General features: G+C 40.1%; 11 protein-coding genes across 21 annotated transcripts; 5 read left to right on the top strand and 6 right to left on the bottom strand.

Annotated features, from left to right (window-relative positions):
• Positions 1-37,512: 37,512 nt before the first annotated feature.
• cdk13 (cyclin dependent kinase 13) lies at positions 37,513-45,506 on the bottom strand. Its single transcript, XM_063873761.1, has 14 exons — positions 43,435-45,506; positions 42,622-43,185; positions 42,297-42,455; positions 42,070-42,209; positions 41,754-41,924; positions 41,485-41,674; positions 41,333-41,389; positions 41,139-41,240; positions 40,968-41,045; positions 40,338-40,454; positions 40,119-40,250; positions 39,847-40,043; positions 39,044-39,541; positions 37,513-38,929 (listed from the first exon to the last, which is right to left on the bottom strand). Exons 1-14 carry the CDS (start codon positions 44,577-44,579, stop codon positions 38,259-38,261), a joined length of 4,221 nt encoding a protein of 1,406 aa, XP_063729831.1. The 5' UTR covers positions 44,580-45,506; the 3' UTR covers positions 37,513-38,258.
• A 4,631-nt stretch (positions 45,507-50,137) lies between these two features.
• Positions 50,138-53,471, bottom strand: ralaa (v-ral simian leukemia viral oncogene homolog Aa (ras related)). Its single transcript, XM_063873893.1, has 5 exons — positions 53,256-53,471; positions 51,273-51,512; positions 50,971-51,179; positions 50,592-50,766; positions 50,138-50,500 (listed from the first exon to the last, which is right to left on the bottom strand). The coding sequence occupies exons 2-5, from the start codon at positions 51,384-51,386 to the stop codon at positions 50,378-50,380; spliced, it is 621 nt and encodes a 206-aa protein (XP_063729963.1). The 5' UTR covers positions 51,387-51,512; positions 53,256-53,471; the 3' UTR covers positions 50,138-50,377.
• Positions 53,304-59,391, top strand: zgc:111976 (mediator of RNA polymerase II transcription subunit 1-like). 5 transcript variants are annotated; one of them, XM_063873889.1, is made up of 17 exons: positions 53,304-53,607; positions 53,949-53,992; positions 55,000-55,075; positions 55,167-55,221; positions 55,345-55,471; positions 55,545-55,573; positions 55,675-55,746; positions 55,838-55,912; positions 56,088-56,164; positions 56,246-56,308; positions 56,851-56,986; positions 57,084-57,208; positions 57,290-57,411; positions 57,531-57,729; positions 58,194-58,283; positions 58,376-58,478; positions 58,642-59,391. In XM_063873889.1, exons 1-17 carry the CDS (start codon positions 53,601-53,603, stop codon positions 58,985-58,987), a joined length of 1,746 nt encoding a protein of 581 aa, XP_063729959.1. In that variant the 5' UTR covers positions 53,304-53,600; the 3' UTR covers positions 58,988-59,391. The 5 variants fall into 5 exon arrangements, with proteins under 5 accessions (XP_063729959.1, XP_063729961.1, XP_063729957.1 ...); XM_063873891.1 differs by having other exon boundaries at positions 53,304-53,655; positions 58,642-59,390; XM_063873887.1 differs by lacking the exon at positions 53,304-53,607 and having other exon boundaries at positions 53,670-53,992; positions 58,642-59,388.
• A 1,683-nt stretch (positions 59,392-61,074) lies between these two features.
• Positions 61,075-83,133, top strand: LOC134883839 (F-box/LRR-repeat protein 7-like). Its single transcript, XM_063912289.1, has 4 exons — positions 61,075-61,455; positions 65,505-65,594; positions 79,847-80,464; positions 81,748-83,133. Exons 1-4 carry the CDS (start codon positions 61,419-61,421, stop codon positions 82,482-82,484), a joined length of 1,482 nt encoding a protein of 493 aa, XP_063768359.1. The 5' UTR covers positions 61,075-61,418; the 3' UTR covers positions 82,485-83,133.
• A 217-nt stretch (positions 83,134-83,350) lies between these two features.
• On the top strand, positions 83,351-88,792 carry LOC134858130 (fatty acyl-CoA hydrolase precursor, medium chain-like). The gene is made up of 11 exons (XM_063874035.1): positions 83,351-83,836; positions 83,926-83,938; positions 85,324-85,466; positions 85,813-85,918; positions 86,033-86,137; positions 86,227-86,290; positions 87,189-87,331; positions 87,532-87,598; positions 87,744-87,893; positions 87,975-88,047; positions 88,160-88,792. Exons 1-11 carry the CDS (start codon positions 83,601-83,603, stop codon positions 88,320-88,322), a joined length of 1,263 nt encoding a protein of 420 aa, XP_063730105.1. The 5' UTR covers positions 83,351-83,600; the 3' UTR covers positions 88,323-88,792.
• On the bottom strand, positions 87,412-93,565 carry LOC134884063 (TNFAIP3-interacting protein 1-like). Of its 3 annotated transcripts, XM_063912672.1 has the most exons (11): positions 93,366-93,565; positions 92,257-92,636; positions 91,814-92,172; positions 90,275-90,365; positions 89,946-90,020; positions 89,787-89,852; positions 89,582-89,689; positions 89,217-89,330; positions 89,046-89,123; positions 88,594-88,719; positions 87,412-88,501 (listed from the first exon to the last, which is right to left on the bottom strand). In XM_063912672.1, exons 3-11 carry the CDS (start codon positions 91,840-91,842, stop codon positions 88,373-88,375), a joined length of 816 nt encoding a protein of 271 aa, XP_063768742.1. In that variant the 5' UTR covers positions 91,843-92,172; positions 92,257-92,636; positions 93,366-93,565; the 3' UTR covers positions 87,412-88,372. The 3 variants fall into 3 exon arrangements, with proteins under 3 accessions (XP_063768742.1, XP_063768741.1, XP_063768740.1); XM_063912671.1 differs by having other exon boundaries at positions 91,814-92,636; XM_063912670.1 differs by lacking the exon at positions 91,814-92,172 and having other exon boundaries at positions 92,524-92,636.
• A 5,841-nt stretch (positions 93,566-99,406) lies between these two features.
• LOC134858089 (ADP-ribosyl cyclase/cyclic ADP-ribose hydrolase 1-like) lies at positions 99,407-107,079 on the bottom strand. The gene is made up of 7 exons (XM_063873965.1): positions 104,553-107,079; positions 104,342-104,477; positions 103,932-104,014; positions 103,314-103,387; positions 102,831-102,944; positions 102,561-102,641; positions 99,407-102,483 (listed from the first exon to the last, which is right to left on the bottom strand). The coding sequence occupies exons 1-7, from the start codon at positions 104,871-104,873 to the stop codon at positions 102,426-102,428; spliced, it is 867 nt and encodes a 288-aa protein (XP_063730035.1). The 5' UTR covers positions 104,874-107,079; the 3' UTR covers positions 99,407-102,425.
• A 215-nt stretch (positions 107,080-107,294) lies between these two features.
• On the bottom strand, positions 107,295-116,236 carry LOC134858088 (ADP-ribosyl cyclase/cyclic ADP-ribose hydrolase 1-like). Of its 2 annotated transcripts, XM_063873963.1 has the most exons (8): positions 115,977-116,235; positions 112,743-112,869; positions 112,520-112,655; positions 111,711-111,793; positions 110,460-110,533; positions 108,792-108,878; positions 108,514-108,597; positions 107,295-108,432 (listed from the first exon to the last, which is right to left on the bottom strand). In XM_063873963.1, the coding sequence occupies exons 1-8, from the start codon at positions 116,153-116,155 to the stop codon at positions 108,375-108,377; spliced, it is 828 nt and encodes a 275-aa protein (XP_063730033.1). In that variant the 5' UTR covers positions 116,156-116,235; the 3' UTR covers positions 107,295-108,374. The 2 variants fall into 2 exon arrangements, with proteins under 2 accessions (XP_063730033.1, XP_063730034.1); XM_063873964.1 differs by lacking the exon at positions 108,792-108,878 and having other exon boundaries at positions 115,977-116,236.
• Positions 116,237-118,320: 2,084 nt separating this feature from the next.
• LOC134858086 (ADP-ribosyl cyclase/cyclic ADP-ribose hydrolase 1) lies at positions 118,321-122,860 on the bottom strand. 3 transcript variants are annotated; one of them, XM_063873961.1, is made up of 10 exons: positions 122,642-122,860; positions 122,177-122,273; positions 121,963-122,077; positions 121,229-121,355; positions 120,977-121,112; positions 119,671-119,753; positions 119,491-119,564; positions 119,319-119,411; positions 118,717-118,803; positions 118,321-118,434 (listed from the first exon to the last, which is right to left on the bottom strand). In XM_063873961.1, the coding sequence occupies exons 2-10, from the start codon at positions 122,226-122,228 to the stop codon at positions 118,341-118,343; spliced, it is 861 nt and encodes a 286-aa protein (XP_063730031.1). In that variant the 5' UTR covers positions 122,229-122,273; positions 122,642-122,860; the 3' UTR covers positions 118,321-118,340. The 3 variants fall into 3 exon arrangements, with proteins under 3 accessions (XP_063730031.1, XP_063730030.1, XP_063730032.1); XM_063873960.1 differs by lacking the exon at positions 122,642-122,860 and having other exon boundaries at positions 122,177-122,338; XM_063873962.1 differs by lacking the exon at positions 122,642-122,860 and having other exon boundaries at positions 119,671-119,740; positions 121,024-121,112; positions 122,177-122,338.
• Positions 122,861-125,607: 2,747 nt separating this feature from the next.
• LOC134883889 (inositol monophosphatase 1-like) lies at positions 125,608-131,440 on the top strand. The gene is made up of 9 exons (XM_063912375.1): positions 125,608-125,713; positions 126,039-126,156; positions 126,641-126,774; positions 127,546-127,650; positions 127,904-127,949; positions 128,131-128,239; positions 128,386-128,494; positions 129,467-129,618; positions 130,736-131,440. Exons 2-9 carry the CDS (start codon positions 126,094-126,096, stop codon positions 130,852-130,854), a joined length of 837 nt encoding a protein of 278 aa, XP_063768445.1. The 5' UTR covers positions 125,608-125,713; positions 126,039-126,093; the 3' UTR covers positions 130,855-131,440.
• Positions 131,441-135,808: 4,368 nt separating this feature from the next.
• On the top strand, positions 135,809-140,146 carry LOC134883888 (inositol monophosphatase 1-like). 2 transcript variants are annotated; one of them, XM_063912373.1, is made up of 9 exons: positions 135,809-135,976; positions 137,044-137,139; positions 137,272-137,411; positions 137,562-137,666; positions 138,513-138,558; positions 138,645-138,753; positions 138,931-139,039; positions 139,631-139,782; positions 139,926-140,146. In XM_063912373.1, the coding sequence occupies exons 2-9, from the start codon at positions 137,077-137,079 to the stop codon at positions 140,051-140,053; spliced, it is 852 nt and encodes a 283-aa protein (XP_063768443.1). In that variant the 5' UTR covers positions 135,809-135,976; positions 137,044-137,076; the 3' UTR covers positions 140,054-140,146. The 2 variants fall into 2 exon arrangements, with proteins under 2 accessions (XP_063768443.1, XP_063768444.1); XM_063912374.1 differs by having other exon boundaries at positions 135,861-135,976; positions 137,026-137,139.
• The last annotated feature ends 595 nt before the right edge of the window (positions 140,147-140,741 follow it).

The raw sequence follows: 140,741 nt of genomic DNA, 5'->3' as shown, positions 1-140,741 counted from the left end.
GCTACATGCGTTATAACAAGTTAGTCATTATGACCCCAGCTGGATAATGACATTTAAAGCATCGTTTTAGTCAAACCCACATCAATATTACATTTGCTGCTGAAAACGTTTGAACCATTTTAACTTTTACTGTCCTCTTACTTACACATGTCAAGTAACTGGCTTTGTCCTGGGCGGATAAATGAAGTATGAACACATCGGAGAAGCATTCCTGACTAATTAAAGTACCAGGACCCTGATACTGATACTGACCGAGCAAGATGGAATTCAGCCATATTTATGTTTTTGGTACTAGAGCTTTTCCTACTCTGACAAATAAGAATGTCTTCTGTGAAAAAGATCTTGCAACTTCAAAGGTCAAATGTGTAAGGATTGCTGTGTGTTGTGTTTTGTGGGTCAGTATTTGAAACAGCATTGCAATTCCAACCAAAACTAATATATGACGGTTTTTTTCACATCTTAATTTGCTTTCACCAATCATTAACATTTCTCCTGCAACATGCAGAGTGAGCTCTATACCCGCATCATAATGTTTTATTCTTCCTAAAAAATATATCCTTCCATTTTCTGAAACCCCCCACCACCGCATAACCTTTAAAGTCTTAAATAGGGTCATTCTACATTTATGAGAATGTGTTTTCAAGTATTTATATGGTCAGTTTTGTGATGTATTTGTGAATATGATGCATCACCAGAGTACATTTGCCAGGGTAAATTATAGGAAATGCTAAATCCTTTTATTAAAAAGCTCCCTTTATGTATCTGAATTACACTTTAGGTATGCACAAATAACAACCTTATTTACTTTAGACCTAACGGCTTGGTAGGCTTGGTTATTTAAAATACATACAAAATGTTTTATAGAGTTAACACTGCAGCAATGCATAAATGATTACATTAAGAGATTAAAAAAAGTGAGAGCCAGACTTTACTTTACCTTAAAATGCTTAGAGACGGATTAAACAATTCATTTAACGCAAGAAAAAGTGCAAAAAATAGATTTTAAAAACAATGCCCAACACAATATATACCAGCAACCGTCAGCTGAAAAACAACAACATAACTATTGTATGATCTATTAATAATTACCAATCCTGACTCAAACAAAGAAACAGTCATTGGTGCTGGATTTTTGTTTTATTGAATCATGAATAATTTAGAGTGAGCTCTATACCCACATCATAATGTTTTATTCTTCTAAAAAAATACATCCTCCCATTTTCTTGGAAAGGCTATACGACACTGATGTCTTCAATAATTAAAACCTGTATAATGGAGGGTTTAAAGCAGGGGGTGTCATATGAGTAAAGAGCATCGATATCAAATACGATATGTTAAAGATCGTAAAACATGTGTATCATAAATAGGTTTTGTTCTCTTTACGACCGATTGTCGTTGATTAATAACCGCTGAAATAAGACAAAATGCCGATACTTATGAACAGAGAGAAGGATTGGATTATACTCCCACACTCTTCCTCATATCTCATCCACACATTTTTAATCAAACAACTCTACAGTGATGACATTTCATTTACAGTGTAATTAATGGGATAATCCTTGCGTTTGGCAGTTGTCTTCCCCCTCATTGTACAATAATCCTGATGCTATCTGAGTCTATAAACAAATGACAATTAAGTAGTGCAGATTAGAGTTATCTGTTTAAACAAGTTATTGGAACCACGACTGGGATTCAATATTTTCAACAAAGCATACTTTTTATCAAAGGTATTTGTCTTCTTTCTGTAGTAGGGTCCAATAAATTAGGGTTGTGTCCAATGTTTTCTTCTTGACATGTTTGTTGATGTTAATTTCTCCTCTCACACAAACAGCAGAAAAGGAAACGAAGCCTTGTGCGTGATTGCCTCTACAAAACCTATTAGATATTTGACCTATCAAAACGTGTCTGGTAACTGCGAAATAAGAAAAATGTGATTTCTTTATGCATATTAATCATGAAAACAGATATATTGCTATTACGGCGAGATGAGTTGCCTGTGGCGTTTTCTTGAAAAAGCCTTCTGAGAGAAAATTGATGTGAAAATCGCGTCTTAATTGAGTTTCCGGCTCAAGGAAGGATCCATAATAGAACCAGCACCAAAATATTAGTTTTCTTTATGCTTGAAATGTTGAAGGAGAACAGAGCAACTTGAGGCGACTTAATCAAAATCAGTAAAAGGAATACTAAGTTGTGACTACATGGTTTGAAAACGATGTGTTCCACATGTAGTTTGAAGCTTACCTAAAATGTGATAAATTGTCACTAATTAATCAAATATTTCTAAAGAGTAATACTTATTGTATATGAAAACTACACAGCAAAAAAAGACTGTGCTGTCTAAAAAATGAATAATTCTGCTAGGATCAAATGTTTATTGTTTGATGGGATTTTGTCGATCTTTCTCTGGCCCCCGACTGTTCAGAAAAACATCCAAAACCTTCCTAAATACTTTTTAAATCACACTCCGCACCAGGAGTTTCCCCCCTGTCACAGCAAAGCGTCAACATGTGTTTCCTCAGACAGAAAATCCCTTCCCGAGGAGCCTGCTAACACCTTCTATCACACACCATCAGCAGGATGTTTATTTTCCAACACCCTGCTGCTGATTGTGCCGTGGGTGATTTAATGAGCAGAGAGAAATTGACTTTGCAGCGTTTGATGCGTCCCCCTCGGTGAGGAAGCACACATTATAGGTGCAGGAGTGAGCGTTCGCTATTCACTGGTCCGTCTAAAGCGGGGACTAGAAAGGTTACCTGGTGGGTAGGCTTCAGTGAGTCTCCTCAAGATGCTTGATTGCTGAAATGTCCTGTATTTGCTGGAAATCATGCTAGCAAAAAGAACCCTATGTGTAAGATCTGAAAATGTCTGTTTTCTGTCTAACAACACATTGCAACACGTAGGTAGACTTCTTTTAAAGAACGGTTTTACGTCTGTTCTTCTATTTCAAAGATGCTTTAAATAGAATTCAACACAAGGAAGCTTTAGGAGATATAATGATTTAAAAATATAAAAATCTCATCATATCTTTAATACCGACAACTGGTTTAAATCCAATCATTTAGCTTTCAATGTCCGCAATACAGAATATTTACATTGGTATTATCCTGGGAAATTTGTTAAGTGTACCCTCTCATTCTACAAGTCACTTACCATCACGAAAACCAATCAAACGCTCTACTATGCCGTCTCCCTAGTGCAGACAGAGTAGCCAGGTTGGAGACGTTCTTATTTTGGCTGGTGTAATAACCAAAGAAAAGTCATTTACATTTATCTAACTGGAGATGACGGAGAGATTAAGGAACTGTCTGTATCAATCAAAGCGCTTTCAGGCCAGGCTGTTCAAGAGAATCTCCCTCTGGCTGTGATCATTGAGAATTTAGCCTTTGCAGTCCATTTACATGCATAAAATCCCTTAACCAAACCATACAGACACAACAGGAAAATCTCCTCTTGTGTGTTAAATGTCCAAAAGGAGGGAAATGTGCAGACCTGTGGGTTGGAATTTCTTTTGAAAAGACATCTGTTTGTTTTTTTTCTTGTCGTAAAGCTTTGTAATATGTTGTTTGACTCTTGAGGTTTTTTGACTTCTGTAATGTCTTTCACGTGCTGTTCCACTTTTACTTCTCTGACTTGTGTATTGTTTTTAAAACAGATAAGTCCAGTTTTAAAAACAATTAAAAGTATACGGACAGGTGTTTTCCTTATTATTATGCGGACCTCAGATTAATGAGGCTCAATAACACAAACACCTCTCTGGAACCATTTGAACAGAAGCTGAACATTATAACCTTCATTAAAGTATGATTTACTGCTACACTGTTGTATCAGACTGTGTTAGTTTCATCCAGGTGTGCCTCATCAACTGGCAACTGAGTGTAATATTTTTCATTAGAAGCTAACTGACTGGCGAACATCCAACTTATTGCACGACAGGCTTTCGGGTGAAGAAAACGTAATCTCTAAACCACAGCAAAAATAACCATGATGACCCAATCATTAAACTTGTTATACAACTGTTCCCAGGCTGAGTTGCGGAACTTGAGACAAACACACTTATTCATGTTTAAAATCAGTTGACTGACCAGTATGCAGCCCTGGCCGAGGTCTGTGGTGGAGTTAGGGTTTTCCGGTATTGGTTACATCCTCAGGAGTGTTCTGTAGGCCTATAGCTTTCAAAAACACACAGAGCTACAATAGCAAACAGGGGCAAACATGTTACAACCGCCCAAAACATTTACATTAGAACAAAACACGCTGCACTTTCAAAAAAGATGCAACTCTTACTAAAAACGCTGCACAAACGAATCGCTGCAAATCCAAAAACGCTGCAACAACCTCATCACAGAACGGAAACGGGAACACAAAAAAATAATAATGCTTGTTGACATTTAGGGGTTATATAGCTGGCCAACTTCTCCTCACTGAAACCTTACCTAAGATGTAAGTTTTATTGGATTATTAAAAAAATTCTGATCACATGATTCCTATATTATTGCAGATCTGCTGTAAACCAGCTAGCTAATATAGCTAAGCCTAGTGCAGCGCTTTTAGTAAACGCTGGGCATGTTTCGTCAAGTTTGTGAATGGTTTCTAAATGCTGCACATGTGGTGTCTGTTGGCGAAGATGATTCTTCATTTGCATGTTTTTTTTGCACATATGTGTTTTTGTATTGGCATCGTTTTTTAAAGTTTGCGCCAAGCATCATCGACGCAGAGACCATGCGGGGTTTTTGCTTAACAAATATGCACCAAACGGCACATACACCATCAGTTATGTGGAGCTGGTACATAAATACATACATGTTTAGCAAGCAGGCGGATTTCTGCCACATCCCTCACACTCCCAGCAATGTATCCCCTTTAGGCCGCATGTCAATAAGTATTGATGAATCAGCCGTAGTCACTGCTTTTAGCTTAGACCACCATATCTTCTGATTCAGCAAACCATTTCTCTTCAGCAGCCCGTGTGTTTGTGTGGATTTGTTGCTGAAATATTCTAAGCCATGCTAGTCCATAATTAACGTTTCCACTGGGACGTTAAGTGACCGTCTAATAGAGACAAAGTGAATCCAAACTAGCTCTACAAGTCCTGAGAGAGCCATCAATATAACTTATTAAGAATGCTTTCACCTCAAATTAAAAAGCAGAAAGGGTTTATTTGGCCGCCAGGAGTTATAAGCAGCCACTAATGTGTAATGTGTTTTTTAAGTTATTCAAATGCAACCAGACAATTTTGTGGGATGAAATATTTTTTCCAGATTCTCACTGGGATTTGAGCCTTGAGGAAAACTTGGTTTTCATCACACCACTCTATTCATTAATGCAGTTTGGAACATGGTAACTTTCCACAGCCCCCGGGATAACGCAAGGACACCTTGTTTTCAAGGTTGCATCTTATTTTATTGAGAAGGACTGGAAATCCCTGTATTACTTCTTTAAGACTGTGTTACTCGAAGGAAGGTCACTATTTAACGTAAAAGGGAGTTTTAAGTTCTGTAAAGTTAGTTGCAAGCTAATGCTAAGGCTGACACTTGACATCGACTGACTTTGCTTAGGGCAACAAAAAAGAAGTCCAAGGGAAGTAATGAACTCAATTGAAATGAAAATAGCTTTACTTACGAGGAAGTGTAAAAAGGCAATCTTGTTTAGATGTCCCCAAACTTTCTAATTAAGCCTGAATTACTATAAAGGCAAAAATATCTTCAAACTCATACGCCTTCATCTTCTGCCTAATACACATAAGTATCCTTTCATAAGTAAGCCTAGGCGTGGGTCATTAATAACAGGAGAAAGTCATTACATCTCTTCCGCATGCTGAATAATTGAGCTGCTGTTCGCCTTGTGCGCTCCCTCTGAAAATATGCTCATAAGCTCAGTTTTGGCAGCCCGTGCGTGGACCGAGGACGCATCAGTCTAATCAGGCTCCGGCTCCTCCTGCTGCGGCAGAGCGCCGGCACAACCTTCATCACTGTTTTGGCCCCGGCGTATCACAACCTGAACAAACACACTTAATTGGATTAATCTGCTGGATGCCGTGTTCTTACAATGTCCTTGCAGAGACAGGAGTCACACACCTTTGATCTGTGAAGAGGCAGACTTCTAACACGGCCGAACAAATCAGCTACAAGACTGGGTGACCTTTGCCATTCTCCACTGTCACGTCTGGAAAATCGACAAATCTTTTAATTTTTTAATGGGAGGTTCTCCAAGGTCATGTTATTGTGTAAGACGAAAAGAACCTTTTCAATATCTAATTCCCATTCATAACAGAAAACACTGTGCAGACAAAAAAGGACTCCTTATTTTTCTTTCTTCTTTCTTCATGACTCAAACTGTATTTTGAATCACTTCTGGACCAAGGTTGCTGGAGAGGAAGCTGTTTGTGATGTCAATGTTCAGATCAACAGGCTGTATGGCAGTGCATCAATAAATGACACAAATAGAACATTTTGCATTCACTCATTCATTGAATTCATGCTTCTGTATTTAAAACATAGCTTATAGACCTGAGGTCCATTCCATATTGTATTGCAGCTGGTTGAAGGAAGCAACTGTCAGCCATGACTGAGTCAGAGGATAGGTTTAATTATGGACTGCTTTCTTGTGCTGCTAGCTGCTTTCACGGAAAGATGCTAGTGAAAATAGCAATATACATTAAGCTAGCTTTATTGCTGCAACCCATTATCTCTTTAGAAAGGCACTTAATGTATTTAAGAACAGAGGTTAAATAGAAGTGGATGCTAATATGAAGCTAATTAGCCTAAGCTAATATGAATCTAATTATCCTTAGCTAATATGACGCTAATTAGCCTTAAGCTTAGCACGTCACGGTTCACCGAAGTTGAAAAATAGTTTTCAGAGATGTTTTAAATACGAGTGTGTCTTATCATGTGACTATTATAAAGATGATGGATCAAAACACAACCAGGTCCAACTAGTTTCTGTTTTCTTTTTTACATTTGGGTTTTTAGTGCTGTGAGCAACAGACAGACAGACAGACAGACATTCAGAGACATGTTTTCAATCCAATTAAACCAGAACTATCTCCATGGCTTGGCACCACCAAAGGTAGGTAGGTGTAATTTTGGTGAGCCCTAAAAAGCTAAATAGAAAGGATGGAAAAAAAAGATGCAGACAGAATGTGACAATGGTCTCAGGCTAGATTCAAACCACACACAACGCGATGGCATGGAACAGTGTGTTCCTTCTCCTATTGAGACACATGCAGAGAGATATTCAACACTCATCAAATAATTTGTGCTTTTCCTCAGGCTGTGGGCCTATTTTGCATCAAATTCATGCTCTCCAAACTAATGTTAACACGTTTGCCACTTAATGTTCTGGGAAGTTGTTGGTTGAAACTAAAATAAATTGTCAGGAGGCATAACTTGGTGAAGAGGAAGGAATGAGGGCACTTTACTTGGCACTGACAATCATGATTATGGGTGATTTTATGTGTTTTTTCACATTAACAGCAATAGTCAACAAGAGACAGGAGTGAGTCAGCGGACAGAGCACACATGTTGAAGTAAAGACCTTTGTTGTTTGCCCGCACTTAACAATCACAATTACTCAACTGGAAACAGTGTAGTGATTAGGGTGTCAGGCAGTTTTGTCAGAATATTTCAAATAACAATCCTACCACTGCAGCAAAGCCATGTCTGATTGTATCAGCAGTGTTTAACGTGCCTCTTTCCTAGCAAAGTTAATTGAACTGTCATTGTTTAAAGCTAATCTTGATGCAATCTCCGTTTTACAGAACTTTTCTAAAGGCTTCCTTGTTGATAACATAATTCATAAAAGTGAGTTTCGTTCTTATGCAAATTATGGGACAGTATAGTGAAGTTTTCACTAATATGTTTTCAAGCTGTGATACCTGAAAGCATTTGGATTTTGCTGCTTTCTAAACGATGTCTTGTGGATATGCAATTATAAAATAGCAAGCTATTCTCTGCATAATGAGAAATTTGGCTGCGTTTTTTAAATCATGTGGAGTACTTGCTATTATTGCATCATTACATTTTATTGAAACGCATGTCTCATTGAATACTGATTTAAAAATATGAATATGTGGGTTGCGGCCATGAAAAATGTGACAAATCTCCTCTGCCTTATGTTTTTAATAAGGCCTATAAAAGGGTTCATACTGGGTCTTTCTGGGCCGGGTGAGGTTACAGACTGATACAGAAGTTGTGGTACCTGCTGAATATTTTCCTCACAGTCCGGAGCACTTCTCTTAGCAGTGCTCCCGCTTGCTTGCTGACTCTCAAAAGGGGCGTGGTCAGCTTCAGGTCCGCTCAAATTTAAAGCGACAGTCACCGAGTCAGCGCTTCAGGAACAGGGCTGAAATAGAGGGGGATGACGCATGCTACAATGGGTGATCTGTTTGGTATTTTGAGCAAAACACTTCACAGAAATGTTTTGTGTTGATATATTGTTTGAATATATTATAATACGGGACCTTTAATGAATGTAGAATGTAGGATATTGTTTCATTTGTTTGGTTCCACTTGAAGGATTAAATGTTGTTCTACGGCTTTAGCCATTCCTGGAAATTGTGAAATCCTCTTAAATCCCATAGGATGAACTCAAAAATAATAATTTTGTCAACCTGACTCACAGGTTGCTTTGGAAGAGAGCTGCATGTTGCAACAAACAAAGTGAAACCTTTGAACATGGTGTTCTTACTAATGTGTTCTTACAAATAACAAACTCAGTGTAGTCCCCTTTAATCTCTTTTTATAAAAAATACTGACACATTTTGTCAAAAGCCTGGGTATAGACGATTTCATACCAGGCCAGCAAAGCGTGGGAGCAGCGGTTACATCTATTTCCAAGCGTTATCGCATGCCTCTTTATACCTTCCATTCACACCGACAGTAGCAATAAGAAGCAGTTTGATAACTCTGTTTCTTTATCAGAAAAAAGCCTGACTGACATTTGGACTAAGATGGCTGATAAAACATTGCAGCCGACATTCAATTCACCTCTTTCAACCTATATAGCATTCTTTTTCTGCACGTTTTTTCATAGACAAATAATCATGGTGAGGGCAGATATGTTTTGTTAAAGCTTAAGAAAAAACTCTTGTTAGCAGGAGGATTTTGTCAGTTTTACACCATAAGTCTAAAAAAAATGAAGCCTCAGTATGTAGCTATTCTCTCATATTTTAATTTGAGATTGTTTTAATTTTTTCTTGTGTCTTAACTTAATAATATCTGGAAGGCTCTACAACTGGACCTTTTTACAGTGTTTAGCAGTAAAAGCACAAGTGATACTGGTTGCTGGTTCAGCCCTAAAACTGTTTCCCCTTTATTGACATGTCAAAATATTTGATGAAGAAAAAGGTCTGTGTCCAAAATCAATCCCTAGGTTTCAGTGATTTAGGGGGGCCATTCTGCAACATCTAGACAGGAGTACACCTGTGCAAAATAGGGAAATCATGATTTGTTTAAAAAAAAAGAACATGGGTTTAAATAGTTAGGGTACAATTAACGTTAACAAAGCAAACGCTAACTTGTGATGATATCAGATTTTCATTACACGATTATAAAAACATGCTATCCAACAGATGAATATTTCACTGTGTTTATGGTGTGTTTTGTCTGTGTTTCTTTGTAAAATTAAACTCATTTGTGTGTTGGGTTTTGGGGAAGGGAGACTAAACCTGAATAGGAAAACATGTAAATGATTTAAGAAGCAATGGATAACTTACACAATATTACCATAATTAAAAAAAAGGCTTCAAATGAAGTATAATTTGAATACCTCGAGCAAGGTGCATCCATAATTCACAATAACTGGTATATTAACTGTGATGCTTATTTTGGCTCGCAAAACACATGCTAAATCCGTTAGGCAAACTACTATAAATATCTTTTTCTCCAAAAATCTGGTTAATTGGTGTTGCTGATTTTAAGAAAGGCACTCAAATAGTAAATAGTTACAACATGTATTAAACAAAGGTCATGAGATAGTGGCAGCTGCTGCCCACAAGTTTTATGAGCTGTGTTAGTTGATTTGCCTCTAATGATAGCACCATAGGGGATGCAATTGAGATTCCAAGGCTGTGCCATCGTTAAGGTTATTAGTTCCACCTGTGCTTTTACTGCAACTCAAAAATGTCTGCTGAAAACACCAACCAAACAGGCTTGGAATTGTAAACAAACCCCCAACCTGAGAAAACATCCGTTTAACACATTTATTAAAATATTAGGAGAATTCGGCCTGAAATAAACGCTGGTAAAAATAGATGGAGTTTGATGCCTGAGGAGGACCACGCTAATTTATGTTCAATTAAATTAGTCATGTTGAACGTGATAATTACTCATGTTAAGCGAAATGATCAGCCAGCACTAGACGCTGATACATTGTGCCATATCTAAAGGCTTGTGGGCATTTTATTTTCTTAGTCATCACAGCTGGACTGGACCAGATCTAATTTAAAAGCTGGCAGCCTAATAATATGTCCAGCTAAAACGTGTGTGTGTGTGTGTGTGTGTGTGTGTGTGGTATGGCAAGACGTATTACTCGTCTTTTCTTCTTGAATTCTAAATGTATATACAGAATACACAACTGTCGACACTTAAAATGTTTCAGGGTCACAGTAGAAACCACTAACTCATGAAATAATTAACATTATTTATGTGCTTCCTTTCAAAAAACAAAAAGAATACATTGATAAATCATGCCATGGAGGGGAGGAATATGGGTTGGGTCAGGAGGCTCTGGGTCCTGCCCTCTTGTCTCAAGTGTGATAGATTTAGTCATTTGGGCTCATTACCGCTGTGGGGCCTACTTAAACATCACTCTGCTCCCAGTTTCTGTTGAGCTTCAAGTCAGAAGTATTTTACTGGATAAAGAAGACACATCCCAGCAGCATTTCATGTATGGCCAAGGACACTCATTTTAGCAAATAGAAAAAAACGTTGTTAGCCTGTCCATGATCTTTAAAAGAAAAGAGAAACAAATCCTAGAGAAATATATTCAGTGTTCTGTGTCAGTTGTTTCCCAATTCAATGCACCTTGCAAGCTCTTTAATTATTTCTGTTTTAAATGTAGTGAAATCCTTTAATTCTGTTAGTGAGTCAAACTCGGTGCCAATTGGATTCACGTTGCATTTAAGTGCTTGACCATGGACTGCCTCTATGTGTCTGAGCCTCACCACCTGCTAAAGAAAAAGCCTTTTAGCACAAATGGATTTTGAGAAGTGATTTAGAGGATGATGCAAATTTAGCCAGCCTGAGCCCCTCAAGCATGCCTGTGTGAGAGTGAGAGTCAAGTCACATGTTTGTCTTTAGCCTAGATATATTTCTAAAACTAAAAGGTTATTTATCTGTGAGGTGTTGGCGTTTTTGGACAGCTGAGAAAGAAAGAGAGGAGAATGACTGAATGCATGATACAGCGCTTACCCGGCACACTCATCCCATGTGGGTGTTCTTAAACACCAGATATTTTGGGTTTCATCCCATGTTCTTGTATTAAAGAGGACATATTACGTTAATTTTCAGGTTAATATTTGTATTTTGTGCCTCTACTGTGACACATTTACATGCTTTAATGTTCAAAAAGGTCTACATACTGCCTCTGCTGCAGCACCTCTTTCACTGCTCTGATCGGTTAGCTGTGCAGGTGTTGCGTATGATGTCATTATGTTACAGACTTACACAAAGGAGACAAGGGGTAGGGGTGCATGGTCTGAGAAACTCCCACTGGCCTGAGATTCAACCCTTTACATGCACCAAAACCTATAACACAATACAGGAAAGGGGCAATCCCCCAAAGGACAATAATTGGCTAGTTTGGCCTGTTTGTAGTGCACAACTTGTTGCTTTTTTCCCCCAAAAAACAATGTGCCAGCCCCCTGAGCCTGCAGTGTTTTAAATTGAAACCCCACCAGCTAGACGATCCCTCTCCTCTCACTGATGTCCTGCTGGAACCCTGCCTCTAACGGTTTGCTTTTAGAGAAGCCTGGCTGCTGAATCTGGTGTTGTTCATGGCAGCAGTCTCCTAATGCAGGATGAAGGTCAAATGTAGCAGTATCTGCATGTAAAAGGCTTCTGCTACGATTCCTTTTTTTTCTTTTGCTCCGTGGTAATAAGTAGCGCAGTACTTAAAATGAAAACCTTTTTTTTTTTTTTTTGCCAATTGAAACGTTCCCCCGACATATCTAGAGAGACAAGCAATCCCCAGCTCTTGTCTTACATCGTATACATTCTCAGCCATTCAGCATGAGTTCCCATTTGTTGGTGCAACTTTTAATGTAGCCAAAGTTGAGCTGCTCATTGAAGTGACTAATTTATTTTAAACCATTTTCCCCTGCTAGAATATACAACACTCTGTCCACAAGCTAATCAGAGTTAGCAATATCCAAGCTGCTTCTGAGAGTTCTGATATTCTTCAGAGCTTCCAACATCTGTGTCATCAAAGTTTATTTTGTTTTCATGCATCTGGCTGAGGCTTTATGACGGAAAACTCTATCATTTTGTATTTGTTTTATCCAAAAACTTTTTAAGCTTCTTTTGAGATAGAGAAGGGGGCTTTTGATGTGGACATCATTTTTAAAGTCTTATCTCTTGAATGCTTGTAACCACTGGCGGATAAATTCTCAGAGCTACATGCAAATAGTTTGTCGTTTGTTTAAGCTGTAATATATTTTTACAGGGTTGTTCCGTAAAAACAAACACCCCATACAGTTGTCATGAATGAGAAATGTAGCTATAGATACCAATTCCAATACACTTTGTTTTGTTCCAGGATGTAAATATGTTTATTTCTGCTGTAAAGTTGGGATTTTTGTTACTTTTGGAGCCAGCATCAGGTGGTATTGGCTTCATCTTTCAGCAGTGGAGGTTGCAGCATCCTAGACTGTGACAAGTTGAAAAAATATATCTCACCATTTCTTTCACTGAAAAAAACATCCTTTTTCTTGGCAGAAATTGGCAAAAAAAAAGAGGATATTTTCTAGTATCAGAAGAGAAATCTGCCCTGGCCCCAATGTTCATTTCTATTTATTTTTTATCAAAGTCAGAGAATTACCTGAAATGAACTGACATTTGACGATTAGCGACACTGCTCAAGGCATGACACCCATTAAACACACCTTCATTTATTGACCTAAAAACCTAGTTTTTCAGTGTGCCCCTTAACCGTAAAATGGTCAGCCTTTTACTCTTTTCTAAAATCATGCTGCAGGTACATTCTGGAGTGTACCTGCAGTGTTCAGTGAAATTGTACTTTATAACATATAAATAAATTCTATATTTGATGCTAGGATCAATTTATTTATTTAAGTATTCCTTTGGGGATTGTTTTATTTATTATTATTATTATTTTTTATAACATTCAGGTACGGTCAAACTTGGAGAACTATATTTAATGTGCCAAGAAAAAAGTGTCAGCACTTCTTGTCCTTCAAGATGAACTAGGAAGTAAACGATAAATGAAACAGAAAATATTTGAAGAAGAGTGCAGCTGAAGTTTGTCATTAATTGTGACAGACTGTACTGTTAATAAGCTTGCCTTGCAAACGACAAGCATCAATGAAAATCCCAGAATAATACGCTCTGCAAAGCACAAGTTGTTGTTTGGAGATCTTGAGGGATCTATATCCCCCCACAGAGCTCTGCCTCAGTGCATACAAACCTCATAAACATGCTTAGGCTTGTGATTCATGTAAAGCTGCTACAATGATAATCCCAAGTCTTGGTTGCTTAATAAACCTTTTTTTTCCATTATGAATAACAGGTGAAACTTGGGTTAGAAGACTAAATAAATGAATGGTGCCAATATGACAGGGCCACTTATTATGCCAGCCTGATTTAGCCATCCTGTAAAATCATTGTCACACTAGCATTCAACTCCTTCTAAATAATTTAGCACCTGCTGACTTGGACAGTATACCTTCTGCTGCAAGATTCATACTCTGTGAGACAGGCCATCAAATATTGAGAGCCATTTCTTTGTGTGTACAGTGACGTTCGTGCTGGTGCATTAAAAAAAGATGTTATACATGCTGGATGTTTTTTTTTTATAAGCAGTATTTTGCAGATTGGGTTGTGGAATAATTATGTAGTTAGTTATAGCAGGGCCAAGATGAGTGATAGGGAGCCGGCTGGATATCTCCAAGGATCCCTTAGCGAGCCAGATATGGTGGGATTCTCTTTTAATGTCAGGTTCCAACCTGTGATTGCACATGAGCTTGAGAGACTGGTGCTCTCCAGCTCTGTAATTACCACAGTGAGTCTCTTCAACCAAGAGAATCGCAGCTCGCAGGCAGGGGGTGGACTTGGTCTCAATTAGTCTTCTCTGTTTCATCCCCCCACCTCTCTCCAGAGACATCAGCACCGTGGAGATTGGCGTTTGTCCTGCATACAGCTGGTGGGCACATTCTCTTCTTGACATAACAGAAAAATGTCACAGAATAAAAGAGGAAGCATTCAGACGCTTTCTCTCATTCGCTTTGAAGTTTGACACATGTGCTACAGTTGAATTTGTGATCCGCAAACAAATTGCTTCCCTTTTGATGAAGGAACTCCGCGGTTACATCTGCTGCCTTCTGTGAAAGGTGGCTCTGATCGAGGTTTGACGGCTAACAGCCTATGATAAGTCATTTATGACATTTTGTCTTCTTTATTCCTCCTCTTCCCAGCATGAAAATCCAACACCTATAGCTTCAGATCTGTGTTTTATTTGTATTGTTTCAGGGTACTTTTATAAGCCATTCTACATGGAAACCAAACCTCTAACCAATCTAACAACATTTCATGGTGCTTTTTCTGAGTATTGTCTGGAAGGATGACCTGACCTCTTCAGAGCACCTTACAGTCATGTAGCGGTGTAAAAAAGAAAACTGAAACACCAGCAGGTACTGAGCGACTGTTTCATCATGTTCCAATCTACCACAAGCTATATACTGTTGTAAAATCTCAGAGGGCAAAAAGGCAGAACTGTCATCATGACAGGGCACCAGGGTGTCAAAAAGGCAGGCAACACTAGAGGCAAGGTCTGCCAGTGCTATATGAGGACTTTGGCGACAGACACAATAGGACAAAGCTACAAATGTCTCACCAGCCCTTCATGCTTTTATAGAAATACATCTCTTCTGTCACACACAATGGTGCTCAGTCCATTCTCAAGTTCTGCAGAGTTGAGGTGTTTTAAAGTGTAGCAAGGGTTTCTTAAGATCTGACAGCCTTTGCCAGAAAAGTTTCTAAGTGGAAAACATTTTGAATATGTTGCTTTTATACAAAATTGTAGCCTGTGTGAAAATGCATAAAGCCCATATTGTTTTCACCTGATATTAACTGAAATCCAAACATTTGTCCTGTTTATATTTCCATTTCAAGTTGAGTCAGTCATTTCTCTGCCAATTTCAACATGAATAACAAAGCCAGGGCTAGATTGCAATTTTGGCAGGGAACATATGCAAAATAACAAGGTGTTTTGAGCCCAGTGCCACTGTAGAGGAAAGGGTTTTCACAAGCATTTATTTATTAATCTGCAATATCTTGAACTAAAAAACATGTTCCTCTGAGTGGATCAATCATGGAGGTCAAGTACATTTATGGGGTGCAACTTTGGACAATGGAGCCGCCATATTTTTGTCTTGATCATTAAGTATTTTAAATAAGGAACTAGTCTCGGTGATGTGGTCAATGATTCTGAATAGCTGTTTAGCACATTGTGGATGGCGCTCTAAATATTGGTATTACCGACACTGCTAAACCCCAGCTAATCCAAAAATGGGCAAAGATGTAGTTCCTTATTTGGGCTGGGTTTGGCCTGGGTGACGCAGCATAGCAGACGGCTAAAGGCTAACCTGCTACAGATCCCATCTGTCACTCAAAGCTGCCCCGCCCTTAATAATGCATAACTTGAAGCTGTAGTATATTTTTACAGGGGTGTTCTATAAAACACCCCATACAGTTGTCATGAATGGGGAGTTTAGCTATAGAGAGCAATTCCAATAGACTTTCTTTTGTTCCAGGATGTAAATATATTTTGGAGCCAGCAACAAGTGGTGTTGGCTTCATCTTTCAGCAGTGGAGGTTGCAACATCCTAGACTGTGCTGTTTGAAAAAAAATATACACAGTTTTATCGTAGCTTTGATATAATTTACATCTATAGAAGATCTATAGAATGTTTTAATCAAAGTGATAGGATTACCTGAAATGAACTGACATTTGAAGATTGGTTAAACTGCTTGAGTGTGACGCCCATTCAAAATTATTTTTAATTTAAACCTCATCTATTGACCTTTAAAAAGTAGTGTGCCTGTATTGCCCCTTAACTGTAAAATGGTGATCGGCCAATCCATTTACTAGTTTTTTTTTAAATCATCGCTGCAGGTACATTCTGGATTCACCACCCACACTGTTCCCAGGCATTGTGAGCACTGACACCATCTGGCATTAAGTGAAGCACTCTAAGAAATATGGCTTCTGCAGAAATGTCTGACTGCCAAGGGCGACCTGGGGCAAGTGCTTTGTAGTTGAAGATATGTTTACAGTGTTTAATAGATCAGCGCAAGGCCAAGAATCTGAACATCCACCTCAGGCCTCGCATGAGGGTCGACCGAGTCAGTTGAGTGAAATGTTGACGTTTAATCATCAAGCAGTGAAGTGTTGAAGGGCAACCAGAACATTACAGTGATGAGCAAATGTATTTGCAGGGGGGGGGGAAATGAGGTGGTGGAGCCATTTTTGGGATTTCTTTTTTTTATTTCCCTCATATTGAAGTCATTTTCTGATGGTTCACTTTAATGTCAAAACTCCTCGTGTGTAGGCTAGAAAAATTAGCATGCCAGGTATCACCTATTCCCTTAAATCCCAATCCCTATAAAACATGTTGCCCCCTCCCCCTACTGCCCCCTGCGCAGGTGACAAGCTAAAATGAGAGATGGCTCCATTTGCTTCCTATAGCTAATTGGATTAGTGCTTAAGGCACTACAATAACGGCTGAATTTAGTGAGGCAGGCTGAGAGAATGGGGGAGTGGGGAGCTGAGTGGTAGAGCCAATTTTCTAGTGAAATGAGCTTTGCTCCAGGTGAAGGGAAAACTCCTGCAGAGAAATAGAGAAGCTCTTTGTTTGGAGGTGTTATGCTTCCAGACGCAGTAATGTGTCACAGAATTTACATTCAGAGCATTACCAGAGAGAGCACATGCTTTTATATGAGATGTTTTACCACCGTCACAGCGCGGGAAAAACATAACATGTCAGAATAGGAGATAATGGTGTACTTTATGTCATGGTCATGGAGAACACATTCAGATTAAGAGGGTCAATGAAACATATCAGTGAGAATCATGGTATGAATTAATATTCAAAAGGTATATTTGAAAATACAACATGGGATATTTATTTTTGATTGAAGCCCCTACCAGAGAAAGCTCTCTCTGTTGCAGTTTTGGTGTCTGTTCTTTCCCGTGCAGGCAAAAATATTCCTTCAGGTGAGCCCAGACGAGCGCTTTGTTCAGAGAAAGGGACTAGTGGAGCAAATAATTGTGTGATTAAACTGATCCTCTTTTTGTATTATAATATCTTTTAAAAATATGTTGTGACATTTCAATATGTTTACTACCTGGCATGCATGCCCAAAACTGTCATGATTACTCATTATCGGCCCCCAGAGGGTGAGCTGGGTGAGTATTTGTGAGCAGCCTGAACATATGAATCACATTGAAATACTTTAGTGATAATGACTCTGACACCCATTCATTTTATTGGGCCTCTATAAAAATATGTTCAACATTTAACAGCTGTTTCTATTGCAGTAATTTTGCTGTGGGCTACCTATCCTGCCAAATAGCAGGCCAAGCATGTTTTACCCAGATATTTACATAAATTATGTTAGACAAATACCCAAATCAAATGAGGCTTTCATGTTGAGTGCAAAAGGTTACCCTCATTATATGTAGATTATTATCAAATTATACCATTTATAACAGCACACTGTAGAGTGAAGACCAGAGCGTTTAAATCTGATTCAGATGGAAATATCTGTTGTAGCTTTAACATTTCAAAACTGGCCTTTATCACTATTGTGTTTCTGCTTCATCTTTATTTTTGACAAGTTCAAATTACCCATTATCTTTGCTCAAAAGTGTAGCAGTCACTGTCAGGAAACAGGGGGAATGGAAATCATTTTGAGGTACAGTATTAAAACAGAGAAATGTGCTGAGATGCAATGGAGAAAACATGGACTTATGGACATTCCAAAGTGCTGATTTATCCGATGAGAGAGGCAATTTAACACTTCTGCGCTGATTTGTGGGTGTTTTTCATGCCCTGTCCACCTAGATCAATATGGATGTCAGTGCCATGGCCTTAAATTACTGTTAGATGCTCATTACGAAAGCGAGGCTCAATAGAATTGGAGGTGTTGGTATGGTTTGTGTATATGTGTGTGTCTGTGTACTGTAGTGCACCTCAGAGTCCATTTTTCTGAAGTGCCTGCCAATAAACACCAAGGCCATGAGGTGGTTTGAGTTGCAGAGGTTTAATCAACCAACCAGAGACATGATCTCCAGCACACACGCACACAAAGCCTATACAACCGAGGGGGAGAAGACCAAACTCTCCTTGAAGTTGTGAAACCACGTCTCTTGGTATACAATGTTATATATTGAAAATAATGTTGCAGTGCAGATAAAACATGAAATAGTTATGTCCACAATGGAATGATCAAAGGCCAGAAAAAGCAATAAAGAAATGTGTCTATCCATCAACGGTTCTGCTGAACACCCAGAATGATCTCAGTCTCAGGTGGACTGGATGCCTGGCAAACTCTCCTCTCTAAATCACATGGCTGCTCCTCTTATTTCCTGGATGACTGCACATGTTCTCCCCTCAGCCATGTACAAAACAAGCAACTTCTGAAAGGGAAACTTCACCAGTCAGTCAATGTTGAGTCACATTTATGTATTATTGATTTGTTTGGCTCACAGCAACATCAGTGCATCTTAAGAGGCTGTAAGAATTAATAAGGCAAGCAAACACGTAGACATAATAGCATTTCTACACTCGCTCTCCTTCTGTTTTAAAAATGAACTATTTTATGGGTTTAAAAAGTACATTCACCTCTAATAAAGGCCCACCAATAAAAAGTATACGCTATGTTTTTTCATGCTTTACTTTGCACATTGCTTTGCTTCTTGTGTGATAACTCCTGTCTTTATCTCCTGAGGTTTGGGTTAACTCTGCTAACACCCAGGATCAGCTTTCTCATAGTAATGCAATACCACATAGCGAATTAGCAAGTTGTAAACAGGTTTTTTCACCATAAGAAGTTCATCCTCGGCCGAAGTACAGTAATGATGGTTTAATGATTGAGGGTAGTAAATCAGTCATGCTTTTTAAATCTGAGATGGGTCACAATCAATACTCAATTTGACACAAATATGGTAATTGGATAGTCTAGCTGCCTACCTACTGTACCTGCGAGTGTGTTTAACCAGAGTCTAAAAAGCGAGGGAGGCCTCAAAAGACGGGCTGTTGCCAACTTGGCCACTTTCTTGCTAGATTTAGCCACTTTTGGAGCTAGTGCTGCTAGCTTAAGAGCCGGAAACACTATGCTAAGATTCTTGGTTGGATTGTTTTCTAATCTATTTGTTCTTTTCCACCACTCTTTACAAAGCAGAATGCAAGACCTGCACATCATGTCTTGCGGCAAACCTTCTGTTGGATAACGTGCCAAAGCCTCCTGTTCCTCTGGAAGAGAATACCTCAACATTATCACTCCATCAGGCTACCTTGCTCTCCCAGACCTGTCACTGGCTGATGTGCTTGGCTGCCTGAGTGTCAGAGGACACGAGTGAGACCATCCTAATGAGAGATAAGAACAGAGAAGAAGCATGTCAGAGTGTTAAGATCACTCAGGTACAGATGGTTCACACTGGGAGGTAGCGAGCAGGCATAAAATCTTCTTTTTATGTATTCAGAAAAGGTATTCTCAACTAGCATTACATTTAAACCACTTTATGATAGTGTATACACAAGGTTTTGTACTCAGAGTTTGATGCACACAGTGAGCATCCAGCTCTGGAAGCATTGTTGAATGATTAATCCTATAAAACATTTGCAAAGAAGGTTTTAATGTCCTTTCTACATATGCAGAGCAAACCTGCGGTCATCCTCTGATCTTTTAATAAGTGAAGTTACAGCGTAGAGATGTGTTTCATCTTAGGAAACACAACCAATATGGCGACCTACAAATCAAACGTTGCTTTATATAACAATAGTTGAAGCTCTATGGGGTATGATTAATATTGTAATTTGTGTCTTAAAAAGTACATTTTATTTAAGAATATAATGAGGGTTGGAGGCAGGAGTAATAAATGAAAGCTGGAAAACTAGACTGTTGTGTATACATTTTATCTTCATGTTTTTTTAACAGGCCTTCGAGACAAATGCACACAACCAAAATAAACAGCCATTTTACCTGTATACCAAATACCAGTTATCATAATTTCATGCAAACATGTACACTACATGTGTTTTTATATATAATTACATGTATTGTGTGGTACTTTTGAAAGCCAAATGTGTTTCCTTTTACTCTCAGATGTGTGCTATGCTGTCACTTTAATTGTGCCGTATTGCTGTTATGAGTGCACACCTCAAACTTCTTTTTAATTAATTATTTAAACTGGTGAAGCTTCAAATAGCTGAAGAGTTCACTGTGCAATTAAAAGCCACAAACCTCTCAGACTTGGTTTTCTTTGGATTTTAGTGTCAATAAAATGTGTCCACATGATTTGATAAGCATGCTGTGTTTACTGACCATTTAAACAAAGCAAACAGTTACTTAAATAAAAAAAATGATGACTAATGGACACACACTCTGTTTTTAATATCATATGAAAATGTTCTTATGCAAGCTGTGCCATTTCACAAAAATGATCCGCTATTATTCATATTTGTTGTCAGAACACTTCAGAGCCCAGTAGCTCATGTATGGACATTTTGGAGACAACATGTTGCTAGAGAGCACAGTGCATTCGGCATAATTAGGATTTAGTTTGGCAGTGTCTCCGGAGCGTGTTTCCTCTGTAGATAATCCTAAAAGGCTACACAATGTGTTTGTCTGAGCTATGGGAGAACTGTGAACTCAAGCCTGAGCCTGTAAGCTGCCACAGAAGAAAATGAATGAACACCCACATTCACAACAAACTAGAATTTTAGAGAGAGAGGCAGGAAGAGAATACCAGAAGCAGCGAAGGTGGTTGTTCCTGTGATGAGACAGAGCTCCTTTCTACTGCACAAAAATGACTTTGCTTTAAACGTAAGGTTAAGAAAGACTAGCTTTTGTCCTTTGCATTTTATGTTATTATTTTTCACTTATTAAAACTGCCATAGCTGGTCTTTACTGTTTGAGCAACAGTTGTTGTTTTTAAATCCAATACAAATGTTATTTTTCTTGATAGGACGTGAACCACACAGTATAAAGCCAGTGACTAGCCGGTTAGCTTAGCTTTGTATAGAGACTGGAAACAGGGGTAACTAAATCCATAAAGCAACAAAATTCCCCTACCATCAACTCTTAAACTAATTAATGAATATGTTGAACATATTAAATTATAAATAACTTGTCAGTCTGTGGGTTGCTATTCTGTTTACTTTGGAGAATGCCGGGCTAGCTGTTTCCAGTATGTATGCTATGCTAACCGGCTAAGGGTAGCTCATATCTTATTTAATGGAAAAATGGTATCAAACTTTCATCCAAATTTCTGCATGAAATCAGTTGGGCAAAAGGGCAAAAAGATTGACTTTAAGGTGCCATAGAAAGCATCTATCTGGTATTTTAAATTGTTCTCTGGTGTCTACAAGAAGTAGGTATATAACTCTGGTTGATCCAAAAAATGTCCAGATGCAGGTTTTCCAGGCCCATTCACAACCCTATGATTTGGTCCTAGAATGAAAAAGCTGAGTTGCCTTATTTGGGGGCTCATTTAAATAATTATGACGAGCTCTGCTCTGATTGGCTGGTTTACAAGGAGCAACCCATGGCTGCCTCAGAGCCCCACAGAAGTAAGTGAAGTTCGCGAAACTGTAAGAGATGAACCATGGAGGCTGTTGGCATCCGACCTTACATGTCTGAGCCTTTATCGGAGGAGGAAAGCGATGAATTTGAAGAACAGCCAGTTGGTCGGAGATTGGAGAGCAACGTTAAGGAGTGGTAAGTGTTAGCGTTAGTGTTTCCAGCAGCTGGTGCATGCAAATGTTGGGGCTGGACTACCGTGTGTTACGTCACACACAGGGATTGTTGTAATTCCCCTGTTTCACCGCTGTGATATGCATATTCATGATTTGCACATGAAGGAGGAGACAATGGTGTTTGAGGTTCACGGTATGTCAGTTCAATGTACCGAACTCTCCTTATTCAAGTATGCCAAGGTAAATACAGTTTTGCATTCTATGGCACCTTTAAATTTAGATAAAGGTTTGAAATGTTAATAAAACATCCAACCTAGTGTAGGTGGCCAAGGTTTATGTAAATTGGATTTGCTGACCTTGTGATATTTGGGCTCATTACAACAACAGTGTGATGCAGATGCACAGCTTAGCACCGACAAACTCACCTCTATGACCTCCAAGAGCCCCTGCGTTTAACAGGGAACTGCCCTGCATTATTTATCCTTTATCTGCTGTCTCGTTATAGCCTTGTACTGTTTTTCGAATATTTCTAATACTGTGTTTGCAATGCAAATCTTCTGCTTAAGTCAGCAGCTCTGTGTACACAAACACAAGGGGAAAAATGACTCATCCTATTAGTGTTGAGAAATCTGGGCACTTGGGGAAGTAGTCAGGGTTTAAAATATAAAAACGAAAAATGCCTTCTTCCCTAAATGCTGAATTTTGATCTAGAATTCTTATAAGAGAAAGAGAAACTTGTTATAATCTTTGCAGCGCAGCATCACGTCTGCAGTAAACCCACATGTATGTGCTGATATGCCTTCCTGGATGCTGGATGATGGCTCATATGTCATGACTGCAGGACTATCATTTGCTGCGTTTCCTCCACAGTGTGAGCCAATATGTTCAGTAGACATAGATGTGGGCATTGCCTAATGGAATCCAGTCTGTATGGCTGATACCATCACCAAGACACACTGCCAAGCCTTGATAACACCAGGCTCTTTCCTTCTTTGGAGCAATGGCAAGTGTCCTGAAGAGCCCTGCAGGATGTTACATATTAATACGTCTCGACATTTGCTGGGTGATAAGCAGCCTGGGTATAAATATTTCTTTTTTATGAAACCATTTGGGCATGGCTTCCTCATAGAAGACAATCTCTGGCTGTTTTCACTCTATAGGCCTGTTTCTGAAAACAAATGCTCAGTCCTCAGTAACCTGTTCTTCTTAAAGGTAACAGGAAGATAAAACAATGCAGAAGGGAAGGATATTATATACTATATTGAATATTGAAAAATATACGCCTACTGTATATGCCTTCAATGAGTTTGATACCACTCTTGTGCTTTTGTGGTAAATATATGAATTGTGAAGCTAGTACAAGGAGACATTTAGTTTAGCTTAACATAAAGACTGGAAATGGTGAGAGGTACCTAGCTTAGCTCAGCCTACCAACACATTCACCACTTAACAAATAATATCAAATTTGTTTTATTGGTACAAAAACTAATTAAAAGAAAAGATAATGGTCACCACCAAGACATTTTGTTCACAAAACCCCCTCAAAATATGTAAATTGTTACACAAAAAAGGAAAGTTGTGTGAACTACTTAGCCATAGTGGTGCTGGTAGTTGGTTTTTGTTACGTTTAAAAAGCCAGTCAAGCTAAGCTAACTCTTTTCCTTGCCTCCAGTCTTAATGCTAAGCTAAGCTAAGCTAACATTATTATTCAGAAACAAGAAAGCAAATAAGTGTAGATTATTTTCTAAATGTGAAACTATTGCTTTAATGGGGAGGCTCTTCTTGCACAGGTATGAGCCACATTGTCACAAGATAACCATGTGTGTGTGAGAGGGTGGTTTTCAGTGCACCTGTGTGTCTGCATGCAACACAGCCTTGGAGTTCCAAATGCAGAGTAAATGCAAAGTCAGTTTCCCCCCCCTCTCTCTGCTGAGTGAAAAATGCATGTTCTATTACCCCCATCAAATATGAATTGCAGTTTATAAGATCACATTTGAAATTCCATATCACAGTTCATGCATTCCCAAATGCTCTTGGTAACATCGTCGGTGTGTATTTCTCGAGCCTGGCAGTTTACAAATGTGTTTCTTCACATAGGAAAAGGTAAAGGTTTGAATTCTGGAATACAAAGCAGAACTATAAGCTACTGTTTATGGAGATATATTTAAATATGTGCATCAGCTAACACAGCGCTGAATGAGATATGAGGTTTCCTGATCACTTGTCATGGGCTGGCATAAGGGAATGGGGCATGTGTCATATCTTATTTAAGCAGTCTGATGCAGTGTGTGTTTTGGTGGATGGTTTGCAGCTACTCCTCAGCCCCTCATTGCAGCTCATGTTGTTGAACAGTTCCTCCCCCCAGGCTGTTAACTGACTGGGAAACTTTTCGGATACCATGACGACGGCTGGCATCCACGCTTCGCACCATGGCAAATAGAGGTCATCTGAAGAGACAGCATGCTTACCTCTTACCGCCGCCGCAACTGCTGCCATGGCTACACGAGCCAGGCAGACTCTCCCAGCCCTCAGCCATCCCAGCATGCAGTTCACCTCTCAGCATGCTAGAACTGTGCATCCGTTCCAACGTACATATGCTCCTGCGGAGGAATTCAGGTGCCAGGAGACTCACGCAGCTCGCATCTCTAACACATCCAAGTCTTCGGGCTTCAAATATCCTCGTCCCTTCAGCTCTGAGTGACCACCAGAAATATAAAAAGAGAAACTGCTGCAAAAAATGAGTTCAGCACTCCTCTCTTGGCAAGTAGCCCACAGCAGGAAATGATCAAAACACATTAATTATTCAACACAAAGTAAAGATTCCATATCTCTGATGTGTGCACATCAACAGGGTGCTGTGGCTTCTTTTCCTGATCCCCCTTTAAACTCCACAATGTTAATGGCAACATTTTAAGGTTTTATCTGTTTGTGTTGGGATTTCATCCATGCTTGGATTTAGTCAGGTTTCTACATGAGAGATATGAAACATGCCCACTCTATTTTGTACTGTTGTTTTTTTTCTCTCTCCTGTAAGTCCATACCAACTCGTAAACACATGTTGATGACTATGAATGATTTATTTAACTGAAGTCCTCATAGTGCTCTCGTATGAAATATCTTCTCTTTAGGTGTCAGTGGTGCTTGACTCAGCTACTGCGTGTCATGATGTGGCTCTGTGTATGGTGCTGAGGGCAGTAAATCCTGCAGTTAGACAGTTGTGATGGGAAGAAAAAATAATTACACTGCACGGATTCTTGCAGCGGGGGAAGACAGGACGATGAGCCAGCAGGAAATAAACAGTATAGAAAAAAATATTCAGTTGTATTAGATATACAGTATTTACAAGGATAAGGGGGAGTGAAGTTTGGAGCAATAGCTTTCTTATTTATTTCTTATTTGACATTTATTTTTTTCTTACTGTTTATTTTTGCACCATTATTCATGAAATGCTATTGCCTTTTATGCAAAATTTTGGTTATGATTCTTGAAAAAATATAAACAATGTTTATTTCATATTCACTGCTGGAGTTACAGTTAACAGTATTTGCACACATTAAGGACATCAGGTGAGGGAGTAAAAAATACACACCATTTAAAGAGGATATACAGTATTATACTCATTCTCAGGTTTCAGAATTGTATTTTAAGCCTTTACGGTGACATGTTTACATGCTTTAATCTTCAAAAAGGTATTTATTTTTCTCGTGCTGCAACACCGCTTTTCACCCTTTTGTCTAAAACCAGAGCCTGCTCTAATTGGTTAGCTGGCCAGCTCGTCAGCTCTGACATGATTGGTCAACCATTTGTCCCGCACTTTAGCCTCACGTAAAATGTGTTGGAGTGCTAGCCAATAGAATCACGAGTGGGATTTTGCCATTTGCAGAGTGTGGTAGCTCATTTAGGTGGAGCTAGCTTAAACTTTATTCAGCACAGTTTCATCTGGCAGTATAATCTTATACTACTAAATAAGGTAGAAGTCCCTAAAAACTTTACTTATCTATAGTACTTTAGTACAGTTGTAGATACTTTCCAACACTGGAGATCAGAAGAAGAAAAGAAGACTGTATTTTTACTTCAATGGCACAAAAAAAACAAAGAAAAAGCACAATAGAAAAATATAATAAAACTGAACAATTGCACTCACCAATCTGAAAAGCCTGTTCTTTAATAATGCATTCAGCTAATGACAATGAGTGCCGTACAAGATGAATCGACAGTGACAGGGGAGCCAAAAATGCATCGCCAAAGGAATCGAAAGCCTGAATAACAAAGTGAATCAAATATTAAATTCATTCAAAAGGGGGATAACACTGGCGGTGACAGCGTAATCAATCCACATTTTCGGCCTGATCTATTATGTCGACGCTCAGACAAAAAGACACAAATGAAGAAAGAAGTCGTTTTTTTTTTTCTCTCCACTCTGAGACCTATCTTCCCTTTCTGTTCTCTTAATGTTTCCTCCATCTTTCTGTTCTCCTTCTATGGATAACTTCCAATCCATTTTCAACCTCAGTATATTAAACTTTTGTGTGACAGCGTGGCTGTAGCACATTTCTAAGTTATTTGCAATGGGTTGTATGTGCCACAGCCACAGTGGAGAGACCGCCCGCTCAATTTCTCTCCTCGTGACAGATTTCATCCTCCGCGTATCCATCTTTCTTACCAGCTTGGGCAACATTGCTTCTGAAATAGGAAGGAAAGGTCAGAGCGTTAATGCACAAAGTGACAGTAGATACATCAACTAAATCTATGGTGACTTTTGGCAATACATCCCACACATGGACACTCGATTTTCATTCGGGGGAAAAATGGGCGTGATGGGGGAGAGTCGGAAATTGGAAACAAACAAAGTGTCCTCTGGGCTAGAGAGGGTTGTCATTCCTAATTATTAATGGATTTTTAATAATGAGATAAACATAGTCGTTATTTATAATATAAGAAAACTTGAAAACTAAATCATTTTGTCATTAAATTCATCTTAAATTTACACATTTAAAAACCGATAGCGACAAATGCATTCATATTAAGTCATCTTCAGAGTTTGAGATCATTTAAACCATTACACACGTTTTTTATAACCCTATAAAATGAAGTAAAAGGCCACACATTCTTTACCATAATGCTTTATTTGTATCCTGCAGATGACAGCTAATGGAAACAGTTGGATGTAAACGCAAGACGATCAATAAAGGTAACCTGCTACTAACTAGCCTACTTACTATAAATTAGAGGCTAAACAAATATATCAAAGTTTGATATCTGTGTGTATGCCTTTCCGCTACTTAAGAAACATGTAGCCTAAGGACAGGTGATTGGGAAGTTGCTTATTTGCTCTATTGCTCTATTTTTAAACTTATAAAGATGCAAAAAGTGCTCACTTTGATCGAGCCCTTGGTGGACCAAAGTTTCTTTTTGGGTCATTTCTATTTCCAAGCTCAGCAGGAAGTGTATGAAGTGGTGCCATCCCTGCAAGCCATAAAACGTAATACATATACATATACAATATACATAAAAAAAAGCTACATGTTTTGAGAAATGTAGTCATATTCAAATCATGTTCTGTTACACAACAGGTCAAGACATTATGTGGAAATAACCAGATCAGAGATAAAGACCACACTGTGGTACATTTAATCATTTTAAGGAAATGTGATTTTTATGATCATTGGGTGGGTTTTCTTTTACAGATTCAGTTCGGCCTCCTGTAGATTGCCGGCTGCCCGAGCCATTAGTAAGGACTTTTTTTTTTCACACCCTCTGTCTCTCTCTATCACTCTTTGTCCTTGAGGGTGATTAGAATGCACCCGGGTTGTCTGTCTCCCCGCTCATTAATCACACAGCGAGAGACTGGGACCCAACACTAAATATACAGTTTGTCCTCATCTCAGCACTCCATAAAAACTGCTATTACAGCAGAAAACCACACCATAAGCAGATCTACGGTTTGCCCAGCGCTTGTTATGGTAACCCTACCAAATCATGAGGCATAGAGGGAATCCCCAGTATTTATGTAAAAATCATACTTAAAAACTAGACATTGGACAGCAGCTGCTCCTGCACAGATATTCTGTGTACATTACCATTACATTACAAGGCTCGTTCTCACCTAAAATAGGAACTCCTTATGTTTGAATGTACACAACGTATAGAAAAATCTGTAATGTGTTTCTTCTTGAACAACCTGGATGCTATTCTGCCTGAAGCCAGTTAAGCAGCAAATATACCAGACAGTGGTGTAAATAAGAGCCAAGAAATTGTGTCAGCAGATGCCCATGACACATCACAAAAACCTCACTATCACAAAACAATATATTCATAGTATTTATTGAAGCATGCCTTCAGATTACCACAAGACCCGGCTGCATGAGTCATATCTTATACAAGCAAATAGGAGTTATCTTGTTATTTAACAAACCAAACTAGGTCCCAAGCAAATGTCGGGCATCCCAGCCAGTAGCATGAAAACACATAAAGTGATGAGGACGAAATGATTATTTTTATAACACCGTTTGGCTGCTAAGCTCAAATACTTGACAAAGGGATTTAATTGTTTGTACTTTCACTGGTAGGGTGTTTCATTTGTCAAAAGCAATTAGAATGACAACACACCACTCGTGTGGTAAAGTTTGACTGAGGTTGTCTTGGGGATCGAATAAAGTCTGATGGCAAGCGCTATATATTATTTATCGTTTTTGAAATTCTTCAACTGGTACCATGATGGTTGAAAGTGTTAAAGACAGAGGATGATGTTTTTGATTCAGAAATTGCACAAAACACCATACTTTCCCAGGTGATATATAATATCCTGTGCCTTCAGATATAATTACAAAAGAGAAAAGGACTCGGTAAGAGGGACCCCTTTTCATGGTTTCCTTCCCCTAATTATCCTGCCTCCACATTGGAAAATCAACAGTGCTCATTTACCTGCAACCCAAACTCATAAACCGTTACTGCTGCATGATTCACAGGCAAACATAATGATGTTCTCTAATGGAATCCAAACACTATTTTTTAAAGATATTGCTTTGGGTCTAACTTGCATCTCAGTGTGTGAATGTGGGCTGTTTTTTGCATGTGTAATCATCTAATGACTGCTCTTAACAAATACAATAAATGGAATACGTGCACCCGACAAAATGATGTTGAATTAATATACATTTGCTACAACTAACACAATGTGAGCTGTAATTTAGTCATTCTTTAAGATCCATGCATGTCTCTCAGGAAGACACTCATTTCCATTGTGCCACATAAAGGTGCACTTCGCTGATTTTACATGTCAAACTCAATTTATTTGTCACTTAGCAAACAAAACTCTGTGTTAAATTGTTTGCACAGTATTTCCTGTTTAGTAAGTGAGAGAAAAATTTGGGAATTTCGGGTTTGAAATATGTGACTAGAGTCTAAGAAGGCAAGACTGTGTTGCTTTATGGGAAGTGTAGGATCCATGCATCCATCCATATTTAAATTCCTCTGTACATCATGACAGAAATTCCCCAAACAGTGTCAATCCTCATTATCATTTCATAAACAACTACCAGCTATTTATTGCGTTACCCTGAAGGGTTCATGAACCCCCCCCACAGACTCTTCTTTTCCCTCCAGGTAAACATGCCTTCTGGGTGTGAGTGTGTTTTTCTCTGACAAGTCGTTTGCTCGGGAAGATGTCAACAGTTCATGTGCAGTATATTCACTGTGAAATAAAGCTTAAAACAGTGTGATTCTGCAGAAGCTGCTGGAAAAACAAACTGCAGAACAAGATGTACCGTACACTTCCTGTATGAGTTCCTGCTCCCAGTGCAGCGTCAAGGTTTCACAGTCCTGCAAACAGAACTGCTGAGCACAGACTGTGCACTATTTGGGGGAAGGCTTAATCTACAGTGCGAGCAATGAATCATAAACAAGATGTCTTATTGACTTATCGACCTTTACGCACGTCAAAGTGGTTGCCTGTTTTGTATCCATCCCCCCCACGCCATTTCAATTTGAGCCACTATAATTCTCTGGATTGCAAATCTCACATTTCACGCTTGGTTTCACATTTCTCTCCACATTTATGGAAAAAGAGTTGTGTTTGCTTACGCCATTTGTGTTAATGGCTCTGGAGATTGTTTTTGCTATGGCGACAACAGCCGTAATGCATGGGAAGTTGCTTATAAAAACAGTTGTATCCTTTGTCACAGATCATATGGCTTTGTTTCACCTTGGAGATGTGAGATTATATGGCCTTAAGCAATGGGTATACTTACATAACAGCATTACACTGCCCACAATGCTAGCATTAGTTACCACAATCCTTTTAAAAACATGCCATTAAACACAGATTAATCGATACAGAGTGCTTCCTTCCATCGTAAAATGAGTAATATTGATCTGTAGCATCATACAGTAAATATAGTAACAGATGTACAACAAGCTATCACTGCTGCCCTCAGAGCCATAACTCATTGACAACTGCTATAATGAAAATAACTTTTTGAAGTACTTTCAATTGAGGAAGGAAGTGTATCTGTCTACTTACTTGTGTGTAAGTACAGAGAAATAAAAGCCATGCAAAGAAGTTACAAACACATGAACTGCAACAAAAGTAAACTTTAAAAGAAGACAGTTGGGGGAAAAATGTTTAAATGACAACATGCTGTTAAGCTGTTGAACAAGCAGCAGGGTTGTCACTTCCTCCATAATTCCAACCACTGATCAAACAGAAATAATGAAAGCAGGATTGTGTAACGTTGGAAAGAGTGAACAGCAAAATCTTCCTCCCTTCAAAGGAAAATCAAAGTCATGGGCAATAAAATCCACTTTTGCTCAATTTGGTTAAATTAGGGATGGTCCGCACTACACACATTGTTGTTTTTTTCTGGGTTTTCCAAACACAAGATGGTAAGAATTGTTAAAAATTGAAATTTGGTGCAGCAAGGATGATTTCCAGAGTAGAACACTTAACATACCTCACACCACAGAACAATAGCACTAAATAATCTTCAGAAACATACAAAGATCTGCAGTTTGCTGAACAAAAATTGGCAAATCTTTCTCACAAACCAGACGATTTTCACGCGTGTGTCCCCCGGTTAGCGCCTTTAGCAGCTATAGCCTTGGTTTTCTATTATCAAGCATTGTTGCTGACGTTAGCTTACTTTAGCTTCCTCAAAAATATTGCTTCTCTCTCACATACGGTCAGTTTTCTGACGTTGTGACCGCTCTAAAGTTGTGCTAATGCTTTGTTTTAGCAGACTCTTCAAAGGAACGGTCTGAAGAGAATCTTGTCAAATGTAGGAAAACTCAATGAGCCGTTATTCATAACTGCCACTTGTAGCCACGATGGCGGCTGTTAAGTAAAAGTGACATAATCTCGGTTTTAATATTCAGTCTGGCAAAAATAATCTCAAAGCGAAATAATCATTTTTCCACAACAAGTTTTAGGAATAGGCTACATGTGTTGCATCAAAATAATTTAATAGTGTTATTTCCATAGCTCAACAAAGCATTCCTCTGTGTTTGTTAATATTCTTTCCAGCTCTCCGGCAAACACAACAACTGTGTCCAGGCTGCAGGAGTGTTTGTCTGTTTAGACTTCACGCCGGCAAACTTTTTGAATGAATGCTCTCTAACAGCTTGATGTGCCCTTCTTAAACAAGTCTGGGGGTTGGAGAGAGTTGGCGCAGATTGGCAGGACCACATTCACTTTCATAATGACTCACTTCAGCCTGACCTTACATGTCAAAGGTAAGGTGTGAGGAGCAGCTGGGTCTGACATTAATGGGTCATATCTGCTGTGAAATGATTGGAGCGCCCTTTGTCTACATGGTTGGAGTTAATCGGGATGTCAGGGAGAAGGCGAGGCCGCGTCTCAGAGGAGGAGAGGAGATATGGCAAGAAAAAACATTTGGGTGGGATGATTTTTGAAATTCTGATCAGCAGTTTCAAAGTGTGTGGCTACTGACGGACACATTCGAGATATGTGATTGTCCATTTCTGCCACCATGTGTGACAATAGCAGTATAAAGGTCAGCGCATGCAGCGTAACCTTTGGACAGCGTGTCACCTTGCTGCTGAACACACAGGCTGACTCTCAGCAGCAGGATGTTAGAGCTGCCCTTTAACAGTCCATCATGATTGATCGGCTCTGAAGGATTTACTCTCCTCATTCAGGGAATATTAGATCAATCACTATCTCGGAAATGACACAGTCTTTAAAAAGAAACCGCTTATTAAGAGATGATTAACACTCAGTAATGTGATCACGCTAATGGCTGGTGTTCCACCTAAGACGACATAATAAGAGGCAGGTAATTATTAATGACAGCATGAAAAGTTTCTGCTGTGCATGCATGTGGAAAACTATTGTTTGGCTGCCACTACTTTTAGATTTCATGTTTTAATTAAAAACTGCTTTGAACACAGCCCCAGGAGGAAGTCACTCCGAAAGGAAAAAGCTAAAAATGTAAACAAAACATAATCTAAAATTGTCTTTTTGTTTCATTTCTTCAATACACACACACACACAAAGCAAACAAGGTTTGACCAGTGGCCATTAAACAGCCATTACTTCAGCTGACTCACCTCTTCTAGGAGCAGTATGGCCCAAGGCACAGTGATGCATTGTGGGTCACATTATGGTTCACTTACTGGAAAATCTCAAAGGTTAATTCAAAGTCGGCACATTAGTTCTTCCATAAATCATTCTTAAGTCCCAATTATTTTCCCTTTCCCACTCCACTGTCAACAGTTAGCACAGGTAGCGCCAACCCCTCAAGTCAACTCTGAACAGTAATGCGTTAACAAGCTCGAGTCCAGGTTAGTCTTTTATTAGCCAAATATGATGAGCTGGTGGATCAGGATGAAGTTGGCTGTAGTCCATTTTCAACAAGAGCCAGCAGCTAAGGAAATTTGTGGAAGTTTCCAGCCCTTTGCAGGCTCCTTATTTAAACAAAGGCAATCAAGTAAGACTAAATGGAATCTACTATACAGACATCACAATTACCTTAAAAGGGAAAAGGTATTCTTTAAGTTAAAGTAGCAAAACTGGTAACAATATACGTTTTTTTTTTGTCTAAAAGTGCTCATTATATGGTCTTTATAAAATCCTATATATATTAAATGGTTGTATTATAATTATTGCTACATTATTTTGTTTATTGTTTTTTGTTGCCCGTGGTAAAGGCATTTTTTATTATTATTTTAAAGACTTCTGCGAAGCTTATTGTTTTGTATTTTATAACAATATTCTAAATTTGCAAATTAGCTCGTAAGTGGAGTAAAAACTAGGAAAAAATCCCCTTCAGAATGTATTTTATTGAGTTAAAATGTCCTTAGTTGCAATTTGTGTGCATGTGTCCGTATTTATGGGCTTTGGCTCAGGGATGAACATTCTTTATCTTTGTCCTTACACCTCTGCATTTCTTTCCAGTCCTTTAGCACCACACTGTGCCTCATCTGGGCAGTGCAGTGAGAAAGTGTGTGTGTGTGTGTGTGTGTGTGTGTGTGTGTGTGTGTGTGTGTGTGTGTGTGTGTGTGTGTGTGTGTGTGTGTGTGTGTGTGTGTGTGTGTGTGTGTGTGTGTGTGTGTGTGTGTGTGTGTATGTGTGTGTAAGTTAAGTGTCTGTGGCATTTTGCTGATCCTCACGATTTGTTACAGGCATGAGGTTAGGCACATAGTTAGTGGAATAATCTAGACAATTTAAGGCCTTTAGAAGACGAGTGATACAGATACATAAACTGCTGCCTATATTCTCATTCCAGGTGGAGTTTAGAGCTTTTAATTGTGGGTTAACCTCTTACCTCTCACACCCATCGTTGTTTTAAACCCTGCTATGTCAAGCTACAGTTTTGTAAAGCGATGCCATAAATACTTTACTTTCTTGCTGTGAGATAAAGAACGAGACATTATCTTTACTGAATCAGGAAGTACCACTGAGATTAAGGTCTGTTGTCGAAAAAATATTTAAAAACAAGACACATACACACTGTAAGAGGCATTCCTAACAGGTGGCTCCACCCTCTCCCAATAAGCAGTATTGGGAGCAGGTGTGGAGACCCACAAACCTGGTGCTGATCACCCCCTCAAGGGAGACACAGCACACAGAGAGATTCAGTACATTAAACCCAAAGAAGAAGAAGAAGAAGAAGAAGAGAGACTCAGTTTGGGTTAGCACCTGGAGGCAGCAGGAGGCTCCCGGTCTGAGAACACGTTTTATAAACCGGTAAGTCGGTTAGCGGTCTGGTTACGTTAGCTTTTGTTTTTTTGGAAGGTATGTTGGGTAAAAATAAAGCCTTATTAAATTTATCCGCTGCCTCTGTCTTGATTGCTGGGCTACTACTTTCCTCTTTTGTCAACCCAGTCCTGTTACAACAAGAACACAGCCCAAAAGAGCACAAGGATTTAAAACAGTTCATCAAACTCATCAGATTACAAAGCTTAAAACCTCCAAATGGAACGGGGAAAAAGTGTGTGGTATTTGACCTCAATCCATCATAAGGGGAGGATGATCTAAGGAGTTGTTGTTACTGGGTTGTGTACTAAACTTCCTAGATGCAAAACGTTAATTTTCTGGTTCATATTTGTATTTTGCCTCTTCTGTGACCTATTTCCATGCTTTAATGTTCAAAAAGCTCTTTATTTGTTCTCATACTGCCTGTGCTGCGGCACCTCTTTTCACCCTCTGTCTGAAACCAGAGCCCAGTCTGCTCTGATTGGTTCGCTGGCCAGCTCTGTTGTGACTAGACAACTGCTTAGAGATATGTAGGAATGGTCCCGCCCCTTTGCCCATCATGTACAGCGTGTTGGAGTGCTAGCCAATAGAAATGCTAGTGTAACATGTCACTATGCCTTAAAAGCATAAGGCCCCTTTAAATAAGGGAATACATATGAAGTATAGGGGAAACATTACAATTAGAGTTTTTATGAATAACACAAGTCTGTTATGTCGTCTTGACTGTAATGCAATATGAAACACACGGTTAAACAAGTATAGTGTTGATGGGACAGCATGGAAAGACAGAGTGTCTTCATTGTCAAGGACCGATAATCCAACACTGATATCAAGAAGAAAGGGGCAGCATGTCACGTTTAAGATAAGTGTTTTTATACAAGGGTTAAGAGTTTAAATACTGTCAGCTTTATTCCCCTGATTCAAAACTTCTGTGATTTTTGAGGACTGGGGTGTGATGACATTTATTGAGCTTATTTTCAAGGTTTGGAATTTAAATTGTACAAAAAGAACTGGCGAGGAGCATCGGGGGGCAACACAAGGACAAACAGAAAGCATGGTGAAAATAACTGGAATTGTTTATTATGGTAAAAAAAAATTGAGTCCAAAATGAGGTCTATGCTCTTTCTTTTTTTCTGAGTGTCACAGCTTTCTTATTCAAATGAACATTTACCAAAATGTGAACAGTGTTGCTGCAGTCAAAAGCCATGACTAACATATATTTCCTGTCTCACTCCCTGCCTCTTCTTCTCATCATCTCTCCAGAATGTACTAACTGTTGTTTCAATCAATCACACATAAAATATGATGCTGCCAGTCTCTGCTGAAGCTGGCGTGAATTTTTCAGCAATCCATCATCCACGCCATATTAATCACAGACTAGCCGCCATCCACGTTCCGAATTAGCTTTGCAGAACAGAACCCCCTCTGAGATAATCACTTTTTCATCACCAGCGATGTGACGTGTGGCAAATTCCGATGCGGCGGCGGTGATGTGTAAAGCAAAGGATAGATGTGTGTCTCTTTTATTCAGTTGCATGTAGAATATTATCCTCTTCCATTAGTGGCTTCTGTATGGTTTGTAAATGGTTTTATTTTCTATCCACTGCCCTTAGTACTCAGTTACAACCTTAAATATCTCCTTCAATTGCAATATTAATAGTGTATACACCGATCAGCCATAACTTTATGACCAATGACGGAAGCAGGAGAAATGGGCAAGCGTAAGGATATGAGCGACTTGGACAAGGGTCACACTGTGATGAGTAGACGACTGGGTCAGAGCATCTCCAAAACTGCAGCTCTTATGGGGTGTTCCCGGTCTGCAGTGGTCAGCACCAAAAGTGGTCAAAGGAAGAAAAACAGGGGAACTGGCGATAGGATCGTGTGGTCCGATCCAACAGAAGAGCTACTGTAGCTCAAACTGCTGAAACAGTGAATGCTGGTTCTGTTAGAAAGGTGTCAGAACACACAGCCGCAGACCGGTCAGGGTGCTCATGCGGACCCCTTCAAGGAGATGGTATTCCCTAATGGCAGTGGCCTCAGCAGGATGATGCGCCCTGCCACACTGCAGAGATGGTTTGAGGAACACGACAACGAGTTCTAGGTGTTGACTTGGCCTCCAAATTCCCCAGATCTAAATCCATCTGTGGGATAAACAAGTCCAATCATTGGAAACCCCACCTTGCGACTTACAGGTCTTAATCTGCAGCTAACGTCCTGGTGCCAGACACCACAGCACACCTTCAGAGGTCTAGTGGCATCAACAGGGCTGTTTTGGCCTCAAAATGGGGGGCTACACAATAGGTGGTCACTGTTATGGCTGATCTTTTAAATAGTGATTTTATTGTACCTGATAGGAAATTATAGGAATTTCAATTCCATCAATGAAATACATATTTCATAGGAACCACGTATTGCAGTGTGAAATGATGTACGTTGTTCATAGTTCCACCTGGATCTACATGTCTGGAGGATAGACAAAACGTATCCCAAATGTGCTCCATATTAGTACTACTAATGTCTTTAAAGCAAAACATTGGGAAAATGATTCTATTTAAATGTGCACGGGAAGCCGATTCTTTTCGAAAGCAACCCCTCTTTTGATAAAGGTGAAAACGCTGAGCGCTCTACTGACATCCACAAAATCTCATATCAAAGCTGTCATTTAGAGGGAGCATTGAGGAGGACTTGCTTGTGATCTCTGAGAAACTGTGTTCCATGCAGTTCAAAGAATTGAGTTTAAAGTGCTTGAAGATCGAGTCCGCCGGGAGCTGTCAGTTGTTGGAACGCGTTCTTTCTTCCTGACAGTCCTGATGCGTGCTGCTATCTGCTTAGCCGTGTCTCCCTTGATAAAAACTCAGCAGCGCAAACCTGCCAGTTTCTTTACATGTATATATTTTTAAAGATTCAGGATTTCATGCCACAAATACAGGAGAAATATCTGTTTGTGTTTTACTGATTTGTTCAAGGAGCTTGTCATTTTGTGTATGTTATTAAAGTCTATGTATCTTTTTGAGTGAATGACACTACTTGGAAAATGCTGGTGGTTCTATTTTGTGACACTGCCATCCAGTGGTGACATGGTTATTTATGATACAACTAAACCTTTCAATAACCCTTGTAGAAAACAAATGGACAATGATTCATTGTTGGCATTTTTTTAATAAACATTTGCCAAAGGAGGAGGGATGGAGGGAGAGGGGGGACAAGTTCATTTAGTACAAAAAGAAGAGAACATTGTTTGGGACTTGGGTCACTTTTTTTTTTTTTTTTTGTTTTGCTCATGGTTTTACAACATCTATTGGCAAAAAGGCATGTGGAATTTAAAGTGAAAAGAGCCTTTCTCCAGATCAGATCCAAGTCCTCGCAGTGTGTGTGTGGCACTCAGTCCTCCAACAGCTCCCTGCGCTGAACCCTATCAGCTGAGCCATCCTTGTTCCAACATAATCATGGCTGTCGTAAAAAGAGGACACTACTGGTCATACTCCTAATTGTGCAGATAAAGCACACCATTCATTTCCTTTTAGTAGCTAAAATAGTTTCCGCCTACTTTAGTCAGTAGTGCAAAACATTAATACTAGTCTGCCCCTGGAGCAATTACAGAAAGGCTGAGGTTTAAAAATGGACCCGGCCTGAAAAAATGTACACTCAAAAAAAAAAAGGGTAAAAGTTTAATTTAAAAGACAGCAGAATAGATTACAAAAAAATTGGAAAAATGGTATGAGCGAGAAAAGCTCCTGCAACGTACTCCACATTCCAAACGGAGGAGGAACACCTCACACAGACTGAAGTCATTACAAACTGACTGTGCATCTCCAGATTCAGCCCCCCACCCAGCTCTGCCTGAGAGGCTTCCCGCTCAAACTGAGTCCTGTAGCCTTTTGTCTCTCAGAACGGCAGGCCTCGTCCTCTGATTGTTGCCGTCGAGTTCACGTGCGGGCCGAAGCCAAGGGGTAGTGGCGGGCCCCCCACCTGGGAAGGGGAGCCCCAGGGCTGTCCTGGAGCTGGGATGGGTGGGGGAGGAGCTCCACCGTCCTTTCTAGCCATGGCGTGGTTGTACATGTGGATGGAGCTGGGGTTGGGCTGCCCCTCCACAGGTAAGGGGCTGTGATTGTACTTAAAGCGATGGTCCTTGTCCCCGCTGAACACCATCCTGCTGGGTCCCGTGGGTGGAGGGAAGGGGTCCGGGTGGGAGGGGGCCGATGAGGAGCTGGCCGCAGGTCCGCTGAACACTTCCCTCAGAGCGTGGGGCGGCAGGCCTCCGCCCAACATGTGGCCCATGTAACCGTCCCCGAAGCCTGCAGGGGTGAAGGGAGGAGGAGGTGGGTGGTGGTAGTCTCCACCGTATCCGGGCCCCTCTGCGGTAGGGAGTGGTGGGTAGTCTGGCTCCGGGGGTCTCCCTCCATCACTTCCACCTGCAGACGCGATGGGTGGAGCGTGGCCGGTCTTGGGTTCAGGCGGAGGCTGCCGGTAGTCCAGGTCAGCGTGGGGAGGAGGCTCTGGAGGCTCCGGGGGCCTCTGGTCTGGGGGCAGGATGGAGACACCACCTACTTCAGACACTGAAAGACAGAAATATAAATGTATGTTAAGCATTTCTTACTTTTATTCATTAATATTTCCTAACTTAAGACTCATTCGTTCAAAAAACAAGTCGAAATATTAGACTGGGTTACCTGGAGAGACTGGGCTGGGCTCTGGGGGCTGTTTGACCTCTGGAGGAGGAGGCTGACCCCCTGGTGCTGCTCCTGCTAGGTTAGTGCTCTCTGCCCCTTCTCCTCCATCACTCACCTCCTGCCTCTGCTGAGCCTGGAGCAGCTGAGCCAGCAGCATCGTCATGGCCGTCTGCGTGGCAGCTGCCGCCTCTCCTTCTGGAATCCCGGTCGGCGCAGACATGGGGGGTGAAGGAGGTTTGGGCATAGGAGGCGTTCGGGGCACGCCTGCAGGAGCTGTGGGCTGGGGGGGCTTCGCAGGCGTAGGTTGAGGCGGCGGCGGCTCGGCGGGGTCAGTGGGAGCGAGGACTTTGGAGAGCTGCTGTAACGTTTCCTGGTTGACCTTTGAGCCCATGGACTGCACAAACTGCGCAGTGTTCATTGAACTCTTGGACTGGCCCAGGAAGTTCAGGAGGACCGCCAGCTGCTCCTGGGTTAGCTGAGAGGTCGGGCCCTTTGGGTCTGTAAGAGCACAGAAAACTCATTCAGACATGCCTTAGTAATATTCTAAAAATCAAGATTCAAAAACAAGTTGGACCAGTCGGACTCCAGACCACGCTGATTCATCACTAGCACACTTGAGTCATAGGTGTGCGGAATGCTACACAGTCAAGTGGAAGGGCCAGCCCCTTTCTAAAAACGTGGTTCATTGTGTTGTCTATGCACCAGTCCTCCAGGGAAAAACAACACTGAGAAAATATGGACAGACAGATGAAAGTGAAGGAGTTAAAAGAAGAAAAGGCCATAGCTAACAGTAGTTAACTCACCTAGCAGTGCAGAGGCCGCTGCATTTGGAGCTTTAGTGCCTCCAGGAGCGGGGAAGCCCTGCGGAGTGTTGCTGCGGCTGTCATCCAGGCCCAGCTCCTTACGGGGCGCCTTCGGGACGGACGCTTCCTCCGGCGCCTGCTTCTGGCGCCGGCGCTTCTTACTCCACAGCTCGTGACAGTCCTGCCACAGCGGAAGACTGGAGAGAAGGAAACAGTTAAAAATGGTAGTCTTTGAACTGTACGATCAACATGTCCATGCATGCGTGACATACTCTGGCGGGGGCATCTTGTCTGGGTCCACGTCCTTCAGGAACTCGCTGCCCAGCGCTTGCTCAGCTGTGCAGCGTTTGCTGGGGTCCAGATTTAACATGTGGTCAAACAGGTCCAGGGCAGAGGGAGGGATGCTGGACCACAACAGAAAGACAATACTTCAATATAATGCACTCCACAATACTTCCTTTTCCAAATAGACGCCGTGTGCATTCACTTACAAAGCATACTCCTCTCGTAACCGTCTCCTGTACTGCTTCTTTGGTTTCATGGTGTTGAAGAAGGGGAGCTTTATCACATCTGGCCACACAGCAGGACAGGGACTGCCACATATCCGGCTAAACGATAAAAAATAATTCAGTCAAAAAGAACAGCAAAGTGTGGACATAATCTTCACTCAGATTAAGTTCATAAAACCACCAACTGATGACATGTTGCTTTAAATCACTTATAAACGTATTAGAACCTAGTTTCTCTGTTCCCATTGTAAAGGGTTGAATTAAATAAGAGAACAGATGAAATAGGACTCGTACAGTTGTGCTTATTCCAGTATATGTTGTGCATAGCTCACAGCAATAAGGATATGTACAAGTGTTCAAGGTTTTCCCAGCAGAGGCGTGAATAGATTAATCACTATCTTCACCTTTCCTCTAACAAGGTCATTCATAACAAAACAAACAGCAGCTAATGAAAACAACTGTGTTTGCGTAGCTTTGTGGGCGATCCGTGGAAAAACTTTGTATCAGTTTCTCTTCCTGTTTTAGATCTTCTCAACTGGGTGAAGCACTGTGTAAACCAGTTTGCAACCAAATTTGAAATGTGAAATTTAACGTGATTTAGCCTACAAGTACCTGATGAGCTCTAACTGGGCGAGCTCCTGATTAGCCTGGAAAATTGGTTTCTTTGTGAAAAGTTCCCCAAGGATGCATCTGTGAAGAGACAAAAGGAGATACAATTAATCATTATAACCCAGAGCGATGTTAAAACCACAACCCTTCAGTCGATATCAGTCCTGCTCTTACCCGCAGCTCCAGACATCAATAGCCGGCGTGTACCTCTCTTCTCCCAGAAGAAGCTCTGGGGGACGGTACCATAGTGTAATCACTTTATTGGTGTATGGACGACTGAAAATAAGAACAAAAAGACACGGGTTGTTTGCATAAAGAAGCAAGATTGATAGATAATTGTGACGCTAAATCTAAAACGTAGGACCCACCTCTCTTCAGAGTTGTACAGTCGAGCAAGACCAAAGTCGGCGAGTTTGATTTGACCTCTGAATAAGACGGGGAGAAAAGACAAATTAAATGTAGGAAAAAAAATCAATAAACAGATATTGTGTTACAGAGTAAAAAAGAAAAAAGGACTCACTTGTTATTGAGCAGGATATTGGAGCATTTGATATCTCTGTGCAGAAAGTTCTTCTTGTGGCAGTAGTCGAGGCCCTCCAGCAGCTGTCGCATGAAAGACTTGATGTGGCTCTCGTTGAAATGAACCAGGCCGGACTCCAGCAAACCCATCAGGTCATGGTCCATGTACTCAAACACAAGATAGAAAGCACCTGAGATAAGAGAATAAAGATTAGGATACAGAAAACCCCCCCAAAAAACAAATCAATGTCGTGTGGCGGGATCGTATACCTTTATCATTCTTGAAATCTAAGGCGTCTTCCTTGTCCGTGACGATCTCCTTCATGTTTATGATGCTCTTGTGGTTGAGTTGCCGCAAAATCTTGATCTCTCTGATGGCTGTGATTGGGAAGCCCTCCTTCTCGTTGTCCAGCCGGACTTTCTTCAGAGCCACCATCTCAGCTGTGAACCAGACGAAAGAACAGCGTAAGAGGATAACATCATGAGCTGGTCTTACCGTACAGCAGATCTGTCTCTAAGGCTATTTGCATTTCCAACAGAACATTCAAAACAAGAAAACCATAACCTCTGTTTTCCAAACACTTACCGGTGTCTTTGTCCTTAGCCTTGTACACCTGACCGTAGGTGCCTTCCCCGGTGATTCCAATGATCTCAAACTTGTCCACGCAGCGTTTGCCCCAATCTATCTCAGTCTCCTTAATCTCACCGTATCTCGGGCCACAGATTCTGGAAATCACAAGAACAAATTTCAGTGTTAGCACAGTGAATATGCAGAAGAAAAGGAGGAATAGCTCTGAGTGCACCGCAACATACTTAGGTCTTCGGCGAGATGCCTGGGACTTTTTGTCGTCGGCTGGGCTGTGCGGGGAAGACGTGCCCCCGTGAAGTTCGGGAGGGAGGGGCAAGTCGGTTAGCAGCTGACGGGCCTTCCTCTCTGACTTTTTCTTCCCTGAGATCAAGCTGTCTTTCAAGCTGATCATGGGGGAAAGAAAGAGATACAAAGACAGGGAGAGTGTAAGTTAGGCTTGATAATGAAGTTTAAGGAAATGCGTGAGAATTATGTGTCGCAACCACACACACACGCACACACACACACACACACACACACACACACACACACACACACACACACACACACCTTTCTCCTTTAGCCATGTGATCTAGAACTGTTTGGGGCAAGGACAGCGAGGACAGAGTGGAGAGCAGGGAAGCAGCGGCCCGCTCCTTGTCTTTGCTCTGTGCAGATGCTGGTGCTTTCCTTTTGTCCCGGTGTACAGAGTCATCTTTCCCCTTTCCATCTCTGATGGGCTGGGGCTCGGTGGGTCTCTTGGCTGACCTGTCAGAGGGGGACTGGGGCATGCTCAATGGGGGAGTTCTGGGACCTTTCTCCGGCGGTGGTGGTGGAGAGGGAGGGCGGCCCTTTCTGGATGTGTGATTTATCTTAGGGCTGGGTTGATGAGCTGATAAGGAACCCTTGGTTGGAGTGGAGGTGTTGCTGGAGTTCTTGGCCTTGGCGGCTGCTTCTGCTGCTTTAACCTTTTTCTGCTTACTGAGCTCAGCAGCAAGACTAGTTTTAAAGGTGAGCGTGCTCGGTGAGAGGCTGGATGGGCGACTGCGGGAGCGAGAGTGGCGGTGGCGGCTGCGAGAACGTGAAGGCCTGTTCGATGAATATGGACTTCTGCTACGTGATCGAGCAGATCGCCTAAAAAGTACAGACATGAAATGTTTACACCAATGACACATGCAGGGCTTTCACTTAAAATGCATCTAGACATAGCTTAAGTCAAGATGTTCAAACGTTTACTTTGGTTTGGGTTGAACCATTTTGACAAACTATAACAAATCTAGAACACCTTTTGTGGAAAAACTATGTTTGACACCTCATAACCCGAAAAAAAACACACAACAGCCAATATCTGAAACACACATTATCTGCTTTATAACAACTCACCTGACATCTGGACTTGGGCTCAGGGACTTCCTGTATGGACTTCGAGATCTCCTGCGGTTTCCATAAGGACTTGAACCAAACTCTCCTTGCTCATACGGACTGTGTCGGCCATAACTCGGGGATCTACGCCAGTTCGCCGGGCTCGTTGGGGATCGCTTCCTTTTGTTGCTGGAGTATGAGCTGGGTGACTTTGGCATACCATATGCACCATACCCGTCTGCATCCCGGCTATAATACGTTGAACTGGGAGACGGTCTTTTGCCCCCATAAGTTGGACTTTTTTTAGATGTTAGCTGGTTATAACCACCAGGAGACTGGTAGCTATATGGAAAGGTTGTCCCATAGGGACTTTCTGTTTTTAAACCAGGACTTCTCCTGTATGCCCTGAGGTCTTCACGATCATCTCTGTAGGATTGTGGAGCCTCTCGATATGCAGATGGGGGCTCTTTATCAGATCTTGTTTTACTTCTGTGCCCTTTTGAATCCCTTTTATCTGCAGATTGTGAGGACTGAGATGTAGATGTTCTCTTGCCATTTCTGTCACTGCTCCTTGTGGTGTCTCTGTGATTTTTAGAGCCACTGAGGCTAGTAGCACTTTTAGCTTTCGAGGAGTCTCTCTCGCGGCTCTGGCGGTCCTTTTTCCTGCCTGCCTCCTTCTCTTGCTTGCCCCTCTCTGATGGTCCCCTTGTTGGTTCGTCCTTGCTTATGACCACTGCCTGCCGGCCTCTAGGGTGACTTCGGTCTGGGGTTGCTGGTCCATTAAACTCAAAGTCAACATCGCTGAGTCGGTCAACTGAGAGCCTGTCAGCACGGGGGTCACGTTTGGGAGAGGGGCTCCCAGAGAAACGCTCTGACTGAGAACTAACGTCGTCATACTCAACCAATGTCCGAAGTTCAGCGTCTTTATCAAAAGTGCCCTTTCGATTATTACAAGGGTCTCCTGTTGTACCGGCATGCAACAAGTCTCTTCCCTTGGCCGATCTGCGTTTCTTTTTCCTAGAAGCCGATGACCGCCTCTTCTCTCGGTGTCTGTCTCGCTGAGCAGCACCGCTCCCCGGCTTGCTACGCCTGTCCTGTCGGTTAGCATTTCTCTGAGCAGAGGGGCTCCGTCCCCGACCCTCCCGAAGCACCTCTGAATTAGGCATTTACCTTCAATAAAGCCCTTTGCCTAAGATGAGAACTATCTTTATATTATATACTTTTCCTATGTTTCTTGCTGAGTCGTGGAACAAAACATTGGGCTAGCTGTGTCACAGACTAGTTGGCTAACGTTACAGTCAATTCACAATTAAGACAGCCAGCCAGCTAGCTAACGTTAGCTAAATCACAAGCTTAACATTAGCATTACAAAGCTAGCTCGTTTGAGGTTCAATAAAAAGTGAGTTACCCCTGACGGTAGTTAATCCATTACACTTGGTGCCTGTAGATCCCGTCACATACAATCCACAATATGGTGTTTAGTTATAGAGTCAGTCGGTACTCAACCATTGTATTCCAGGACGTAAATCTCCAAGATGTGCTAGCTAATGGCAGTCGGTTTAGCCAGCTAGCCTCCAACAGCTAACTGTGTCCAACTAGACAGTGGCATTCCATTTCATGGTCAAAGCACAGGCCAACGCATCTCTTCCTTTAAAATCCAGCTCTTCTGTAATGTTGCAGATCGTGCAAGCATGTATATCCATTTACCAGGTAGTGTTAAAGTTTAAGAAAAAAAAAACTCAGTCTCCTCCTCACAAACTTCTTCTCGCCTTCCATCCCACTCCAATGTGCAACAAGGAAGTGAATAACACGCGAGTTGGCTGGATAGCCGCTGCTAGCTAAGTAGCCGCTAGCACATTAGCCAGCTCGCTTTCTTTTCTCCTTGCGTTGAGTTCAATTCAACTCAGTCAAATCCAATACAAGAGTAAAAGCACGCCTGCTTCCACGTATCCCACCGGGTTGTAGCCCCCTCTTACCACCGCATGGTCCACAATTAGTGAAAGTGTTTCCGGGCAAAATGGTTGTACAATTATTTTAACTGATTTGAATAAATTGTAACTTTGTTCGCAATGTGGCTAACGGTACAACTCGCCAGGGCCCAGACAGCTTTCAAACTACAGGCCTTGTGCGTCGGTGTGAACCAATAATACCCGTATGCGTAACACAGCTCGGTGTCTACGTCATCGCCAAGGGAAACCCCTACTTTAAAAATTAAACATTTCGAAATAAATGTATCAATTTATACGAAAGGTCGAGTCTCAAATCCATCAACCAAATACTGACATAAGTAGCAAACTGGCTTTCAATACATTACATTTGGTAATAACTGTATTTGATTCTGTTATAAACATATAGCTACTTACAATAAAAGTGATGCTATATAAAAAACGAATTATTAATGAATGGTATTAAACCAAAATAAACAACGCGTCCTGCTTTCATTAGATTTCCTTTCTTACACCTGTTTTTAGAATATGTAATAAATCCCCACCTTTTAATTCAATTAAAAATCAATTAAATCTGTTTGCAGATTTGCCAGTTGTATACTAATTTCTCCCTTATCTAAAATATGTCAGCAGTAGTATGCTATTCTTTAACACTCAACTTCCACTGTTATAAAACAGCTACATATCCACATCTGTACTATGGTAAATCAATACTCCCCCTTGTTCTGCAAGCGACATGTATGCACAAAGAATCTGTTTGGTTGTGCAAACAGTGAGATAAGGGCAGCGCCAAACTGTCTGTGCTTGTGCATACATTTTATACTTCAACATCATTTGGCGTTGTAAAATGCTGCATCAAAAACTGCTAAATAACATACAAACAATAACATAAGAGTGAAAAGATATCAAACCAGAGAAGTCAATGCTTGAATAGTGTAAACACAATTATTTAAATTCACCTTTGTCTGATCACAGAAACAAAGGTCAGGGTCGGCAGGTGGTGGTATTCAGACTGTTCCCATAAATGTGAGCAGCACAACAAGCAGCCACTCCTCATTGCAATAAGTCAGGAAAACATCACACAGAAAAATCTGAATACATTTGGAAAATGTTATTAGTAATATCCACTTTATTTGCCATTTTTCAAATAACTCACAAAAATATTAACTGAAATGTAAGCTTCACCTCTTGCATTCACTAACAGATAGACAGACGGGCTACATTAGTGGTTATGTTCAAAATAAGTAAACATGAAGAAACATTTTGATGATGTCATACATACAAACAACCATCCAAACTTAGACATAGATCATTTTCTTTCTTCCGAGGGTATTTCAATAAAAGTAAAAGTTACTTCAACACCCAGAAGCTCATAGCTTTCACACAAATATCAGTTTAGTATCACCCTTGAAAATATTTGGGCCATCGAATCTATTAACATGAGGTCAAAGAAAAATAGTTATTGAGTGTTTTCTTCTGAAAAAAAAGCACTGGAACAAGAATTAAGACTGTGTTAAGCCAATGTTAGAGTAAGCAAGCACTATGGTGGTCACTTTACCAAAAGTAGCTTCTGTAATCTTTAACAATGCAGACACACAGCAGTTCATGTAATGGCCATAAGCTAAGGAAGGCTACCAGACTGTGATTATAACTCTACATGTCAGTTTCTGCAACATGTCAACCATCAGATGTGTTTCAATCATGTATATACTAGAGCCCTTAGAGCAAATTAACCCAAACTACTTTCTTAACATTCTATTGCCATAAGTCCCCAACATCTTGGGTTTGCGTCACATATCTTTAAACTCCAAATCCCTCTACAGTGTGCTTTTCAGTTAACAAGAAATACCACAGACATTCTTTTGCATTACTGTCGTTTTTGTACAATTTACACAGTGACATATATGACAATCAAAGCCTGTAATCCAAACCAGGAATAAGTTAGTGATAATGTTAAAGGAATCCACTTGATTTATTTTTAAACGTTTTTCTAAGCTGAAATGCTTCTAGTGCACTCACTGAAACTTTGTTGAAGTGTTCCCCAGTTTCATATTCTCTTCCAATGCAATAACATCACTCTTTTGCATAGCCTCCAGTGTTGGACATCCTATTTGTTGAGGAAATCCTGTAATGTAAATGGTGGAGCTGTTGTTGTTAGCAACGTGTCACACACACACAAACATTTACTCTGGAGTGAAACGAGGCAACACTTTCTGAATCACGGTCAGCCTTTGAAAAATAAATTACTTTAAATAAGTTAAAAGAAAAAGAGAGGATCTGTCATAAAGGGAAAGTAAGAGAATCGAGGGGCAGATTTCACAGTGTAGTTTGGTCGATGCAATTTTAGGTGCTATGAAATTCTTATTTTGCCAATTTTGACACTGCTAAAATATTATAACATGAGCTACAAGAAGAAATTCACATATTCAGTGTTTCATGAAGATGTAAAACGACAGCTTTTTTTAAAACTGGAAGCCTTGCACAAAATGTAACAAAAAGGTAAAAAAAGTAGACCGACAACTCTGCACATCATGGCAGGCTAAGATTACAGGCAAACAGGAAGGGTATGGGGCTGGGGGGTGGGTCACATTCACAATGGACAGAGGCAACAGTGATGCACTGTACATGAATAACTGAATCCCTCCTTACTTTACCCCAGGTCCTTCACAATTAAATTCCTCTTTGCCAAAGACAAAATCACTGCTGTGCTTCCTTCCTTCCTTCCTTCCTTCACTATAGCACGTTGTCAGTCAGTTCCATTAATAAGTGGGCACTTGTTTGTAATAGCTAGCATTTTTCTTTGGTGACTAAGAGTAACTTTTCTGGACAGGTAACACCTCTCTCCTATCAAGCCTGCATTCATTTTGAAATTCTTCGTTTTTCCCACTTAAGTCCCAATTAAGAGAATGTTGTGATTAATAGTCTGAGCCAGGAAAAGTTAAATTGGCAAAATAAATCTTTACATGACTTAAAGCAATTTCTTTAATCAACATTAGGTTGTGTTTAGAAACAGCATGTAAAGGATGTAGTGTTATGGGATCGCCTTTTATCAGAGCACCAGGCAGTCCTTTATCGCAAACAAAAAAAGGCAATGAAAGAACCAGTGACTAGTACGAGTTAAACTTCTGAATTGTTTAGTTGAAAGAAGTTTAAGTGATCCCTCACAGATTTTAGGGTAAAGATCAGTTGTGCATTTGAGGACACAAAGGGGAAAGAAAGGTGAAACATGACTGCGCTCATCTTACTAGAGGACATAAAAGAGATGGACTTCACAGTTAAAAAATGTGGTCATAACCTTAACACGTAAAAAAAATCCAGGTGTAAATCAACAAATAGAACTGGAGTCAAGTTTTGACTAACAACCTTTCAATTGAAATGCTTCATAGATTCACCAGTGCAACATACATTTCCTTGGTGGCACTGGAGTCTGGGTTGACACTACATAGCTGGGTCTGTTCACTTACCAATCTCCACTTACAATTTCCCCATTCAAACCTTGGCTCTGACCCTATCACCTATTGTCTGAATATATTATACACATCAAACTTTACAAAGAAATGTTGCGTAACATTTCAGGGCTTAAGCCCCGTGTCAAGCGTAGGCCTACATTAAAGACCTCATGACACGTGGAAAATAAAGTAATATACATACACACATTGAAAGTACACATACAAAATAGTCACTTGAAGTTGGTTTTAATCATTATGATAGAGAAATTGAGTTTGTACGGCCTTTTAAAAGTGCGATTTTTGCGATCTGCTACCGACCTTCCTATTAGTCAGTCACATGACCTATGACGTACACTCCGGAACGGCTCCTTGGTCAAGACACTATCCCACCTGTCACTCACGACTATCCTGACACCTGTCAACAACATGGATTCTGACAACTCCGATTCATCCTCGGATCCTGACACATTTTTCGAAGTGGCAGAGTCCGACCCAATGCTGGAGGACAATGTGAGGGGCGTTATGCCCTATAGATACGAGCCATACTTGGATGAGTTGGAGCCACAGGGTTCTACGGAAAGTTCGGATGGCGAGGCAGAAGGCGCTGTTGGTGGTGCTGCTGTGGCAGACGGTCGGATGCCTATGGATTTTGGCAGACTACAGCACGTGGAATGGTAACTTCCTTCTTGTTCACTTTTCTGACAATGAACACTCCGTAAGATATTGTACTTTGTAATATCCACCACAACCAGCGTTTGCACCAGCGAGCATGTGTGTGTGCAGTCTGCCTCCTCACCTCCCAGAATTAGCCAAATAGTCACCATTACTAGCCTACAGGAAAAAAACGCTACGCAAACCTAAAACAAACCTTGAGACATATGACTTTTTGCTAAAACTGAGGTGAACTAGCTGAATAGGCAAGCTTAGATTACAGGCAACTGAAGGTTCAGGGCTGGGGGCCACATTCACAATGAAGAAGCAAAGTGTTTACATGCAAACAACTCCTCCTTTATTTACCCATTTCCATATTAAAATTTTATCCAAAGACAAAATACGTGCCTCTCTTCCTTCCCAAAATGAGCCACGGTTGTCAGTCGGTTCCATATACGGGGCACTGTGTTAGTGCTCGTGTTTTCGGGAAAAGAATTGGAAGCAAACCTCTTCCGTAATCAACCATGCCTTCATTGGATTCGGTTTTCTCCTCTTTCAAAAGAGCATGTGGATAAAGTTACAGAACGTACACTTGGCAATATTCTATATGCTTAGCAATTTCTTCAAACCAGTTGTGTCCTTAAAACACTTGTTGGTCTAGGGATGTTCACACATCCATGTATTACACTCTGTAAGGTGGCCAGAGTAGGAGAGGGTACATAAATGATTTGGAGTGTCAGCACATAAAAAGTTAGAGCTATAATATAAATGGAGTGCCACCTTACTACTCCCTGACACACGGTCAGATGTCCTGTTAGCCAGGAACAGAAAGTCATGGTCAGGTGTGGGCACAAAATAAATGCAAAAGTCTGAGAAATGTATATGTACATCAGCAGCTACCCTGCCCTTTTTTTACCACTATAAAATACAACATCTCTCTCGAATTCTCTTGGCCAAACTTTTACTTTTCTTCTTCCCGTTTTTCTCTTTGCTGTCCTCCATTTTCCTCGCTCGGATCTCCCTCATCAGGTCAAAGAACACCTGTAAGAAAAGCACAACATATAGTAGCTCGGTTTGCTGATAATAAATGCAGTTAACACATTTAGCGAGATGCTAAGCTAGTCAAGCGTACCTTGTCAACATTAGCTCGGGTTTTGGCTGATGTCTCCACATAGCACACGCCCCACTGCTCAGCACGTGCCTTCGCCTCCTCTGCGCTAACCTGCCGTCGGTCGTCCAAATCCGATTTGTTACCAACCAAGAGGAACGGAACATTCTCATCCTCCTTCACTCGCAGAATCTGCTCTCTGCAAAAAGAGAAATGTCATTCAGTCATGAATTATTTAAATAAACAGGCGTGCTGAAACGTACGAGGTTAAACAGTAGAAAATACAGCCTTTTAATGATGTTCCCAAATGCCAAAGGAGCAAAGACTGTTTATGCATTTTAGCAGGGGAATGATACATAATGGATGGAAAGCTGCCTTGGTGTAATATTTTAGGCTGCTGGACCTGAAGTCAACTGTTGCTGCAAAGGATTCCAGTTCTGTGATGGAAAACACGCAGAGGAAACCCTCGCCGCTGCGGAAGTAGTTATCTCGAATGGCTGCATAGTCTTCTTGTCCAGCTGTGTCGAGGATGTCAATCTGTACCTCCTCTCCGTCCAGCACCACCTTCTTTCTGTAACTGTCTGCTTTGGTGGGCTCATAGTCTTCAACAAACTACACGGGGGAAAATATAACAACTGTCAATTTAAAAAGAAACCCTTTCTACCTTAACATCTTTTTAATTGACTTGTTGTGCAAGTTGCTCACCTCATCATACATGAACTGGAGTGTGAGGGCTGATTTCCCCACTCCTCCACTGCCCACCATTATCACTTTGTGAAGGGCTAGAGAGTTCTGCCCCTTGGGCTTAGCAGCTGCCATGGCTCTGTCTACGGGGAGATCCGGGTTTGAAAAGGATAAAGTTCAAGGTGAAGCTGGCGGTGCAGGGAAGGATTGTGAAATGTAGACCGTAAAATACTGCTGCAACAAAGGGCCGAATGATAATTCCTGTAGAAAAAAAGAGAGAAGAACTCCTTAGATATTTCATCATTATTTCCCAGGCTCTAGATTACATTTCTGCAGGTAGATACCCAGAGTTCATTGTGTCCCATAGTAATACAATAAAACTAGTGCAGATGATAATAATCAGGTTAATTGGTTAAGACTACAGCAAGATGCTCTGTTGTTATAATGACCGCTGGCACTCGATTGATGCATTAGAAACAGCTCAATAGTCACTATTTAAATATGACCACTTCTCCCTGAGTCTGCAGAAAGACTTCCCTTAACATAGCTATAGTGACTATACCAGTGAGTCACAGAGACAAAGAAGTCATAGGAACAGATTTCTTTACTCAAAGATAAAGAATACTGATACATTGATTTGGGTGACCCAAACAAAATTACCTGCAGAAACATGAAAAAAACGTCTTCCAGAACGTGAATTATCCTTGTGCATATTTTGTAACCGGTGTTAACATGCTAGATGTCAGACAACCGTAAATAAATGCAAAAAGACAGCTTCCTTTGGGAAACCCAACAACGTTTATGACCTATGGATAAACAAACCTATCTACTATACATCTTGACAAACACTAGGCAAATTCCACTAACCTAAGAGAAACCTGTGAAAGCCATTTAGGAAAGAAATATAACTTGTTTTAAAGCTTCTGCATAACATCTGGCAGTATTTCCCAAACTTTGACAAGACAGGATCAAATCTGACATACGCCAAAGCCATTTAGTGGTCAGTATTTCATACTGGACCGACTATGGGAATACCATGATGTCCAGAATTGTGTGTTGATGCATTTTCCCTATCACAGGCCCACCCAGACTTCTGAAAATCAGGGATTAAAATGGGAATACAGCCAATAGGTCATTAAACAAATTAACAAAGGGAGTGTATGCAGTTAAAGTCAATATTTACGATGTAGTGTAGGAAGCAGTATCCTTTAACTAAACCATTTTAAAACCCAATAATGTAAAGGTTTCTCTTAAATATAGTATTGAGAAAGGGCCATATGAAGTTGTAAAGTTATATGGGATCAATATATGCGATATTCTGTATGTAAGGCAAGTTAAAGTCTTTAGGACACGCTGACAATTAGGACAACAGCAAGTATCTAGGTATAGGACCTCAAAATAGTGATTTTCTTAAACGTTGTATTACGTTTCATCTATAGACTGTATAACACACGCTAAACAATGTATTTATGATTATGAAACTGGGTAAATAACGCGAAAAGCAATGGCACATCCAAGAAAACGAAACCATGTTCTATGTTGTAAGCTTTGACAATTCTGCCTCATCATTTCAACAACAAACGACTGAAATAATGAATGAAAACGTGCTAATGCGCTAATGATCATGTTAACTTATTAGCAAGTAAGCTGGGGACATGTCAACAGCAGGTAATCAAGCTAGCAGGTGCAGAGGGTGGTGTGGCTAACAAGCTAACTAACACACCTGGCAAGTTTACGTCAGCTGGACATTAATTAACATGTGAGGAAGTCGAACATGACGGTAGCAGCTCAGATAACACACAAAAGACAAATCATTAAAATATGATACTTAGAAACAGATGTTGAATCGATCCTCTTTAGCCAACTAGGGTGGCCACACAGGCAAAATGGCTAGCAAGCGATAACAAGCAGCTAATCACAACTAAAACGTAAAAATAAATGAATAGCAAACATGGCCGCAGCAAGCTTTACAACACTTGCATTCGTATGAATAACGAGACCTACCGTTAAATGAAACAGTATTCGCCTTGGCACGGCGTTTGACGAAGGTTGAATTATGGTGGCAGAATGAGAAGTCTCAGTTAGCTACTTGTTAGCTCATGGCTAGCTCCCTAGCTACCTCCAGAGACTTCAGCAGCAGACTGAGTGCACATCCTGTGGGGCTTGGCTCTGTCTGACAACGCCCGCCCGCATGGGAGAACCAGACAACACCTCAGCTTCACTTTTTGTGCCAATGTCACATCAATTTCGCACTAATATTAACATTTCATCATTATTAATAGTATTTCTGAGTGTTTTTAGTGATTTGGTTGCGTGGTATAACATAAAAAAATTACATGCAGTGGATAAATGCATGGTAATTGATTAATTGATAATCAACATAAATGTTAGCACGTTTGTTCAGGTAAAAACCCTCTGTCAATTCAATAAGAGTAACGAAGGCTTCAAGAGCAAGATCATGTTGATTTAAAAGTTCCTGTTTTCATTAACAGACATTTATTATTGATTTCAAACACAAAAAGTAGTTATATATTTGTTTGTAACCCAAAAATATGATTTAAAAGTCCCTAAAATTGATTAACATCGGTTTTAAAAGATGTGGATGTTGTAGTATTATGTTTTCAGTATTCCTCCTTCTGTAGGCAAATGCTCTAGCCATGAAGTCCATAATCTCTGAACTGCACTTGAAATTTGCAGAGAAGTCATGGAAAGAAACCTTTCAGCTTGTCCGAAGATGCATGGTAAGAAACTGCAATTTAAAAAAAACTATCTGTTTCATTCTCATTTTAGTTTGCTACCTTTTCTTTAAATTCACATAGAAAAACTGGAGTTCAGATCAAATTCCCCTTGTCCTGGTTATTTGAAGGTATGATCTTTTGTTTGTTAAAAGCAGCCAAATTAGATGATTAAAAAAAGATTTGTACTTTATACTACAGTGCTTATCTCATATGTGAGGGCTTGCTCACTGGTCAGGAACTGGTGTGGCCACGCACTGAGCTCATCTATCCTGAAACACACAAGTCTTTGTTGTTTCATCAGTTTGTGCATTGACGATTATTTGGATTCCCTTCAACCACATCGCATAGTGTGAGTAGGGAGCCTATTTGGAACAAAACAAAGTTGTCTTTTTAAAGGTTGCCTTTGGGCTTTGGCTATATCTCTGTATTTTTATACCATTCAGATGCAAATCATTCTGCTACAGGTTTAGGACCCAAAATGCAAAGCCTTTCACATTCTGATGTCTTTTACGCTGACCAAAAAGTGTTGATAATGCTTCTAAATGGGTTTTGCGCTGCTATGCAGAATTGTATGCCGAGCTTACGAGAGGGTGTGTTTCTCTTTTAGATTTCTCATGGGTGGTGCAGCGGGTTAGACGGTCCTTTTGGATTAATATTAAGAGGAGCTTGGCAGTGGTCCGTGTCGTAAAGAAACTTGATTACTTGGTGCACTGAAATGATGTGTTGACCAAAGGGATAAGACAGCCAGACCTAGTCATGCAGTTTTTGCCAGCAGTGATGCTGATGAGGAGCTTATAGACCCATGCCTCTCAGAAATGTCAGTGTTGATTTTACAAACTCAGGCGTGGCAGCCTCCCATGGTGTTTTAAAACATACCCATCCCAAAGTGCAAAGCTTCCAAAAGTCTACATTGGTGACATGGGAGGGGCTGTGAGCACCAGAGACTGTTACACAAGGACGATTACACAACTGGTTCATTGTTGTTTTTACTTCCCTTTGTCCCCCAATAGGACAAACCCAAAGATGCCTCCAAACCATGTGTGCCGCTGCTTAGATCCCTGGAAAGGCTCCAGGAAGTGGCTAATGGTAAACAAACAATAAACCAATAATTCGGTGTACGATGGTACATACAATATAATACTCTACCTGTGTGTAAGTCTGCATCTCTATATTTCAGTGTCCTCTATGAATACCATGAGGTCTCGTCTGGAAATGATTGCCAAACAACAAGGGTATTTATAGGGCTTTTGATATGCGACTGAATGCCCTACAAGAACCTTTTTTTTAACAGGCTCATTCTATAGCTTAATTTCGTTTGTAATAATACTTGTTGGCACACATTTTCTCCTCCCTAGAATGGGCTTTCACATCACTGAGGCCACATGCTACCTGACAGCTGATTTGTTTTACCTGGAGGTGGTGTTGCTGCCGTGTGGCAGGGCGGATGAGGTCAAAGTGGCCCCACATGGAGGGTCCCCTGTTGTAAGTGGAATAGACTGCAAATTACATTACTCGCCTTTAATCTGCGTGGTAATAAAATGCCGTTTTCCTCCAGCCCAGTGAGTCCTTTTTGCAGCTGCTGAAGTAAGTTAACAAAATGAGAGAAATGTTGACATTGAGCTTGATGCAAAAATATGACTTTGTGCCATTGAAATTATTACAGAGATATGTTTTTCTGGGCACAGGTTAAAGAAATTCTCTGAGTTCGCCATGAAGTTGGCAGACCTGTTCACCCAGTACAACATCCCTGGAGACAGGTAATATACTCTTAAAATGTTATTTAGCTGTTAACATGTTGGCCTTCTTGCAGTCATTTAACTTTGATATGCATTTGTCTTACTCTCTCAGTGACCAGAAATTAAAATTGTTTGCATCTTTGCAATTCCTTGGAAAAGACTTGGAGCAAATGTCACTTTTACCATGGTAAGTCACCTAAAAACACTAATACCTCAAAAGCTGCTTCAAGCATAAATGCCAAATTCTTTCTGGCTCAGGCTTCTCTTATAGAAAACATGCTGCTTGTTTCAGCATATAGCAGTTAACTGTATATTTTTGATATTTCATAGAAAGCACTAATAACAATGTTGTCTGCTTTTAGTGTGCCTATTGACACTGACCCCCAAGGTGACATGATTAACAATGGCAGACTTGGGTGTCTAATCGTTGGAAAAGCAGGTATATATAATGCCAAGAAAACAAATAACACAAGTTATCCAAACATCTGTTTGTCAATTGACATTTCATTTTTCACTTTAGATTGCCCTCTGTTTATCCAGTTCTATTCCCATCCAACTGATGGAATGAAGACCTCTGATTTACGTAAGATTTTGGTCTCTACCAATGAAACTTCTTCCCTTTTTATAAATGTTTGAATGCATTATACTCATTCTTATTTGAGTGTTAAGTATGTAATAGGGCCCACAACACTTCCCAAATCCATTTCAGTAAGACAACTGGATTTTGTATTAAAAGTTTACTAAAATAATATGTTTACAAATGCAAATGAGGCAGATAAATATCAAATCTACGCTTATTTGCATACATTTTAAAAACCTATATCTGAACATTAAATATAGCTAGGTACAATCTTATTATTTATTCATTTTGACATTGAGATTTTTTACAGAACAAATGTTAAATATGTGTTTGAATCGTTACATAAATCAGAACATACATCAACAGATCTAGAATACATGTTTAGGTATAAAATGCATATAAATCAGACTATGAATGAAAGCTAAAACATTTACAGTGAAATATGCAATTGAGCTATTATCCAAAGCTAACTTGAATTTGGGAGAAATCTACAGACGTGAATGGACCAAATGTAGTTGTTTCTTTTTTAAATCTCTTTTCTTTTTAAGAAGAAGAAGCAAAAATGACTGATGGAGAGACGGTGGTGCAGGCAGCACTGGTGACGGTTCATGTCAGTGATGTGCCTTGCAAGCTTCAGACAGCCTCTGTGATCCCACAGCCTCCACAGCTGGATCCCCGGGGGTAACATGTTGCTGTCTAATCTCTCACTCGACAGGATACATTTCATTTTACACCCCACAGTGAATGTGAATGCTGTTTTTATGCTCCTCTGTGGCAGTTATCCTGTGTCCCTGCCGTTAGGTGAGATGCCGTGTGAGGTGCTGCCTGCATGCTTTCTCCTCAAACTGCAGCCGGCAATACCAATGATGTTCCCTTTCGTAAACAAGCTCAAACAAATAACAGGTTAGTTTCCACTTTTACAATGAATAGTCCCCCAGCCTAAGCTCATCCCTTGCTCTCTTGTCCCCCCTCTATATTTCATAGATGTGATCATACCAGATGCTGACCTGCAGTGGGCAGCCTTACCCAAGCTTCTTATGAGTAGTTCACCAAGTGCAAAAATCCACAGGGAGACATTAGAGGAGCAGGATACTATTTTTACGGCGGTATGTATGATAACATTTGTGTTACGCTCAAATTGAAAGGTAACTGGGTTCATCTCAAGCTACATTATTATGCAGGCTATTAGATTCACTCTAAGGGAATCAATCCTGTTTCTGTCCAGCCTCTTCCTGGTAGTGTGATGCACCGTTATATCCTCCCTGGAGCTGCATGGGAGGTGCCCGCCCTAAGAGGGACCGTGGTGGACAGTATTCCCTTCACCCACCCGGCCCATGTACCAGCCCTACTGGAGCTGCTTCGACATCAGTGTGCCATCAACACCCTGCTGAGGAGCTGTATGACCTCTCAGTGTACAGGAACAGGTAGCATTAAGTTGGGTTAATAAACACACCGACAACAATAGAAAGAGAAAGAAAAAAGGAGGGCGGGACCAGTCATGGATCACAAGTTAAAAACAGTTTTACATTTGTGAGGATTTGAAAGTGGGGAGTGAGGTAGAAAGTCTGAGTTGTAATGAGAGGGAGTTCTAGTGGGCGGGGGCAGCAATGGAGAAGGCCCTGTCCTCCCACAAGTCCAGTGCTTGGACCGGATTAGGAGGATGAATAGTTTGTCTGAGGTTTTAAAGTAAGAGTATGAGGTCAGTGCGGTAAAAGAGATTGAAATTGCGGAGGGCTTTGACGGGGATGAGTCATAGATTTGGTAGAGGTATAGGACAGGGTTTCATCAGCATAACGGTGGAAATGCATCCATGGTGGGGTACGTTGTGATAAGAAGCATGTAGAAGAAGATATGATGGTTTAATCATGGATTCTGCCCTCTGGGTCAGACTGTGACCAGCACTTTGAAGTGCGTCCTGAGTCTGAGACCAGCTTTTCCGTGACCTTCCAGCGACCTCACTCTGACTCCCTCGTTGTTTGTGAGCATTTCATTATCTACGTCAACATTTAATTTATTAAGCCACAAGTGTAGATGTTTATGACTTATTTTGTATTTCTTCGATTGACACAGTGCTGGTGAATTTATCCGATGCTCATCAGATTACCTGCACTTTGTTTGGGGCAGGAATAGGGGACCCCTCTTTGGAAGAAAACCTCTCCTCTATTATGAAGAAGTATGTATTCAAAAGTGATATCTACCCCGTACTTTTCTGCTGTTAGAGGATGATGATACCTAGGTTGAACATCTTTCATGCACAAGTTTAAAATGTCTTGAGCCTAAACAAGATATGAAAATGAGCTCAACTTTGCTTTCTTGGATTGCGGCCTGTGTCTCAGGTCCATGTCCATGCCTCAGGCCTTGAGGACATTGTTCCTCAAGCTGGAGGAGATCACCCCGGCCCCACTTTCCGCCAGCCCTGAGGCCCCAACAGAGGCTGAAAATGACCACTCGGCTCCCACGAGTACCGCTGTGTCAGACACCAACGGTGCCTTGACCATGTTCTCCCAGAATGCAGCTGTGCCAGAAGACGACTTCAGCGCTTCTGATTCGGCCTGCTATGCCAAGTCTGAGCTCCTTCCTGAAATAAACTCCAGTCCTGCTGTCAGCCCTTACCCTTTTGCTCCTGGGGGTGTGTTTTCACACTGGATGACCAATAATGGCCACCTGTCAGAGCTGAGCTGAAACTATGTTTACACGTGGTGAAATTTCGTTTTTAAAATGTCACACTTAAATAAATATATTGGTTAAGCACATTTTCCTCAGTACTGTATCACTACTTTAAAACATATTGTGTGTAACTTGCCAGCTATAGATGCTGACGTTTTTAATCCAGTTAGTGTGATCACATCCATCTCCTACAGAAAGCTGAAGTGTTTCTTACTTTGCATTCCAGTGTGGCAGAAATTGCTGCCTGTAAAGGTTTTGAGGTTTGGCATTTGACCTCTCTCAGACAGCCAAGAGCCCAGTTGATTGGTACCATGTGAGCCAATCAAACATTGTAAAAGTGCATTCTTGAAGGCTCATTAGAGTAAAGAGATCGACACCATAAACATTAAAGTCAGGAATGGCTGTTCTGTAAGGAAAAACAATAACAATGGGTAGGGTCTGATTTTGATCAGCATAAAATACTACAGACGTGCCATGACTTCAATCACACTCCAAATTCTGAGTGAAAAGTGTAGTAATTCAATACATCTCCATCTTGCCGGGTGACAGCCATGACATCTTTCATAATGTAAAATACTTTTCAAGAATAGTAAATGTGCAATTTGGTGTACTGTAGCTTTGACCTCTTTCCATGATCTAAAACTATTATCATTAGACCTTTTCAATTTTAGAATTTGTAGAGTTTAACTTAATCCATATCCCATTCAAAAAATCTTCAAATCAAGAGATGCGAGCTCTGGTGTTAAATGTCCTGCTTTTGTAGTTGTTAAAGACGTGCAATGTTTATATTCCTTCCAGATAATTGATGGAGATATATGCTGGACATATTTTAAATACTTGATAACATATTTTCCACTGTAAAGAATAACATTTAAAGTTCAAACTGAAACTCTTACAGCCACTTCACTAGATTCTGACCCATATTTCCTTGGAAAAATGAAATGTTAAAGTTCATGATCTTTTTGACATTGTACTGCAAATCTTATTAGGGAATATAAGTCACCATAGACCAAAATACACCATTATCCTTTATATATCTGCATGCTGTGTGCATTTAGAAAGGAATTTCCACTTCTATCTAGAATATTAAGTCACCTGTCATCAGCAGACAACTGGCTTTGTCCGGCGACTTTACTTCTAGATATCCAATGACCTGGATGATTGCTATTCATAGGCACATTCCCACATGTGTGGTTAAACCATTCTCTTCTGTCAGCAGGCCTATATCCTCAGAATATTCAGGAGATTATGTGACCTTAATTCTGATTCGCTGAGTGTTAATCTCTTGATGTCACACCTGTGATGACATAATGCTTAAATATTAATGAGGTATAAGGGGAAATAATTGAATGGGATTGTTGAATGATTCCATTAGGTCAACCATAGACTTTGGTTGTGCTATTCCAGCAGGGAAAAGTATATTTACTCCCGTACTTACGTAAGTACAATATCGATACTGCTTTGCCATTTCCTGGTCTTTTCATACCAATATATTTATCCAATAACTTTGATCACTAGTTTCGTTGAAGAATAAAGAAAATTGACAAACATGATGTTGATTATATCTTAAGATACATTTTTGGTAGTTTAAGGTATATTTTGATGTAGACTTGTTCTGATGTTATTTGAGTTTGGGACTTTATTTGGTGGTTACAATGCTACTCTTATACAAAACAAATGCACCTTTTACTCCACTTTTGTTATTTATTAACTTCCATTACGAGTTACTCTGAAGATTCAGATTAATAATACATTGTGAATTAGCAAACAAATCTTAGTATAGGTTAAGGTGCATCTTTTTGGAAGCCCAGAGTCATTTTCTCTGAAATTAGCTGTTGTGTGTAATGGATTATTTGACTTTTGGTACTGAAAGGAGTTTTGATACCTTTACTCAAGTAATTGGAGTTCAGAATGTACGGGCTACTTATATAGCCTAAGTAAAAGTTCTGAGTACTTCTTTACCCACTACCATTGTCTGAATCCCAGTCTGTCGATGGCTTATCTTTCTTTAAATATCCAGCTCTCCCTCCCTGGTCTGCGGTCTCTTTAAATCCAGATCCAGAGGAGGAGAGCAGCGAGTCCTCTCACAGTTGTCTGGCCGCACTCAGCCTGATAAACAGCTGCTTACCATTTAGGCCACTTCACAAAAGTTTTCTCCGAACTCCTCGAATCGGGATTTTTTTTTTCTGCTCACCGCTCTTTGTCGGTGGATGTTCAGATAATAGAAAGTCTGCGCCGCTGGAAACTGAGATTCTGGACTGTAGCTTTGCGTAATGCTGAGGCGCCCTCTGCTCAACATCTGGATTAACTATTTGGAGTCAGAGCTAGCGGCCCTACACAAAACTCTGACTGTCTAGCCTATCTTTATGGAAAGACTGCCCGTTTCTCTGGAATTTAACTCCTTTTGATACACCGAGTTTTGCGCATAGATTATGTATTCTTTAAAATGGGTGCGAACAATGGAAAACAGTATGGAAGCGAGGGTAAGTGCTAGACCTATGACTTTAACTATTTTTATTTGAAGTCCACTTGAAAGAAAGCATTTGTAAATCAAACGATACAGTATCATGTTACCGCCGCCTGCCATGGTTTTTCTCAAACAGAAAACGATGTGCGGATTCTTGGGTCTGTAGCTTCCTTCAGTTTGCCCCTGGACATCAGAGAGCTTGCCTAAAACTAACGTGATTTTCTTTATGACTCTAGTTTTCCCCCAGTGAGAGCTTCCTCTCTTTGTGTAGAGATCACCTTATGCCTTAATCCATTCCAAAATCTTCAAATTGTGACGATATGCATTGATATGGAGCTTAAAGCAACGTTTGGCCATAATTCCCTAAAGCCTACTCTTTAGTAATGGTTACATTCTTCATAGACACAGGGTGGCATCTTTAACACGTAGTAGCCTATACTAAAGCATTTGAAATGCAATATCTCACTTCCAGCTACATCCTTACATTGTTTTGCCCATATTTTCTCCAGAAAACTATTGTCTTATTGTCTTTAGCTTGGGTAAAATGTATTGTACATAGTGCTACAACCTCTCCTTTAACTTGCATACAGTAGGTTTAAGTGAACATGCAAGAGTTAGTAGAAAATGTGACAGTTTAGACTAGTAGAAAAACAAAGATTAAATCATATATCATCTCACATAATCAGTCAAAATCAGCTGACTTGGCAGGGCAGTTCTTAGGACAACACCAAGTAGCCATATGTAGGCTTATGTATTTTTTTTTATTCTGCAGAGTTAGAGGAGGTGGGTCAAAGTGCACAAGTATTTGGGCATGTGGGCACTCAGTCACTCTTACCTTAATAACAACAACTAATTCCTAAGATTTTTGTGTGCCGTTCTTTAAACTAATAGGGGTTTTATTTGGCAGCCATTTTGTACAAATATGTCAATGCCATATGATATTTATGTAAACAAAGATACCCTGACAAGACTCAAAATACTTATGTCAATGAGAAATGTGGTAAAACCTATGGAAACAGCCCCTCTTTCTTATCGTAAAATCATTCTCACAGTTAAGGTATCTCAAATGTTATGTGAATATGTATGTTGACCTTAACTAGCTCTCCTGCTGCTAATTGTAAAACGTTTCATTAAAAATACAATTTATGTCACAATTAGCACAGAATTCGTCTATTATTCATAAATATAACAAACCAGAAAGAATAAGACTAGAAATGCTGCAACTTTTGGGCTCATTATTATCAATAATAATCCACTATTGGTTTATAAGACAGAAAATAGGCATTAGTAGTGTAGAGCTGATGGTCAGGCGTGCTGTCCATCTCACTCAGCTAATGGATATATTAACAAACATCATTTCACTCAACTGGAATGCAGCTTAAATCCCCGGGAAATAGTGTTTGTCTGATATCATAATAGCTAAATCCATATCAGCCAACAGGACTTTGAAACTCACCTTTATTCCTATGGGCATGGTTAGTTTATACCAAAGTATTAACCTTCATACTATCCCCCTCCTCCTCCCGCCCCGACGGTCTTTTTCAGCTAATCTCCAACATTACTTATTCAGGAAAACTGTGGCTGGAATCCACCAAACATATCGTTTCTGTCTCCAGAGTAGAGATGTTTGTATAAATAACATTCCAGTGAGCTCTCTTCCTAAGTCAATAACTGCAGGGGAGAGATTGAAAGTCATGATGTTAAAACATAACAAGTGGACCAGCTCCACCCAGGAATCCGGGCCTGTTCAGGTACATGAAAAGATTCTGTTGCAGATTTCAGTCTTCCTTGAGCTGAATCTGCTACATATCAACTTGTTTTTACCCTCAATAGTTTAGCAAGTGGGAAACATGTGATGTAGGCTGTGCATTATACACAATAAAACACAGGCATTATAAACCAAACTAAGTGAAGTCTGGTACAAACATTGGCTCTCACTGTTGACAAGAAATGCTTTCATTAAAACCTTCAATCATTTTAAAACATCAGATGCAGGTTTTATCCGTTGTGGTAAATATACATTTATGACTCTAAAACATGACAGTTAAGTATCTCAATCCTGAGCCATGTGTCTGAAGTGCCCTATCAAAACATATCCCCTGCACCTTTAAGTTATAGACGTAGGACTTCTGTCCTTCTTGAGTTGATGCCGGTGGTTACTAGTAGCTTCTATTACGACCAGACAGAGACAGGAGAGCTAATATTAATTGGTCTGCACTGTAAACAGCCAAACAAAGAACACAGTTGTGTGGTTTCAGGCTACAACTTATTATTATTTTCATTACTGATACTGATTTGTCTGTGGAATGTCAGAAAATAGTAAAAAAAGAACAGACCCAAGACCTCTTCAAATGTCTTGTTTTGTCCAACCAACAGACAAAACTCAAAGATATTCAATTTCAAAGTATGGAATACTCATGAAACCATCCCATATTGTTAGGTATAGATTAGTTGACAATGGATATCTACCAAATAATCAACTAGTAATTGCAGCTTTAGTTTTATTTAGCAATGAATTCAATCAATAATTTGCTGGGTTAGGGTAAGGGTTGGGTTAAAGGGAGCAGCATCCTCTTATCTAGTGCAGTCTGTCCACATCTGTGTTTAAGTGTGATTTCTTAATTAATTACACACTGGGCACAGCTATGCTCCAACCACCCACCAACAAATTATATAAGCATAAGACAGGAAGTAAGAGCTTTTATGAATGTTTGTTTTTCCATGAAAGTCAGAAAACAATTGGTCAATGTGGAGTTCCTCATGTGGAGGAACATAATACGGTAACAAGCAAAAGATGAAGACATAAAATAACTTTCTAGGCTGCTAAGATATATAAAAAAAAGTGGCCACCTGCAATCGCCTTATGAATTTCTGAGTAATTTCTGGGGACTGAAGGAGCTATAGCAGATGTGCCGGCTCAGTGATGTCACCACAAAATGTCACACCATATGAGCTGCGCTGGTTAAAAAGGATTTTATACGTATCGGTGGGATCGTGTGTCTCTCGTGCGGCTAAACATGGCGTCACAGGTTGCATTTTTTTCTTATTTTTGGAACTGTCTAGTCTGCACTTGATGTGCATGTGGGCGTGACTGTTTGGGAATACCTCTTCGTGCTGGGTGAAAGGCTCATACTTAGTCTCAGGAAAGCCACAAAGCTGCATTTATGATCTGACAGTGGAATGAAATGCCATAAACAACTACTCCACAGGCAGCCTGCAGTCACCATGGCAGTCATGCCTGTTGTATTCTGGCAGCAGACGCTCACACTCAAAGAATATCTCTTTGAAATGTTGCATTTGTGTATGACTGTGTAGAAAAATCTAAAATCCAACAACACTAGAAAAGCTCATAAATCGAGAGTTGTAAAAGTGTGTAAACTGTGTAAGACTTTTGTTTGGGGGTTGTACAGACTGTAGGAACTTTAAGAAGTGCACATCATTTTGTCATTCCTCCTTCGTGTAAGTGAAGGCTGAGAGGGATTTCAGGAGGCTTTATTCTTCTTCAGATATAAAAAAAAATGGACACAATGAAAGCAGAGAGGGATGGTCTACATTTTTTCCTTACACCTCATTCATTCTTACCACATTTCTCCAAGAATCAAGCCTAAAAATAGTTTTTTCTTTTACAGAAATGTCAAAGGCTGTGCCGTAAAAAACTGTTAATGGAATAAGTATTGGAATTAGTAAGTGCCAATACATAAATGTTAAGAAAAAGTTCATTCAAAATCTCTCTTACCTTAAAAGACTGAAGAATTATCAGCTAAATGTACCTAAAGTATAAAACAAATGCATCTATTTATGACATGTTATTATATATACTTCATTGTTAGATTGTAATTGTTGTTACGTCAAATGGTTTTGGACTTTTTGGGGAAAATTTGACCTCTTTTGTTTCTCTACCACTGGTTTAGGCTTTAGAAATGCAATGTGAGATATTTACTCGTACATTATTTGAGTGATTTTCCACCGATGGTAAAAAGCAGTATACCACGACTTTACTATGTCATGTTAAAGTTGTTTTACTCTGTCCCAGCAGTTTTGTTTTTCTTCCCTTCTCCCCTGCAGGTAAAGGGAGCTCAAGCATCTCTTCTGACATAAGTTCGAGCACAGATCACACACCAACCAAAGCTCCAAAGAATGTGGCTACCACCGAAGGTAAGGCATCTGGTGCTCATTAACCAAAGTCCCCTCCCTTCTTATTCCTCTCCTCCTCCCACCCCTCTCTCTCTCTCTCTCTCTCCCCCTCCTCATCCACTCTCTGTACTGCCTATTTTTGGAGAGAAACCTGCGTGTTCCTGGGATAACCCTAAACTGAAAACACAGCTCCCATCAGAAACCAAAGGCATTTCTTCGGGCTTTGTTTGAGGAGAAGAAAAAAGAAAACACTTCTGGCTTCTCATTGTGGAAGAATGCTTATCTAAACTGTGGTCATATCAGGCTTAAAGCGTTGCCAGGGAGGAAGGTTTGTGTGCTCGAGAGAGAGAGGAGGGTGAGAGGGATTTTGCTGTAGAAGGTGTGGGGAGTAAAAACGGGGAATGAGAGCTTCACCTTCTGCAAATGCAGTCTTCCAAACCCTGGCAGACAGACTGCAGGGGACGGCTCCTCTCTGTCAGGAGTGTATGTGTTACAAATGTAAACTGTGTGTTCACTGTAATGGTTAGAAAATGTGTTGCAGATGATAGATGCCTTTGGAAGCCTCCTGTCAGCAGGTCTAAAACATTTATAACAATCTGTCAGTCAAAGCTAAAGTATTTTATATTTTATTTTAAAAGAACAGGACAAAACATCTCAAAGTTAGAGCCTGAAAGTACTGCAATGCCAGTTTTTTTCCCTTCTAATTCCTTGTCAAAACATTGAGTTAGAGCTGGTGCTTTAAAGGAAATCATTGTTTGTTATGGAATATTTTTTTCTCAACCAAACAGTTTTTTAATTTAAGTTATTACTTTAATAATAAACGTCCTTGCCAACTGTAATCCAGAGCCAAATGTATCCCCCAGCATAGTCATTTTTTTCTTAACCATAATACTTGTGCGTGCTGTCAACTCAGAAAGACGTTATTGTTGTCGATTGTTTACCAGAAACACACCACAACGCAACTTTAAATCCTAAAGGCAGTTTCCATCTTTACAAAAGCTTCAATCTTTAAAATACAGCTACATTTGTACTTGTGTTATCACTGCACGGCTAAATCCTACATTCAAACCAGCGCAACAAGCTAGAAATACAACATGGACAAAGCTTTTAAAGTTGATGTAGAGTTAGCAAAGTTATTTTCCCATCCAGAAAACACAGAACAACTTAAGTGTGACTTTGCAGTTGTGTTTCTGAATGTAATCTAATATTTCCTTTCCTTTTTGGCTCTGTTTTGGGCTCCACCAATTCTTATGGAAAACATATCTTGCTCTTTAGCTGCTTAATGCCTCTTGATGTTCACATGCTTGCTAACTCTGTTTTATGGGCAGGTACTGTAGCATATTATGGGTTTTGCAGAGCATCTTCACAGACAAAAAATTCACATGCGGGAAGCTAGGTTGATGAGAGCCGTGCGAACGAAACAGAACAAAGAAGTTGGGAAAAAAATAAATCTAAACACGATAAAAGTTCCTGATACAGCTGAGCCGTGGATTCATGATTAAGAGAACGCCTCCTATAAATAGTAATTTGATCCTTTGTTTAGATAAGTGTGTCTTGAAGCATTACAGTATAGAAGACTCCTTGCTTTACATCATTAAAATGGCATTGCACCCTACAGTTCATTTAAGGTATATCTCACAGAGCTTTAAAGGTTCTGGAAGTGTTTTAAACTTCCACAGAGCAGAAAATGTTAAAAGAGTATGAGTCAGACAGTGGAAATTCAATCTCAGAATCCCTAACCCTCTGAAGTCATTGATTTTGCTCAAAAAACGTCTAACCCAACCACAGATATGGTCTCTCTGTCTTGTGTTTCTCTTTCTCTGAGTTGACCAGTGACTCACCGAGTCTTTTGCACGCTCATTCACATATACACTTAGCCTGTTCCTCTCATGCATTGTCATCACCAATCTTAAATTTGCTCTGGCACGATGAATGTAGTATTCTTGTGGCTTTAGAGCTGCCCACAAGAAAACAAATAGCAGCTTCTAGCCTGTACTTGTAAGTGTCACTCAAATGAAGATTTCAAGGTGTTTCTCTCAGAGAGCAAAACACCGGGCGAGCTCCTCACGAGACCTCAGATGTCAATTAGTTTGCTTTAGTGGGGTTAATTCATTGAATAACCTCTTCTAAATATAGAGCGAGATGTTCTGTCCCCCTCTGGGTGCGAATTGGGATGTGGGAGATTACTTTTTCTCCAGTCATGCTGACTCACTTGAGGAGCTGTATTGTGGAAATTGATAATTGTCGTACTCAGAGAACAACCTGTACAGATAGTTAATATACAAACCATGACCAGTGGCTTCATTCCCAACATGTTGCTCCTGTGTTATGACTAAAGTTGTTATTTTTTTCCTTCATGCTTAGTGGGAGTAATTACATGGTCTGGAACCGCTATGGCCACAGTCAAATCCCCCCTCCTTAAAAAGGCACACACATGCATGTAGACACGCTTAAATGCCAACCAACGCTCACACACTCACACACAGTAGCAGATCACACAGTCCATGCCCACATCATCTTGTGGTCCACTAAACTAATCAGGAAGCAGTCTGGCCTGTTTCCCCGCCACACACTGGGAGTATTCATATTAGGGTCCACAGTATCTTCATGCTGCGGTGATGTACCTTAGTTAGTTAGTTAGTTAGTTAGTTTATGTTCAATTTTAGAGACTCTGAGCACACATTTTCTGTAATGCAAAACAGACTATCCTGGTGATAACACAAATATTTATCCGTATCTGTAATATTTTATTTGTGTAATTATTATTAAACTTTTTTTTTTGCATTTCTGTACTTTTTAAGTATGAATTATTACATTTGAAGAAAAAAAAATGTCTAAAAAAGTTAGATTGTCGGATATTGGGACAGCTCAAGTACAGAAGAAGGAACAATAAAAGGTGCAATGATGGATTTATCCCTTTAAAGGATTCCTCCTCTTTTCCCAGGCTTTGTCCCAGTGATGCGAGCATCCGGCTTTGGTTCTGCTTTATCTTACAATAAACAACATATTATTTGGTTTCCAGTAAAAGGCACACAAATTATATTGGGAAAACTGAAACATACAATTGCACTGCTCTAGCTGAGCAGCAGCCACTGTGGCTACAAGTGATAATTACAAGATAATGGAAAAACGTTAACGCAAGAAGTGTCAGGGAACTGTGAACGGAAATATCCAACTTAAGTTAATCAACATTTCCCACCGTAAGTTATTGGTCATACGAGACGTTGTGTCTCCAAAACCCAAGAGTGAATTCAATCAAGAAAGAGCATGATTTAATTCTTATGGCTTTAACTTTTTATTTGTGAAAGAAGGACTGTTATTTCCTCTTTCAAAAGACACATAATCTTCTTTTCAAGCCCTGTGTCAAAGATCCAAACCAGAGCCACTAGGAATGAGGTGCTGGAGACTGCACCGAGCATAGCCAGAACTGTTTCATTTTTTCTAAAAATAAAACATCTGAAAATGTGATAATCATCGCAGTATGCTTTAAACTCAGTGAACCGTTATATTAAACAGCCCTAATATCAGCATACAGATGGAAAGTGGCAAGTTGCCCGTAGCATGCATTCCCACAAAATCAACACCAAGAAGTTGCACTCATTCTGCTCCTGAAAACAAACGGAGTCAGGGAAATTTTTATCTCTGTTTTCATTTATTATTTAGACTGCCTTGTGGTAGTCTGACCTAGTTGCTTATTAGCCACAGACTAAAAAGCACAGTGTGGACAGTAAATCCTTCCTGTGCTATGAAAGTGAGTATCAACCAGCAGGGGTTACGCAGGGACCCTGTCTGGGCCTCTAGGGTTTTGCTTTGGCCCAGCCGAACTCAGGGTACCTTAGGAATGTGTCTCAGACATGACTGAAGCTAAACTGACAACACCCAGTTCAGCCTGTGTGTCATAACGCTCTTACATCGTCCTGAATCAGCTGTGCCGATGTTTGACGCCGACTCACAGGGGCGTCAATCATTTCAAAGCAGCCATGCTTTAAGGTCAGCTCCTTCAACCGTTTGTAATGTCAGCAGGAAGGTAGCTGAGGAACAGGGAATGGTGGGAACAATGAACATGTCGACTTCCTTTATGCCTGCCAGGGACCACAGAAACAGTGATAACAGTGATGGGGAAAAGCTGACTCTGTCCTTCCAAGAACACACTGTAGTAAAAGATAACACTGTAAACATGTTGGGATTTTTAAGGAATTTATGAAGCTGTATCACATTTTGATTCTTATTCTTTACCAGTGTCTGTCTTCTGCATAAACTCATTGCAGCGTTATGTAAAAGTACCTATTGCCAGGTTTATATAGGGTATATCAGGCCATTTACGACCAAATCAGACAGGGGAGATAAAACTATTCTACATGTTTCACAAGTCTCTGATAGAAATGAAGTAGGAATGGTTTTACCTCATTAAGAATTAGGACGCCTAAGATATATATTTGTATAATTGCATACATGTAAACTAATTAATCCAGCCTAAATAATAAGATTACAAGAGAGAAAGAAAAGTAGACTTCAGCATGTCAACCAATTACATGATTCTTATGTTCAGTGTCATTTGAGGTGGTCAAATAATAAATGAAATGCACTACGGTCACCTTATCTTTTGTAAATTATCTTTCCAGTTGAATGTTGTGCAAGTTTTCTTTGGCAAACATGAAATATTAAATAAGCGTTGGCCTCAATTTGCTTTTATGTGCCATTTTCTACCTCTCTCCCTCTGATTTCTCCCTCCCACTTCCAGTCACCTGACCTTCCCCGCCCACCTGCTCACCTGCTCCCACGTTCCCTCATCAGCCCTGCATATATTACAGCAGGCCTTTCCACTTGCTCTGCTTCGTGCCTTTGCTTCCTGGCCCATGTGTGGTTGGTCTGAAACTCAGACCTGTTGCGTGGTTCTGTTTGAACCTCTTGCCTTCTGGTCATCTCTTCTGATCCATGTTTGTAACCACTTGGTGACTGCTTGTAGAAACCATTTATCTCCGAAGAACAGCTTTTTCTGAGCTCGCCCTGTCTCAAGCTTTGTGACCATGCATTTCCTCGATCCAATGGGTTTTTAGACAGTATCCTCCCATGATTAATCGCAAACTTGGGCCTCAAAATGACACAAGAAATAACTCACAAAGCAAAAAGTCAGTTAATGTTGTTGTAAACCAATAAAGTTTAGAGGCTTGTCATAAAAAAACATTTCCCTATGCTTCACATTAGATTTTTTAAAGCATGACCACGATTTATCCCTAAATTTAATCACAAGTTTAATGCTCGAATGACAAAGGTCCTCTTACATAACCAAATAGCATTCGAACATACTTTGCAAATTGAAGGCTCTGCACACCCACACTGTTGTTTCTATCACTCTGCCTGATAAAACCTCTTTTCCCCGCAAAATCTTATATAATATTAAATCAATACACACTTCGATCAGTTTTACTCGTCAGTTGACTTGAGGGTCAGCTGTGCAGTCTAAACAGCCCCTCCTGTCTCCAGCATGTTAAATATTTCTGCCCTCCCAAAGGCAACAAATCCCTCACACTTCATCTGCAAAGTAACCTCACTCACTGATGACTATTTTCTCGTGTTTACTCAAGCAGATATATAGTGTTTCACTGTTGATTTTTGCCGGGCCAAGTATGAGAGAGCCTTAGCGAGGTGTTTGTGTGTGTCATAGCCGTTGGGAATTTTAAGCTGCGGAGAGGAGGTTTTAAGCTATGCTCCATTTATTTTGTGTTTCTTTTATCATTCATCAGTAGATATCACTGCTCTATATATTTTAAGCCAAACAGTTCTGGGAAAACTTTGAACCCAGTGTGACAAATGTAGCTTTTAGATACTGCTTTTGTTGTGCTGCTCTACAGCTGTGTTGGAGTTTCTCACAAGGGAAACATAAGTTTGTTTAGATGAAGAAGCATCTGTCTTTTTGGGAGGGGGAATTTGGCAGGTGATGGCTATTTTATGGAGCGTTAGAGGAAGTTGTGTAGTAGATTGATCCCATTTTATGCTGAGGAATTCACAGCCTCCAGAAGTTTGTACTAAATTAAATGCAGCTAGTTTTTTGGGGGGGGGGGACAAAAGACTGTCCCTTTTCACGATCCCTCTGAGGAGCCAAAGCAGTTTTAAGACGCCTAAACGCAATTTGAAAGAGAAATAGCCGTGCTGAAAGTGTCTTTGGTAAAGAGAGAAACTAAGAATGCTAATGCAATTTTCCCCCAGATTTTCTCCATCAGCTGTCCACGCTCCTCCCCCTTCCTTTCTACCGCCTGGAAATCTGAGCGAAAAAGCACAGAACAAGGCAGTGAAAGGAAAAAAGAAAACAAGTGAAAGGAGTTTAGCGAAGGAGCTGGAGGAGGAGGGGAGGTAAAGGCAGTTCAGTGAGGAGATCTCATAACTCTTCTCTGATTACGGCTCCGTCTTCTCATTCTCGGTCTCAGGGAGGAAGCGCCAGCCTGGTTGTTTGAATGCCATTTTCTTCAACAGGGTCACATTTCTCAGTTCTACTAGCAAGCTTGTTTGACAGGGGTTGGGAAAGAGGCCACTTGGCCCACAACACACGCATGCTTCCTGTAAGATTTTTTGGCTTGCTAGTGATGTTTTTACTGGGAGACACCTGGGTCTTTGGGCTTTTCATGTGGCAGTATGACCAGCTCAACTGACACAATTGGACTTCCCCTCCTCCTCTTTTCAATTTGTGGTTTGTTGCATTACGTAAGCAGCAAAGTGTCAGATGTGGCTAGAGCTGCAGTGGTACAAAAACAGGGGAACATTTTATTTCTAGAAGGGGGTCTTGGAACGATAAATTGAACCAGAACAACAAACAACATTTTTAAGACATACTAATACAAGTGCCAGGGAGTGGTATAAATCTTCTTATCTAACCCTCCCATAAGATGTTCTGATCTATTTGTCAATGTATGACTAATTGTATGTATGACCTTTAACTGTGCCTGGAATGGCAGTTTTATTCATTAAAACTTGATAAGATGATAGCCAACTCTCTTCCTGTGACTCATTTTGACCAACTCAAATTTGAGTCCCGGTTCCATGAGGTGACTACTCAGAACTGTGGTATGTAGCTATGCGGGAGGTTCCACACACATGGAAAGACGGTGGAAATGATAAAGTGTTTCAAAAGCTAAATTTAGCTGATACATACATACGTTACATAAAGCCCTTTTGAGTTTTTTATTCAACATAGAGTCCCTTCTTTCTGGAGTTAAAGTGAAGGATTTTTTGTCAAGAGTGTAATATAACCGCAGAAGTTCCAGCTCTTCCCTTGTTTTGTTGCTTCGACCACATGAGATCATTACATTTGCTCCTCATCACAACCAAATCAACCGTTTAGGCCAGCACTCGCTTTTCCATTCCTTTGTGATGTGGATTTCTTCTAACTGTTCGCTGTGGGTAGTCAATGTTACCCTCCTCAGTCAGACTGTCACTCCACACTCCAACCCCTCCTCACTCACCACTGCCAAATGGGATCGACTGTGCAGAAAGGCATTTCATGCACATGATTCTCTGAAGAAGTCATCCTAAAAATCATGATCGAACAACTGCCATGTTTATTGGAAAATCGGTGCTGTGAAGAATAGAAACATACACAAATGGTCATTTCTGACTTTTGAGTAGAGCATACTTTTAGATGTGGCTTTAAGATATCCATATATCTGCTGTCCTCCTCAGCTGAGGAGTTATAAAGTGACAGAAGTGTGGAGACGTCTGTGTCTTGTCAACTGACTGAAGGGTCTTTAAGAGGCGGAAAACTCCCCTGAGGAAATTAGTCGTGTTGTGGGGGAAAGAGTAATAGTTCCTTGCGCGTGTATAGCGAATCTGTTGCTGTGCAGGGTTCCAAAAATCAAACCCAAGATTGAGTGAGTGTGAGAATAGCTGCAGACCAGAAGTAATGGGGGTTGTGTGGAACTAAGGAGTCTGTTTCCTGTCCAAGTGTGCACATTGTAAAGGAACCAGCAGGCCCTATTGTCTCTCCGGTCGTACAGTGACGTAAGACCTTCCTGTAGTGAAGGCTTTACTGATAGCCCCACCGCCAACACTGTACCGTAATATCAACTTCCTTGTATTCAATAAAACCCAAGACAGAGCCAGATGTTTTTTTTTTTATCCTTGGAGTTCTCTCTGTCGGATGTTTCCCCTTTACAAAAAAAACCATTGGTGCCCGAAACCGTTTAGTCCTGATAAATCAATTTCAGTCAAATCCCTGCTGCCTGGTTGTTTTTCAAAACAGATTCTTTTTACCCCTCGTGTGGATTTTTCATTTGATTTCCTGACCTATGAAAAGAAAATGAGCATCTCTAATTCCCTCACATGCAGCCCATCACCCTGTCACGGTGCTGGCAGGCTTGCAGAGCAGGAACATGTCACAAGGCTAATGGCATCGAGGTAATGGATTGGTCTGTTCTGCCAGATGCAGCGGTAATAATCCTGCGAGCTCCAGACGGGGTCTTAGCAGAGCTTCACGGCACTGCGAGATCCTGAAAAGAATCCCTATAGCTTTAGTTTATGAGCAGACTGCGTCAAAGTCTGGATTGACCCTGCCTGTGCACTTGTCTCCGTCTCTGCTAAAGTCTGCAGACTCTTTTGCCAATTTATCTTCCCCCTCGCTTGCCTCTCTTTTAGAGGCCTTCAGATGAATCTGTTTTTGTGCGTTACTTTACTTTTTTGGGGGGAAAGTCAGAGGGTTTATGTCATTAAGGCGACATCGCTCCAAACATGCAGCTGCGCCTCTTCATCACGCGAGCATCTTCAGTGATCGCTCCCATTGATGTACATTAAAGTTGCGGTATCAAAGCACGATCCAGATGTGTCTCAGAAGTACGTTGATGTTAATGTGTTCCTGCTGCGGCACTGCTGTGGATCAGCTTAGATTTGGGTATTAGTGGCAAATTATTTCAGCCAAGTATGCCTTTCTGTGGCTATATGCACATTCAAAATGCATGACTTTCTCTTTCATTTCACCACTGCCTCGTTGTTCTTTGTCCAGGGTAAAGACCAGATGTTCCACTGTTTCTTCTCTGATTTCCTAAACCAAGTTGAATCTTCCACCATCTGTACTCACAGTCCCTTCAAGAGCATTTTAACAGCTGCATGGTATTTGTTCTGTTAATGATAGGTTTGCAGTGATACAGAGATATAAAACACGACACCGCACTGCTTAACATATACAGAATCCTGAAGCCACTTTATTCTTTCATGCTTCGAGTGTGGAGCTGAAGTCCCAGCAATCCTCACTCAAAGACCAGCTTTTTCTAGAACTTTCAACTGTATCAGATGGTCTTTATTAGTGGATAAAGTTTGCTAAGTTGTCATGGTAATAGATCTGTTGACATGCAAGGATTTCATCCAAAGCACTTCTGGGACTCCTCATGTCTGTTGGCAAATAATTTGAGCATAGAGTTCATTTTTGACCAAGGAAAATGCAGCACACTTAACAAGCAACGTGAACTCATAACTGCACGTCATACTTTTGAGGCTTTGGCAGAAGCGTTTTGCGTCACATTTTGGCGCAGAAGGTTTGCACGCACAACACAATACTGAGTGATGTAGCTTCATATGATATCACATATAACTAAGATCTAAGAAACCACACTACTTGGTAAGGTTTAGTCAGCAAAATGACTTGGTTGGCACAATGCGATTTCTCCATAGGATTCTGAATATTGCAAAAAGTAAGATCTGTGGAAAACGAACCTGTTTGATGAATGCACGTTCTGTTCAGCCGGATAATCTCCTCATCTACCCTACTTTGATCCGTCTCTTACATTTTTGTTTTAGGACTCGTTCCTGCACCCCTCTATTGCTTGACTGCTCAAAGTCCTGGGATATTTTACCCATCCCAACCCTATTTTCTTGTCTTAAAATGACGCTGATGGATTTACATTGGAGTTTTGTTAGGGTTAGAGTTGGTGAAAAGTCTGCTGCAGACACTAAACAATTCCTTGTGTATTGGTATGAAGACGTTGATGCCCAGGTTGCAGCTTATGAGGCCCTGGCAGTGACATCATGCTGTAAAAAACACAAGGGAAGGGCCACTTACATGTGATAGAACTCTGGTAAAACCTTTGTTGAGTAGGTGAACCTTAAAGTTTCCAACCACAGTTTCAAAAGTCAAGCTTGTTTATTATTAAGAGTGACTTTATATATTATAGCCAGTATAACAATAGTGTTTTTTTAAGGCAGGTCTTTGATTTTATCCTTAACATGATAAGGATTTTACCAACCTAAGTATTTATGGTATAGCTTTTGCTCTGCAGCAGATTACATTTTTTGCTTCCTTTTCGTGAACAATAATATGCCTCATCTGCTTTTGTTATTATACCTGCCATTCTTATCCTGTATGTCTTATTTGCAACAGACAGTCTAAATGACTGTCTGTTGCAAATAGATCATAGTATATCAACATCACATAGATAAAAAAAAAACTAGCAGAGGTTCTCCAGATGCTTAAAGGATTTAGTTTATGACAAAGTGTGAAAAGAAAAGTGAATATTTCCGTCATAAGATCATTTTCCGCCACTTCAACAATGCATATTGTGAGTGCAGAATCAGTGGTCAACAGGGATTGGATAAACAGACGTCTGACTCAACAAGAAAACACAGACAGAAAACACCTGTGCATCCTTAAAAGGACCCAGGTGATATCCATCCAAAATCCAGTTCAACTGCAAAGCTGTCTTCATTTAACTTTTCCCATCAGCTGTGTCCAAGTATGGCTGAAAGAGGAAGGAGGTGAACGTAGAGTAATTATTAGCACTTTGTTTCTCCAGGCTTGTGGCTCTTTTCTGATCAGTCACATATGTAATTACGCAATCTGGGAGTTGTTTCTTAGCTAGTGGCAGAAGAGTTTGTCTCCTGGGTGCAGAATCCATCGAACTTGGACAACAGAGAAACACATCAATCAAAAGTAATGACTCAGGCAATGTGTCTGTGTGTGGAAAACCTGATCTCCTCCTAGACTTTGAGAGATATTTTGCGACAGGATGGATGCTTGAATTCAGCTTTTTGACCTTAAATATAAGGATAAAAAATATACTTTTGATTTAATGATAATATTTAACTGAAATGGCAAAAATAGACAGATTTACTCTAGTGTGTATAGCTCTGTGTTGCATAGTGTGTGGTTTCCAGCCCTGTTGGATAAATCCAGGTATTAACTCTGGAATGTTGCAATATTTGCGGTGCACTTGAATAAACAGAAAAACTCCACGCATGTCATGACATATTTGTACAGGTGTGTGAAATTAGAAAAAGGTGAGGTCTCTTTAATGAGCTGAGACCATTAAATCCTTTGTATTAAGGTAAACAAATAAACAGGAGTGTATAAGCTAGATGACCTTCAGAGAAAAATTCTAGGCAGACCACCCACAAGAATGCATTAAACAACACTAACGTCAAGCCACAAGAACAATTAAGCTGAATGGAGTTTGATGTAGATTTTTTTAACAAGGGCACTCATTTTGCTTCCAAGTTTTCAAGTCACACAAATAGGGTTTAAAGTAGCCGTGAAACAGTGGACATGTCCCCGAGAGGAAGAGTCTGTGGATGTCATCAGAGGCGAGGCGGGAGGCTGACTGAGCCAAAGTCTGGAATACCTATCCGCAGGACAGTCGTAAGGACGGTGTCACTGCCCAGCTGTCTGTCCCTGCACACAAATCCACATGACAGGCAGGATGTGGTCCATTTGTCATGAAGATGCTGACATAGGCTGTGTAGAACCAGCTGACCCTGTCCTGAAGCATCCATTAACCAACACGGTTCAATCACGGTTTGGTTTGCATGACTGCGACTTGAAATGGAGGTTACCACTGAACACCTCTGACAGTTTCATTAAAAAGCAAACATTATAAGCTTAAAATGTACAATAGTTTTTTACCAAATTGGTCAAAATCCTGCAAGAACTTCCATTAAAAATAATAGTTTATTCCTGAATCATCTCAAAAGAGATATTTATTGCAAATTTGAATCTGTATAATTACTACAAGAGCAATCTTAACTCTAACAGTTTGTACTTTCTACCCATATTTTGAGACTCACAGAATAAGTTCCAGGAGATCCTATAATAAAGATGCTTGGAATATTTTCTCAAAGGTGTAAAAATGAATTATAAATACAGTCCTAACTTCGTACTTAGAAAATGATTTATAACTTACTTTTGAAAACATGTGTTCTAGACTCATCCTTATCGTCTTGTTTGAAACATCCAGAGTGATCTATATATTAAAAGATGCCGATAAAGCCTGCTGACTTGTAGTTGGACAGATGTTAGTGACATCATACTCGAAATGCTTTTAGTGATGACTATCAATCCGGCTTAGTTTCACAATATGGATGATTTGGAGGGATGGTGAGTTGAAGCAGATAGCATCAGAGAGGAGCACTCCGTGTGTGTCGGTTCGACCCCAGGACTCAGATCCCGAGACGGAGGGCTCCACCATCTCACGCCACGGTGATGGGATCCAGCCAGCGCTTCTCACAGCTGCGTCTTTAGACGTGGCGGTAATCAGTGCACATCGGTCAGGAGGGCCTCAGTGTTTACACAGGTTTTAACACTACAGCGTCAGCTCGGCACCAAACTAGTCAGCTGGTCGCTTTGAAGCCGTAGAGTTCATCTGATGAGGAGGCCCTGTGAGTGCCGCGAAGATAAACGTGACACATTTTCCCCAAACATCCCAAAACAAGATAACAATATCCATGGAAACTCCTCTCTTTTGATGATACAGGCTGATGTGGCTATGGCACCATCAGCGCGAACCCTGACCCAATTTCCTCAGCTTTTTTAATTTTGTATTCCTCCCACAAACAACAGACAAACATAATTCCTTTATTTAAAACAGCAGCGGAAGATCTGGTGTTGGTCCTTCAAAAAGAACACTGAAGAGTTAAACAATCTGTATAGAAGAAGGAAGACCAGTGTCGCCACAGACAGTAGCTTCAAAGGACCAGAATAAAAGAGCGCTCTATCAGTACAACCGGTTTATGGCGGATTTTACACTTCAAAGTCTGTAAACAGGTCTTGCTGAGTGTGACTGTATAACGTTTTCTGTTACTTCCCAGGGCACTTTGTGAAATTGGATCCAAAAAGACCAAATCACTGCATAACTGTCTGCAGTGTGTTTGTAGATGTTAAAGAAAAATAAATGCTTAATCTGTGGAGTACAAATTTCTGGTTCAACTCAAGCTGTATAAAGTATTCTGTGTCTCTGAAGGGAGCTTTGATGAGTCTTGAGCAAATACCCCGAGGGTTATCTCAGTTAGGGCTTGGAGTCTACAAGCCAGCATTACAAACTGGGTGCAAGGAGTTTGACAGATGTTGTAATTTACCAGGCAATGAAGGGATGCTGTAGGTTCCATTATTGGAAGTGCAGGACCCTGTGTTTTTGCAATGTGACCCTACAAGTGACCCCATTTTTTTAATTTTATTAAAATGTCTCTTTAATGTAAAGCATATTGAGTTTCCCTATGTTATATGGATACAATTGCCTCACTTTGCCCTGAAAGTCTGGATATCCCCTCTGCTTCGTCAATTATGACAATTGTTTTTTCAATATGTCTCATATGAGTCCCCAAACTATGTGTAAGTCCAATATTCAATTGCTGGAATACCCCTATGCATGGAAACTCTTCCGTTGCAAGGTCTTACTAACAGGATCACCATTAGCCGCTCTCTCCACCTCCACAGATGACAGTACGGTCATTGTTTTATTAGTTGTCAAAAAGCAATTCAAGGAAATGAAAAGTGTATGAGTCAGGTTTAAGGGGAATAAAGTGAAATGACAGTTTACATTGCCATGTTATTTCTGGAATACTTTCAACATCATTGATGATATTAAAATGGTTAGGGTGGATTTTCCGTCTTTTAAAGAGGCTGGTACTGTCTGGTGTACATTGAAGGATGGTGTTGAAGTTGGCTTCCAATGTCACAGCTTATAATTTGGACATTAAGCAACATTTTGGGGCAGATATATTACTTTAAAAAATGTTGAAACTTCCTTGTAAACGACTTTTTGTCATTGCCTTCTCTACTTAAACACAATTCAGGTTTGTGAATCGTTTATTCCTTTTGTAAAAGGAAGAAAAAGGGATATTTCGTAGCTTTTATCTTTCAAGACCTCCATCACAAACTAAGTAGCTGCATCCTTGTCAAGTTAAGATGTGTTATGGCTGAGAGGATGTTTAAAAAGAGGTTGTTTGCAAGATAATTAGGAAGATTGGACATAAGCTCATTCACATAGCTCATCGACATATCATTTTTGTCCTCCTCCTCTCAGGTTTAGACTCCAGCACTCGGACTCTGAGCACCCCCAGCCCTGGTCTGATCCTGCCATCCAAGTCCTCCTCTCTCTCCTCACCTGCCCTCTCCAGTAACGGCCATGAGACTCACTCCTCTTCGTCCTCCTCTGCCCCCGCTGAAACTGTCGCCGTGGTCCACTCTCAACCTGGCACTCACACACGTACCCGCCAGTCAAAAACCCACCACCACGCTCTTGTTGACCTCCTCCCTGACCTCACCCTCCTGCAGGTCTTCTCTCACCTCCCCACCAATCAGCTGTGCCGCTGCGCGCGAGTATGCCGCCGCTGGTACAATCTGGCGTGGGACCCGAGGCTGTGGAGCACCGTCCGGCTGACGGGAGAGCTTCTCCACGCCGACCGCGCCATCAGGGTGCTGACCCACCGGCTGTGCCAGGACACCCCCAACGTGTGTCTGACCCTGGAGACGGTGGTGGTGAACGGCTGCAAAAGGCTCACCGACCGGGGGCTTCACGTGGTGGCTCAGTGCTGCCCGGAGCTCCGTCGCCTTGAGGTCGCTGGCTGTTACAACATCTCCAATGATGCTGTGTTTGAGGTGGTGTCCCGCTGCCCCAGCCTGGAACACCTGAACCTCTCAGGTAAAAATAACTCAACTGATGAATCATCATTTATTTATACAGACCAATATGACAAATGCCTTCAAAAGCTGTACAGCATGACACAGCCTCTGTTTTTTTAATATAACAAGGAAAAACTCCCCAAAAGAAACCCAACAATAAAAAGGGTACAAATGGAAGGATCCTCAGGAAAGTGATCAGTCTCCCAGGCAGATGGACGTGTAAGATATCAGGTTACAGAATAAAAACATATTAGAATTACAACAGCCAATCCAAATGACACAATTAGATATGACAAAGAAGGATCAGGCTATGTCATAAAGCTTCCAGTTGCCGCCAAAAAAAAAACATGGGTGTCCGGCAGAACCACCACAAAAAAATAGCATCTTATCTATTATACCAAGATTGGAGTCTAATGGTTGGCTCACCTAGTTTTATTACTGCTACCCTACATCACGCATATATGTGGATTTACCTCTCTTCAATCCCTCTCTTCATTTCCACAAGAGCTGGTGAAATCATTAGAGGAGCAGGAGAAGCTCTGCCAACCTTAAGCTCCCATGTGGGAGAAGAAAGGCTTTCTTAGCTTTGAGCAAAACTTACCTCAACGCGAGTAAGGAGAGCGGTCTGCTGCTTTCATTAAGGATGTGACACAAATAACATTGACTTGGACAGGACTCTAGCGGCAGAGCAAAGTCTGCACCATTAGCACTAGGAAGTGAGCCCTTTGTTGTAAAAATAGACTTTAAAGAAACTTGTGGCTTTTATTTGAAAGGCATACAATAGTGAGAGTCAAGTGTTTTTTATCTGGTAAGGACATCGCCTTAGATTATTTTTTTCCCTCTGAAAATCCACCACAATTTGGGTTTTCTTGAAGATGTTATGCACTCCTGCTACTAGCTACAGGCATGTAGCCAAATATAGCAGGTTTTACTCTGGCGACCTCCAGTGGCTACTCATCATAGAGCTCCAAAAGTGGAATTTTGGTTAAAGAAAAGTTTCAAAAGTTAGTCTTCAAACAAAACCCACTTCTGACATGTGTAGGTAAACACTTTTTCACTATTTCATGCTGCAGTCATTCCTCCTGTTACCTTTTGCCAAATAAAGATGGCGTCTGAATAAGCAGTCTGAATAAGACAAAAGAAGTGTCAATCCTTTTAAGTTGGAAATTACACCTCCAAAATATGTTTTAGTTGTTCATGTGAACCTCTGACGGCTGTTTTAAAACAGACTTTGAAAATGGTGAACCTATCCTTTAAACCATTTGTTTTTGAGCTGACAATGTCTGCTCCCTCTTCTTCCAGGCTGCTCAAAGGTCACATGTATCAGCCTTACCCAGGAGGCCTCACTACAGCTGTCCCCTCTTCACGGCCAGCAGATCTCCATCCACTACCTGGACATGACCGATTGTTTTTCCCTTGAGGACGAGGGCTTGCGAACTATCGCCTCCCACTGCCCCCGCCTCACACATCTGTATTTGCGCCGCTGCATCAGACTGACGGATGAAGCCTTGCGCCACCTGGCTCTCCACTGCCCTTCAATAAAGGAGCTTAGTCTCAGTGACTGCCGCCTGGTGGGGGATTTCGGCCTGCGTGAAGTTGCCCGCCTTGAGGGCTGCCTTCGCTACCTGAGTGTGGCTCACTGCACCCGTATAACTGATGTAGGCATGCGCTACGTTGCTCGCTACTGCCCTAGACTGCGTTACTTGAACGCCAGAGGTTGTGAGGGGCTGACAGACCACGGCATGAGCCACTTGGCCAGGAGCTGCCCCAAACTCAAGTCCCTTGACGTGGGAAAGTGCCCGCTTGTGTCTGACAGCGGGCTGGAGCAGCTGGCTATGTACTGCCAAGGCCTGAGGCGAATGAGCCTGAGAGCGTGCGAGAGTGTGACAGGCCGAGGACTCAAAGCTCTGGCTGCCAACTGCTGCGAGCTGCAGCTTCTCAACGTGCAGGACTGCGAGGTGTCGCCAGACGCTCTGCGTTTCGTGAGACGCCACTGCCGGCGTTGCGTCATCGAGCACACAAACCCCGGTTTCTACTGAGAGTAGATGGGGTGTTTTTGGACTGACAAGTGGATGTTCTAATATTCCTGCTCTGGAGTTGGCAGAGTTCAGAGGCTGATGTGTCAGAACTGGTGTGCAATACTGGCCAGAATTTGACTCTTTAATTCCACTTGGTGGCTGTTAGTGCTGAGAATACTTCCATAGACTGTATTTAACCTATTTATCTGTAAAAAGGCAGAGACGTTCTTCAGTATTTTTTACTTTTCTCAACATCACACATCACAATGTAATAACATGCTACAACATGAGCACTGGGTACAGTTGTGTTACCATGTAAAAGCAATGCAATATGTTATAATCCAACACCATACGGCCCTAGACTATCATAATCATACATTACTGCATCTATTTATAAACATCTTCAGATTACACCACTGAGAATGTACCTACAAAGCAGATTTGGCGGCTTAAGTTTCTCAGTTTCACTTTTGTTATGTTGCATATGCACTTTATGCAAACGTGCTGACAATCACTAAACTGAGCTCATCCTGTTGTTTTTTTTCCTTTTCTGTATATTAAACTATTAACCAGAGATTGTTGACAGCCAAATAGAAACAAACTGTTGTTGAGAATAAACAGAGAACACATTGCTGCTATAACTGTGCCAATAAACTTCTTCAAAATCCAACTGTGCGTGTTTAACTGACCTCCTCTTTACAGTCTTTAAGAATTTAAGCCTGCACTTCTTTGTGAGTCATTAAGGTAACTGAGTAAATAAATACCCAGGATAACCATATATGGATGTTTTGAGGAGTGTGTGTAATGGACTCTAAGGGCAGTACTTCCTGCTTTCAGGCCATTGGCTGAAAAACACTTGCTTGTAACTTTCGACAACGGTGAACACACCTGTCTATAAAGGTATCATCCAGATATAAATATCAACTTTGCACTCTGGTTATAAGGCTTCAGAGTTATTTAAGAGTTTCTGCAAGTCATTATTACTGCAGTTATAGTTCCTGTCAGCTATGGGAAACCTTCTCATCCACCTGTTCCTTATTGTTGTGCTCCTGCAGCGTTCCTTGGCTCAAGCAGGCAAGTATACAACACAAAGTAAAACCAGATCATCTCCAAACTGAGCCACATTACTTTAATCAAATGTGTTGTGGAAACATTCTGTGCTTCTGTGTATTAGAGAGCTCTGGACCTGATGTGATTTTAAAAGCCGGCACTGTGCGAGGACATTACACAGCAGTGAAAGGTGTAGAGCAGCAGGTTGAGGAGTATTTAGGCATTCCGTTTGCTCATCCACCTGTGGGGCCCTTGAGATTTGCTACCCCCCAGCCAGCTGAGCCCTGGGATGGGGTAAGGGATGCAACTAAAATGCCTAAAATGTGAGTACACACTAGGGTTGTTGTTGTTTTTACTAGAACCCCTGTTAATGTAATCTCTTACTCAACATGATCTTCCTTTAAACAATTAGGAGGGTTCCTAAGGTTTACATTACGCTACATTTCATTTAAAGTCATTTAACTGACTGTAAGAGCAAATTACAACGAATGTAGCAGTGGCGAACCGTCAGGTAACTCTAGGCGCTCTCTGACCGCGTAAAATATTCCAAAAAATAATATTTAAAAACGTTGTTCTTGTTGTTCAGTTATAGTTTTCATTAGTTTTACCAAAAGAACTTGATTTAATTTTATTTAAAATACTTTATGACAAGTCCGCCCCCGCCGTGCCGACTTCATTCGTTCTGCCTATAAATGTATCCCCCAATTAATTAATATATTTTGAATTAGCTGTGCCGGTTTTAACCGAATTGCCTGTGATGTGTTCCAAAATGCAGGTCCATTGTTACTTGGCTGTGGCTGGGCGCCTTGTCGTGATAGGTGTTCATATAAATTGTGTTTTGTGTGGTAGAGAGGGGGGGTCGGTGATATACATATATATGTGATGATATAATTATTTGTATTTCTTATTTGGAAATAAAACGTTTTGCTTAATAAATAAGGGTTTTTTTTTTCGACAAGGGAAGGGGGGTCAGAGGGCCTTAGGTATAAAAGTCACGGCTGGCTAATGGAGTTTAGATTAACTTTCCTAAAAGAAATTGTCTATTTTAGGTCAAAGAGCATTCATTCCAGTATTGTTTTTTTTCTATTAGAAGTTAAAAATGTTTGATTTAAACAAAAAATGATAGTGCACACATACAAATGTGTAGGTCAGGGTTAGGGTCAAGGTTTTGGGTCATCAAAACTTGGTTTAATTGTCTATACATATATCAAATTCTTCTGCTATGAAGAAATATCTGACCAAAAATGAGCTTAACTATGAGTAAAACACACATCATCAATGTGGTTTGATATTAGCCTCATTGAAAACGTCAATGGGATTTTGGTTGAGGTTTTCTACTTCTTAAACAGGACCCAGAGCTTCCTGTTTCATTTCGGTTCTCTGTAGCACATCTGCAAAACGAATAATATTCCCATCAATCTCGGTTTTGATTTTTGTTTAGTCCTAGTTGGGAAAAGTTGTTGCTAGCACACGAAACTAAGGTGGTCAGCATGGTCAACATTATACGTGCTAAACAACAGCATGTTAACATTTAGCTCAATAATCATGGCTTATCACACACACACACACACACACACACACACACACACACACACACACACACACACACACACACACACACACACACACACACACACACACACACACACACACACACAATGACTCGGTAGAACATGCAACAGTAATTCAATATGGTAGTACCAATCAGCTGCATGAAGTGAATTAGTGTGACTGAATGAATGGAAAGCAGGGATTTGCTAAAAACGAAAATCCTGAAAACATGAGTAATGTGGGTTCGTTTGTTGTCCAGGTGATGGTGTGGATCCATGAGGGAGGCCTGGCTTCAGAGGGGGGGGGGGGGGGCTTCCAGTATGATGGTTCACCCCTGGCAGCCTATCAGAATGTGGTTGTGGTTGTCATTCAGTATCGCCTTAGTATTTTGGGATTCCTAAGGTACGTTTCAGACTGAGATGCATTTGCATGTTTGATTTTTTTTGTCCAGAAGTGTGTTTGAATAAAAAAACATGAGAAGTCAAATCATCATAATATAGTTATTCAAATTAAAAATAGCTTGTTACAATTGTGTAGTTCATTATAAAGTTTGTTATTAAGCCTATATGTGCCAATCCTTTGCAACTAAAAAAAAAACCTGTAGTTGTAATGCCTACTTGCTGCCAGTAGAGGTCTCTAGAGGTCGTAGATTTCTCAGAGCTCCTGACGATAACACCTGGTGAAATTACAATATTGTGGCATTAATATCCCTCCACCATAACGTATTGTTTGCTGTTCTGAAAAAAAGCACCGGTGACCAGCATTCACCTGGTAACTGGGGCTTCTTGGATCCAATTGTCAGCCTTGAGTGGGTTTGTGACAACATTGCAGCCTTTAATGGAGACCCAAATTCAGTCACCATCTTTGGATAATCTGCTGGTGGCATCAGTGTCTATATGCTGGTCAGTATATAGGGAATCATTCACTAAGGATATGGAATACAGACTTGTGACCATGTTTCTGAACAGGTACTGTGTCCATTAGCTGAGGGTTTATTCCACAAAGCTATCGCCACGAGTGGAGCTGCACCACTGGAGCCCCATTACACCAGCAATCCACTGGCTATGGCCCAGGTACTACAACATATACTGATTATAATAATAATAATAATTATAATCACTTTACTTTTCCCTGATATTAATTCCATACATCCCTCCTGCAGATGATAGCCAATCTGACTGTGAGAGCAGCAACAGTGGGAAGCTTGTTGAGTGTCTCAAAGGCCGGTCCGAGGAGGAAATACTGAGCGCCATGAAGAAGGTACAAGAAGCAGTACGGTACTGTTTATTGTTTTTTTATTTTCTTAACATTTTGGAGAGGTTTTTACCTCACCAAAATGTTCCAGTTGAGTGCCTCGAAATCAAAATCAGAAGATTCCTTAACACAAAGTTGTTATCTGAGATTTAATCGGATATCTTCAAGGTGTCGTTTGGATCCAGTGGCAACTAAGCAGGGTTGTTTGACTTGATTCACGTAAAGGTCACTTGCCTTTATTAAAACACATTTGGTTTACCTTGTTAAGGTTATGTTTGGCCTAATGGGAGGCACAATCATTTTGTCAAACCATCATATTTTTTTAGCTTCTGGACATCCAGATATATTTTTTAAAGAAAATGCTTAAGTTGCTAAGCTAATGCTAATGTACTTATTGCTAATGTACTTATTTCAAGCTAAAGCGTGTTCGAATTTCAAACATTTACACTTATATTTGATTGACTATTTCTGCAAAATATTGGTTTGTTGAGTCTATTTTATATATCCAAAAGAACATTCAAGTGTTGGGTTTTGTTTAAAGGTATTTTTAGCTGTTTTTCAGTGAAAAACCAACCAAATGCCCAGAACCAAACAAAGGACACAGAGTGTTAGAGAACTGGTGGACACGATGGAGCATTAACGGTACATGTCAATGTCTCCAAGTGGCCAAAATAATCAGATATGTTATTGCAGGTTTAAGCTTTTACTTCATTTCAGTTTAGGCTGCATTTCGTTGCCAGATAAAATATTTCTGGCCTCAATTTTTTTTTCTAGTGTTATGTAATCACAGACCATCGTTTTATATTTCAGTTTAAGGCATTTTTGGGTCCAGCTATTGACGATGTGTTCCTGAAAGGCCCATCTGAGAAGATTTAAAGCATCAAGAATTCCAGAAGGTTCCTATGATGATAGGACTGACCAATCATGAATTTGGATGGATGCTGCCAAAGGTAAAATGGCAAGACCGTTTATATGTCAACATGGATATCATTTGGTCATGTACCAAAAAGCATGTCCCTTTGTTTAGCTCCTAGAACCTCCTGGGTGGGATCAAGGTATGAAGAGGGAGGATGTGATATCAGTGATGAACATGTTCAATATTCAATGCTTTATTGTCATGATAAATAAACAAGAAACAGAAATCAAAAAGCCTTCAAGTATTCATATAGTAAATATACAGAGAAAAATGTACCCTTTATCTTCCCTCTGACAGGCCTCAGGTGCAAATGATTTAATACTGAATGAATACCTGCGACAGGCAGACTCCCCAGAGGACGTACGTGACGTGTTCACGGAGATACTTGGCGACATGGTGCTCGTTCTTCCAGTATAGTGGCTGCATACCAGAGAGGTAATTAACAGTGACTCGGCATCCATCACAAACCCCATCATTACAACATGATTCGCATTTAATTCTTCCTCCAGACGCGGGTGTGCCTGTGTACATGTACGAATTTCAGCATTGTCCTCTGATGCACGGCAGCACGAGACCCACTTTTGTCAAAGCAGACCACTATGATGATTCTTTGTTTTTTCTCGGATCCTGCTTTTGTACAGGACACACGGTGGTTACAGGTACTTGAAGAGGCATGACTGTTGCACTTTTGATAAAGTCAATAGTGTTTTGGATGTGCAATAATTCATATTCCTCTTTAGGACACATGTCACAAGAAGAGGAGGAACTTAGTAAGCTCGCAATGGAGTACATAAAAAACTTTGCACGCAGCGGGTAGAGTATTTTAGTTCATTCTTTGCTTTTTTTTCCTTCTTAGGAAGTGTGTAGTCTACTGGTTCACATTTCTATTTCCCAAGTAGTTGTTTTTTTTGCATTTTATTCCTAGGTCTCCAAATGGGCCTGGACTAGTGGATTGGCCTCTTTACGACCACAACAAAAACTACCTGAATCTGAATCTGCAGCAGACAGTCGGCCAAGGACTGGAGCAGAACAGAGCTCAGGTCCTTGATGTGGTCCTAAAGTCTCACACTGTTAATGATGAACTCTAATCTGAGATCCACTCAAAGTGCAACATGCAGAGCGAGGAGGATGTTGAATTTCAGAGTTTTTTGTTAGGTGTGTAACGTCTTTGTAGTTGGATGTGGTTCTCGTTAATCTGGCGGACCTCCCAGTTTGTGTTTTGTTTTGTACAGGTGCATTCAAGTACGGGCTGTGGTGTCTGAGCCACCTGGGAAAAGAAAGATACAAAATGTTAAATTTCTTTGCCTTTTTTTAACAAGTGAAAATGGCAGGCTTATTCTCTCCTCTGGTTTGTTGTACCTGAGATTTGAGGACACGTAGCTCACTGTGAACTTTTCGAAACTTCTTCTCCTGTTCCAAATTCTTCTCCTTAAGCTTCTCCCTATCCTTGCGCTCCGTCAAAAAGTCTTCCTTGTAAATCTGGGCCTGAAAAAGGACAATAAAGAAAACATTTTATAAAGATTAAATTGAGCAAGACCAATAAAGGAATAGACAAACATTGTGTGAAATACCATCATTTGTTAAGATTGATACAACTCTCATGGACATAGCTTACGATTAGCTTATTTTAGCATAAAGACTGGAAACAGACACAAACAGCAGCCTGAATCCTTCCATGCCTAACCTATATAACATGTTTACTAGAAATTTTGAAAGGTTATTGGACGTGGATTTTCATTCAAAGCCAGGAAAGCAGTTTCCTTTACGGCAGCACATAAAAGACATGCAGAAATATATTGAACAAAGCTCACCTGATGTTTCCAGATGTCCTGTAGTGTTTCAGTGCTTGCATCGAGAGGATTAGTAATCTGAAGAGCCTCCTGGAGAGCCTGTACAAACATATCAAAGCAGCTATTATACCACTGTGTTTGCAGGGAACGAACCCTCAAAAGGTGATATGATGTGTAGCCATTTGGACTCACCTTGTTCAGTCTTTGGATCTCCTCATTCTGATGCTGCCCTCTTCGGGTCAGAGTGTTGTTTTGTGCTCGCAGCTCCTCCGCCTCTGTTTCTGCTTTTAGTACTTCTTCACCAGTCTGCAAAAAAAATCCCACAAGGGTTAAATTATGATTCACACTTTTACAGATTTAAACTATTACAATGCCTTAAAGGTATGAAAACCTGTCTGAAAATTAGACGATCAGATTTTGCCACTTGTGTGTTTTGAGCCAAACATTTCAGAGGCATGTTTTCTTTATATATATCTGAGACCTATAATATTATTGAAAAAGAGTATGATAGGGGACCTTTAAATGATATCTGGAATCAAAATAAATTCTGTATTTACCCATGTGTTATCTTTATCTTCGACTTTCGTGTTTGAGGGGACATTCTCTCCTTCACAAATCTCCACTGCGAGGTGATCATGGTGCAGTAATGCTTTCAAATCCTGAACCTGAAAACGTCACATGACACAAAAATATGAAGCACTGACATAACATAAAAGGTATCTAACTGAGAAGTGCTGAATAATGTCAGGACGGTGGACCCACCTTCTCTTTGTAGTATCGTACCATGGTGCGGTACTCCTTAGCCCATTTCTCATTAATGCAGAGAAGCTGAGTAAAAGAAAAAGAACATGAATGTTTTAGGTACTGAAAGGTTGATGTGGGTTTTGGATGATATCAATCTAACTTCAGAAATGTACTAACCTCCTGCCTCTGATCTTCCAAGATACGTATCTGGGCTTTCATTCTGACGTCACTGCTTGCAGCCGACTTTTGTAACTGAGGCAAATAAAAGAGGAACTATTAAAATGTAGCACACGGTTTGTACATCTATGAGTGCACTGACAATTATGCAATTTAACTGTATCCATTAACTTCCTTTTACACATTTTGGGAAGTTTTGCTTTTGAGTGTTTCCAGTAACATAAAGAACATGGTCGGACTTTGAGTTCAGGGAAGCAGATGGTCACAGCATGAGAGTGAATATGATCCTCTCGGACGTATCTTCCAATGTTGCATCTGGAAAATTTTACCTGATTGTCTCTCAGCAGGCTCTGGGGAGGATGAACAGCAGCGGAAGGAAGCTTTACTCCAGTGGAACGCTCCGCCACACAAACATCATACCTGAAAACATTCAATCACGTAAACAAAAATGACCATTTAGCATTATTTAGCCTTTTAATAATAGCATAAAGCCCTAAGTGCAACTAAGTACTTCAGTACAACTTTTACAGGCCAATATTTAACCATTTTTTAAAACACTTATAGTTACTTATATGATTAATTTTAACATAAGAAAACAAATGCTCCTATGATAGGTCTCAATACTAATCCACCCTGTATTATAAACTCTGCTCCACAATGCTGAACATTAAAATGATCTAAGGTGCACTCATATGTGTTAACAGAACATAACAAAATATAATACTTTACTATAATATAGCACTTTAGAAGGAGTCACTGTGCATAATGAGCACTTTTACTCTTGAGTAAGTAAAAGTCCTGAATTGATTATGTTGGTACTGTGTAAAAATACTACTTTATGTTAAGCTTTACTTGGGTTATGGATCGGAGTACTTCTTCCACCACTGAAGGCCGGTAAATCATATGAAATATGCATGCGGTAATAATATCAGAAGAAATTAAAGACCTCATGACACGTGGAAAATAAAGTAATATACATACACACATTGAAAGTACACATACAAAATAGTCACTTGAAGTTGGTTTTAATCATTATGATAGAGAAATTGAGTTTGTACGGCCTTTTAAAAGTGCGATTTTTGCGATCTGCTACCGACCTTCCTATTAGTCAGTCACATGACCTATGACGTACACTCCGGAACGGCTCCTTGGTCAAGACACTATCCCACCTGTCACTCACGACTATCCTGACACCTGTCAACAACATGGATTCTGACAACTCCGATTCATCCTCGGATCCTGACACATTTTTCGAAGTGGCAGAGTCCGACCCAATGCTGGAGGACAATGTGAGGGGCGTTATGCCCTATAGATACGAGCCATACTTGGATGAGTTGGAGCCACAGGGTTCTACGGAAAGTTCGGATGGCGAGGCAGAAGGCGCTGTTGGTGGTGCTGCTGTGGCAGACGGTCGGATGCCTATGGATTTTGGCAGACTACAGCACGTGGAATGGTAACTTCCTTCTTGTTCACTTTTCTGACAATGAACACTCCGTAAGATATTGTACTTTGTAATATCCACCACAACCAGCGTTTGCACCAGCGAGCATGTGTGTGTGCAGTCTGCCTCCTCACCTCCCAGAATTAGCCAAATAGTCACCATTACTAGCCTACAGGAAAAAAACGCTACCGCAAACCTAAAACAAACACTTGAGACTTGACTTTTTGCTAACACTCTGAGGTGAACTTAGCTGAATAGCTAAAGCACTTAGCACTAGTAGCCAGCTGAGCTGAAGTGTTCAGAGCTAGCGCCAACTTCAACTATGAAGAACCACCGCAAGCTGTTTACACAGTGCCAAACACTCATTCCTTTGCATTTCATTTCCCTTCCATTATTAAAATATAGTCCAAAATAAGAAGGTACGTACCTCCAATCTCTGCCTTTTCTCCAGAGCATGAGACCTCCGGCTCTTGACGTCGCCGTTCGCCCCCGGGGCTAACCTCGAGCTTGTCCCTCGATGAAATATACGCGGAACCGAATTGGGCAGCAAAACCTTCTTCAGACGAACATCAATACCAAGCTGCTCCTTCAGAGCGGGGATCGAGTCGTAGCACTCCTCTTCAAAATGCGCTGAGCAAAGTACAGACGACGAGCTTGGCTTCCATACTGTTCCTTTCGGACCAGCTCTTGTCCTACAAACTTGTTGCGTCCAGAGTTCACACAAAGCAGGGTCTTTCGGAAACCGATGAAGGGTAAAACCGTTCTCCCTGGTGTTTGAACAATACGCTGCAACACACCGCTCAGGCATGTTCTCAACAAAAATATTAAGAACAAAACTTTAAAGATGCTAAAACTGCGAGTACGACTTACTGTGACTAGAAATGATCAAGGTCAAGGGTGGCAGCAGGTGCAATCAGGTCTAAAAGCGTTCCGGAGCATACGTCATCTTTATGTTGGAACGTTGTCAAGACACTGGCCTGTGGATTTCAGTGGCTTGCGTACAAATTTCGAAAATAACAGAGAACCGGGCATATTTATCACAATTATGTATTTCAAATCGAAAATAAAAGTTATTTTAGACTAAATAAAAAAAGGTAGTCTCTAGGTGTCATGAGGTCTTTAAGTGAAGTTGCTCACCTGTTTATTTCTGGCAGTGATGGATACAGTCTGTGTGTCTGTCTGTTATCTGTGGTCTGTGATCTCTGTGATCTCTCCACAGCTGGCCTGTCCATTGGGTTTTCTTGTTGTGACTGTCAAAGCACATAGGAGCAGAAACATTATAGATAACAGTCATTTTTAAAACCTTGTGTCAAACATTTATATGATAGGAATTTAGCATGTTTTTTTATCCAAAAGTGTATTTTAATACAGCCTTTATGGAGTTGTTTTTTGTTTTGTTTACGTAGTATTTAAAAGTAATCATTAATAATATAGATGCATTCATTTATATTAATCAATACAAATGTAACATAAATACAATAAAAGAAAACTCACAATAAGCAACTAAACAAAAGGATGATCTGATGACAAAATATATTTAAAAAATCTAAAAATAATATTCAATTATATATAAAAGTTATGCTGTTAAGCATGAATACATCTAATGAAATGTAAGACAAAACATACAGAAATATCAATTAATGTGGTTACGATGCAACTATTTTAATGTATAGATCTAATTCGAAAAATCAATCTAATAAAGGCATAACATGTCTCCAAAATAATCAATAAAAATGTGAGGTTACTACAACGTGCAGAAAATAACACAGTTGATGTCAAACCCATGCAGAGGATGTGAATTACTTCCTCACGGTCATACTGCCTAAACTCAGGCTGCACGTGGAACCACTTCATTTCAAAAAATCAACGTGAAAAAACGAGTACGTCCTATGAAGTCATACCATGACTCCTTTTTAAAAGTTAGTTTATTTTAACTTTAATATGTAGAAACACATTTCAATCACATAAAAAACCCTCACCATGTTGTTAAATTCTCGGGTCCTCCACGTGCGTAGTACCACAACAGCTGGATTCTGAAGCACTGACTCGCTCTGCACATTTTATAATGAGCATATTGAATGACGTGGGGGAAGCCGGCATTGTCCAATCACTTGCCGGGATTCCCTTGCACCGCTGGTGTATTCAGGGGCAGGGCCGTTGACGACTTTGTAGAAGGAGAGGAAAGTACAACTAACTAAACAGCAGCACGAGCGGTAATTAGCGATGCGTTCATGGTACACCGCAAATCGATGACTAAGAGAACATAATCTGATTCCCCACTGTAAGAAATGACACATGGATTTTATCTAAAGTATGTATTTATTTATAATGTAATTTCATTGACTGACGTTTTTTTTAATCGTTTCGCTGTCTATTCCTTTTCACTTCAAGAGGAAAGTATACTTATAAATGTAATATATTACCAAACATGATTGCTTCAAGATGTATGTTCGTGTTCTAAAATAAGTAAATGAGAAATACCAGTGAAATTAGATATGAGTTTACATTTAGTGAACCTGCAGTTTTAGTGTACTGTGCTTTTTTTAACTGGTTGGTTAAAATTATCACACGGAAACCGGAAGATGTTTAAAAAACAATGTCAAGATGAAACTGTCCCACATAAAAAGCACATAAACTGCTGCGGGTTGTGGGAAAATCACACATATCGCAGGCTCATGTTACTCAATCTGTTGACTCAGAACAGACTTGTTTCAGGGAAGACAGAGCGGGGAAAATACGCACTGCTCCTCCTCCGGTAACAGGCTCTCAGCAGGGGACTCACTCTGCTCATTTATACTTTCTAGAAACAAGTCTTAGGGCAGTTTCACATAATTCGCTCACATTCAAGAATAACCCCACGCCTTTCTCTTGTTATACTAACCTGACGAAGACCAAAGGAAAACAGGCAACATAGTTGAGACTTTTTTTCACCAAAATATTCCTTTTGTGGATTTAAAAAAACTAATAATTTTTTTAAGCTTTTACTTCCATTATTTTTTGCAAGTGTTGGGAATGTTTCAGCTGGGTAGTGTGGGATATCCCACTTCATCAAGAACATAAAAATACAAGACACAGTCCTCCCCAATAAGGATGTTTCTATTATGTCAGCAGGGCCGGTTTTAGGCATATAGGCGACATAGGCAGAGCACATGGGTAACCGGGATTGTTGTTGTTAGCATCTGGTGCTAGCTGCACTAACGGATATAAAAAGGAGAGATCTGATAACTAAAGCTCAGGCAAGGTAAAGGAGTGTTTAGATAGTTAATTTGCAGTTAATCTCAGTGGGTCTCAAACGTTTTGATCACCATTTATGTAAAGAAATATTTCCAAGGCACACCAGCAAATTGGTCAGAGCCGGGCCTGTGTGTCAGTGTCCATCCATCCATCCATCCATCTTCTCCCGCTTTTCCGTCAGGGTCGCAGAGGTAGCAGCTCCAGCAGAGAGCCCCAAACTTTCCTTTCCCTGGCCACATCAACCAGCGCTGACTGGGGGATTCCAAGGCGCTCCCAGGCCAGCAAAGAGATATAATCCCTCCACCTGGTCCTAGGTCTACCCCTCGGTCTCTTCCCAGCTGGACGTGCCTGGAACACCTCCCTAGGGAGGCGCCCAGGTGGCATCCTCATCATGTGCCCGAACCACCTCAACTGGCTCCTTTCAACGCGAAGGAGCAGCGGCTCTACTCCGAGTCCCTCCCGGATGACTGAACTTCTCACCTTATCCCTAAGGGAGTTGCCAGCCACCCTGCGGAGAAGTCCCATTTCGGCCGCTTGTATCCGCGATCTCGTTCTTTCGGTCATGACCCATCCTTCATGACCATAGGTGAGGGTAGGAACGAAGATGGCCCGGTAGACAGAGAGCTTTGCCTTCTGGCTCAGCTCTCTTTTTGTCACAACGGTGCGGTAAAGCGACTGCAGTACCGCTCCCGCTGCTCCGATTCTCCGGCCCATCTCACACTCCATTGTTCCCTCACTCGAGAACAAGACCCCGAGATACTTGAACTCCTTCACTTGGGGTAAGGCTTCATTCCCTAGAGTGGACAGTCCATCGGTTTCCTTCTGAGAACCATGGCCTCAGATTTGGAGGTGCTGATCCTCATTCCAGCCACTTCACACTCGGCCGCGAACCGATCCAGTGAGTGCTGAAGGTCACAGACCGATGAAGCCATTAGGACCACATCATCTGCAAAAAGCAGTGGTGCAATCCTTAGCCCACCGAACTGCAGACCCCCTCCCCCACGACTACGCCTCGAAATCCTGTCCATGAATATCACAAACAGGATTGGTGACAAAGCGCAGCCCTGGCGGAGGCCAACCCTCACAGGAAATCGAGAACCCGGACACAGCTCTCGCTTTGAAAGTACAGAGATTGGATGGCCCTGAGTAGAAACCCCCTCACCCCATACTCCCGCAGCACCTCCCACAGTATCTCCCTGGGAACCTGGTCATACGCCTTCTCCAAATCCACAAAGCACATGTAGACCGGATGAGCGTACTCCCAGGCCCCCTCCAGGATCCTTGCGAGAGTGAAAAGCTGGTCCGTCGTTCCACGACCAGGACGAAAACCGCATTGTTCCTCTTCAACCTGAGGTTCGACAATCGGCAATCGGTGTGTCAGTGTATGTCAGTGAAAGCCAACACAGTTGATGCATAGGCATTGAGTTACAAAAAAACCAGCACTGATATAGACAAAGGAAATATGATATTGTTATTTTCATGATCTGCTCGAGCAGTGAATGCAACCTGTGATGTGTTTGTAGTGATTTCAAAATAATTTGGTTTTAATGAGACGATGCTACTTTTTGAAGGATACTTTTGCTTGGAGGCAGTTCTTTGGTGGTTCAGGACCTAATTCTACATAACTAGGAAAAGTAATTAGGGAAAAATTCTAATTCACTTTTTGCAGATTTGTTTTTGCATAGTCATGAAAAAAATTGTGTTGATGCTTAAATAGTCTGAGCACCAAAGAACACTCCAAATGGACCTCGAATAGAAAGAAATTGATCAGGTCTCATTATAAACATCTCCTACATAAGTCTATCTTCCTCACTGATAAGTAAGAGGCATTAAAACATTGTAAATTACACATATTGATAGGAAAGTGTTTCCTTTCATGCATTTAATGTTCAGTAATTCAGTTAAAATGAAAATGCTCTGTGTCTTCTAACAACAACAACACCCCTTTCAGTGTATTAAATCAGATTGGATAAATGAACGAACCCTAGATGTCATGGGCCATCAGGTGGCTGCCAGGCAACCAATACTTGGCTGGCTTACCAAAACATACTATAATGTCTTGTTATTAGACAGAGTAAAGCTAGCTAGCTTTTTCCAGTCTTTATGCTAAGCTAAGCGCTTGTTGGCTAGCTTCATTTGTTGTACACATACAGAGGTACTGTCTTATCATGGATAAGACCACACTCATAATTCTATAAATAACCAGTTATCAGTAACCAGTTACTGTGTTGTACATGAGCATTCAGACTGTAAATGTGTGTATACTCAATGTTACACACTTAACATCTACAGCTATAAATATTATATTTATAATAGAAGTGTTGGTGGCAGTGACTAAAAATATGACTGTGTTTACTGACATTACACTGGTTGTCTCAGTACCCCATATTGTGGTTTTATAGAAGGGGCCTTTCTGTATGTACCAACTGTTCAGTGTGTTCCCAGCACAAACAGCTGTGTGTTTACGGTATGTGTGAGACTAACACAGCAGCAAGTCACTAGAAAGGAAAGAAGAGGTTATTACTGAATTTGGCGTGACTCCTGCTTCCTGCCACATTAATCTCACTGCAACTCTCGGCTCCACTCTTTAAGTTCCTGTCTGTGTCACCAAGAACACGAACTCGGCTCACACTCATTAGATAGGACATCTTGTGGCCTACAAATATAAAAGCAGTTGCCTTTTTAAAAAAAATTTATAAACCCTTTCTATTCTCTTCGTTTAGTGGTTACTCATGCATACACCTTCATCTAAGTTACCGTTTCACATGAATCAAAAGTGAAAGTAAATATCTAACATAAACATCAAGACATACTGTATGTTGGTGTAGAGTGTAGCGGTTTAACATGTACAATATCTCAGAAGTAAATCATTTCGGAGAAATGCCCCAAAAACGTATCTATTTGAAAAAGTAACACCACAGAGGAATTCATACTTATTAAGGATTGCCTGTTGTGTTTATTTATTTCTGACACGTCCATTTTTTATTTAATCAAACCAGATAACTTAAATACTAATGCTTTCATTTCTGCTCTGATCATCTTTCATACAAATCATTTTTTATAAAGTTGCATATTTCAAAATGGTCAAAATGCTGCATGATCTGTACTTGAATTGAATCATTTCACAATACAATCTAACATTTTATTTGAATCTTGTTTCCATCAAAACAACTTAATCTAACAACAGGATCGATTTCAGCGTGCAAAACATAATATTTGATCAGAAATCAAGCCATACGATAAATGTACTGACCAAAACCCACTGAAGAAAAAATATTTGAGGATAGTATTACTGCTGTCCAACAATATGATAGACACTTTGAACTAAACTCTGTAATGAGGGATCTAAAAAAAAAAAATCTGATTAACAGTGACAAGGCAAGGCAAGTTTATTTATATAGGACGTTTCAACACAAGGCAATTCAAAGTGCTTTACAAAAATCAAAGACATTAAGAGCACTTAGAAGTAGTGCAGCATAAACCCATTTTAAAAAGGCATTTAAAATCAGTCATTTAAGAGCATGATAATAAAATAAACACAACAGGTATAAAATGCATGAATAAACGTTATAATGCAGAATAAAAGTCACAGTGCAATGTTAGATCAGAACAGTTCAATTAAAAGCAGCGGCAAAAAGAAATGTTTTCAGCCTGGATTTAAAAGTAGTAAGACCTGAGAGTCCTGGATGGTTCATAATGTAGCAGGAGATCACAAATGTATTTTGGGCCTAAACCATTCAATGCTTTATAAACCAGCAGCAGAACTTTGAAATCAATTCTTTGACAGACAGGAAGCCAATGTAAAGACTTCAGAACTGGAGTGATGTGATCCACTCTCTTAGTGTTAGTGAGGACTCGAGCCGCAGCGTTCTGAATCAGCTGCAGCTTTCTAATGGATTTCTTAGTGAGACCTGTAGAGACACCGTTACAGTAGTCCAGTCTACTGAAGATAAAAGCATGGACAAGTTTTTCTAGATCCTGCTGTTTTAGATTAGTCCTTTAATCCTCGATATGTTCTTCAGATGACAGTAGGCGGACTTAGTAACTGTTTTAGTTTGACTATTGAAATTCAGGTCAGAGTCAATGACTACTCCTAGAATTCTGGCGTTAGCTGTTGTTTTGAACATTGCTGACTGAAGCTCAGCACTGACTTTTTGTAGTTCCTCCTTTGTTTCAAAAACAATTACCTCAGTTTTGTCTTTAATTGGAGAAAGTTCTGACTGATCCAGTCATTGATTGGTTCAATGCACTTACTCAGTGTTTTAATTGGAGCATAGTCTCCAGTGAAATGGTAATGTAAATGTGTGCATCATCTGCATAGCTATGGTAACTTGTTTTGTTGCTTTTCATTATCTGAGCCAGTGGTAGCATGTAGATGTTAAAGAGAAGAGGCCCCAAGATGGAGCCTTGAGGAACCCCACTTGTCATATTTGTCAACTCCGATGTGTAGTTAGCTATAGAAACAACATTTTTCTGGCCACACTGGCTTCACAAGATGAAGGACACAAACATGTTTGTTGCGGGGGGTACCTTGCCTTGCAGCCATACAACTTTACTGTTGAGTACCGGCCAGGGAGCTCAGACCTGATAGCTTACTGGTGGTCCCGAAGCTAAGACTGATAAGACACTTTGCTTCCTGGGGAGAGGGGTAAGGAAATGTAACGAAGCTAACTTCGTTACTTTGGACTGACAGACGTTGGGCCTTGTAGTATTGCACATGTGGTTTGCACTTTATAAAACAATTTCCCTTTGACTAGAAATAACGTCACTTGGCATTTTAGCAGCGAGTGTGATTGGTACAGTACATTTTGACATGGCATATTTGCACAGTTTTATATTGTTTGTTCTATTTATTGACGTAGTATTTGTTAAATAATTCAACCGTATGATTGGGGGGTCATCTGCAGAGACTGTTCGGATACAAGGCTACGAGCTGTAAAAGAGAGGAGGGTTAGCAGGAGCTCCGACAGTATGAAAGACTGCGGTTGAGATTATAACATTGTGTGCAATAATATGTGTGTGCCTTTAGATATGTATACCATGAAGTTATGTGGCGTTAATTGTGAAAGTGTACACTTGGCAAAGTTACAACCGTCACTTAACTCTGCGGTCTTGTCCCATGTCAGGTTCGGTGTGTATGGCCAAAAGGTCCACGGGTGGAACACCCGGACAGGAGAAGGTTCCGGGAGGGACCAAGCAGTGCGTGAGACACAGGGGGGGTTACCAGAATTGGGAAATGTGTTTATTTAGTATGGTCAGGTATAATGTGGGTTGGCAACGGTTGACTAAGTGATGAATGGTGTGGGGTAAAGAATATGAACAATATTCTTTATAATAATTATTCGATAGGTTATAGTTGCTACACTTACCTGGGAATGATTTCTCCCAAGGAAGTCTTCTGAATGCAAACTATAAAAGGGTCAGTCTTCACTCAAATAGCAAAGTGTGAACATGTACCTGCCTGCTACCTTCTAACCTGTGGACTGTTAGAAATAAACTCACCATGGTTGATATGACACCTCAACTATGCGTCCATTTTTCCACTGCAACATCCAGCTGCTATCGGTCAGTCTCACACACACCCTTTCTTATGTATTCTTGCCTGACTCATAAAACTAAAACCAAGCTGATTCACCGTTCTTGATCTATAACCTATCAACACAAATATCGGCAAAGCTATTGGCAGGCAGGGTCCCGGTATGTTCTGGAAAGATTTGAGAGTGCCTTGAGCCTGGACCCAGCACATATCAGTTAGAGCTTGTGGCCTTTTCTACACACACATCCTTATCAGGCTCCAGAGACAGCGGATGCGGTCTCGAAGGGGGACGAGGTGGTGCACGTTTTGGTTTGGATGATTGTGGTAGGCATGGTTATGAATACGGGGGAGCTGGTGCACGTGTCAGCTTCGGTGATTGTAGTTGAGAGATGGGGGTCTGCTTGCGAATCTCCTGAATCACCTTCAGGCAGGAGCGTAGGCGGTCACTGAACTGCTGGTTGGCAGATTTTGGGCTCAGAGAGCTGGATGGCGTTTTGGGTGTTGAAGGGAGAGTATCCTCATAGGCGTTGATAAAGGGGATCAGTGGCAGTCGAGACTTCTCCTTTTGTCTCATAGGTGTCCCATAGTCACGACTCTCCTCAGCCAGGTGCAGTGATAGGTCTTCAAGGTTTTCTATGCACTGTGTTGTGTCTTTCTCCTGTTTTGATTCCTCTCGTGGCTTGTCCTTGGCATAGGGAGCAGATTCATGACTCAGGCAGTTGAATATGTTAGAAATAAACTATTTTACTCCTGACGTGTTCAGACAAAGTCCATCTGCCTTAAAAAGATGTCTGTGGTCCCAGAAAAAGTTAAAATGGTCAATAAAATGGACAGAATGTTCAGTACAGGCAGTTGAGAGCCACGTGTTCAGTGCAAACAACCTGCTGAATCTCTCCACTCCTCTTCTGACTGGCGGTAGAGGGCCACTGAGGAACACCTCAGCATTTAGAGAGCTGACAGTTTTTAACAGACATTTAAAGTCTTCTTTCAGCACTTCTGACTGTTTGTTTCACAACATCATTTGTTCCAATGTGCAGTATCACATTTTTCACAGTCAGGTGTTCAGCCCCAATATGCAGGATCTTGTTAGCCAAGTCAGAGATCATATCCTTGGGAAAACAGAGTACTTTGGTGTTGCTTGGACTATTTAAATCTCGTACAGCAGAGTCGCCCACAATCAGAGTTTCAGGCCTAGTCCTTAGCTTTCCCTGTAATCTTTTACTTTCTGAGTAACTTTTGGTCCTTACCTGTGAAGAAGACAGGTTATCCAGATCTTCAGAAAAAGATCTTCGGTTCTGTGTCAGTGGAGCATATCTGTTCTGAAGTGGCACGCTTGGTTGTTTAGGAGGATTGTTTGCAGTCCTCCCTTTAGCAGCTATCCACGGCTGTTTCCTAGTATGAACTGGGGTTGAGGAGGCGCTCTCCTGCCTGGGTGATATCAATACAGGCCAGCCGGTTGCATCACAGGTTTCAGAGCGCTGGGCTCTGCCGGTTATTCGTCCTCCCAAATCCCGTGGAGATGATTTACTCTTAGGCTTTGCACCCACTTGAAGATTTATCACCTAGCACAAAGCCCTCCTGTTCCTTGGAATCCTTGTAGCCAGGGCCGGCCCTAGGCACAGGTGAACTAGGCGCCCGCCTAGGGTGCCGATTTGGTGGGGTGCGCCGCCGAATTGCTGGGGGGCGCCCTCTAGTGGCGCCCCTAAGCATACATCTTTCTCTTAACCAGGGTCGGCCCTGGGCATAGGCAGTATAGGCGACAATCATTGCCCGTCACATTTATTCATAAATCCCATATTTAGCATTATTATTTACACAAGATATTTTTATTTTAATGTTTTTTTAATTGAATAATAATGCATTTTTAAGGTTATCAATAATTATCTATGTATTTATTTTAATTTCTTATTCTAAAATATTTCTATTTCTAGAGTTTTTCTTCAGATTTTTCTCATATAAAATGCTATACAGAAAACTTTACAACTGCATACTTTGGTATTTTATTGAAAAAAACGTGTATTCCACCAGGTGGGAGCGAGTTTGAACGTTATTAAAAGGCAAATAAAGATAAAGATAAAAAGCTCATTTCACATTTAGTCAAATTTGTGTACAAAAAATATTAATATATCTAAAGCACTGTATACTAGAACATTGTTCAATTTACAAAAACTTAGCAAAAATAAACTCCAGGCTAAATAATGTGTATGGATTGTTGTTGTTCTTTGTCATTTTGTCACACAGTCCAATCTGATATTGAGTTCACACGTCATCACCAACAGGTTCCAATGGGTTTCTTTGGATTGGAGCTGCACTCCTTGATCTTAGCTCTGCATGCAAAGAAATAAATAACAACAGGTCAATATATTTCGAGTACATACATGTATAAACAGGATGCTTTACTTACACAGTCACTTCCTTGCAGGTACATGTTATTCCTTGGTCCAGCGCTCCCTTTAAATCCTTTAAAACATTGTTGCAGTTTGCCCTGAAGAGGATACAGAAGAAGGAACTTAAGGAACAACTTTACCTCCATAAGTTAAACTTTCTGCATATTTATGTGTTGTACCCCCAAAATAATCCACTGTAGAATCACACACCGAACATTTATGTTTAAAATTAACAGAAAAGGGTCAATAATCTTGCAAACGTTTTGCGAACAAGGAGGAAATCTTACTCTTGACTGCTCTTTTGAGTGTCACTTTGAGTGTTCTTTTGAGTGAAGAGAACAACCTTCAGGCTTTTCACCTTGGGGTATTTCATCCTCTTCACCTCAACGCTTCCAAAAACTCTGAAAATATATATATTTTTAATGTACTTGATTAATTGGAAGACTTTATTTTGGAATTTATAATAAAATAAGTCCTTATTATAACTTGAATTAATTTTTATTTTTTAATTACTGATTTATCTTGTAGGTATTTATCAGAAAAGGAGGTTAAAATTACTTTCAAACCAACAACCTGCAACCACAACAGCATATATGTATTCCTCAACTGTTAACTAAAGGAAACCCATTACATTATAAACAAATCTGCACACATTTGTGATTCAGAGCCGAACCAAGATCGTTTAAAAGTCTGCTATGGAATTTTCCAACCCTATATAAAAATGAGCTTTGGATAAAAGTCATTAAACCGTCAGAATTACAGGTGCTCACCTTTCAGGATCAAATGCTCTATCCCTGGATCCGTTTAGCATTGCTGTGACATCATCACAGCCATAATCTGCAGACTACAGACAGGAAGATGAAGTTAGAGTAAATGCAATTTTAGATTTAAACTACCGACCAACCATTTCCATTTGAAATATAGACATTTAAGACTTATGCAGCAGAAGCTCCATTACAATCAGCTGAATTTGGTTGATTTTTTTCATTGTCTTTCCATAGGAATTCACTGTTATTCAGAAAGCTGCCGCCCGATACCTCTCTAAGACTTAGTAAGTGGATCACATCACTCCAGTTCTGAGGTCTTTACACTTGCTTCCTGTCTGTCAAGGAATCTACTTCAAAATACAGCTGCTGTTTTGTAAAGCGTTGAATGGATAGCGCCGAAATGCATTTCCGATTGTTTCGAGGTCTTTTTACCCCAAGGAAATGTTGCACAGAAAAAAGGTATACAGCAACACATTCAAAGTTTAACAAGGCCTTTCCTCTCAACAGAGACTGCACTGGTAATCAGTAACCGTCGTAACCATTAGTTGGGGTTTTACTGGTTCAACCAAGCTTTATCCCACCACTATTGTATTTACTGGTGAATTCTTGTTGATAACTTACAGCATGTGAGCCTCTGTTCCAAACTGAACGGAGAGGATTGTTCGCACATTCATCCCACTCTGGGCAGCCTTCAGTGAATGTTTCTGGAACAACACTTACAGAGTCAATCTTTTTTTAATTTCAATTGTAAAACTGTGCCATGATGAGCTGCACATGAAACAAAATGGCAACATCAGAGCCTTACATACACTGATTCCCTTTATTAATAAGAAGAGAAGATTGTTACCACTTTCAGTTAATGATTAGGTTCTGATGATCAAATGTCAGCTCACGTAAGAACGTAAGAAAATTCCCCATAAAATCCCAGCTGGTTCTCTTTTTTTTCTCTGTCCTTATATTGTTTTAACTCTATTTTGCAAATGTAAGCTAAACTGGACTTAATCACACCATTATAGGGTTGACTTTCTCACCACTGCTGCCCTTCTTTCCACACCAGTTCAGACCATCCAGCACAGATCCCAGCAGAGTGTCCTCCAAGATGAAAACATCTTCCCTGTTCTTAGTGAAGTCACGGACCAGATCCTTTGTTTTACTCCAGAACATCGTCTAACCCAAAAACAAAATTATTAAATGTACTAATCTGCATTGCCAAAGATGCATTGAGTGGATTATGTGCACAGCTTTGCCACAGGAATGTTTCAATGGCGCCACAGCAATTAAAGAGTCATAGTTTTCCCCGGGGACGTTACAAGGGTCGTGGCCTACATAGGCTTTTTCAAATTCCTCCCATATCTTTGTACATTTGTACCTGAGAGAAAGACAGTGCTGCTTAGTGTTAGGAAAGTGGATCGGCGTCATTATGATGAAAAGTGTAGGACCAAATTTGGTGCAGGCTTTGCTTATAACATTGATGTATTTTACTATTTGGCATCTGTAAAAGGAAAACAGGACGTTTCCTCCTTCCTTTAATGTGCACACCACATGAGATACTCTGTGAACCATCACTCCAAGTCTTTTTTATACCGTAACTTTTTGGGAAATGTGCTATAAATAGCATAACATGTTGCTATTGTTGAAAAGAAAATATCATGGTTGATAAGCAGCCTGTACTATTCAATGATTCGAGTCATTGACCAAAGCTTTACTCTTTAGGGTTACATTTAGCCCTTTCTCTTGTTTTTTGCCCCTCTCCATTACATTTCAACAGCATCATTAGGCTACACTAACCAAGTAAACCCAGTATCTGAATATATCTTAAATTGTATTCTAGATTCTAGAGTTTTTTTTCGGGTTGTGCAACCATTAGCCAATAACCATTCATCTCGCAGAGGGGCGTGGCCAGCCGTAGCTCATTGGCATTTAAAACTACAGTCACAGAATCAGCACTATTGGAACAATGATCTGTTTGGTATTTGGAGCCAAACACTTCAGATGGATGTTTTGTATATACCTGAGACATTCAATATATTGTGGGAAAATAGTATAATAGGGGACCTTTAAGGGAAAAAGATAGCTAGAGCATTAACAAAGTGAATACACAAATAATATTTCCTCACAGAAACCTATTGTATAGATGATATTATGCTTGACCAATCATTTTACAGTCCAATCATCACAATCATTTGGCATGTCTATGGTAAACACTTTGGTAATAGTATGTATTCACATTATTTACAAGTAGATACATGTGAATCCTAAATGTCATGAAGTATTCCAAAAAGGTTTCAATGTAACACAATGCTGTTCTACGGGTAGATTATTAGTATCCTGGTGACATGGTGGTAGTGGATATAGTACCCCACACTGAAAAAAAATTCCAACATTGACTTTAATTAAGTGTATCGTGTCAACAGATTTCATCTAACTGTATTAGGTTAGTTGAAAGCAATAATATTAGGTTTAAATACAAAAATATTAGGTTCAACTAACTCAATTCAACGCTGAATTAGAGTCAACGCACAGTTCTTTCAGTGCATGTTGTAGTTTTGCATGTAACACCTGTGCAGTGTGTTCCCAGCACAGACAACATCCTGCATATGGTAAGCGTCTTGGTTCAAGTCACCAGAAATGAAAGACTCTACGTGACACCTGCTTCCTGCAACAACAATATCACAGCAAACGCTCGACTCCACTTGCTGTTTGTGTCAAGAACAAGCTCTTGGTTCACACACACATACAGTAGATAAGACACCCTGTGGCCTACATTTACATAAAGATAGAGCATACATATAAAGTAAAAAGCAGGTATCATTTTTATAAGCCCATTCTATTCTCTTCAGTGGATAAGTGTAAGTGCGTAAACATCTTCACATGAATCCAAACAGAAAGGACAAATATTTAGCATAAAAAAGAAGACATTTCATAAGTTGAAGAAGTATTTAACGTAAAAATAATCAGGCCCCCAAACTCATCTAGTTACTTCACAGAAAGTAACACTAGTTCACTGTTATTTAGGGTTACCTTTTATATGTTCATTTATTTCTGACACATCACTTTTTTAATGAAATGACACCCAAACAGTCGTTTAAAAAATCATTTCTCACAATCTTTCACACAAGTATACTTGCTCAATATTTGCAAATATCAAAATGTTCAAAACATTGCGTTATCTGTCATTTTGACACAGAGATCATTTCCAATTTCAAAAGGTATTTGAAACCTATTTCAGGTTTTGCCACCCAAAAAAAGCAGGACTAATTTCAACCCTCAGAAATCAAGTCATATGATGAATGTAATTCATACAGACAATTTCCATTGTTCCAAGTATCGAGCCAAAGTCACAAAAAGAATTGAATCTGTAGTGAAAATAAATCAAATCAAACCCAACAATATATATTTTTAAGGAGACCTTTCAACTCAAGGTCCACTTTTTCCTGAAACGTTCGACTGCAACTCATGAGCAACTCCTCATTAACTTAAAGTAGTCTCAGTTGTTCAGACACAAAATAAGTGCACCTTAAGTACAATTCATATTGTAAAATGTCCAATAGTTAAATGTTCAAACCTTCACAGCTGCAGTGACATGATGTACTACTTTCATTCTATTTATCATCCTCATGGCATCAAAATGTTGAATGAAATGACTTGATCATGATCAAACTGGTACTAAGACTCTCTGAATATGGCCCCTTTATTGTTGAAAGTGTCCCTCTCGCCATCTTCAGAAGCTTTATTTACCAGTACAATCATTTAATTTAAAATGTCAAATGTGCATGTGTGTGTTTTACACTTCAGCTGTACAGTACGAACAGTATTTTACACTTGTCCTTTACTTATTTAATTTAACAAATGTAATCATGAATCTATTCTATGTATTATAATGCACTTGTTACGTTAAATATAATTTCTCGATTACATTTCTATTTAAGTGATTTCTATTTGTATTCTATCTCATGTACACAAATAACTTTACAACTGCACACATTTATTCTTATTTAAAAAAACATTTATTCCAGGTGGGAGCAAAGATTGTCAGTTGAATTAGATAGCCCCAGATTTTATCAAAGATTTAAAAAAATAAATGCACTGTCATTGTTAAAACATGTGATTGAAATTCACATAAAAATACACCTTTCACATTTAGTCACACTGGCACACAGGTACAAAAATAATTAGATGGTGTGTATAATAGTACATTGTTCCTCTTACAAAGACTTTACAGATATAGACTGTAGTCAAAATATTATTTTCACAGCAGGTTATCGGAGTGTGTCATCTTGTCACACGTATTTTTGCATGCTGACACGGAAGTAAGCTGCGCATGGGTTCCCCCGACAAAAAAAAGCATGTGATTTCTCCAGAGGATTTTGGAACATTGTAAAAAAATAACATCTGTAGAAAACGAACCTGTTTGATAAATGCACGTTTTGTTCAGCCGGATAATTTCCACATGTTTACCTTACTTTTAGAATTTTCCAATCATAAATCTAATCGCCAGAAGCAACATGCTAACGGTATGCTATGAACAAACTACAGGCGAGTACAGCAGGGTCACACGACTTCAAGGTTCAACTTAACATCCTTTGAACTGACTTTCGCGCGCTTGCATATTTTAACAAAGCTTTTCCTTTTAGCCACACTGAATTTAAGTAGAAGTCATGGCTTTTTCAGTTACTAGTCTCATATCATTTTACAAAGGGCTAACACATTTAGCGGGAGTGTTTACGTGTTCGGCGTAATGACGTACAACATCCTCGACAACTTCTGGAATCCTGTTCAGCCACTTGTTAACAACCATCGTTTTTCAGACATGTAAACTCTTCAAAAATCACCAGTTGGGGGGTTGGGGGGTGGTCACTGCTGATGTGTTTAATGTCGTACAACAAAACGTGATCCGTCTTTTGAATTTGTGTCAACCACAGACCTTATTTCGAGCTATCTTCCAAAATCCTACGGAGAAATCCCACTGACTCGGGGGTCGGGGGAACCGGAAGTGATAAAATGCTAACTCACTTCTGGGTTTTAGGACTCGTTCCCGCACCACTCTATTGAGTTCCTACGTCTTCACCAACAGGCTCCACAAGGTTTCTCTGGATGGGAGCTGCAGTCCTGGATCTGGGTTCTGCATAGACACAGTAACTTGTTATACGAGTACATGCATTTACAACGGGGACTTCCTCTCGCACAAACATGATGCACTTACTCAGTCACTTCCTTGCAGGTATATGTAATTCCTTGATCCAGCTCTTTCTGTAAGTCCTTTAAAGATGCATTAGTGCAGTTTGTCCTGAAGAGGATACAGAATACAGGACTTAAGTAACAACTTTACTGTTTAACTTCCTGCATATTTGTATGTCGTACCCCAAAAATAAACCACAATGGAAGCAAAAACGGAACATTTATGTACTTATAACAATCAAAATGAACACAAAAAATATTGTAAATGTTGCAGAGGTGTTGGGTACGAGGAAAACATCTTACACAGTGTTTTCCTGTGTGACCAGAACAACATTCAGGCTTTTCACCCTGGGGTAGTCGAACCTCTTCACCTCGATGCTCGCAAAAATACTGAAAACAAAAATGACAATTTACTTGGTTTGAGAAAGATGATACACATTTCATGTGTTTGTTGTACATAGTTCTCACTAATGTTAGTTTTATTTCAGGCAAAGGCTTCATTTTTGGAGATAAAAACTATTGTCAAACCAACAGCATGTAACCACCACTACTCATTAAGTATCTTTAACTAATACATCATATTTTTTTAATATCACCTAGTTTGTGTCCCCCTTAATTTGCTTATTAAAAGATGTGTGGAATCGAGAAAAAAAATACATAGATATTGCTGCAGAGAGCCTTCATATTTTGTGCAGCATCTTTAAAGAGAAAGAATTATAAATAGAATTTGATTTAACAGATTAAGAATTCGTAGAACCATGATGATTTGAAAGTGTGACATGGAATTATCCGACACAGATTTATTCGGATTCTCTGAGAACATTTCAGTGTCCTCACATGGCCTTTTCCTGGCAGTCTGGTCTGCTGTTTCCCCTAAATGTCACACCATTTGTAAACCACAGCTGCATTGGTAGTAGGGATCTGTGAAGCCACAAGAGCACTGGGCCTCTGAGAAAACAAGCAACAATGACCAAATCTGGTTGTAATGCTGTCTAAGAATGCAGTGTCCCTGACTTGCAGAGACTCCAGGTGTCCTTGATGTAAACATGTTCACACATGCTGTTATATGCAGAAGGACTGCCTGGCAAAATGCTCTTGTTGAACACTGTGTTCACTCGCTGGTCATTTTCTATTCTCCTTTTACAAGCTTTAGTCAACGTTCAGTGTAGGACATACGTTTGGCCTCCATCAGTTCCTTTGATGCCAGTATGCTGCTCTCTAGGGTCCAGAGTGTAGGTTTTTAGCAGTGACAACCTAACGTGGCCTTCAGGTAAAGTGTAATGGAAACTCTAAGTCTTATGTGATTAAATACACTCACAAAATTGAAGAAATTTGAGATGCTGGTCTTTTGTATACCAGTAATTTATCAAATTAATGTAACATTTGACTATTATTACTGGAACTCAGTCTGTGTGGAAGTGGGAACCGAAGGGTCGCCGGTTCACGGCCCGATCAGAACGAAAAATATGGAGTGTGTGTGTGCGAAAAGTGTGTAGAGAACATCAGGGTGGAAAAAGTCTTCTTTACAAAGGTTTGCTAAATCAGCATCAGTGTCACGATCTGTCTGTGTTTTATTTTGGACTGTCACGATCTGTCTGTTTTCCTGTTTTATTTTGAAAGGTATTCACCCCCTGTCTTGTCCGTGGTCGCTTCCTGTCTGTGTTTTCCCTCCTTTCTGATTATCTGATTCTGTTCACCTGGTGCCTTTGTGTTTCCCCTCCCCTCCCCAGCTGTGTCTTGTCTTCTTGATTGGTCTTGAATGTATTTAAGCTCTAGGTTTCTGTTGGTGGTTGTGGGATTGTTTGCGGTCAATAGGGAGAGAGGTCCGGTCTGTATGTTTTGTCTTGTTAGCCTTGAAATAAAGGTATTTTCTGGTTAAACCTGTGATTGGGTCCTACCTGCTCCGCTCCAGCTTGAGAGATGTTGAAACAAAGTTAGCATAAAAGTCGTTAAACTGTAAGAGATGCTCACCTTGCAGGGTGAAATGGTGTGACGATGGATCCGTTTAGCATTGCTGTGACAGCACCACAGGCCACATCTGCAAACTACGGACAGGAAGGTGACATAAGAGAACATTATATTTACACTACAGACCAACTTCTCCTTCAGATGTTTATATTTCAAGCAGCAGAAGAACCCACAAATAAATGAATTTTTTTTTTTTCTTTTCATATTGCAATGCTCTTTTTCAGAAATAATCTGCCTTTCAATAAATGTCATCAGGTGAATACACACTAAAAGATGCAGAACATCATATCAATGTTATGATCCTTGTGTTTCCTTATAGGTATTCACAGCAGCAGCTCATTTGCATTGAAAGAATCAGCACTTTTGAAACAGAGGGGTTTATGGCATGCTACAACGCATGATCTGTTTGGTATTTCTAGCCAAATACTTCAGAGACATGTCTTGTATATATCTGAGAAATTCAATATATTGTTGAAAAAGCGAAAAAATAGGGGACCTTTAAGGAAACATTACCCAGAAGGTAGAATAAGTAGTAATACGGTCACATTCCAAGAGTAACAGCTCAGAGCTTTTCCTCTTTAGAGAGACTGTCAATTTAGTGAGTAACCATTGTCGCTGTTAACAGGAATGCAGCAGACTTGGAATGTGGAATTCCAAGACTGATTGCAAAAAAGCCTTTTTAAGGGTTGAGATACAGATTTACACAATACATCTTAGCTTATCAGCAGCTGAAAGTCTAGTTTATTCTGCTGCAGCAGGGATAAGGAAGCAGACAATAAACACATGCTTGTGCTAACTGTTTGTATATTTCTCTTAATTCATTTTAATCTTTGTAATCTCAGTCTATTTATTTCCATGTTTCCTGGTTGAATTGTATCTAAAATAGCTTGTTTATTTCATTGGATTGGATCAATGTTTTTGTTTTTGCTTGTTGTGGTGAACTTTAAGAAAGGTGTTAAGTGTGGGTGTTTTAATCACAGGACAAAACCCCCGGCAAAAATAAACAGGGCTCCTCTGAACGCACAGATTCAGGTTGCCAGTGCTCGCTCAGGAGAGAGCTACGCAATGCGACTCCATGGAGACGGCCACAAAGCCTCATTGATTGAGAAAACAGGCTGAGTGACCTTTTACTTTTCTCACTAATTCACAGGAGAGATTTCACCTCATGCTCCATATTTGACAAAGATGGGTCATTTCAATCTCAAAAACTGTTGTATTTTTCGCACAACCAGTGAAATCTTGTTGATAACTTACAGCAGTTGAGACTCTATTCCAAAATGAGCGAACAGTGTTGTTCACACAGTCTGTCCACCCCGGGCAGCCGGTTGTGAATGTTTCTAGAACAACAACACACAGAGAGACATTCCTTTTTGCATTTCAATTATACAAATGTGCTTTGATGAGCTGCACATCAAACAAAATTAGAACTTCAGGATGTTACATACCCACACTTAGACAGAAAACAAATGATCCAAACATAAACAGAACATAGTCAAGCAATAGAAACATTTCCACTGAGGATCTTATTCAAATTTCGCACAAATTTTCACTTGGATAAACTGATAAGAATTGAGTTGTTAGACAAATGTCTAGCAGGAAAAACGGAAGGATTCATTTTGGACAGACATCTGTATAAACTGCAAATTGACTGATTGAAAAACAACTGCAATTTAATTTGATGATATTTATTTTACTACAACAAGGTGAGGATGCTGTCAGCACCATAAGACTGTAATGTACCTTCCTGTGAAATGTAAACCGTGTTACTTATTCCTTATCTTCTCCAAAAACTTGAGGTAATTTGGAAATTGCTGCGAGCCTTCTGAGCCCATGTGATAATCTAAAAACTAATCTTAAATGGATTTAACATGCCTATGATACCTTTGTGGGAAAAAAAGCTATATGCATATCATAAATAGCACCTCTGGCTTTTGAAATGAGCATGTTTGTAAGTTATTTTTGCTTTAATGAAGTAAAAAAATATGTTTTTAGATGTCAGTCATCATTAAGCAAAACTAAACTACACCCAGTTATGAAGTTGTCTCTTGCATAACGTGTCTTACCACTGCTGCCCTCCTTTCCACACCAGGTCAGACCATCCAGCACAGATCCCAGCAGAGAGTCCTCCACGGTGAGATAACAATCTGTCTTCTCCGTGAAGTCATGGACAATGTCTTTGGTTTTACTCCAGAACATCATCTAATCCAAACAAACACACACACGTGTTACCAAGAGGTGTGTATCATGTACACACATACAGACAGTTTTGTAATGAGGGGTTTTTACTCTGTTGCATGTAGGTTTCAAGGGGGCGGCGGCAATGAAAGGGTCATAGGCTTCCATCGGGACATTACAAGGGTCCCGGCCTACATAGGCTTGTTCAAATGCATCCCATATCTTGTCACAGTCGTACCTGAAATAAAAAGATGGTGCTGTTTAGTGTTAGGAACGTGGATGAGCTTTCTGTTAATATTATATTGGACACGCTTTGACACTTGTGTTTTCATTAACTGTATTTACACTAGTCAAACACAAACAATGTGCAGCCAGGGTGTAGGTGAGTCATTGTTTACCGAATCTTTACTCCATATCTAGCATATTACTTTCTTAGATTGTCAGCACTTAATATTCTCGCACTTCTCCCACTTAATGTGACTCATCGGTATTTGCCAAGATTTCTTAAGCTTGTAAACCAGCACTTACACACTGTATCTCTCATTCATGAAATTTCTGCATTTTAAAAAATGCCTCTGCATTTTAAAGTGGGAAGAGAGGCTGTCTGTTAACATACATAAACAGTGTTGACAGTAAAAAATCCAATCACATCAGTATAGTCAATTAAATTCATACAGGTTCGAGGGCCAACACTAAAATGGACACTAGGGAGCAAAGAAAACATGGAATTCTTTCCCTAAATTATCACAGAAACTCATATATATTGATATTATTCTTTAGTATATGTCTTGTTGTTTCCATGCATTACATGTGTTGATTGAAGCGATCTGTCTTGTTGAAAATATGATTTTAAATGTTGACCCCAGGAAGACAAGCCTTACGGCACAACTATAGGGTATCTTATAATAAACTAACTTCATACTAAGCTGAAATAAATGCAGCCTATGAAACAACATTATGGTGTACAGTATTGCCACATGTATTTATTATTGTGTGTGTTCCATTCATATGTTAATCCATGTATTATTATTTTTATATATATGGACTGTTGTGCCTTTTTATTTTCATTTGCCATGATGCCTGTTATTTCTATATGTGATACTTCATTATGTATGTATGTTAGGCATGGCACGGTTTTGGTGAAAAAACCGAATCGTACGGTTTGCTTGCCACGGTGCGGTGCGTCTGTGCACCGTACGGAGTCCACGGTTTTTTTTTTGTTTTTTTTTTCTCCAGACGTTCGACGTTGCATTGTAGCCTAATGCCCGTATGTTACCACGTGGTTTTCATTCGCGCGAAAGAAGCGAAAGCTAAGAGGTCGAGGTGTGTCAGCGTGTACAAACATGGCAAGTGGGAGTGGAGAAGGCGGGCCGCCCAGGCCGGAGATAGAGGATGCTCCGGGAGCCGCGGTACGTCATGCCCTCTCGCAGATACTTTGGCACCAATGTGATACCTAAGTTATATGACGAGACAAGGGAGGAAATAGTGACGGAGTTGTCTTTGGCATGCCACGTAGCTCTGACGACGGATGGATGGACTTCTAGGTCCACGGAAAGTTACCTGACAGTGACTGCCCACCACATTAATCCCCAATGGGAGTTACGAAGCTGCGTATTACAAACGCGCCCAATATACGACAGCCACACAAGCGAATTTCTTTCCAAAAAGCTACGATTTTTTTACAACACAGGCAAGAAGCACAAAGCCTTTCCAAGATATAATTCGTGAAGAAGTCACTTCATACAAGGAAACAGGCTGCATCTCTGTGGATGAAAATCCCCTCGCATGGTGGAAGACCAACGCACGTATCCCCATGTAGCAAAGTTGGCACAACGTGACCTGGCTGTCCCAGGTACATCTGTGCCAAGTGAGCGGGTTTTTTCCACAGCAGGGGACATTGTAACTGCAAGTAGGTCTCGTCTCTTGCCAGAAAATGTTGACAAACTCATTTTCATGCAGAAGAATATGAGAATTAAGTGAAAGGGGGAAGGCTGTTTTAAACAGTGCAGTGTTTGGTTCTATTGCAATATTTTATACTGATTGTGTCTGTGTGTATTTTGTTCGAAATTTTGTTAATATAACAGTGGCACTGGCACTTTAAGTTTAGATACCAAATCCAGCCATATGTTTCAAAGCACTGCACTTTAATTTCAAGTGAAAAAAATACATCCTCACTCTCAGGGATTAGAAGAGTTGTTGATTTTGTTTTCTGTTAGGCTGGTTGGATGGTGGGCTCATATTATGTTTACGGCCTCATGTTCTCATAGGCAATTGTGTTCGCCTGTTCAAAGGACAGCAAACATTCCTGACACTTATTTTGAGTAATAAAGTAAAACATGTTGAAATCATCCATGTCTTCCCTCTTGCTCTATCAAAATACTACCTTTCTGAGATTGTTAAAACAGTGTGCTTAGAGTCAATTGAAATTCAAGTTTGTGCATTATTATTACATTATAACTATAATTTTATACCCTTTTAAATGCTGTATCCTAAACTATGGTTAGTAATAGCATCTGCCTAAGAATATTCTCAGAGACAGGGCTCCTGTTATAAACTGGCTGTTACCAGAATGGCAAGGACCAAGTTGTAATGCATTGCTAAAGGCACTGTGTAATGTTGTGCTGTGGTAGTAAAATCTTTTCAGTGACTATTACAGTGTTCCACTGGTGTAACGGCGTGTATTATGGGGCTACGATAAAAAAGTAAAAAAACACCAAGAACCGTACAAAACCGTAAACCGTGGACCTCAAACCGTGATACACCGTGAACCGTGAGTTTTGTGATCCGTGCCACCCCTAATGTATGTATGTACATGCACACCCATATTTACAATATATATATATATACAGCCCCAGAAAAAATTAAGAGACCACTTCAGCATTATCAGCTGCTCTTGTTTTATTTTTTATAGGCACGTCTTTTGAGTTAAATGGGTTTATTTTATTGTATTGTATTCTATAAAGTACTGGCAATTTTTTTATGATTTGGAATTCAACACACACTGGAATGGCTGCCATACATGTAGAGATAAAAAAAATGTTCCGCGGCTGTATATATATATATATATATATATATATATATATATATATATATATATAAATTGGGTTTACAGGAGTGTATGTTACTTTTTTTTTAAAAACACACACCTTTCTTAAATTGCTTATTGCAGGTGTGTTTTATTAGGCTGCACTAGCTAAATTCACCTTATAAATTGACAATTTTTCAAATATTTACCATATCTTAAAGTGTGTTCCAGATTGACTTTCTAGTTATGTATCCCAGTTTAGCCGGGCTATGCAGCATACTTGTTATTATGTACATTGAGTTTTAAAAACAAAAACTTACCCTTTGAACTCCTCACACCTTGCAATGAATGTTGGCTTTAGTTGGTCTGTATTCTGCCGCAAATTGAGTCCCAAAACAACGGCGAATATAACAACGAGAAGCAGGAGGGCGACGACACTTAAAATAATACAGCGTCTCCTGTGTCTCTTCTCCGGTGAACAATGCGCTCTGTGCTCCATTATAGAGGCTTTTAAGGGTCAAACCCACTATACGAAAGTTTCACAGCCTGACTGTTGTTGTTTTCAATGAGCCGGAGCGTTTCGCTGTCTATTTATAGAGGAGCGCACTCACGGTGGCTCGTGCTCCTCTGCTCCAATCAGGAACCGTTGCTTTTTAGCATGAGCTGCCAAACTTGTCTGAGGTCCACAAACAGACGGTTGACTGAAGTAATGCACTCAAATACTATTTTGAGGTACTTTTACTTTACTAGAGTACTTCCATTTTTTTTGTTGTTGCTACTTTCTACTTCTCCACTACAATTCATAGATAAATCGTATACTTTTACTCCACTACATTTACTTAATACCCTTAGTCACTTCGCAGATTTTGATTAATAATGTGAAATATAATCAACTCTTAAATCAGACTTTAGTTCCACCTGGAGTAAATTCAGCAGCTACCCTGCTGCAGTATACAAGTCATTAAAACTAGCTGCACCTTTGCCAGCTTTGATAACACTTTAATGATCAGTAATTCTAAAACAGATATCATATTAATCTGAAATGGACGATGATTATTTTCTCTTTTGGTACTTAAGTATATTTTGTATGCCAATATTGTTGTACTTTTACTTGAGTAACATTTTGAATGCAATACTTTTACTTGTATGCATGCACTCTGGTACTTCTACTTTTAGTCAAATACAAGATCTGAGTACTTCTCCTACCTCGCTATTTGAGTGCATTTGCGAGATACATGGTACTTTATTTGAGTATTTCACTTTCTACTAATACATTTCAGATGCAAACAATAACATTGCTACTTCACATATTTTGTTTTTTTTTATTGAACTACTCTACTCAACAATAGCAACCGCTTTGGGCACAGGAAACTTCTACCTGGTTATATTCCATTTAAAAAGCACCAACGCTGCAAGTATTAACACGTCTGGACCATTCACATGTGTGCGGGAAACATTTATAAGGAGTTGTTAAAGTATCTGGATAAAGTTCCTGCAATTAAATGCTTATCAGCTGCTGGAAGAATTCAAAGGTCATGTCGCATCCATCATTTGTGAACATGATGAGAAATGCCACACACCTTAAGCTAAACTTAAAGGTTAACCGCTCCAGTAAAAAGGTTCTTCCTCTCTGTTTTGCAGGATGTGTAATGACTTGATTATTTAAAAACATGGGAATACTATTTACTGGATCTCTCATCTTTTATGAGCTTGTAACCTAAATCAATCACAGGTACAGTGATTTAACTTGTAACACACTTTTTGTTTTGCTACTCTTACTGTAGTAAAGGATGTGAGTACTCCTTCACACACCTATAGTGAGGAGAATGTTACTGGCTCAAGTTCAAGTCAGCCTGGGAAATGCATGTTTGACACTATCAACTTGTAAAAAAATCAAGAGCAAATTGCTTCCTGTCATTTGAAATTGAACAAAGTTATCTAAATACTAGCAAATCTTAAGGATTTTGGATTGTGCTTGAGGTTAAGGGAGTGCAGTGAGTGACCTTTGATCCCGTAAACACAGATATCATGACAGACATTGCCTGATAAACTGTTTTGAGGCTCAGGGCAAAATTGTACTGCATTACTCAGTAAGCCTTCGTTCGCACAACCCTTACATTTAGGCTACATTTATAATCCCTAAATACCTGACCCAAAATAATGAGACAAGATTGAAGACATGGGCTTAAGCAATGATATAGGCAGTGGTGAAATGTCACTAATTACCTTTACTCAAGGCCTGAAAAAACTGTAGTCATTTGTGAGTATTTTCATGTTATGCTACTTTTTGCTCTTGCTCCACTACATTTATTTTACAGATTTAGTTACAAGTAACGGTCCTGATTAAGATTAGCAATACAAAATGTAAATCACCCATTTAATTAGCATATAGTAGTTTAGGTTAAGCTATTCTGTAGCGATGAACATATTATTGCATCGATAATAAACAAAAATGAAAACATATGGTGCTTAAATGGGCCATTCTGCATAACAAATACTTTTACTTTTGGTACTTAAGGTGTATTTGGATGCTAATACTTCTGTACTTTTACTGAAGTACAATTTTGACGCAGGGTTTGTACTTGTAGCTGAGTATTTCTTCTACTGTTCCTCCTAAATTGAGAGCATTATCATGTTGACTGACGCATTTGCTTTAGTGTTGTTTGGGGGGGGGGGGGGGGGGGTTATGTGAGGCTCTTTATGTGCGAGAGGCTGTTTGCACATGTTTGGCAGGAGGCTTGTTTGGGGTTCAGGATACACTGAAGGATCATCAGGGTCCTGTGGACAAAAGGGATTTGTGTTAGGGTTGCGACAGGAAGTTGGTTATCAAGCCAACAAACACAGCAGTATGTCATCTAGATATGTCCACCTCTGTTTGTGTGTGTGTGTGTGTGTGTGTGTGTGTGTGTGTGTGTGTGTGTGTGTGTGTGTGTGTGTGTGTGTGTGTGTGTGTGTGTGTGTGTGTGTGTGTGTGTGTGTGTGTGTGTGTGTGTGTGTGTGTGTGTGTCGTTTTACAACACATTTTGGTATTTTATTTGGCACTATCTGGACGTCACTTACTCCTCGTTGTCTGTGCAAGTCCAGCGGAACCCTCTGGCCTGGAGGATCTGGATCAGCTCTACAATGGACCCTTTAGTACATGACTCTCTGAACAGGAGAAAAACAAAGAACTTAATTTGTCCATATTAATATTAACCACCCTATGATTAGTCCCTATAAAGCTGTAATAAATGGGGAACTCATTGGCTGATAATGATTGAATGAGAATAGCTTACAGATGTATTATTTGTATTTGGTTATGATCCAAGTTGTTCAAAGATAGTGAACTTATGGATATTGGAAATCTATTAATAGATATTTGACCTTTTTCTTTTTCTCAAAAAAGCCATATTTTTTGCGGTAATAAGTTTAAATAAAGTTAGAAATGGATTTCAACCCAGATTCTCTGCAGCCATATTCATAAAGTTGTACATGAAAGGGGAAGCTGGAATATTTAAACAGCTAAACAGACACACATTGCTATGGAAATCAACTAGTATAAATCAAAATTTGCAAAGCCTTTATAAAGGGTGACCTCTTGGAAAGTGTTGTTGCTGTATTTGAGAATAACTTTTATATTATTTTTTATTGTTATGGAACCTATCAGCTGTTTGTTTGCTTACATAAAAGGTCCATCTAGATTGGTCACCACTTTTATGTTGACGTAATTCACCCGGCAGGCGTTCAGACTGTCCAGTTCAACACTTCCAAACATGCTGCAAGAGAAACAAACATTTATTTTTTTGTGTTTTTCTGCAAAAACCCCAAAATAGTTGCTTCATTGTTTCTTTTTACCTTTTCCCACTGAAGGCGTTGACAATAGAGCCATTCAGCAATACGGTGATGTTGCCGCATGCCATTTCTGCAAACTAAAAAGCGAGGGAGGAAAGCGGCATGAGAGAAATAAATCCACTGCTCTTTTTGCAACAGTATGTTGCATAAATGACACAGCTGCAGTTTGGACAATAAACTCACATTTTGGGAGGCTTGCCTCCACAAGGAATACACTGGATGATTTCTACAGGCCGTCCACTCCGGACAAGAACTGAAATCAAAACCTGTGTGTCAAATTCACAGCCATCAGTTTAAATTTGTTTCACCACCTTAATCATTTTAAACCGAGATATGACTGGATAATAAGAGCAGCACATGTACAGTGGAGGAATTAAGTATACGATCCCCTGCCAATTTAGTTAGTTTACCCACTTACAAATACTTATTTCCCCGGATTAAACGCAAATCCATTGATATCTTTTGGATATTTTATATTCTGTCTGTTAAAATAATCCTACCATAAACATTACAGACTGTTCATTTCTTTGTAGGTGGGTAAACTAACTAAATTGGCAGGGGATCAAATACTTATTTCCTGCACTGCATGTGTTGTTTTGAGTTCACTTAGAACTACTTCTGTAATAAAAAAATAAAAGCATGTAGAAACAATTTTGAGCCTGAAGGATGAGGTTATATTTGAATCTTGGTGCTACCAAGCGATCTGTTTCAGATATTTTTTAAAAAGCTCAATTAAATACACTTTAAGCTAATAATATTTTAAGCTGAATAATCAGTTATAGTTTTATATTCAAATAACATTCAAACCATTTTAAAGATGCATAAGCTCAATTTTTGACAAACTGGGAGAAAGAAATATGTTGACCCTGACTTTTTTTTTCCTTTTCAGTTGAACTGTTGGCAAATACTGGTAGTTGTTTTACAAGAAATGCAAGAAAGGCAGTTTTCCTGACAAATTGAAGTCCAATATTCCATCTCTTTTTGCTCTGGGTTTGGTCTCTACCAACTCCTGAGGGAAATATGACTTGTTAATGGCTAAATGCTTCAAAGTGTCACCAGCTAGTTGCTAACTTTGTTTGTGCGCTGTTTGCTGCTGAGTGGGTAGCATACAGTGAGGTTTTAAATATCTTTCACTATAATAATGGTGCATGTTTTAAAACCAAAACAATCAGCTGAAAGACACTAACAAGCTGAGGGGAAGCAGAATGATTATTATTTTGAGTGACCCCTTTTATATAACAGTACATGTCTTCATCTGATCCTTTGTTAATAGAAAAGTATTGGTTTGACCACCTATAATAATATCATAGAATTTTCAAGTTCTCCACTTTAGAACACATATAGCTACATATACAACTGTGCTATATACATATACAGCACAGTTGTCGAAACCTAAAGGGTGTGTTATTTGTAAATATTTTTGAACCGACAGTCCCTTTCTTGTTATGTTTGAGCTGTTTCTGTCTTGTTAAAACTAGAACAGGTTTACCCAAGTCTTCCTCTTGTCCACACCAGATAAGGTCATTGAACATGTACCCAACCAGCGTGTCCTCCAGGGTCCAGTAGTTAGGTACAACAGCTGCGTAGCTGTGCATCAGCGTCCTGGTTTTACTCCAGAAGAGGAACTAAACAGATGAAAAGGGGAACTATAAAATCAGCTTAACACAAATATCTTCCATCTAATGAGGTTTCAATGAAAAATGATCAGGATAAATTCTATTTTAGAGCACTTCATCCTCACCCTATCGCAGGGCCAGGTTTGTGGCATTGCGTAAAACATGTGATTGTAATCATCAACTGTCACATTACAGGAGGACTGATGCACAACCGCCTCCTCAAACTGTCTCCAGATCTCCTCACAGTCGATCCTACACATAAAGAGTGGTCAATCAACTCCAGTTACGAAAGATGAATCTGCAAATATTGTGATACAGTAAGAGATTAATCCTTACACTTGGTTTATCAAGCAGGAAGTGGCACATGTTGTTCTTGTAACTATGAAGTTTTGCTGAATTTTCTCTAAATTCGATTAATTGGAAAAATATTTTCGCAGCCCTTGGGCTTTGCAAATCATCGCTATGTTTCAATAAACTCCCAAAGATTCAAAGCCATAATGTTTTCTTTACTAAATTGAATGACAGCAAAACAATAAATCCACACACCTTTTGTAATCCAACAAACGCAATAACTGTAACTGAAGATCAAGTGAGATAAGCGTTTTCCAAAGAAGAATTAAGCAAACATGACCTAGCCTGCCAAATACAAAACACAAAAGCCTTGTTGCAAAAGCTAGAATTTCCAATGATATGAAACGTATTTTCACATGTGTCTGTTCATGCCCTAATTGTATACAAACGTAGAAGCTTTGGAAGGAGAGCAGGTCTTTCAAGTTTTGAGGCTCAGGTGAAAAGGTCATTCAATTCAAGTCCCATGCATGATTGGAAATAAAATGTGGGTCTTTGTTCTGTACATTACCTTAGACTGGAGTTAACTAGTGTGATGTAGTTGAAACAACGTCCAACCACAATGTGTTTAATGTTGGGGGTAGTCCCCTGCTGGGCTTTCAGTGGACCGGAGCAGAGTAGAAACCCTTTGAAAATGGCAAAAAGATGGAAGAAAGAATACTTTATCTTTCATATTTAGAAAAGTCACATCAATAGAAAGAAAGACTTGTAGGAAAATGACTTACATACTGGCACGTTGATCATTAAAGAGGCCGTGGATACTTTAAAGGAGCTCATGGTAGTGGGTCCTCAGTGTTGTGTTTGCACATGCCCTTGATCCACCTTATAGGTCAACAGCAAACAAAATCCATTTCAATCATTTTCTACAGGCAAGCAGAAACAAAAGTGTTCTGTTGTGTGGGTGAATGAATACTAATGTGCTGCTTGCATGAGGGAAACTTCCTCCCACGGTTTTCTTTTCATCTGGTGCTGTCAAACCTGACAGCTTTTCAAATACCCTCTGGTCTAAAAGGTTTTAACTTTTGAATGGCTGACATTTAAAGTACAATTATCTTCTGGCGTGACAGGAATACACACAAATAATACACTTTTTTGTTGTATTATGGTAACACATGCAATCCTATCATGTGGATAAGCAGGTATACATGCCAAGTTTATAATTCACTGGAAAAATGTTGAAGTGTGCTCACCATTTCCCATGCAGAAGGTTAAATGGGAACATACGGCTTCATTGGTTGAGCTGGTAAATCCTTGCTCAAGAGAAGTCTTTGCAGAAATGGATTCCCGTTGCGGAGTGATCTGATGTATTAACTCGTCCCAGGGCTAATGTCTTGCATGCCCACAGAGATGTCCATTAAGGACAGATGACATGTTTTTTCCCCAGCCTTCTGTTGAGTGGATACACATGACTGGCGTTATAGTACCAATGAATGTCTCCCCACACAAAGTGTTTGCTGTTCTCCAGGACATGGTGTGGTGGGCTGGAGGACAAATTGGTGATTGCTCCCTGCGATATGTGACACACATTATTTTGATTAAATTTAAAGACGGCATATAATGCTCATTTTCAGGTTGATATTTGCATTTTCTGCCTCTACTATGACTTAATTGCTCCAAAAACTCTTTATTTTTCTCATACTGCCTGTGCTGCAGCAGCTCTTTTCACCCTCTGTCTGAAACCAGAGCCCAGTCTGCTATGATTGGTTGGCTGGCCAGCTCTGTTGTGATTGTTCAACCGCAAAGAGATGTGTCGGAAATTTCCCACCCCTTAGACTGTCACATACGTTCTGTTGGAGCGCTCAGATTAAAGAGTGAATTAATGAGTTTTGAGGGACTTTTTGAAGGATTGAAGAGTGTCTGTCTTTTGGATGTGACTGGGAAGGGAGTTCCAGAGGGAGGGCAGGAGGCTGCAGCCAAGGCCCTGTCACCCCAGGTCCTGAGTGTTGTCCTGGTGGGCTGTAGTATACAAGCGTCAGCAGACCTGAAGACGACGGGTAGGGGTGTGTTGTTGGATGAGGTCACTGAGGTGGGCGGGGGGTGAGAAGTAATATTTAGAAACCAATCCGGTGTTTGATGGGGGGCCAGTGATGGTTTCATCCCATGTTATTTGGCAGTAAATATTCTGAAAATGTGATTCTCATTATTCTGCCTTGTGCTACAAAATATATTTCTCTCGGCTACATAATTGGATGTAATGTACACTGTAGCCAGACTTCACATTAACTGCTTGTGATGATTTTACATTTCTGTGAACCTCTTTGTGAGATAAAGGCCGTCTGAGGTTAATCTGTAAAAAAGTATGGATGAGACAGTGCCCTCGTGTTTTAAAAGCTAATTGCGTCTCCACAGGACTGCCCGGGCTTATTGACATAAAACGCCCTGAGGTTAATAACCAAATACAGCCTCAGAGAAAAAAGGAAGCCAACATCTGATTCAAAGCCTGGAGCACTCTTTCATAGATCATTCACTCTTTCATTGACTAACTGAAATGTGGTCATAGGCTTTAAGGAAATTGTTGCTGTAATAAATACTTCCCCATAATGTATATCATGCATATGTAGATGTGCCACATCATGCCTTTAGGGGAAGTTTGTGAATCATTAACTCGAGTAAAAGGAAGCTTTATATTAATAATCCAAATAATACTTCCTTTTGTGGAACTATTTCATGTCTGTAAAAAGTTTCAACGTAGAATTACCCAAATAATTTCCATAGACAATTCAAAATATCCAAAGTTCAAATGTTGATGTCTTTGCTTTCTGATGAACCATTGTGCCCTTGCATTTGGCTCAAGGGGAGAGTTTATTTTCTCTAATTTTGGAATTTCAACCTCTATATTAAGTCCATAATAAACAATAGCAAAAATACAGACAAACAAATACCCCTTTGAGACAAAGTTTCTTGATCCTAAGGCCATTACAGCATGATATTATGCATTATATTGCATCAGGCAATGCAAAGCCACGCAACATTTCAGATATGACGTCAAATCCGCGGCAAATCTGGATCAGCTCGTTTGTACCCCCGTTTTGCAGCATTCAAATAAATGGTGTTCCTTATGATTGCAGATTGTGAAAAAGAAATCCCCGCAACACTTTGTATTCATAAACTTTTACTGATTTATAAAAACAAATGTGGATCTGTTGTGTCTCTTTTTCCCCCCTCCTTTTTACTGTAACTTAACTTTATCCAGTTGGTGCTCTTTGATAAGAGAGGCTTTTATTTGTTGATTTGGGGGACTATCAGGAGATGTAGTCCAAAGGTAAACATGTCCCCAAGGCACCAACATGATGACTCATAAAGGTAGTTTATAAAACCAGCAGCGACAAACAAAAAAACTGAAATGATTAAATAATTGCAGGAGAGCATTAAATTCCTATTTTGCCTGTGATGAAAATCACAAAAAGGCCTTTGGTGGATTCGGGTAATATAACTCTGAATATGAATTGCACAAAGAATACTTGTGTTGCAAATCAGGCTGTTTTAAGGTCAATGGGAACAGGTTTTTACAATATTATACAGGTTTGAACAGGTTTCGACATCTATTAATTTCATCCAAAGTTTCCTGCAGCAACTAAAGGCATGGCTTTATAGTAGCAGTGCTCATTTCACAGTGTAACTGCTGCCACCCACTGGCCTAAAGAGGGTTTGTATGTATATCATCATTTTTCTCTTCCAAACATTTAAAAGAAAGATATATACAATTATTTATTTAGTCCCCTCTGACTATACATCTGAAGATACATCGAAAAACAAGTTATGCTCAAGAGTTGTAGTTTGTTTTTGGCTCAACTGTTTTGAGCTTTATCTACATTGGAAAATAGTTGTTGTTATTATGTTTAAATAAAAAGAAACAGCTATAACTACTTTTGATAAACATTTGGCACTGTCTTATAATGTGCTTTAACAGTCAATACTTGGATTGAAGACTTCATTCTTAAATCAGACGACAAAGTTTAGGCTATCATACAAAAAAATATATAAGATATTGAACAGATTCAATTAGATCAGCCCTAGGGGATTTGTTGTGCAGCAGTTACAGTAAAAGTACACAATAAATATTAAACGAAATATAAATACTGACACTTTACTGTCAGGAAAAGTAGGAAGGAAAAATCAGAACAGGCCTTCTATCCAATGAGAGCCGAGAATTGACATCCCAGTGGCACAGGTTGACCAATGAACGTGGGAGTTGCCTTTAGTCCCGCCCTCCATTAAGCTAGCTAGCAAAAAGTCAACACTCTAAGTCAATCCATCTGGAGGTAGGTTTAATTAGCTTTACTTTTTAACACTTACCTTCGAAGCTTGTACAAATGAATGTTACGCATCATTTAGTTGCCTGGCTATACCGTGCATGTGTACGTTTGCAGTGGTTTGTAGCCGTGGTTGTCATTATGCTCAGCGCCAGTGTATTCGTGTAAAAGCTACTAGCATACTAAGCTAATTCAGCTAACAACAACATTCACTGAATTATTTAAAAGAGTTACTTGCTTCTTAATTATTATTCTTTTACAGCCAGTAGCCTATCAAATGTATATGTAACTGTTACACTTACAACAGTTACCTTCAGTTGCATTTTCCCAACAGGAATTTGAAGTTATAAACTGTAACCGGGATTATTTACTCCTCATCACCAATCAACATGAGTGATCCTTGGCAAGAGTGCATGGACCACTGTGTGGAGGTCACCAAAACGGCTGGAAAGGTGAGTTAACACTTCTCATGTATATTGTAATAAGCATACTGTCATGTTAACTACATTATTTACATCAACTCTTAGAAACATGGGTAGAGAAATGTGTAAAATGGCTGAACAACACTTTTTCCTGCTGCATTGACTTTTTAAAATAAGGCCTTCAACTAAACTTCTTTTTCACGTCATTAATGTGAGTAAGGACACTGAAATTGTCATCCAACTATACTATATTGCGGCCTTTACTAATTCAGTTCCATCTGTGGTTTGAAGACTTTTGTTATCAGCCTATTTAAAGACAAATGTGCATGATTCTGAAAGCTACAGTAAGTGTAAGACAAGAATTTGGAGCATACACTGCTTCATCTCTGACCCGTCATTGTTGCCACAGTATATAACCATAACACAAAACCCATTGGGCTTGACTAAAGTAGCAGATGTAGTCAGCCATCCAAATAATCCCCTCCTGAGTTTGTCATGGTTTTGTTTCTGCCAGGTGATCCGTGAGGCGCTACAGAAGGACATCGCCGTCATGCAGAAGAGCTCACCAGTTGACCTGGTGACCGAGACGGACCAGAGAGTGGAACAGCTCATTATATCCTCCATCAAGGAGAAGTACCCCACTCACAGGTATTTGACCAAAAAGACGTGCACGGTTGTAAATGAATGGCTTGAAAGTACTGCAGGACAGTGCAAGACATGGAAAACTTTATTTTTTATTAAGGATTTCAAAGTTTGCTCCTAGTTTTCATGGTATCTTTATCTGTTTCGTTGCATTTCCTGATTTGACTTTGCCTATATGTTTGTAATATCGATCATAGTTTTTACTCTTGTTGTGGCTCACTTTGGTTTAAAATGTCAACTAAATAATTGTAATGTAGTCTAGAATTTAAAAAAAAAGATGTTATGAGAGGAAGAAAACAGATCAAATAATGATACAACTGCAACAATTTGAAATGTGATAATAACTTCGATTTTAACGTTTATTTTTTCAGTTAACTATTAATATACAGGCTTAAATTATTTTTGCACAGCCTTATCTACTCTATCCCAAATTCATTATGGTCGGGACTCGGGAAGCACCGAATGCTTTTATTTATTGTTTTGTACTTTTATTTTTGTGACTAAAAGTGATCAAAATATATATTTATACGACATCCTGAAGGTCTGAAATGATCAAAATACCCAGTAAGAATAATTCCAGATTGTTAACTTCCTCCAGAGTGCTAAATTAAAAAATAATTTGGCTATAAGGGCAACTGTACCTCATATTATATGTAAAAGGTATTCGCTAGTAGAAAAATAAATACAGCATTTACACAATATTAACTGCTGTATCACTGATTTATTTAGATGTGATGTAACAGCCTGTTTGCATCTTTCTTCTGTCTGATTCTGAAGCTTCATAGGTGAGGAGTCGGTAGCAGCAGGTGCTCCCAGCGTTCTGACTGACAATCCCACTTGGATCATCGACCCAATCGATGGCACCACCAACTTCGTTCACAGGTGCTGCCTGCGCTCTAATACTGTATAAACCATTAGGAGCCCCCGATACGGCTGTGGATGTCTTTTATCTTTTGCCGCGCCTTATCTATTTTTATCTTTTAATTAGCTTCTCTCTTGGATTGGCCTCTCTGTCAGGGATAATTAGACGATGTAGATGAAACTAAACTGATAATACACATAGATCCCGCTGAGCTTAAACCTAAAGGGAGTTCATTTAGGGCTTGTTTTTGAACGGTTAATTTCTTTTGTGTAGGTTTCCATTTGTCTCAGTATCAATTGGCTTCAGCGTGAAGAAAGAGGTGGGTTTGTGAATCATTTTTTCCCGTTTGACTCTGTAACATTTTTGATTAAAAGAAACATCAGCGTGGTAATTGCACCAATACCCCAGTGAATTCCTCATGACTAGTGCAGTAGTTTTTCTTCTCTTTGTAAGGCTGTTATATTTTCTATGCCTCTCTCCCTGCTGTTATTCTGCCCCAGATAGAGTTTGGGGTTGTCTACAGCTGCATCGAGGACAAAATGTACACAGCACGGAAAGGGAAGGGGGCATTCTGCAACGGAAAACCCATCAAAGTGTCTGGACAGGAAGGTATATTGATATTCATGTCATGTTGCAGTTTCCAGTATTTCCACCAGGTGGAGGCAACATCACAGCCATAGTATCAGCTCTACACGGCTGTTGTGCCTATTCAGAGCAGTAAACCAGTTTTATTTTCTGATGTGTTTTTATCCCAGATATTAGCAAATCCATCGTTCTGACAGAAATGAACTTCAGCGAGGATCCTAAGCGTTTCAATACAATGTTGGCTAACGTCAAGACCATCCTCACCATCCCTGTGCATGGGTAAATATACACCTGTGAAAACTCATCTTCAACATGTCAGTTCTGGTTGCTCTGGTGTGTTCAGCAAACTGTCATTCAGCACCTACATTATCAGAAGGTAACAGGAGATTCACTTTTGTATTTGTTTGGTGTTGAATCAAACAATGTCCTGGTGTTTAGATAAAGAAGTGAGTTAGAGAAACCATTTCCACCGCAGTTTGTTTAGTCTAGTTCACAGTAAGTGTAGTACTTGAGCTTGGGAAATGTGCCACCAGCTAACCTCAGGTTACCTGCTCCTTCCTCTTTTGTTTTAAAGAACAAATTATCCACCAATGAAACATTCAGAAAATTACCATTGTCATGTTGTGTTGCCAACTATGATTGTACTCCTTTTTGTCTCTGAAACATTCTGTGCCTTCAAAAGCAAAAAAGAGATTGCTCCTTCACAATAAAAGCATGTTGCCTTTATTGTGAAGGAGCAATAGGTTTGCTTCTTATTTTTTACCGGCTTGCATTTGCAGTAACATACACTTCTGATGCAGCTATAGTGGAGTAGATAGTAAACAATGAGGTCAAATTAAATGTGATAAAAGTAGGAATAGTAACGCTGGTTTATATGCATTAATTATATACACATACAAGGAATTTCATTTGGTTTGTGGTTGTGCATACATAAGCAGTCTTAAGAAAATAAGGTGTAAAAATAGGTCAAACAAATATAAACATAATAACAAAAAGAGTTTAAACTTAAATCTGCCACTAACAGTTTTAAGTTCAATATAGTGGAGTCACCTGCTAGCATAATTGCTAAGCTAATGCAACCTGCAATTGTTAAATAAATGCAAATAACACAAAAAATGTAAAACTAGTAAATTGAAAGAGGTAATGAAAGTATATTCATCTAAAAAGAATCACATGTGGGTGTTGATTGCATGAACACACCAATCTTTCACCTACTATCTGGAGGTTATCAGTGTGTCTTTCCATCCACAGCATGCGCTCCCCGGGCAGTGCGGCTGTCAACATGTGTCTGGTAGCATGTGGGTCGGCTGACGCTTATTACCACATGGGCATCCACTGCTGGGACATGGCGGGGGGGGCAGCCGTCGTCACCGAAGCCGGTGGAGTTATCATGGACATTTCAGGTGAGTCACTGAGAAGCCCCTTTCTGTTTTTGCTAATGAAGCACGGTGATTAAATGTTGCGCAAAACCGCTGAAGGAGATTTCTTTTACAGAACAAAGCGTTTGTGAAAAGGCGAACACAACGGACGTTATTAAAGTTCATGAATAATTCATCTTAACTAATTCTCTTTGTTATTGGTTTTCGTCCCTCTTTCTGCTCATGAATGCCTAATACTCAGTAAAAAATGGGGAGCATTGCAGCTGATGGCTTTCTACTTAAAACAGCAAGCTGAGAAATGTGGTGTTACATTTGGGCAACACTCACCAATGAGATTCAGGATGTTTTAGAAGCTGTTTCTCAAGTCAAACCGGCACAATTTACATGGGAGTGCTTTTTAAATGTTGTAAAGAGTGGAGGAGTACGTGTTTGTAGCGACATCTTCCCTCCAGCACAGTCTTTCGGACACTAACAGAAGGTCATAGCTCAGTGAACTGCTCTCTCGCTAACAATCTGATCCTTGCACAGGGTACAAAATGAGTTGGATCCCGATCCTTGGAAAATTCATCGCCCACGCATTCACCATCTGATTTATAACTCTTCCCCTTTTGGCGTTCCTAGTACGCAGCAATTGTTTTTTTTTTCTACCCACACAAGCATCAACATGAATGCATTGTGTTTGTTTTCATTGATCTGCTGGTGCAATAAGCCAGATCTATGGAGGAGGAAATATCCACTGGCATATACACTATGTGCTCGACTGTTGTCATAATGACTAGCAGTGTTTTACTCTATTTTTGACAAGCGATGAATTTAATCTGAGTGCTCAAGGGGCGTAACAACTCATTGATTTAAATAATACATTTGCTTTGACATTACCTGGTGAGCTTTGAGCAACAGTATGTACAAAAAAACCCCAAAACAGTGCAGTAATTTGAAAACAGAGGATGTAACAGCAACATTATTCAATAAGGAATACAACTTCTAGAAATGTGATGTTCAAGCCCTGAAATATGTCAGGAGTATGTTTGGTCTGGAGGCCATCGGCTACTTTATTCAAATGTTATTTTACAGTGTTGTACCAACAATTCGAAGCTCAGAATTCTAACAGTAATGCTCATTATTTTTCCCTTTGATCCAGGTGGGCCGTTTGATCTGATGTCTCGGCGGCTGATCATCGCCAGCAGCAGAGCGATAGCAGAGCGCATCGCCAAGGAGATAACAGAGTTTGACGTTGGCAGGGACGACACAGAAGGCTAGTAAATGAATTTCCGTCACGTTCCCTACCAAGTCTACGGCTACTCCACCATCAGACTGTGTGGTTTCTAACAGTCCTGATTCCGTCTTTGCCTAAAGAGCCAAAATCAGAAACTGACCTCTGAAGAAAAATCCTCTGAAGATAATCGGCGCTTAAGACTATCAGTTTTCTTTCTGCTTAGCCTTTCACAGATTCAGATCACATATTTTGTATTGTGTTTTTTGGAAACAAGTGAGTTTTTTTAGTTTTATTCTTATGTATTTATAACAAAGACGCACTCAGAGATAAATCACAGGTAAAGTTCCTTTATCCAGCACTGATGTGGTTATTAAATACCTAGTTTTCGACCAATAATATAGCTTTTCCAGGCAGGATTTTATGTGTAATTGTAAGTTGAATATATTTAATGATAGACTTGTTTACACGGCACGTATGAGAAGGTTTAGTACACCAAAAACTGCGCGCATACAACCTGCACTGTGTGATTTATTCAACATGTCTAGGCTTATACACACTGCAGTGTTCATGAAAACGTGTTGAGTGTGTTAAGGATGTTAAGAAGGAAGAGAATAAAGCACTATAAATATATCCTGTTCATGCCTTTATTATCTGAGACGCCACATAAAGATAAATTCATATTGTTAAAGCCCCGTGTCAGCATGCTTCCACATGCTATACTCGTAAACTGAAGACTACCGAACGTAAACCCGAGATTTGTTTAGAAAAATGCTGACTTTCTTTGAGTCAGTGTCTTAACTTTTCCCCCATGTCATTCCTAAATCCACTATCCCTCACATTAAATAGAATAAAATAACTCTTGGTTGTAAAAATCCTGCCAAGACATCTTCCCTACTCTTTTCACTTTGAGGAAACCAACCAGCCGATATCTCCTAAAATCAGATATTATCTCAAGCTGAGAGCAGAACCCCCCCCCCCACTGTACTCAATCTCCAGCCCTGCTCCTAAACGCCTCCCTGACAGCGGTCTGTATCAGCCCGGTGTTCAGACCATAAATAAACGTCTTTATTTGCTCCGACCTAGAAAAATGATAAACTGTCATATACAATCTATAAAGTGGAAAAACACCAAGAAAGAAAGTGTGTCCTGTGGCAAACGGGGAAACCAAATAAACGGAAAACAGGCCTCTGACGCTCTATAAAACACCAGGAAGAAACACACAGTGACTGCTAGCGATTTGATTTAGTAGAGAGATAAAAGCATTCACAGCCATTACCCCATGTAAAACCCCCATGCTTTCCCCCTGCCCTTTCAGTCGGCGCTGCACATACTACATGCAGAGTGCCGCTATGTCCCCCCCCCACCCCCCGGGCTGATGTGCTCTATGAAAAAGCCCCTGAGTTTGGCTCTCCATGGACTGTTGTCTCCGTTTAGTTTTTTTTCCAGCTGATGACTAACAAATGGTTTTAAAACACTTTCCTTGAGCAAACCCAGGTCTTATACTGCTGCGGCCCCCCTACTTAGAAAGCAATGGTCCGTGTTAGTCTGCAGCGGGGGGTTCAGAAGTAATCGCTAGAGTTGGGAATGGCTTCCACAGTCAGCCAGCTGAGAGCCACGGCCTCCTCCGTGGACTCCACCTTCACAGCACCACCTACTCGCTGTTGTAGGTTTCCTGTCTTTTAGGTTTTTTTTTACCGTTTTTGCCACAGAGTCATTAACCCAGCCATTGTGCTTTTATTTCCATGTTTGGAAGCAGCAACCATTGTTCTCTGAATAGCTGCCAACTGTTTTCCTACGTACAAATGTCTCCCTGGAGATTGGAGAGTTAGGATCTGTGGACAACATTAGTTTTTCAGTTTTGTGTCTATTCCCCAAAATATCTTTCTGTGCTTTACCTTTGGCTTGATTTACCATCCTATAATTAATATATCTGTATGACATTGATATTGCGATGTAAGGCTCGATATCTTCGATTTTGGATATCATATTTTCAGGTGATGTGATATTCTAAATGTAATTCGGTACCACTTTACTTTTTTAATAAGACTACCCTTATCAAGGATTCATAAAGGGGTTATAATTAGGTTATTAGTATGGTTGTAAACACTTTATTAATCATTATAACCATTTATAAACCAGTTCTAACATAGTTTTCAACCCAGGCTCACTATTTGGCAAGACGACTAAGGCTGTTCACTGAGTTGATTCTCCCCCCCCCCCCCCCCCATTCATCCTGATGTCAAGCAACCAGTCACAGTTGCCCTGTTTATCTCTTGTCTTATAAAAGCTTATTAATGATTTATAAAGTGTTCACAACCTAATTAATAAATGAATTACAAACTATTCATACCTGTAATTCGATAATTTGCCTTACTCATTCAAAATCCACCTCACTTTAAATCATTTATCTAACTTCTAAACAGGTAAATATTCTGTGAAAGCAACCAATGGTCCACCCTACAATAATGCTTTTGAGGATCGACAGTATCTTGATTAGATTTTTCTCCATATTGCCCAGCCCTACAGTACTGTAGACTAAAAAATGGACTTTAATTAAATGTATTGTGTCGACTTTTTTCACATAACTGTTTTAGGTTCATTTAAAGCAATACTATTAATCAAATCAAAGTTTATTTGTTGAGCCCAATGTCACACAACACGTTTGTCTCAGTGGGCTTTACAGATTAAAAACAACCATGTGAACAATACAATTGCAGCAAAATGAAAAGACAAGTTAGTTTGCATAATAGAAATAAAACTAAATGAAATAAAAAGCAACAAAAGACAATAAAAATACACAAGTACCATAAAATAACACAAATACCATACAATGCCAGCTCTGACTAAAGGTTTTGTTAAATAGGAAGGTCTTTAAAGCAAGTTTGGACACCTCTCTGATGAAAACAGGAAGTTGGTTCCAGAGAAAGGAAGCTTGCTCACCGAACAAAGAAGTCTTTTAAAATCTGTCCTTTAATAGTAGCCAGTGCAGAGCTGCTAAAACCGGAGTGATGTGGTCCTTTTAGACGGGCTGCAGCATTTTATACAAGTTGAAGATTCTTGATTGATGTGCAGGGACAGGCCAGATAAAAGGATATTAAGTTGAACCTAATATTTAGACTTAGTATTGTTGCTTTCAACTAACCTAAAACATTTATAGGACTTTTATTGACATAATACATTTCATCAAAATCAACGGTTCAGTTTTTTCAGTGTACATTTATTTATTGTAGTCGAGCGTGCAGTGTAGTTATATCAATGAAGGTTGAAAAGTGGGGTCAACAACCTTGGTCTACTTTCAAATATCTGAATTGAATGATTTGTCATAATCTATATATTCACATTGGAACCAGTCTGCTTCTGGAGATCCTCTTATAGCAGCATTTACTTATTTTTTGTAAAATAGCCGAACTAGTATTGGATAAATTTGCTTTACTTTTGGTTTAGACATTCATGGTCCCCAGAGGATGAGTTAGAATAACGTCCTCTTCTAGCGCCACCGTTACAGTAGATCAACGTTTCAGTTTGTCAAACATTTTATGACCAAGGGACTAATAAAGGATAGTGCCCGGAAAACACGTCTGGAGCGCCCGTGCTCATCTTTCAGGGTGCACCGTTGACCTTCAGCAACGTCAGCATGGTAGCAGGCCTCAGTTACAGCTGTGATCCACGGAAGCAAACATCCAAAAACATCCGTCATCCTGAATAAATTATTCATAACCAGGACCTGCCAGGGAGACAGCAGGACTGATCTATTTGTTTTGCTTCTCCTATCACTTCCCCTCAGTCTGTCTGCCCACATTTTACACCGCGCCTTATATTTAGTGCACAACAGGGACAACAGGGTGACAACTGCTCTCCCGCTGTTCCCTGTAAAACAGAAACCTTCAGCAGACGCCTTCTCCATGATACCACATACTGATCCGCTAAGTTCAACACAACGGAGCTCTGTTTATTTGAGCCGCACCCCCTTGTGATATCAGGTTTTGTCTAGGAACTTCATAGCATGAAGAAAATGTCAACAAATGTGTTATTCTATGGCGACGCATATCAGCTCGCTGTCTTGCATCAGGACCGTTTAGATGGTCAAACATTTGCTTTACTCATCCTGTTTATACAGTCAAAGCAGGTACTTCAACACATTAATAGGAGGTATGCAAGGTGAGGTGACTATAAACATCATGCCTGAACAAGCCCCATAAAAGAAGACTGCTTTTTTACCTACAGGGTATATCGGCCAATGTAGGAGCTAATGCATTATTACTGTGTATCTGTGATTCAGTGTCTTATCTCTGCAGTAAGAGATATCGCCACTATCGTTTCACCATTTTAAGTTTAGGCCAGTAAAGAGGTAAAGAGGGATAATGTCATTTTCTTTGAGACATGCAGCATTGCCCACTAATTGAACAATCCCTCTTGCAGCAAGGTTTGACTTCCTGTGAGGCAACCTAAGAGAAGTAGCTTGAAGATCTTTTAGAACAGCATTTTATCACTCCCTCAGGACTTGCTTGGACGATGTACAAACAGACATGTCTAGATCTGTGTATCTGCTGCGTACATTTATTTGCAGAATACTGCCAAGACTTGCACAATAAGAAACGAGCGTGCTTGCACACGTCATCACCGCTGACTCATCAGAGAAGCTTTCTGAGTATTTCCCACCAGTGGAACAGAATAAAAGGACATGGAAGGAAAGCTGGGAAATTGTCAGGAAATATAAAACTGCAAGTTTGTTTGTCATGCCCAATCCCATGTTGAAATGAAGTCAGGCGCTGGAATGCACACTCTTTTTCACAACGCATTCAAGCAGTTTTTGAGCTCCACACAGTACGGTATGTCCTCTCGTTTAATTACTAGTCGTGTCAGCTGTTTGTGACACAGACATTTACATAGCAGGGTGCGTCCTCAATTGTGAAAACATCCCAAAAAGTTCCACTAGCTTTTTCAAATGCCCGTATTGCCCGCAGAGCGTCATTTGGTTGCAAGCATTTTTGTTTTTCTTCAGGTTGCTATGAAGAAACACATGGAGGTGGGGCTAGTACTTTTCCCACTCTGTATTGCATGTTCTTTTGTTGCTTCATCTCTCCAATAAAGGAACTTAAACTTCAAGTCTTCATGAGAATGTGCATTAGCATCCAGGAGCTCCCTCACACCAGCTGACTTCACAAGGTAACATTTTATTTTATTTTATAGAAGAGCCGTGAGGGATATACTGTAAGTGTGCCTACAGGGGGTACACATGTGCTTGTCTTCATAGTGGATGGAAAATTGTTTAATGACTCTTAACTTTTGGTCATTTTTCTCACTCAATAAAACATTATAAGGGCCGATTCTTTGTAAAGCAGCGACTACTCTGACACAGTTTGCGATGGCAGAGATAATGCAGATTATGTGACGCAAGAAGAAGTGACAGTACACTTTGTTCTGCAACAAAATAAACATTTTAAATCCATAAGACAACCTAATAGTAGTTACTGTACATATTCAAGACACATTTTATACACTATATTTGGCTTTAGTTAGATTTTGGATCCCGATTTTTCATACCCTTCCCTTTCACTCAAAACATTTGTGAAATAAAAAATATCCAGTAAAATAATCATGTTTAAAAAAGGCTATACTATACGGTACAATCAATACTTTTGATATTCATTCTATCTGTTTTATAACGGATACGACATGCGGTAAACTAAAGTAAGGATTTTAATAGTGGAGTCTTTTTTCTGTGTTGTCAAGTCAAGGACCTGAATACTTCTTGGAATGAATGCATTGGAAAATAAAGTCGTTTTCTTCTAATTTGGGGGAAAAAAGGAGGTAGCGAAATGGCGTTCACGTGCAGTTGTACCCTATTTTCTTTTATTGAAGACCCTCTGGCTTTTTGTGCCTCACCCCACATTTTAAACCACACCTACGCCCTTGCTCACATCACATCCTCTTCCCAATTTAAAGTCTTAAACCTGTAGACTCTTGTGGGGATTTAAAACAAAACAGTTGCAGAGATGCCAGCTGCGGAAGTGTTGCACAACTCCCTCTGTTGAAAGAGGAGTGTGCTAAGCATGCATGATTATAACTGATATGATGGGTAGATATGGCATCACCATTAACCCCGTATGTGCTAGAAGTGCTTTAAAGGAAAACATATATAATCATTTTGTAATTATTTGTATTTTGATTGAATTGCATGACACTTTTATGCAGTCTTTGCTGCCTTTTTACAGGCTTTTTTCATTTTACAGGTTCTCATCAGTAAGCATCCAGACTTAAAAAAAATGGCTGACCAATGGCAGGAAGCTTATGACTTTGCTGTTCAAGTGGCAAGAGCAGCTGGAGCGGTACGTAAGAACCTCGCAATGCATTCTTTTTTTCTCTTCTGGAAGATATTGCGATTAATACAAATATGAAATCTGCACTCCTTTACCTTCATGATCCCAACTCATGTGTCAATGATATCCCATCTATTTTAGGTAATTAGGAAAGCTGGGGAGTGTGAAATAAAGGTGCAGACAAAGAGCTGCACAGTCGATCTCGTCACCCAGACTGACGAGAGAGTGGAGAAAATCATCATTGGGTCTCTCAAAGAACAATTTGGAGAAGGCACACACTGGTAAGACATGGACACACACACACACACACACACACACACACACACACACACACACACACACACACACACACACACACCCACACATCAATATATGAATCGTCCCACTTGTGTCATATCCTTAAATTTGTCTTTGGGTCTTCTGTGTTACAGTTTCATTGGAGAAGAGTCGGTGGCAAAGGGGGAGCCGTGCATCTTAACTGATAAACCCACATGGATCATAGACCCTGTGGATGGCACCACAAACTTCGTGCATGGGTAAGATATCAGTGTCGCTAAAGGACAGTTGTTTGTGTGAATTAATTAACATAAACTTGGTAAACCAAACAGGACAAACCCAAGAGCTGTACTATTTCATGAAGCCTTAAAGGTCACCTATTCTCAAAATCCACTTTTATACATAAATATGTGTCCCCTCTTTGCAACGAGACTTTCAGGAAACAGGATTCTCTCTTTTTGTCCTGATCCATATATATACAAACCTGTCTGAAAATGAGCTGATCAGATTTTTGGCCCCTTTATGATGTCACAATGTTTTTTTGGGTTGTGCAACCATTAGCCAATAACCAACCAAGTCAGCACCCATCCACCTTACCACCTGAATCTCCTCCCAGAGCACCATTGTGTTTTTTTAAACCAATCATCTCGCAGAGGGGCGTGGCCAGCAGCAGCTCACTAGTATTTAAAGCTACAGACAGAATCAGCACTTTTGAAACAGGGCTGAAACAGAGGGGATTATGGGATGCTACAAATATTTGTTTGGTATTTCGACACCAACACTTCCGAGACATGTTGTTATATATCTGAAACCTATAATATATCGAGGGAAAAAGTATAATAGGGTACCTTTAAAAGTTAGCTTAGCATAAAGACTGAAATCAGGAGGATACACCTAGCCTCCCCAGTTTTGCTCTAATTTTATTTTCCTTTTTCTTTTAACAGACAAAAGAGTATTATCAATCTTCAGCCAGTAAACAAATATGTGTATTTCCCAAAATCATTGTTCTTCAAGGACTTTTCTTTACCATCTAATGAATTCGTTCTTTGAAAATGTATTCGTGACATGTAACACTCTAATGACTAATGAAACTGCTTCCCGCACAGATTCCCGTTTGTGGCCGTGTCTATTGCCTTTGCAGTCAATAAGGAGGTATGACAAACAAAACAATAATCAATAAAGTGTAAGCAAACCTACAGTACAGATAAATGCTTAAACAAATGTCTGTGTGTTTTCAGTTGGAGTTCGGTGTGATTTACAGCTGCTTGGAAGACAAGATGTATAAAGCGAGGAAGGGGCGTGGAGCGTTCTGCGATGATGAACCCATTCAGGTGTCCGATGTAAAAGGTAACACTTATTTCCAAGAAGAATTTAGGGTAATCAAGCATTTAAGCACAACCCTCTTCAGATTGAAAACGTAACTCCCATTCTATATCGAGGATGTTTGACTTTGACTATGTTTGAGTGTGTGACAGTGACCGTCACACCTGTAGTAGTAACGCTATTGGCATGCTGTCATTGCAGATATCCACAAGTCCATTATCATCTCTGAGCATGGAACTGACAGGGACAAGCAGAAAGTGAAGAAGATCTTCTCCACGATGCAAAAGATCCTCTGCATCCCAGTGCACGGGTGAGTTTGTTTTCACATGCACACTGTATGCTGCCCTTGAATCAAATAGATTGTCTCCGAAATCTGACATTTTGGTTAGATACCTGACATAGGTCTCTGGTTAAAAAGTGTAATGCTTTTGTTAACAAGTACCTGAATAATAACTGTAACTTGTACATACTTACTACTCATAATCAGTCTTATCATTTTAAATCAACATGAAATAATCTGTCTCTTTAGGGGTTGTCTGTATGCGTAAGCTTCAATGACTCACAATAGAGGAAAAGAAAGTTAGCAAGAAGCCTGAAGCTAACCATCTTAGCATAGTAGTCCCAACTACCACGTCAACTTCCAGTAGATTTAATTCAATTTGGTGAAGTATTTTATTTCTATGAATTATGCTATGTATGGATTCATATATTGTAAATAATAAACACTCTTGGATTTGTTCTTGCTTTGCTCATTATCCAAAGTCAGAATTGACATGGCAAGGAACTGCTATTTCGTCTGTGTAGCAGCTTGCAAGACTGTACATATTTAACCCTTTTTTGTTGACTCCCCTTCTGTCATTAGTACTGTGATCATTAAACTCTTACTGGTTTGTCCTGACAGGCTCCGTGGGTCGGGGACAGCTGCCACTAACATGTGCCTGGTGGCGTCCGGGGCGACGGAGGCCTTCTTTGAGATTGGGATCCACTGCTGGGACATTGCTGCTGGAGCAGTTATAGTCAAAGAAGCCGGTGGAGTACTCCTGGATGTTGACGGTGTGTATGCTTCATGTGATTTTGCAGCATTAGCCTGAATGCATAAAATTGAATAAATGCATGAGAAGGTTATTCGTATTAAAAGCAGCTTTTGTTTTGTTGGTTGAAACCCCTCTAAATTGAGACTTTGTTTGACAAATCAGGGGGACCTTTCGATTTGATGTCCCGAAGGATGATTTCAGCCAACAACATGGTGATTGCTGAAAGGATCATCAAGGAAATTGAAATATTCGATTCGGTGAGAGACGACGCTCCAATTCAGAAGAAATGAGAACTTCCAAATGCATTGTGGAGTAAATACCACAGAAATGGTCTATCCAATTGCTGTGTGTCCTTAATAAAACGTGCTGTTATTATACTGATACTTGGTGTGTTATTTTTAACAAAAGGAAAGTATTTTAATTCTGTCGCCAACCTAAATGACCAGGTTACATTTTTAGCAGCAGCGTGGAAACTGCTGTACACTTTCATTTGCAAGCTTGTATTTGGTCAGCAGCTGTCCATGTATGTATGATCTAACCTTTCATTAGACATTATTCATTCAGTTTGTAGATCCTCATCAAGATATTTGTTCTGATTGTATCCCTACACACATGTGAACTTTAGCACAACAGACTGCAGAAGAAGCTTTTCTGAGACTGATGGTTATTTTAACTGGATTTCCAATCAGTGAATTAATCTCTTCTCTCTCGGTCTCACATGACTCTAATGTGTAATTATCTGATGGAAATGAGTGGAATTCCACTTGGGTGATTACCCTAATTAGAGCCAACCGTCTTAAGCACTGAGTAAAGTCAATGTTGAAGTGACTTTATAAACACTGGCCCTGTCAAGTGTCATAAAATATGCTCGGTGAATATCACAATATTGCCCCACAGCCTCTCTTTGAGAATTATTACTGTTTACTCAATTTATGACAGCCATATTACTGTTCACCACTAGAGGCCAGTAATGCATCA

This window comes from Eleginops maclovinus, chromosome 21 (assembly GCF_036324505.1).
Source record: "Eleginops maclovinus isolate JMC-PN-2008 ecotype Puerto Natales chromosome 21, JC_Emac_rtc_rv5, whole genome shotgun sequence".
Classification (NCBI taxonomy): domain Eukaryota; kingdom Metazoa; phylum Chordata; class Actinopteri; order Perciformes; family Eleginopidae; genus Eleginops; species Eleginops maclovinus.
This window is presented reverse-complemented; position numbering and strand designations above follow the sequence as displayed.

Coding starts and splice junctions, on each gene's coding strand:
- cdk13 (XM_063873761.1), bottom strand. CDS start 44,579: ATGCCTAATTCAGAGGTGCTTCGGGAGGGTCGGGGACGGAGCCCCTCT. Junction 42,210..42,296: donor GCATCTCGCCGAAGACCTAA/GTATGTTGCGGT, acceptor TGTGATTTCCAG/AATCTGTGGCCCGAGATACG. Junction 41,046..41,138: donor ATTGATGTCTGGAGCTGCGG/GTAAGAGCAGGA, acceptor GTCTCTTCACAG/ATGCATCCTTGGGGAACTTT.
- ralaa (XM_063873893.1), bottom strand. CDS start 51,386: ATGGCAGCTGCTAAGCCCAAGGGGCAGAACTCTCTAGCCCTTCACAAA. Junction 50,767..50,970: donor GCAGCAACAGTTGACTTCAG/GTCCAGCAGCCT, acceptor CTCTTTTTGCAG/AGAGCAGATTCTGCGAGTGA. Junction 50,501..50,591: donor CCCGAGCTAATGTTGACAAG/GTACGCTTGACT, acceptor CTTTTCTTACAG/GTGTTCTTTGACCTGATGAG.
- zgc:111976 (XM_063873887.1), top strand. CDS start 53,909: ATGAAGTCCATAATCTCTGAACTGCACTTGAAATTTGCAGAGAAGTCA. Junction 55,747..55,837: donor TACAACATCCCTGGAGACAG/GTAATATACTCT, acceptor TTACTCTCTCAG/TGACCAGAAATTAAAATTGT. Junction 56,987..57,083: donor CCACAGCTGGATCCCCGGGG/GTAACATGTTGC, acceptor CCTCTGTGGCAG/TTATCCTGTGTCCCTGCCGT.
- LOC134883839 (XM_063912289.1), top strand. CDS start 61,419: ATGGGTGCGAACAATGGAAAACAGTATGGAAGCGAGG. Junction 61,456..65,504: donor AAAACAGTATGGAAGCGAGG/GTAAGTGCTAGA, acceptor TCTCCCCTGCAG/GTAAAGGGAGCTCAAGCATC. Junction 65,595..79,846: donor GAATGTGGCTACCACCGAAG/GTAAGGCATCTG, acceptor TCCTCCTCTCAG/GTTTAGACTCCAGCACTCGG.
- LOC134858130 (XM_063874035.1), top strand. CDS start 83,601: ATGTGTTGTGGAAACATTCTGTGCTTCTGTGTATTAGAGAGCTCTGGA. Junction 85,919..86,032: donor TTAATGGAGACCCAAATTCA/GTCACCATCTTT, acceptor GTTTCTGAACAG/GTACTGTGTCCATTAGCTGA. Junction 87,332..87,531: donor GGTCATGTACCAAAAAGCAT/GTCCCTTTGTTT, acceptor TCCCTCTGACAG/GCCTCAGGTGCAAATGATTT.
- LOC134884063 (XM_063912670.1), bottom strand. Junction 89,690..89,786: donor TACGATACTACAAAGAGAAG/GTGGGTCCACCG, acceptor TGACGTTTTCAG/GTTCAGGATTTGAAAGCATT. Junction 88,720..89,045: donor AGGACATCTGGAAACATCAG/GTGAGCTTTGTT, acceptor GTCCTTTTTCAG/GCCCAGATTTACAAGGAAGA.
- LOC134858089 (XM_063873965.1), bottom strand. CDS start 104,873: ATGGTTCACAGAGTATCTCATGTGGTGTGCACATTAAAGGAAGGAGGA. Junction 104,478..104,552: donor TGAAACATTCCTGTGGCAAA/GCTGTGCACATA, acceptor TTTTTGGGTTAG/ACGATGTTCTGGAGTAAAAC. Junction 104,015..104,341: donor TGGAAAGAAGGGCAGCAGTG/GTGAGAAAGTCA, acceptor GTGTTGTTCCAG/AAACATTCACTGAAGGCTGC.
- LOC134858088 (XM_063873963.1), bottom strand. CDS start 116,155: ATGGAGCACAGAGCGCATTGTTCACCGGAGAAGAGACACAGGAGACGC. Junction 111,794..112,519: donor TGGAAAGGAGGGCAGCAGTG/GTAAGACACGTT, acceptor TTGTTGTTCTAG/AAACATTCACAACCGGCTGC. Junction 108,598..108,791: donor GTCACACAGGAAAACACTGT/GTAAGATGTTTT, acceptor TATCCTCTTCAG/GACAAACTGCACTAATGCAT.
- LOC134858086 (XM_063873961.1), bottom strand. CDS start 122,228: ATGAGCTCCTTTAAAGTATCCACGGCCTCTTTAATGATCAACGTGCCA. Junction 121,356..121,962: donor CTAGTTAACTCCAGTCTAAG/GTAATGTACAGA, acceptor CTTTATGTGTAG/GATCGACTGTGAGGAGATCT. Junction 121,113..121,228: donor AAACCTGGCCCTGCGATAGG/GTGAGGATGAAG, acceptor TCATCTGTTTAG/TTCCTCTTCTGGAGTAAAAC.
- LOC134883889 (XM_063912375.1), top strand. CDS start 126,094: ATGAGTGATCCTTGGCAAGAGTGCATGGACCACTGTGTGGAGGTCACC. Junction 126,157..126,640: donor TCACCAAAACGGCTGGAAAG/GTGAGTTAACAC, acceptor TGTTTCTGCCAG/GTGATCCGTGAGGCGCTACA. Junction 129,619..130,735: donor AGTTATCATGGACATTTCAG/GTGAGTCACTGA, acceptor CCTTTGATCCAG/GTGGGCCGTTTGATCTGATG.
- LOC134883888 (XM_063912373.1), top strand. CDS start 137,077: ATGGCTGACCAATGGCAGGAAGCTTATGACTTTGCTGTTCAAGTGGCA. Junction 137,140..137,271: donor TGGCAAGAGCAGCTGGAGCG/GTACGTAAGAAC, acceptor CATCTATTTTAG/GTAATTAGGAAAGCTGGGGA. Junction 137,412..137,561: donor TTTGGAGAAGGCACACACTG/GTAAGACATGGA, acceptor TCTGTGTTACAG/TTTCATTGGAGAAGAGTCGG.